This window comes from Balaenoptera ricei, chromosome 8, assembly GCF_028023285.1.
Source record: "Balaenoptera ricei isolate mBalRic1 chromosome 8, mBalRic1.hap2, whole genome shotgun sequence".
Taxonomy (NCBI): Eukaryota; Metazoa; Chordata; class Mammalia; order Artiodactyla; family Balaenopteridae; genus Balaenoptera; species Balaenoptera ricei.
The window spans coordinates 93,310,478-93,454,656 of NC_082646.1; the positions used below are offsets into that span (position 1 = coordinate 93,310,478).

Sequence of the window (144,179 nt, forward strand, 5' to 3'; positions counted from 1 at the left end):
AATCAATATGTGACTTTTTACAAGTATATTCTGTCATTATTATTAAATTGTCACAGATAATTAGTTAATATTTTTCTGAAAATACATCTTTGCTTTTTCCAATCTCTCATGCAAGAAAGAGGTGAAATAATAATTGCAGACATATAATTTTATAAAGTAATCTACAAGTAAGACTTATTTCAGCTAAAATTTTTGTAGTTATGCCTCCCCTGATAATTTCATTGTATTTTATAAATTTCAAAAATATATTTTTTCAAAAGTACCTATTTTTTTAAAAACAGTAATACCAAAATTCATACTGTATATAACTTCTAGATCTACAAAAAAATACCTACTTTAATCTCATGTACTCAGTAGTTGCAGTGTATAAAGTATTTACTCATTATACTTAGTCTTTATAGGGGCTAATATGGTAGCTTGGTTGCAAATGGACAGGTCTAGAAATAGCCAAAGCCTGGAAATAAGACAGGTTTCTGTCAAAATGGAATATCCTGAAATTGCCAGCAGGCAGAAATTGTGGTAAGTGGATAGGATACTCTCAGAGTGAAGAAGGAAGGGAATATTTTAGCAGTAGGGTATAGATAAGAGTTGAGGATGCAAAACTGACATTTTTTGATGGTGGATATCTTATAACAAAACATAGGAACTCAATGAGTGATTTATAAATTAATCAATATGCTCAGTAGAGAAAGGCTGGACCTTAGTGTAGGATGAAATTGGGTATCAAGCAAGACTCCAAGAGTAAAGGAAAATAAGATGGAAGGTAGTTTATCTGCTTTATAAATGGAATAAATTGGAGCTTAATAAGTTAGGTTGACTCTACAGCTATTATGAGGTAGAATGTGGATGTTAATCCATATCTTCTAACTAAAATCACAGGTCAAAATTGATTGTATCAGTTGTCTCTACTTAACAATAACAACAACAATAATGGTTACTGAATAAAAGCAAACTCACTATTAGACATTTCATATATTCTGTATCAAATTTGTATAATGACTCCATAAGAGATACAACATTATCCCCATTTTGAAGATAAAGAAACTGAAGATAAGAGAAGTAAATAATTAAATCTATGACCACCTGACTCCAGAGACCAAGCTCATAATCACTTATAATAAAAATCTCAGGTTAGTAAGTCTCTGGACTAGAATTTGAGTGTGGGTCTGCTATGAAAATGCAATTTGTAGTCGTGCCTTTTAATATGTGCTGCCCTTGGCTTGGGGCAGAGTTTGCTGGCTCTTTTAATAGGGTCAAAATCACCTCTTCAGTCCCTGTATTCCCTACTACATCATCGGAAGTACTCCAAGGAGCCCACCCTCCCCCACTTCCCTTGTTCTCATCAAGTGAATTTTCTTTATAACACTTTCTTTTAAATAAAACGATCTTATTTAGGTATTTACTTATACACTGTGTGTCTCTCTCAACTAAATGTAAGCTCCAAGAGAATCATATCTGTTTATTCATCATTTATATTACCAGTGACTACCAAATGACAGGCACTCAATCACACTAATATTATTGAGCAAATAAAAAGGAAATATAAAAGGTCATCAAACAAGATAATTTTTCACTCAATACTTTAGAAAAAAATTTTTAAGTGATAACATTCAATGTATGGAAGTATAGGAAAATGGGTACTCATATCTTGCTGGAAATGTAGATTGGTAAAATTATTTTTGTAAAACTAAAGTGAAAGCATAAATTAGAATTGTTTAAATATCCATATGCTTTTTTTTTTTTTTAATTTATTTTATTTATTTATTAATGGCTGTGTTGGGTCCCCGTTTCTGTGCGAGGGCTTTCTCTAGCTGTGGCAAGTGGGGGCCACTCTTCATCGCAGCGCGCGGGCCTCTCACCACCGCGGCCTCACTTGTTGCGCACCACAGGCTCCAGACGTGCAGGCTCAGTAACTGTGGCTCAGTAACTGTGGCTCACGGGCCCAGCCGCTCCGCGGCACGTGGGATCTTCCCAGACCAGGGCTCGAACCCGTGTCCCCTGCATTGGCAGGCAGACTCTCAACCACTGCATCACCAGGGAAGCCCTATCCATATGCTTTAACCCAACTTTTTTTCTAAGAATCTTCCCAGGATAATGAGATAAAAAATTATAAAAATATATAATAAATATGTATGTATTACAATAAAATTTATACTTGTGTTTTGTAGAACTTGAAATTTTAAAAGAAATGAAATGTAATAAATGACAATTGAATAGAACATAGTTAAATAAACTATATGCACAACTATGCAACCATAAAAAAAAATAGACCATCAAAAGATGCTATTCTTACTACTCCATGTTTTTATTAGCAATGTGCAGTAGAAAAAAAATAATTATAAATATTTATGAGTAAGAAGAGTAAAATACCAGAATAGATTTCAACTAATTATGAAATTCTAAGGTACTTTTTATATAACATATACTTATAGTGTTTGGAGGATGGTTGTGGGAGAAAAATGTAAAATTAATTACAAAATTTGTCTATATTTACCAACAGTATTTATATGACATAACAGTCAAAGGAAAAAGTGTGTAAGAGGAGAAATACTATTTTGACTAGGGACAGAGATATAGAATAGATTAGTCCTAACCGTATCAAAATTTGTACAACTAAACTAATTTAAAAGAGGTGATACTGACATAGGATAATAGGAAGTGAATACATATATTTGAAACAAATCACATTACATAAAATGATTTAATGTGGAATATGATAAAGACATTTCACATATGTGGGGAAGACAGCTATATAATAAATGGTTATTGCAAAAATAAAACATTATGTGATATCAAAAATCAATTCTAGATAGATTAAAGAGGGAAATAATAAAAATAAAAATCTTTGAAATATAGAAATATTTGAATAATTATGAATCTCTAGAGAAAACTGGCCCAAATGTAAAAACAATGAAGGAAATTATAAGAAAAACATTAACACTCATGTATGTCTAAAAAACAATGACCATTATTAATTAAAAAGATTAAAAAATGGAATATGAGAAATTTTACCAAAAATAAAATATATCCTAAAATAAAACAAACATATCCAATTCCCTGCTTATAAATTATCAAAGATAAAAAGTAAAAATATTTAATGTTGGTGTGATAAATCTAGCCTCATTGTGGGCAAGTAAGTTAGTATAACTACTTGGAAAAACAATTAGGCAGCACCTAGCAATGATCTGAGCTTTTAACTCCATTACATAAACACTCGTCTAATAAAATAATTTAGAACTAGAAAACAACCTTCATATCCAAGATGTGGTTTGGGAGGTAATTTATAATTAATACAAAAGGGAAACACCATAAGTATTTAACTATAGGAGAATAGTTAAGTGATGATGCAGAAGCATACTTTATCCCAACATAATTGATCCCCAAGTTATTATTTTACAGGAATAAATGTGCTTTAATATTTAAAAAAAATAAAAATAAAATAGGACAGAGTGTGACATAAAGTGTGATGAAATAAAAAACTCTATAATTGTACCAAAGTGTTCACAGTGGTTATCTATGGAATGTGAACTAAGATATATATATATATTTTTTTTCTTCTCTGTGCTTTCCATATATAATATGGGTATGACCAAATTTAATTTTTTAACCTAAAATTCTTAATATTTAGGTAACATTTCTAGCCAGCATTTATTCTTATGTTTACCCTCAAGAGCATCTTTTCATTTTGTGAGCATATTAGGTGATTTTATATTAAGGGGTCTGCCACAAACATATTATAGGGAGCTCACCAACAATATCATGATATCTAAAGGCTGGATTTTCAGTTTATGATTTTGGCACATAATTGTAGTTTATGCCATAAGGATTGGGTGCATACAATATGCTTCTCCTTCTGTTAAAATTTTTGTGTAAGTGATTATTTATCTTTTCCATTACAATCAAGGTTAAGAAACATTGGCATCCATTTCATGAATCCGTGCCAGTAGAAACTATTTCACATTTGTGTCTGACTAATGTTCTTGTCACTTAGATTTAGATAATTTTCTTAAAAAAGAAGTGAGCATTCTAGAGCCTTATTAGGAAACTACTTAATATAACACATGAATTAATACACCTAATTGTGACTGTCTTAAACAGGGCACACTTATCTTTGTTCCCTCTTTTTATTCTGATATTTTGTCTTTGTTATGTCATTTTCATTCTAGTACATTGTCACTGTAGAGAAGAAATAGAAAAGAAGCATATAGTATATCCAATGGCAATAATATGGTTATCTAATTCTATGGGTTGAAATTAACTGAATATTTGGAGTTACACCTCAGAAATACCCACCTCATCTCAAGACTTCATGGTTTCCTACAAACTAAATTATGAAAACCAAATATGGAAAAAAAGCTGTATCCCAAAGTTTAGAGTTATAGTGGGTGATGGAAAATGATATTGAAGAACCTAGAAATTAAATTTAAGTCAGTGGAAAGACTAGAAGAAATGAACAGAATATTTTTATAGAAGATATATGTAATAGCTATTTGGAAAAAGGGAGCTAGATGTTTAGATGACTGATTATCATTGAAGTAAAATATTTTTATCTAAATGTAATTAAAAGTTAGTTATTTTTGAAACTGTTTAAATATAATATCAACTCAGCTTTGGAAAATAAATGTTAAAATTATGTAAGTTATTTGTACTTTATAGTTTTAATACCCAAATGTTGAAATTTTACAAATAAAATAATAGATACAAATACTTCTAGGAATATGATGGGCTGTAAATTTCTAAGGTGACTGCTCACCTTTTCCCTACCACAAATAAAACAACTAAAATGTGCTTTAGATTGCTCACTTTTATGTCTGTAAAAATAACTTTCCAGATAAGTGGTGTCACAAGCAATAATTTCACAGACCAGAGAAGAGATATAAAATGGAATCGAATTGAAGATTTGATTAATAACAATTTGACACACAATCAAAATAGCTAGTTTCTCTTTGAGAAGAAAGGCAGTACAAAACCTTAAATATGTAGGAAAAACAATCCTCAAAGCAAACATACCCCTTCCTTATTTAGTCTGAAAAATTCATAGAACAGAGCCCATGAGAATTTATAGAGAGATTTCCAGAGGCTAAATAAAAGTTTATCAAAGACTAAGGGAAATTGGCATTAGAAGTGTCCTTCAAATAAGCTTATAGTTCTGAAACTCAATAATTTGAATTCCCTTAAGGTCAGTGAGAGATGTGAATGACAATACAGATGGTGGTATAAAAAGCAAGGCTGTTGTGCTATGTGGCTATAGTTAGATTTTAATTTAACTGGGAGATATAAAACCTAACCAAAATATATTTTACTTCATTGGAAACTTTATTGGTATTTACAATAACTATGATAAGAAAGTGAGTTTTTTTTAAAGTAATAATTCAAGATATTTAATTTCATGTTTCTTTTTTTTTTTTTTTTTTTTTTTTTTTTTTTTTTTTTTTAGCAATTAGAATTTTCCGTTTTTTTTTTTTTTTTTTTTTTTTTTTTTTAATTTTTTTATAACTACTTTATTTATTTATTTATTTATTTTTTGGCTGTGTTGGGTCTTCGGTTCGTGCGAGGGCTTTCTCCAGTTGCGGCAAGCGGGGGCCACTCTTCATCGCGGTGCGGGGACCGCTCTTCATCGCGGTGCGCGGGCCTTTCACTATCGCGGCCCCTCCCGTTGCGGGGCACAGGCTCCAGACGCGCAGGCTCAGCAGTTGTGGCTCACGGGCCCAGCTACTCCGCGGCATGTGGGATCTTCCCAGACCAGGGCTCGAACCCGTGTCCCCTGCATTAGCAGGCAGACTCTCAACCACTGCGCCACCAGGGAAGCCCTCATGTTTCTTAAGAGGACAGTTATATGTGCTTAATAAGTGAGAACAATTTTGGGCAAGCCATTTACTTCTGATTATTTACTTCTGTTTCTTAGGACTTTCTCTCTATATACTTCCCTAGGGAAGAATTGTATACTAATTCCTCCAAAAAACTAAGTTAATGAAATTCATGGTGGTATATGGTATCATATAGCAATGTTGAGAATGACTCTAGCAATATGATTTTTACTAACATGGCCAAAGGAAATGTATTATAATTCTATAATAAGCAACCTAAAGAAAACTTATGGTCATGAATTGCAGAAAATACCACGGAGAAAGGAGTTTGAAGATTGCTTAGGGAAAATCCTTCACATGAGTGCACTCAAATTTTATTTAATGGTAATTTTTTATTACAAATGAGATCATTTATTATTATGGTAATCTTTGTTGGATGGAATATTAAGATAAAATGGTTATGTCAGACAAAGAGGTAAGTTAGGACGAGAGAGTTCAAACTAACATATATATATATATATATATATATATATATATATATATATATATATATATATGGAATGGAATGTGGTAAAGCTGACTCCTGAGGCCTTAAGTCATGGAAGTAGAGTTCAACTTCAAAGAAACACATAGTGATGAAGAGCTACCAGATGACCAGCGTGATCATTCTTTATGCATTTTTATTTTTTCAAGCATACTATAGGAGGAGAGAAGATGGCGGAAGAGTAAGACGCGGAGATCACCTTCCTTCCCACAGATACAGTAGAAATACATCCACACGTGGAACTGCTCCTACAGAACACCCACTGAACGCTGGCAGAAAACGTCAGACCTCCCAAAAGGCAAGAAACTCCCCCCGTACTTGGGTAGGGCAAAAGAAAAAAGAAATAACAGAGACAAAAGAATAGGGATGGCACCTGCACCAGTGGGAGGGAGCTGTGAAGGAGGAAAGATTTCCACGCACTAGGAGCCCCTTTGCGGGCAGAGACTGCGGGTGGCAGAGGGGGGAAGCTTCGGAGCCACGGAGGAGAGCGCAGCCACAGGGGTGCGGAGGGCAAAGCGGAGAGATTCCCGCACTTCCCACACGGAGGCTCGGCGCTGACCAGCACTCACCAGCCCGAGAGGCTTGTCTGCTCCCCCGCCGGGGCGGGCGGGGCTGGGAGCGGAGGCTCGGGCTTCGGTCGGATCACAGGGAGAGGACTGGGGTTGGCGGCGTGAACACAGCCTGAAGGGGTTAGCGCACCACAGCTGGCTGGGAGGGAGACCGGGAAAAAGTCTGCAGCTGCCGAAGAGGCAAGAGACTTTTTCTTGCCTCTTTGTTTCGCGGCGCGCAAGGAGAGGGGATTCAGAGCGCCGCCTAAACGAACTCCAGAAACTGGCGCGAGCCGCGGCTATCAGCGCGGACCCCAGAGACGGGCGTGAGACGCTGGGGCTGCTGCTGCCGCCTCCAAGAAGCCTGTGTGCGAGCACAGATCACTCTCCACACCGCCCCTCCCGGGAGCCCGTGCAGCCCGCCACTGCCAGGGTCCCGTGATCCAGGGACAACATCCCCCAGGAGAACGCACTGCGCGCCTCAGGCTGCTGCAACGTCACGCCGGCCTCTGACGCCGCAGGCTCGCCCCGCCTCCTCTGTACCCCTCCCTCCCCGCGGCCTGGGTGAGCCAGAGTCCCCGAAGCAGCTGCTCCTTTAACCCCGTCCTGTCTGGGCGGGGAACAGACGCCCTCAGGCGACCTACACGCAGAGGCGGGTCCAAATCCAAAGCTGATCCCCAGGAGCTGTGCGAACAGAGAAGAGGAGGGGAAATCTGTCCCAGCAGCCTCAGAAGAAGCGGATTAAAACTCCACAAACAACTTGATGTGCCTGCATCTGTTGAATACCTGAATAGACAACGAATCATCCCAAATTCAGGAGGTGGACTTTGGGAGCAGGATATATTAATTTTTCCCCTTTTCCTTTTTTTTTTGTGAGTGTATATGTATATGCTTCTGGGGGAGATTTTGTCTGTATAGCTTTGCTTTACAATAGCTTTATTTTACTTCACTATATTATAGCTTCTTTCTTTCTTTTCTTTCTTTCTTTCTTTCTTTCCTTCCTTCCTTCCTTCCTTCCTCCTTCCTTCCTTTCTTTCTTTCTTTCTTTCTTTCTTTCTTTCTTTCTTTCTTTCTTTCTATTTTTTCTCCCTTTTACTCTGAGCCGTGTGGACGAAAGGCTCTTGGTGCTTCAGCCAGGCATCAGGGCCGTACCTCGGAGGTGGGAGAGCCAACTTCAGGACACTGATCCACAAGAGACCTCCCAGCTCCACGTAATACCAAACGGCAAAAATCTCTCAGAGATCTCCATCTCAACATCAAGACCCAGCATCACTCAATGACCAGCAAGCTACAGGGCTGAACACCCTATGCCAAACAACTAGCAAGACAGGAACACAGCCTCATCCATTAGCAGAGAGGCTGCCTAAAATCATAATAAGGCCACAGACACCCCAAAATACACCACCATACGTGGATGTGCCCACCAGAAAGACAAGATCCAGCCTCATCCACCAGAGCTCAGGCACTAGTTCCCTCCACCAGGAAGCCTACACAACCCACTGAACCAACCTTAGCCACTGGGGACAGATACCAAAAACAACGGGAACTACAAACCTGCAACCTGTGATAAGGAGACCCCAAACACAGTAAGATAAGCAAAATGAGACGACAGAAAAACACACAGCAGATGAAGGAGCAGGGTCAAAACACACTAGACTTAACAAATGAAGAGGAAATAGGTAGTCTACCTGAAAAAGAATTCAGAATAATGATAGTAAGGATGATCCAAAATCTTGGAAATAGAATAGACAAAATGCAAGAAGCATTTAACAAGGACGTAGAAGAACTAAAGAGGAATCAAGCAATGATGAAAAACACAATAAATGAAATTAAAAATACTCTAGATGGGATCAATAGCAGAATAACTGAGGCAGAAGAAAGGATAAGTGACCTGGAAGATAAAATGGTGGAAATAACTACTGCAGAGCAAGATAAAGAAAAAAGAATGAAAAGAACTGAGGACAGTCTCAGAGACCTCTGGGACAGCATTAAACGCACCAACATTCGAATTATAGGGGTCCCAGAAGAAGAAGAGAAAAAGAAAGGGACTGAGAAAATATTTGAAGAGATTATAGTTGAAAACTTCCCTAATATGGGAAAGGAAATAGTTAATCAAGTCCTGGAAGCACAGAGAGTCCCATACAGGATAAACCCAAGGAGAAACACGCCAAGACACATATTAATCAAACTGTCAAAAATTAAATATAAGGAAAACATATTAAAGGCAGCAAGGGAAAAAAAACAAATAACACACAAGGGAATCCCCATAAGGTTAACATCTGATCTTTCAGCAGAAACTCTGCAAGCCAGAAGGGAGTGGCAGGATATACTTAAAGTGATGAAGGAGAAGAACCTACAACCAAGATTACTCTACCCAGCAAGGATCTCATTCAAATGTGATGGAGAAATTAAAACCTTTACAGACAAGCAAAAGCTGAGAGAGTTCAGCACTACCAAACCAGCTTTACAACAAATGCTAAAGGAACTTCTCTAGGCAAGAAACACAAGAGAAGGAAAACACCTACAATAACAAACCCAAAACATTTAAGAAAATGGGAATAGGAACATACATATCGATAATTACCTTGAATGTAAATGGATTAAATGCTCCCACCAAAAGACACAGGCTGGCTGAATGGATACAAAAACAAGACCCATATATATGCTGTCTACAAGAGACCCACTTCAGACCTAGAAACACATACAGACTGAAAGTGAGGGGATGGAAAAAGATATTCCATGCAAATGGAAATCAAAAGAAAGCTGGAGTAGCAATTCTCATATCAGACAAAATAGACTTTAAAATAAAGACTATTACAAGAGACAAAGAAGGACACTATATAATGATCAAGGGATCGATCCAAGAGGAAGGTATAACAATTGTAAATATTTATGCACCCAACATAGGAGCACCTCAATACATAAGGCAAGTACTAACAGCCATAAAAGGGGAAATCGACAGCAACACAATCATAGTAGGGGACTTTAACACCCCACTTTCACCAATGGACAGATCATCCAAAATGAAAATAAATAAGGAAACACAAGCTTTAAATGATACATTAAACAAGATGGACTTAATTGATATTTATAGGACATTCCACCCAAAAACAACAGAATACACATTTTTCTCAAGTGCTCATGGAACATTCTCCAGGATAGATCATATCTTGGGTCACAAATCAAACCTTGGTAAATTTAAGAAAATTGAAATCGTATCAAGTATCTTTTCCGACCACAACGCTATGAGACTAGATATCAATTACAGGAAAAGATCTGTAAAAAATACAAACACATGGAGGCTACACAATACATTACTTAATAATGAAGTGATTACTGAAGAAATCAAAGGGGAAATCAAAAAATACCTAGAAATAAATGACAATGGAGATACGACGACCCAAAACCTATGGGACGCAGCAAAAGCAGTGCTAAGAGGGAAGTTTATAGCAATACAAGCCTACCTCAAGAAACAGGAAACATCTCGAATAAACAACCTAACCTTGCACCTAAAGCAATTAGAGAAAGAAGAACAAAAAAACCCCAAAGACAGCAGAAGGAAAGAAATTATAAAGATCAGGTCAGAAATAAATGAAAAAGAAATGAAGGAAACAATAGCAAAAATCAATGAAACTAAAAGCTGGTTCTTTGAGAAGATAAACAAAATTGATAAACCATTAGCCAGACTCATCAAGAGAAAAAGAGAGAAGACTCAGATCAATAGAATTAGAAATGAAAAAGGAGAAATAACCACTGACACAGCAGAAATACAAAAGATCATGAGAGATTACTACAAGCAACTCTATGCCAATAAAATGGACAACCTGGAAGAAATGGACAGATTCTTAGAAATGCACAATCTGCCGAGACTGAACCAGGAAGAAATAGAAAATATGAACAGACCAATCACAAGCACTGAAATTGAAACTGTGATTAAAAACCTTCCAACAAACAAAAGCCCAGGACCAGATGGCTTCACAGGTGAATTCTATCAAACATTTAGAGAAGAGCTAACACCTATCCTTCTCAAACTCTTCCAAAATATTGCAGAGGGAGGAACACTCCCCAAGTCATTCTACGAGGCCACCATCACCCTGATGCCAAAACCAGACAAAGATGTCACAAAGAAAGAAAACTACAGGCCAATATAACTGATGAACATAGATGCAAAAATCCTCAACAAAATACTAGCAAACAGAATCCAACAGCACATTAAAAGGATCATACACCATGATCAAGTGGGGTTTATCCCAGGAATGCAAGGATTCTTCAATATACGCAAATCAATCAATGTGATACACCATATTAACAAATTGAAGGAGAAAAACCATATGATCATCTCAATAGATGCAGAGAAAGCTTTCGACAAAATTCAACACCCATTTATGATAAAAGCCCTGCAGAAAGTAGGCATAGAGGGAACTTTCCTCAACATAATAAAGGCCATATATGACAAACCCACAGCCAACATTCTCCTCAATGGTGAAAAACTGAAACCATTTCCACTAAGATCAGGAACAAGACAAGGTTGCCCACTCTCACCACTATTATTCAACATAGTTTTGGAAGTGTTAGCCACAGCAATCAGAGAAGACAAAGAAATAAAAGGAATCCAAATCGGAAAAGAAGAAGTAAAGCTGTCACTATTTGCAGATGACATGATACTATACATAGAGAATCCTAAAGAGGCTACCAGAAAACTCCTAGAGCTAATCAATGAATTTGGTAAAGTAGCAGGATACAAAATTAATGCACAGAAATCGCTTGCATTTCTATACACTAATGACGAAAAATCTGAAAGTGAAATTAAGAAAACACTCCCGTTTACCATTGCAACAAAAAGAATAAGATATCTAGGAATAAACCTACCTAAGGAGACAAAAGACCTGTATGCAGAAAATTATAAGACACTGATGAAAGAAATTAAAGATGATACAAATAGATGGAGAGATATACCATGTTCCTGGATTGGAAGAATCAACATTGTGAAAATGACTCTACTACCCAAAGCAGTCTACAGATTCAATGCAATCCCTATCAAACTACCACTGGCATTTTTCACAGAACTAGAACAAAAAATTTCACAATTTGTATGGAAACACAAAAGACCCCGAATAGCCAAAGCAATCTTGAGAACAAAAAATGGAGCTGGGGGAATCAGGCTCCCTGACTTCAGACTATACTACAAAGCTTCAGTAAGCAAGACAGTTTGGTACTGGCACAAAAACAGAAATATTGATCAATGGAACAGGATAGAAAGCCCAGAGATAAACCCACACACATATGGTCACCTTATCTTTGATAAAGGAGGCAAGCATATACAGTGGAGAAAAGACAGCCTCTTCAATAAGTGGTGCTGGGAAAACTGGACAGGTACATGTAAAAGTATGAAATTAGAACACTCCCTGACACCATGCACAAAAATAAACTCCAAATGGATTAAAGACCTGAGTGTAAGGCCAGACACTATCAAACTCTTAGAGGAAAACATAGGCAGAACACTCTATGACATACATCACAGCAAGATTCTTTTTGACCCAGCTCCCAGAGAAATGGAAATAAGAACACAAATAAACAAATGGGACCTAATGAAACTTAAAAGCTTTTGCACAGCAAAGGAAACCATAAACAAGACCAAAAGACAACCCTTAGAATGGGAGAAAATATTTGCAAATGAAGCAACTGACAAAGGATTAATCTCCAAGATTTACAAGCAGCTCATGCAGCTCAATAACAAAAAAACGAACAACCCAATCCAAAAATGGGCAGAAGACCTAAATAGACATTTCTCCAAAGAAGATATACAGATGGCCTACAGACACATGAAAGAATGCTCAACATCATTAATCATTAGAGAAATGCAAATCAAAACTACAATGAGATATCATCTCACACCAGTCAGAATGGCCATCATCAAAAAATCTACAAACAATAAATGCTGGAGAGGATGTGGAGGAAAGGGAACACTCTTGCACTGTTGGTGGGAATGTAAATTGATACAGCCACTATGGAGAACAGTATGGAGGTTCCTTAAAAAACTACAAATAGAACTACCATACGACCCAGCAATCCCACTACTGGGCATATACCCTGAGAAAACCATAGGTCAAAAAGTGTCATGTACCACAATGTTCATTGCAGCTCTATTTACAATAGCCAGGACCTGGAAGCAACCTAAATGTCCATCGACAGATGAATGGATAAAGAAGATGTGGCACATATATACAATGGAATATTACTCAGCCATAAAAAGAAATGAAATGGAGGTATTTGTAATGAGGTGGATGGAGTTAGAGTCTGTCATACAGAGTGAAGTAAGTCAGAAAGAGAAAAACAAATACAGTATGCTAACACATATATACGGAATCTAAGGAAAAAAAAAAAAAAAAAAAAGGCCATGAAGAACCTAGTGGCAAGACGGGAATAAAGACACAGACCTACTAGAGAATGGACTTGAGGATATGGGGAGGGGGTGGGGTGAGATGTGACAGGGTAAGAGATTGTCATGGACATATATACACTACCAAATGTAAAATAGATAGCTAGTGGGAAGCAGCCGCATAGCACAGGGAGATCAGCTCGGTGCTTTGTGACCACCTAGAGGGGTGGGATGGGGAGGGTGGGAGGGAGGGAGATGCAAGAGGGAAGAGAAATGGGAACATATTGTATATGTATAACTGATTCACTTTGTTATAAAGCAGAAGCTAACACACTATTGTAAGGCAATTATACTTCAATAAAGATGTTTAAAAAAAAAAAAAAAGCATACTATAAAATTTAAGGGTTTTGAAACACACTAAGGATTAAGAAACTTTGAGACCACTACATGAAACTAGTGGTAAAGAAGTAGAACTAGAGAAATCCAGAAAATATTGTCACGAATATAGTTAAAACTAGCAAAAACAAAAACCAGAAACAAACAAACAACAATGACATTCTCCTCTCTTGAGGAATTTCACTAAATGAAAGTACAGGTTTTAAGAGTAACGATGTGTAGATGTGTGATTTGGTGACTGGTCTCAGAATGAAAATAAAAGGTCTAACATGGAGAAAAAAAAAAAAAGGTGTGCTATAGTCAAAACCATGTAAGTGGGAAGAAAGAAAGAAAGAAACCATTAAAAGCTACACATATGCACACACACACTCACACTCATAAGAACAAGAATGATAGCATCGAAGTAAGTAGAACTTGTTTCAAACCAGACCTGAATTAAATTGGCTTATATTAATTAACTTTATCAATAAGCTTTGTAGTAGAGTATCTGTTCTGAATTTCAAATATTTTCTGGAGAGCTGAGGGAGAATTGTATGCCAACTCTGCAGCATTCCATGATAAGTGTAAAATTAAATAACCTGCTGGGATTTTGATTGAGATTGCACTAAATCTATGGAACAAGTTATTTTATGAATATTGACAAACCGATACTAAAGTTTATATGGAAAGTCAAAAGACCGAGAATAGCCAACACAATACTGAAGATGAACAAAGTTGGAGTTGACACTACTGAACTTCAAGACTTACTATAAAACTACTGTAATCAAAACAATGTGGTGTAGGTGAAAGAATAGGCAGATCAATGGAACAGAATAAAGAATCCAAAAATAGACCACGATGAATATAGTCAACTGATCTTTGAAATAGAAGCACAGGCAAGACAATGGAGCTAAGCTAGTACTTTAAAAAAATGGTGCTGGAAAACTGAACGTTCCTATGCCAAAAAAAAAAAAAGAATCTACACACAGACCTTACACCTTTTAAGGAAATTAACTCATAATGGATTGGAGATCTAAATGTAAAATACAAAATTCCTAGAAAGTCACATAGGATAAAACCTAGGTGACCTTGGGTTTGGTGATGACTTTTTAGATAAAGCATCAAAGACACAATCCATGAAGAAAAAAATTGATAAGCTTAACTTCATTAAAATTTAAAACTTCTGTTCTGCAAAAGACAATGTCAAGGGAATGAGAACACAAGCCACAGAGTTGGAGAAAATATTTGCAAAAGACACATCTGATAAAGGAGTGTTAACCAAAATATGCTAACAACTCCTAAAACTCAAAAAAAAAAAAGATTTTAAAAATGAACCCAAGACCTTAAAGGATATCTCACCAAGAAGATATACAGGTGGCAAATAGGCATTTGAAAAAATGCTCCACATAATATGTCATAAGAAAAATGCAAATTAAAACAACAAAAATACCACCACACAGTTATCAGAATGGTGAAAACCTGGAACTCTGACGATACCAAATGCTGGTGAGAATGGGAGCAACACAAACACACAAAACAGAAAGAAAATAAATGAAATGAAATGAAATGAGTATAAGCCAATGGGAGGTATTAGGGACATTCACAAAAACTCACACATCACATGGATGTTTATAGCAGATTTATTCACAGCTGTCAAAACTTGGAAGCAACAAAGATGTTCTTTAGTAGGTGAATGAGTAAATAAACTGGTACATCCAGACAATGGACTTTTATTCAGCACTAAAAATAAATGAACTATCAAGACATGGAAAAGCATGAAGAAAACTTAAACGCATATTACTAAGTGAAATAATTAAATCTGAAAAGGCTACATAGTGTATGATTCCAACTATGTGACATTCTGAAAAAGGCAGAACTATGGAAACAGTAAAAATATCAGTAATTGCCAGTGGATGAGGAGTGAGAAAGATGAATAGCACAGCACAGAAGGTTTTTAGGGCAGTGAAAATACCCTGTATGATATTAAAATGATAGATACATGCCATTATACATTGTCCAAACCCATAGAGTATACAACAAGAGTGAACTGTGAAGTAAACTGTGGACTTTGTGTGTAAAAGGTGTTGGTGTAGATTCACCAATTGTAAAACAAAAATGTACCTATGATGGGAGATGTTTATAATGGGGAAGATTATGCATGTGTGTGGGGCAAGGGTATGTGGGAAATCTCTGTACCTTCCTCTTAATCTTTTTGAACTTAAAATTTCTCTAAAACAATAAAGTCTTAAAATGTTATTATTAATTGTCACTTGCCATGAATATCTCCTATTCTATAACTGGTATTTTTCTATTTCTTTATCTTGTTGAGGTCTGCCCATACTGGAGATTCAAAAACAAGAATTCTAAAACCAGGTAAAAAAAACTTTGATTAGGGGTTGAATTGTGTTTTTCCAAAACTCATTATGTTGAAGTCCTAACCCCCAGTGCCTCACAATATGTTTTTTGGAAGTAGGGTTATTGCAGGTGTATGTAGTTAACATGAAGTCATACTGGAGTAGCATGGATCCCTAATCCAACATGACAAGTGTAAAAGAGGGAAATTTGGAAACAAACTCATGCACAGGGAGAATGGTCTTTAAAGATGAAGGCAGAGATCTACAAGCCAAAGAATGACAAAAATTGACAGCAGACCACCAGAATCAGTGAGAGAGGAATGGAACAGATTTTCCCTCACAGCCCACAGAAGTAACCAACCCTGCTGATGCATTGATCTTGGGCTTCTGGCCTCCAGAACTGTGAGACAAGACATTTCTGTTATTAAATCCACCCAGTTTGTGGTATTTTGTTATGGTAGCCTCAGGAAACTAACGTACAGGCATAGCTCATTTTATTGTGCTTTGCAGATGCTGTAATTTTTACAAATTGAAGGTTTGGGGCAACCCTGAGTCAAGCAAGGCTATCGAAGTCATCTTTTCCAACAGCATTTTCTCACTTCATATGTATCGCATTTTGTAATTCTCACACTATTTCAGATTTTTTTCATTATTATTATTCTATTATGGTGATCTGTGATAGGTGATCTATGATGTTACTCTTGTAATTGGGGGCACCCCAAACCACACCCATACAAGAGGCGAACTTAATCGATAAATGTTGTGTATGTTCTGACTGCTCCACTGATCGGCTGTTCTCCCATCTCTCTCCCTCGCCTTGGACCTCTATTCCTTGAAACACAACCGTATTGAAATTAAGCCAATTAAAATCCCTCAATTACCTCTAAACATTCAGGTGAAAGGAAGAGTGCAAAGTCGTCTCTCACTTTAAATCAAAATCTAGAAATGATTAAACTTAGTAAGTTAAGTGTGTTGAAAGCTGGAATAGCTCAAAAGCTAGGTCTCTTGTGCCAAACAGTTAGCCAACTTGTGAATGCCAAGGAAAAGTTCTTGAAGGAAATTAAAAGTGCTACTCCAGTGAACAGAAAAATGATAAGAAAGCAAAACAGCCTTATTGCTGATATGGAGAAGGTTTTAGTGGATGGGAGAGAAGATCAAACCAGCCACAACATTCCCTTAAGCCAAAACCTCATCCAGAAGAAGGCCCTAACTCTCTTCAATTCTGTGAAGGGTGAGAGGTGAGGAAGCTGCAGAAGAACTTGGAAGCTAGCAGAGGTTGGTTCACAAGATTTAAGGAAAGAAGCCACTTCTATAACATAAAAGTGAGAGGTGAAGCAGCAAGTGCTGATGTAGAAGCTGCAGCAAGTTATCCAGCATATCTAGCTAAAATAATTAATGCAGGTGGCTACACTAAACAACAGACTCAATGTAGACAAATCAGCCTTATATGGGAAGAAGATGCCATCTAGGACTTTCATAGCTAGAGAGGAGAAGTCAGTGCCTGGCTTCAAAGCTTCTAAGGACAGGCTGACTCTTGTTAGGGGCTAATGTAGCTAGTTACTTCAAGTTGAAGCCAATGCTCATTTACCATTCTGGAAATTCTAGGGCACTTAAGAATGATGCTAAATCTACTCTGCCTGTGCTCTATCAATGGAACAACAAAGCCTGGATGACAGCACGTCTATTTACAACGTGGATTACTGAATATTTTAAGCCCACTGCTGAGACTTATCCTCAGAAATAAAGGTTCCTTTCAAACTATTGACAATGCACCTGGTCACCCAACAGAGAAGTAGACTGTCCTTTGACAGCCTTTATCCAGTTATCCAAATATTTTAAATGTATATATTTTTTTACTTTACAATTTCCATCTTCTCCCATTACTTCTTGAGAAACAATAATTTGAATACAGTAGCTGGAAGTGACCTTAGAAGTCATCTTGTCCAAGTCATACCTTTTCCAAATGATTAAACTGGTATGCAGAGATACTAAAAGACTTGTTTATCCTAATGAAAGCAATTTCAAATAAGGAAATAAATTAAGTATAAACACAAAAATAATAGTAGCAAAAATTTGGAAAATACCAAAAATATTCTATAACATGGAATAATAGATAACCATTTAAAGTGAATGAGTAATCAATTATGTATTTATCATTCATTTTTAATCAGTTATTTCTTATATTTATTTATTTATATTTTATATTATATCGTCAAAATTTTATTTAAAAAAGGAAGAGGAGGAGTGACCGGAGCTCACACTCATTCTGTCATGTTATGATACAACAAGGCAAGCTAGGCAGAGATCCCTCACCAGAACCCAGCTGTGCTGTCACACTGATCTCAGCCTTTAAGCCTTAAGAACTGTGAGAAAATACATTTCTGTTGTTTAAGCCACACATTCTACGGTAATTTTTTATGGCAAACTGAGAGGGAGACTTTTAAAGAACCTAGAAGTAACAGTGACTATAATAACATAGATGTAAAACTTATACACTAGTGGAAAAGGGCAGTATAAACTAATAAATAAAATGACAATGGTAGAAAACAAAATTACATCTACAATGTGTTTATAATTGTGTGCTGTATTAGTTTTGTAGACTGTTGTATCAAATTACTACAAACTGATAGCTTAAAACAACATAAATTTACATTCTTGTAGTTCTGGAGGCCAGGAGTCCAAAATTAGTTTCACTGGGTCAGAATCAAGATGTCAGCAGGGCCACACTCCCTCCAGAAGCTCTGAGGTTGCATTTGCCCCTTGCCCCTCACAGCTTCTGGTGGTCATCAGCATCCCTTGTCTTGTGGCCACATCACTCGATTCTCTGTCCCCATCATCATATCACATCAGCTCCTCCCCTGTGTGCCTACTCCCCCCCCCTTCCTCCTCATATAAGAGAGTACACACGTGATTGCATTTAAGGTCCATGTGGATAACTGAGGATCGTTTCCTCAAGATTCTTAATTTAAACAAATCTACAAATCTACAAGTTACTCTTTTTTATATTTTTCCAGGTAAGGTAACATTCACAAGTTCTAAGGATCAGGACATGGTTATATTTGGGGAGGGGAGGCTTTTTTTGTAGCCTACCACAAGTGATTTGTATGTGTGTATGTGTTTGTGTGTGTTTTAAAATACTCCTAGGAAATACTACATGTTTATATTGTTATGAATGGCTGTAGAGATTTGGGGGGATTTTTATTATTTTATTTTATTTTTATTTTATTATTTCTCTAATTTTCAAATAGCTGTCACTTTTTAAATTAAAATAATAATAAACATTTTTACTTTCAAGTGTATTCTTTACTTTCATGATCCAAGTCTACTGGCTAACAGAACTAGACATGGAATCCAGATAAAGTCATGTAATCTTTCTATTACAATGGCTTAACTCATATGAAAAAAGTTACCAATAAAATCACATAAATATATTTATTTTGGACTCTGAATATTACCTTTAAGATAGCTTAACTGATAAAAGAGTATTGAAACATTTATTCTTTTAGACTATAATGGAAAACATAAACTTCTTACTGAATCCTACATACCATTAGAAAAGAGAACTAAAAAAAAGACCAGGAAATAAGAGTAGACAAATGTAAATACTGTCATTTAAGAATAAACAGAAATTGCTGTTTTGTTTTTGTTGTTTCTTTCTTTGGTTTTAACTTTAAAATCCAAATATATAGAGAAAGTTTTATATATAAAATGTCAAATAAAAATCTTTTTACTTTTGGAACTATGTTCGCACCAGAGCTTTCTTCAATGACCTTCACCAGAAAAACACTTAAAATTGTACCTAAAACAACATGCAGGTGAAAAATATCTAATTTTATTGCTTCAGTAACTCCAAAAATGGAGAATGGAATTTCACCAAATTTTCAGTGAAAATCCTCATTTAGGAAGGAAGAGGAAAATGATGATGAATTTCAAGCCAACACATTTTGAAGGCTATAAGTGGCTGCAAATAGGATTTATCAAGAAATGTCTCCTCAGCTCCAGCAACAGAGCAATGGCATAAAGCTGTAATAAGCACAATTTATTTTTATTAAACAAAAATGGAAAAAACCTGTAAGTTATTTTGTCAATCACACCATTACTGGAGTCATCCCCAAGATATATAATCCTTTGAATATAAGTGATTTTCTCCAGTTTTAATAATATAGCTTTCACTAAGCTTTGTTAAAAACAAACCCCCCAAACTCACTTTTAATTAATAGAACCAGTGATCGTTTAACATTAACACATTTGTATAAGTAACAATTTGCCATACCTTTAATCCTTATCTGTAATGTATATGTTTTTTGTTACCTGTCTGAAATAACAGCATAGAGAATGCAAGAGGTTGGACATTGGAGCCTTACACATTATATATTGATATTTATGCGTTATTTTGTGTTTTTACCTTTATATAAGTCTCAATATTTTTTTCTTGTCTGGTATCATCATCATCATTATGATCATCACTGCTGAAGTACTTAAATTATGCTTTTTATACTTGCAAAGTACTTTAATAATTGTTTCTATTTGGTATCGAAGAACACTAACATTAACGTCCCAGGACTCTAGTTGTGTATGTCAAAGGGAAACCAGTGAAAACAGCTAGTTAATTAAATTCACGTCAAACAAACAGCAAACTTGTTTCAAGTGTCAAAGAAAAATTGCACCAGATGAAGTTAAATAGGAGAAGACTTTTTTCAAGACCATTACAATAGGCTTCAAGACTATTGCAACAGGGGCAAGAGATTGAACTCAATTCCTCTGAAACAAAATGCAGGAGGATTTTAAATGCTGGGGTGAGCTAGTGGAAAAATACTGGAGCACTTTAAAGGGAAGGCTGGTGGATGTGATGATTCAGTCTGTGTTTGCTAATTGGTGCTTGTTATGGAAATTACGTTCCTAATCTTCTACAGGAACTAGAAGACAGGGGCCCTATCTTTCTTGAGGATTATATTGCAAAGAGGGGATGGCTCCAAGTTCCTTGGGAAAGACATGCCTGGGTTGTAGAAGATTTACACCTTAAAGAGGTACAGAAAGAATTTACAATTTCAAGTTTTCTAAAGTAAATGATCTAAGGAAAGGAAGCCCAGGGCCTCTAGCCAGGAAAATACCTGTTTAAAGTTTATTCAAGCTCAGGGGCATGTTAAGGCCATCTTGGTAACAAGTAAAAATTATATTTGGTTGTTAGTAAGAATGGTCAGTCTGTCTTCCAAAAAGTATGTAGTATTTGATACTATTATGTCTATTTTATTTTGCCAAAGCAGTTTTCTGAGTGTGTATATAGATGTGTCTCTTAATTAGATTAATTAAGGTGCCCAAATCATTGTCTTAACGTGTCATGTAAAACTGAGTGTGTGCTAATAGACAAAGACAAATAACCTAAATATGTCCCAGTTCTGTCTCATTTTTATTTTTTAATTTTTTTAATTTTTATTTTTTTATTGAAGTATAGTTAATTTACAATGTTTCAGGTGTATAGCACGATTCAGTTATATATATCTATATCCCTATTTGGATCCTTTTCTATTGCAGGTTATTACAAGATATTGAATATAGTTCCCTGTGCCGAATACAGTAGGTCCTTGTTGTTTATCTATTTTTTATATAGTAGTCTGTATCTGTTAAATCCAAATTCCAAATTTATCCCTCCCCCTTCCCCTTTGTTAACCATAAGTTTGTTTTCTATGTCATGAGTCTATTTCTGTTTTGTAAATAAATTCAATTGTATCATTTTTTTAGATTCCACATCTAAAAAATGTGGAATGATATCATATGTTATTTGTCTGTTTGACTTCACTTATTATGAAGTAAATGACGTAAATGATGTAAATGTAAATGATGTCATATGATATTTGTCTGTTTGACTTCACTTATTATGATAATCTCTGGGTCCATTCATGTTGCTTCAAATGGCATTATGTCATTCATTTTTATGGCTGAGTAATATTCCATTGTATATCTATACCACATCTTCATTCATCTGTCAATGAACATTTAGGTTGTTTCCATGTCTTGGCTATTGTATACAGTGCTGCTATGAATATTGGGGTGCATGTATCTTTCTGAGTTAGACTTTTCTCCAGATATATGCCCAGGAGCGGGACTGCAGGATCATATGGTAACCTTACTTTTAGTTTTTTAAGGAACATCCATACTATTCTCCATAGTGGCTGTACCAATTTACATTCCCACAAAGAGTATAGGAGCATTCCCTTTCTCTACATCCTCTCCAGCGTTTATTATTTGTAGATTTTTTGATGATGGCCATTCTGACCTGTGTGAGGTGATACCTCATTTATTGGTTTTGATTTGCATTTCTCTAATGATTAGTGATACTGGGCATCTTTTCATGTGCCTGTTGGCCATCTGTATGTTTTTTTTGAGGAAATGTCTATTTATGTCTTCTGCCCATTTTTTGATTGGTTGGTTTGGCTTTGTTTGTTTGTTTTTTGACATTATGCTCTATGAGCTGTTTGTATATTTTGGAAATTTATCCCTTGTCAGTCGCATCATTTGCAAATATTTTCTCCCATTCCATAGGTTGTCTTTTCATTTTATTTTCCTTTGCTGTGCAAAAGCTTTTAAGTTTCATTAGGTCCCATTTGTTTTTTGGTTTTGTTTCCATTGCTCTAGGAGATCCAAGAAAAATATTGCTGCAGTTTATGTTAAAGTGTGTCCTGCCTATGTTTTAGTCTAGATTTATAGTATCCTGTCTCACGTTTAGGTCTTTAATCCATTTTGAGTTTATTTTTGTGTATGGTGTTAGAGACTGTTCTAATTTCATTCTTTTACATGTAGCTGTGCAGTTTTCCCAGCACCACTTATTGAAGAGACTATCTTTTCTCCATTGTATATTCTTGACTCCTTTGTTGTAGATTAATTGCCCATAGGTGTGTGGATTTATTTCTGGGCTTTCTGTCCTGTTCCATTGACCTATGTGTCTCTTTTTGTGTCAGCACCATATTGTTTTGGCGTCGGCACCATATTGTAGCTTTGTAGTATTGTCTGAAGTCAGGGAATCTGATTCCTCCAGTTCCATTCTTCTTTCTCAGGATTGTTTAGGCTCTTCCTCATTTTTAAAGATTGATTACAACTAATCATTCCATCTTATCAGTGTATAGGATAAGATCAAATTAAAACTTATGACGAAAATTATGGTCAAAATAACACCTTACCTTTTTAATGTGATTGTTTTCCATACAATGTGAGCTAAATCCTTATGGGATTTTTGGTTTTTTGATATTCACGTGGGAAATTACATGGCGAAAGTTTGTATAGTCAGTATCTGACAACTATGACGTAAAGATAAGACTTCCAAAATGGTATTTACCTAAGGCGTGCGTTTATTTGCAGGTGTGTGTGTATGTGTTTGTACATGTGTGTGTTTTAAATAGCAGCCACTCATTTTCACCGTTTTTGAAAAAACTTTGGGCCTTAGAGCTAGATGGACCTGGGTTTGAGTCACAACTCTGCCAACCACTAGCTATGACATAGGGGCAAATTAGCTAATCTGTCTGAGACTCATTCTCCTTATCATTAAAATGATGTTGATGATTATGGCACATTTTATTTTCTAAAGGGGGCTACAGCTGTATCTCCTCTCCTACATGCTTTTTGTGATGTAAACTTGCCACACTCCCACTGAGAAGTAGAGTCCTTTTCCACCCTCTTGAAAATGGGTAAGACTTTTTTAAAAATTTTTATTGGAGGATAGTTGATTTACCATGTTGTGTTAGTTTCTGCTGTACAGTGAAGTGAATCAGTTATACATATATCCCCTCTTTTTTAGATTCTTTTCTCATATAGGTCATTACAGAGTATTGAATAAGGTTCCCTGTGCTATATGCTAGGTCCTTATTAGTTATCTATTTTATATATAGTAATGGGTAAGACTTGTAATTGCTCCTACAAAGAGCCAACTCTGGCTGGAACCTTCAGTTAGCCTGGTAGCTTCCGCTTCTTAGCTCTTGGAATCTGGTCACTATGTAAGGAGTATGACTACTTTGGAACCATCTTGCTCTGAGAAAACAAAGCCACTTACACAGGATGAGATACTGCATGGAGAGAAAGAGTGGCCAAGGAAGATTGACATGTCAGTTGTAAGAATGAAAACAACATTCAACTAAGACCAGTTGAGCCTTCAAATGGTCTCAGCCCCGGTTGTTTTCACATTGCATTCCCATGTAAAATCCAAAGAGAGATCTATCCAGCTGAGACCAGTCAACCCACAAAAGTGTGAAAACTAATACTAAACTATTGTTTTCAGCCACCAAGTTTTGGGTAATTTGTTATGCAGCAAGAGATCATTGTAACAGTGTCTAATGGTTCATTTGTGTCTATTAAAAATAATGTATGTAAACAACTTTATATATAGGATATTATTATTGGTGCTAGGTACACTTTATAATCTCAAATGGCCATCTTTACTGACTCAAAAATAATACTAGTATTTTTTTCTCAAAGTTTTAATTTTCTTGTCATTAACTATAATTTTTCATCTTTCTCTATGACTTTTCAATATCTTACTGCAATTGATTAAAATTATTCAAAGTAAACATTTTGAAGTGTTCTAACCAGTAACAAAAATGAAGTTAAATTACATAGAACATGCATTAGTTTGCTAAGGATGCCATAAAAAAGTACATCGACTGGCTTAAACAACAGAAATTTATTTTCTCATAATTCTGGAGGCTAGAAATCAGAGAACTAGGTGTTGCAGGATTGATTTCTTCTGAGGCTTCTGCCCTTGGATTTGTAGATGGCCATCTTCTCCCTGTGTCTTGATATGGTCTTTCCTCTGTGTGTGCTTGTGCCCTAATATCTTCTGATAAGGACACCAGACATGTTAGATCAGTCATATTGAATGTGACCTCAGTTTACCTTAAATATTTCTTTAAAGGTCTTATTACAAAATAAAGTCACATGTTGAGGTGGGTGTTAGGACTTCAGTAAATGAATTTTGAGGGAACACAATTCAGCCCATAAGATAATATAATTTGAAGATGATCATTTTTACTGAATTGAAAGTAATACTATTATTTTTAAACAATTAAATACAACAATAACAGTGCAGTTAAATTAAACAGAACAAGTAAAAGTTGTTGAAACTAACTGTTGTTTGGAGTAGCTAGGAAAGACATGACAGACTTTCAATGGGGCAATCATTTATTATTGTTAGCCACTTTAGCTGGAACTGATTCTCTCTCTAAATTCTCTGCCAAGTATATATTCCCGAAATACCCCCCAAATTTCTCAACCTACATACTAATGTTGAATCGTGGTGACATTTAGCATGCATAACCCTATCTTAATAACTGTTGTAGAAGTTTTCAAATCGGCTGCAATGCTTTGTAGCTACTTTCACTAAGAAATAGAGTTTTGTTTTCCTTTTTTTCCCCTCATTCCTTATACCTGACTGGTCTGTGACTTCCTCTGAGCTTATGTGATGTCACTTCCAACACATTTTATATTTTATGTCTTGCAGCTTCTGCTCTTGATGTTCATGCTCCCGTGAGCCCACATGCCAAATAAAATAAACCTGGTATTCCCTGCTGTTTGATGTCAGAGAAACCATGTGTAGGAGAGAAAAGCTATCCCAGATGAGTGCATCCTAGACAAACGAGCCCCCATCTGACCCGGCAGCTGACCCCAGACACATGAGTGAGCCTATCTAAGAAACTAGCAGAACAACCCAGTTGAGGCCAGCCAGACTTCCTAACTACAAAATCATAACCTAAATGATGATTGTTGTTGTTAAGCCACTAAATATTGGACTAGTATGTTTTGGAACAAAAGTATATGATTAATTAAAAATTGAAAATATATTCATGAGATGTTTGACAGTTCATTTTAGTAAACATTGATCTTCTCTGAGTAGATACCGGTGATTCTAATTTTTTGGTTGAGATAACAAGGTATAGGTGGAACAGGTGAATTAAGTTTTAATTAAAGATTGGGAAAAATAACTGGACATTTAAAAGGAAACTCTTTTTGAATGACATTGAACCTTTGACAAATGCCCTTGTTTAACAAAAAAGGGAACTGTCTAAGAGTCGGGAAATCACTTGATCAAAAACTGGGATCAAAAACTTACAACCACTTCTATCCTTCAGGTCCATGCTTCTTCCACTTCAAACAATATCCTTATGTGTGTGTGTGTGTGTTTCATTTTTTTCATACTATTATGTTACTTTTTAGAAAATATTTACTATCCACCAAAACATTTTAAAATATTTTAAAGAACAATCAGTGAGCCATGTTGTATAACACAAAGTTTTTAAATAAAAACATAGTCACAACTGTATTAATCCTCCAGAACTTGACTTAAATCAAAATTAGATTAAGTAGTAAATAGTAGAGAATGTAAATGCTGTTTTAAGACCCATGACATTGTATAGCTGATTCTCTTTTTTATAAAGCAGAAACTAACACACCATTGTAAAGCAATTATACTCCAATAAAGATGTTAAAAAAAAAAAAACATGACAATGAATATCTTTAAATGTGGGTATTCTTATTCTTTTATCGGAAGCAAAAATTCTTCCATCTGGGTAAACGGCAATAATTTTTTCCAATGAATAACGTTTACTTTTCACAAGAGAGACATAAGTTGCATATTAGAGTCCAAACAAAATAAAATGAGACATTTACTATGTTTTTCCATTGTGATTTTCAAGTTAAGACATTCATTCAAATGAAAAGAAATAGGAATGGATGCAACTCAGCTGGTAGAAACATTCAATGTGATGATATCCAAACAGCTCCAGTGTTTCCTGAGGTGGAGCCAAAAACTTGTCAAATTCTCATCCCAGATTATGGGTGTCGATAAAAATACTTTTTTACTTTTATGTTTTGGTGTTTGGTGCTTATCTGTGTGTCTTTTTTTTTAACAAAATAAAAAGTCCTGTGTTCTTCAAATGACTCAACACAGTTCCTTAAGATTGTCGTTCTTTTTTGTGAGATGCTGTTTATATTTTCTCCTTTCTCTCTAAATGTCAACATTTGGCACAAGGAATATGGCAAATATTCCTGAATGCCATGGCAGAATGGAAAATTGTTCAGATGTCCTTACTATAAAGGACACTTCCTCACTACTTCACAATTTGAGTATTGTGCCAGCTTCTCTATCCCACATCAAAACGGTCACCTGTGCCGTTATTCATATTATTCAGCTCTACAGTATGTCCTCAAGCCAGATGTTTAACTGAGTTATTCTTTCCTCCAGTCAAGTGGAGTGCTGGTTGAAGGATGAAATGAAATGAAACTAAATAATAAATTAGCCAAGTTTTTATTTAAAACTTTGTTTTCTCAGTCCAGAAAAATAAATGTCATTTATATTTGTATTTGTATATGGTACATAATTACACAGGTAAAGATGAGAACGGGGAGATGGCATCTTGTATTTTCTTAAATGTTTCATTTATTTGTATCTTAAGAAGTCATTAGATGTGTCAGATAATCTTAATATCTAAAAATTATGAAAAAAATATGTAGAGGCAGCATCTCGGGGAAAAACACAAACGAGAAACACCATGTTTCAGGGGAAACATGTGGGGAATAGAAGGAGAATGTCCTCCACTTCCCTCTCGGACTAACAAATGCTGAAGAATGGTGTTGAGTACTGATGTTCATCCCTGATGAACACCTAAGGGTGAGAATCCCGTGACATGCAGCAAGTCAGAGTACAGAAGCTTCAGGTACTTGGGAAGATGCTGATGAGAATTCTAGCTACCTTCTGAATAATCTAAAGTAGAAATTAAGGAGAAAGCTCCTATAAGAAGGTTATTAGCAAGGGAAACAGAGAATGTTCTCAAGGGCATATTTTTAGGTATATAAAAATAAACGAATTCAAGAAGGCCACATGTCTCTATGAGTCTGAAATAATCAGACAGCATTACTACAGTTGACTTTCTTGAATATGTGGATGAAAAATTTTGAAGTAGTTTAATACTTTTTATGTAATAGTAGTTATCTACACACCTTTTTAACATATTCTACCTAGTCTGATTTCCCCATAATTGGGGAAATAATGGCAGGTATAATTATAGAAGACACAATTAGAGCAATAAGATTTCTTTATCAGATGGGCTGGGTCAGGACACTGGCTAGGAGTATAGGTTTGCACTCCAGATTCTGGGTTTAGGTTTGATGGAATGATTATCCAAAAGTCTCTAAAGATGGAAAGAATCAGAGGTTGAGTGAATTTGGGGAGTGGATGCATAAAGTCAGATACTAAAAACATCACTCTAGTCATCAAGCCCAAGCTGGGGAGAAGAGGCAGGTACCAAAGACAAGGTCAAACAATTGAATGACAGGGTGATACTTGAAAAGAGCATAGAGTTATGATGGAATCAAACCCAACTGTTCTAAATATGGCTACTGGATTCCAGCTCATTTCTTCCATTGCCTTATGATCTATTTAAGTGTTCAACTGAATTAAATGGAACAAGTTTTGTTATGTGTGTTGGGAGAGTGGTATTTGAAGGGGTGTGTTTATTTTTTGTTGGGAGTACTATAGTATATGCCTTGGCACTAGAGCTGTATCCTATATAGACCCACCTTAGGAGCCCTTAACAGAGACAGATGCCTGGACCCTATCTCCAGAGATTTTGATTCAGCAGACATAAATCTGCCTTTTATTTAACAAACGCTTTAAAATTCTTGGTGCCATTTTTCTATAAACTACACTGAGAAAAAATGATGTCATAGGTAAAAACATAAACTTGGGATCAGACTACCTTTGGGTTTTAACTTCACCACAATATTAAATGTGTGACTTTGGAACTTTCTAGCTGTTATTTTCATCAACTATGAAATGGATTAAATAATAACTGCTTTATAATCTTGATGATGAAGTCAGATGATATATATAAAGTATGTGACAGAAAGTATGGTCGACACTATTTTATAGATATGAACATAGTGGAACCAAACTTTTTAATAAATATAATGAGAAAAAGAGGACAAATGCAGGACGTAAATCCCCAATTGCCCTAAACTCACGTCCTGAATCTGCCTGATTCCTTCTCACTCTTCCTTCTAGGTATCAGTTATCCATCCCCCACCTGTAGTAATTCATATAAACTAGATTTTAGATCTAAAGTCTTAATTAGATTATGTTCAACATATTTGGAAACATGGAGAATTGAAAGATACAGGAAAAAAACATTTTAATTCTCATTCACATGTGTTTCTCCATTAGCAATCAGCATGATGAAGTATCTGTTAGTGATTTTATTATAAATCCCACCACCAACAGCCACCTGTTCTTCCTTCCAGTTGCAAAAACTGCTTAGTCTTGAATACAAAACAATGATAATAGGATTTGATGACTCCAAGAAAAGATTACAAATTTCCATAGAATCATAGAATAGTAGGAATACTACTTTCTAATAATACTAGGAATAATATTTAAAGTGAAAATGAAATGAAAATGGTTTTAGAATTCATAGTAGGGGGTTCGACTGACATAAATATAATTCTCCGAAAAATTAGTGTGAACAATTAAGTTCCTTTCTATGGAAATATAGAGTGAATCATTATTTTCTGCATGTATATTAGTTTGTTTCTACCCAATTGTGGAAAAATAAAAAAATAATTTCTTAAATTGACATACACTCCTATAATTTTACATTAACTGGATCAGTAACTTTGGAATCAACTTCATTAAATATTTGGTCAGTTTCATCAGAAAAGTGACATTAAAAAGAAAAAAATTTAAGAGTAATTTGAAATCCTATCTAACTGATTTTCAAAGTAAGACACAGGCCCATATACATAGGTGGATTTCAAATACCCTCCTGATAAAACACCAATTGGGTAAATAATTATATCTCTTCCATTTTTACTGGCAACTTATGCATAATTCCACTGTCATTCAGTCTTCATATTACAAAGATTTACTTACTGATGACATGTTATTAGTTGCTAAAATATAATATTCTTAAGCTGAAATAATCAGTGAAGTGCTTAGATTGTTTTATATGTTTTAAATAATATCAAGACCACTATATAACTTATGTTAACTTATAACTACTATAAGAAAAGTTTATTAAAATTATTAGGTTATTGTTATATTTATATTGCATTTTTTCATAATATACATATTAAACAATTCACATATGTTTCTCTCTAATTCATTGTTATTTCAATTATTTTTCTACTGAGACAAGGAAATAAGTGTGATAGGTATTCTGAGTTGACAAAAATTTTTTTAAGTGAGTTTACTATTTGAATTTTTCATTTTTCAATATAGTTTACAGAACTTTATTTTTTAATATAAATTGTTTATAGTACTAATAATATAATTCATTTTTATGAGAACTGACAAACTGAAATTGGGATTATCTTTTTTTTTTTTTTTAAGACCTGCCTGTACCTCTGTATGACAGTGTGAGCCTTTGGGCAAAGAGCTTTAATTTTCTGCCTTTAGGAGTGAGTTTTCTCACCTGCAACCTGAGGGGATTGAATTAAATGATCTTTGTTCACTGCAGATCTATGTTTCTCAGACACTATGGATTCACACAAAATACATCAGGTGGGAAAAAAAAATCAATCTAGCTGATTAGATAAGCCTAATGAGACACTAACCTCAGTAATGTGTTGTTTTCACAGTTACGATATTGCTGCCACAATCTGCTTCTCCCTTTTAACCAAACTGCTTGATTTCAAGTTCCTGTAAAGACAGCAATATTGTATCTGATTGCAAAAGATATCGCAAGTATAAATTCTGAAAGATGGTAACAAATACAGAGAGAAAACATGTAAGAAAGTGCAAATGAAAATATCAAACAAAAACAAGACACCAAAACTATTTATTACCAGCAATCAAATGTGACACTTTTCAATTCTTATCAAAATATTATGAACATTAGTAGACATTTTGGCAACAATTTAATGCCATGCATCTCCAACTGGGGCAACATCCCCAGAAGAAACATTGAATTACAATATGGAGTATCAGCTAGGAACATCAGATTTTCAATAATTCTGCAGTGAAATTTTGGACTTCTGTACTCCTAAAATTAAATCAGGAGTTGAAATTGGTCAAGCTTTCTTTTATTTTTTTTGAGGGGGAGGCATGGGTGGATGTCTGTATGTGCTGTGAGTGATGGCAAATGATGGTACTTTTATGACTTTGGATGACTTATTGATGGAGCTAAGGACCCATTGAGAAGATAAATGTTTCTCAACGCTTTTCAGAGGCTTATATAGCTTGTTACTTTACTAACCTGTGAATTATTAATTTTTTATTGTACAAAATCTACTGCTCCAGAGGAACCAATTTATTTTCTTGCTGAACTAACGCTTCATTGAGGTTTAACTTCCAAATATGGGACCAAGTGTAACCTAATCTCCCAACACAGTGAATCCCTTGATAAAACAAAAATAATACAAATTCTGGAAGATAATTTCTTTATTTCTTATTTTTGTAACATTCCTAATTTAACCATTTATAGTGTTATATGTTTTAAATTATAATTTCAGTTAGAAATTTTGAAAGGTGAGGGAAGGGAAAACAGAAAGATGGTAGTATAAGTTTGAAGCCAGTAAAAAATGTATACATATATATATCAGAACAACCTGAAATCATTGAGAATTTTGACAGGCATGGCAATGTCCCTGAGGCTCCACATAGTAAAGCTGACAATGAGATGGTGATATACACCAGAGGTGAATCTGTAGTAAGCCTCAGCAGATACTCCAAAAGCTTAAGATATACCTGTTTAGATTTTATATTTGAGAAGAGTCAGGTGGGTGTGAACCTTGCCAATTTTTGTGAGCTGTCCTGCAGTGACATATAAAAATTACACATACACATTTTGAATAAAAATTATTAGATCTGTTTGCAACTAAAATGAGAATTCTTGGCTAGGGACAAGGTGAAAAGATTAAAACCAACACTTTTAATTTATTTTTTAACATCTTTATTGGAGTATAATTGCTTTACAATGGTGTGTTAGTTTCTGCTTTATAACAAAGTGAATCAGCTATACATATACATATATCCCCATATCTCTTCCCTCTTCCAGTCTCCCTCCTTCCCACCCTCCTTATCCCACCCTCCCTATCCCACCCCTCTAGGTGGTCACAAATCACCAGAGCTGATCTCCCTGTGCTATGCGGCTGCTTCCCACTAGCTATCTATTTTACATTTGATCGTGTATATATGTCCATGCCACTCTCTCACTTTGTCCAAGTTTACCCTTCCCCCTCCCCGTGTCCTCAAGTCCATTCTCTAGTAGGTCTGCGTCTTTATTCCCGTCCTGCCCCTAGTGCTTTTTTTTTTTTTTTTTTTTTTGGCTGTGTTGGGTCTTCGTTTCTGTGCGAGGACTTTCTCTAGTTGCGGCAAGCGGGGGCCACTCTTCACCGCGGTGCGCTGGCCTCTCGCTATCACGGCCTCTCTTGCTGCGGAGCATAGGCTCCAGACGCGCAGGCTCGGTAGTTGTGGCTCAAGGGCCTAGTTGCTCCACGGCATGTGGGATCTTCCCAGACCAGGGCTCGAACCCGTGTCCCCTGCATTGGCAGGCAGATTCTCAACCACTGCGCCACCAGGAAAGCCCGCCTAGTGCTTTTTTAATGTCACTTTCTAAATCACCCTTAAAGAGGAAAAGTGAGTCATTGGAGAAAACTTGGTGAACCTTGCTGCTCTGTGAATATGTACAAATATGTTTTGACTCAAAATGAGGTGTATGTGGTTTTAACAGTATATAACAGTTATAAAGTATAACCAGTATACTTTAATGTGCATGAAAGTCATTTTGAACAGTTGGTACAAAGGTTGGATTTAACTTAGTTATTTTATATTTGAATGAAATAGAGACATTCATTTTTATTGGTCATGATGAAGAGATCTATGAAGATATGTTTATTTGCTAGTATATCATGATAAAATAACTGATGAAGAATTTTCCAAATAGATAAGTGAATATTTTGGTATGCACACGACATGCAAAATTAGGGAAGTAGTAGTCTGAATCAATTAAACCATACCCTTGAAGATATTTTCAGTCATTTCATTGTCCATAATTACTTTGTCTCAAAAATCTTTCTTTTTTGGGGGGACTTCCCTGGTGGTGCCGTGGTTAAGAATCTGCCTGCCAATGCAGGGGACATGGGTTTGATCCCTGGTCTGAGAAGATCCCACATGTCGTGGAGCAACTAAGCCTGTGTGCCACAACTCCTGAGTCCGCGTGCCACAACTACTGAAGCCTGAGCGCCTAGAGCCCATGCTCCTCAATAAGAGAAGTCACTGCAATGAGGAACCCGTGCAGCGCAAAGAAGAGTGGCTCTCCCCCACCCGCCACAACTAGAGAAAGCCCGTGCGCAGCAACAAAGACCCAATGCAGCCAAATTAATTAATTAATTAATTAAATTTTTAAAAAAATCTTTCTTTTTTGTTCTCTCAGTGTGCTCAATGGTGTGGACAGGACGGTAGAGTTATCAAAAAAAAAAAAAAAAGCCCAAGAGTTTGTGTTTTTTTTTTAAGCTAATTTGTAATAAAATTGAAAGCTTACTCTGTTAACCATACATACAGTGCTTTAGCTAGGGGGAGACGGTTACACTGAGTGTTTGAGATCAATGTTCAGTTGTTAATTTTCGTACGAGAAAGAAAAATGAGCATAGTATGTAAACATCTAGATTAGTTAAATAAACATATACTCACATTAATGATAAATAGTGGCTTACAGATTCACTGTAAGACATTTCCCCACAAGGCCAGATACTGTCAAGCCAAATCAACATGGCAAATCTGTTCTTTTTTGACACTTTATGGCAAATATACATTTTTGAGAGTTGAATAGAGAGCAAAATATTTTATTAAGAGCTTAATATGTGCCAGGCTCTATAACAGACAGTAGAAATAGAAAGATAAATAAGAAACAAATATTATTTAAGAAATAGGTTTCTTCTATTTAATCAGAGAAATATATTTAAATTAACATTTCTATACTAAATTAAAAATATATTTAAAATTTCAATATAGTACAAACACTATAATGATAAAAATAGTTATAAGCAGAACAGAGCTGATTGTTACAAGCTTTGTCTTCAGACATGACTGAATGAAACCTTCAAAGGAGCCGTTATAAAGAGCTGATGTTGAAGACTCTACTGAACTAGACAAGGGGGATCCAGAGGAGAACGTTTTGCGCAACTGAATCAACAAATACATGCAACAACCAGTATTTTTTAGGCAGTGAGAATTATTTTTTTTGTGGACTAATGGGCTCAGGAGTAGGAGCCACAGACTTTTGGGAATAAAGTCTGAAAAACTAGAAAGATAAACTTAGTATCTCTGATGCGTTAAGGCAGCTGAATGCTGAATATGGTGGGAAAAAACTGACTGGTTGTAAGTAAGGAATAACATAATCAGGTTTGCATTTTAGAAAGATCATTCTGCCAGCATTTAGAAGAGCATGAAGTGAGCCTGTTCCAACCACCCAGTTAAGTCCTCCTATACTCTACCTCACTTAGCCTTAGAGACTTTACAATGGGCTTATTTACACCCATCACCATGGCAGTAGGCTGCTATAACAAAATAATTAATATAGGGACTCTTTTATGTAGTTACACTTTAGTCCAATAGCTCGTGGAAAAATGTATTGGTTGACTCTTTTGCATTTTACAAGGCTCTGGTAGCCTACATAAGACATAAATCACATGACATCAGCTTGGACAGAGTTAATTATAAAAAATACTTTAAAATATGATTAAGGACAAATGCTAGGGGTTTGGTATGATTAACACAATATGTATCATAATGTAAAAAAATTGAGAAACAGAAACTTCAATTAAGTAGAGTCAGGAGACCAGAAAGTAGAGCTCTCACGCCCAGTGATGATAGCAGAGCCCAGCAGAAAGACACTTCTCCTCTTCTGGCAAGGACTCAGCCAATGAAAAGCCATAGACTCTTTGTTTACTATGGCCATCCCAACTTCCTTTTTCCCCTCTATAAATGTGTTATCCTTCCCTTGTCTAGTGGGGACTTACATTTGTCTTGCTGTGGTTACAGACCCCGAACTGCAACTCTCTGCTGATTCTGAATAAACCCATCTTTGTTGGAGAGATATCTGGCAGTCTATTTTTTTTAAGTCAACAATAGTTTTCTCTTTATTTTTCTGTTTTACAGTCTTGCATTGGGAGTTATAAGGATCAATATATTACACAACCCCGCCCTAGGCAAAGTCTCTTCCACCCCATCTGCCAACCCAAATGTTAAATTGTAGAAACAATGGCCCTCTTGGTAGCCAAACTATAGCAGTGGTTTTTCATCAAAACATGAACTATTGCTATATAATGCAGTAGACATCTGGTTTGCAGTCTGGAAAAGCAGAGCTCCAAAAAAGGAGAAGTGAGAACAAAAGAGAGAGGGAGTTGAATAAACACAATAAAAATATATTAATGTCAGCCTATCATATTTCAGTGTTTCTTTCTAAAAATAAAATCACTGGGAATCAAGTGAGTCCTCAGCCCAAGAGAGAGTTAGTTAAGGCTTCATAGAGCCATAGTCTGTACAAGCAATCCATTTTCAGGTCAGTTGAGCCCTGAACTGAGCTGTAAAGCTGTAACAAATGCTGAAATACTCTTAAATCATGGGCAGTGGTATCAGTTAGAGAGGAGAAGCTGTCCTGGCCCCAGTCTTGGTCACAGTTGCTCCCTGTCCCTCCCATTTAAAGGGACATATTCCCAGAAGATGCTGGTCTGACTCTGCTCATGAACTAAGAATTCCGGTGTAGGATGGGGGCACCAAAAGCTGATGGCTCATGTCAAAGCAGTTGTGAGCCAAAAACGATATTAAAAAATCAATCATATTACTGACTTCCAATACTTTGGAAATTACAAAATACAATGGAAAATAATCAATGAGAAGACTTGAATTGTAGTTCTGATTCTGGTCTGCTACTTTCTAAATTTATATCTCTGAGAGAGAGAGATACTTGTATAGCATTATTTTTTTTGTAGCATAAAAAAATACATCTGTAAAGCTTAATTAATGTAGTTAATTTTAGATCAAGAATTTATATATGCATGTGTATTTTAGAAGTTAAGAACATGCAAGGACATAATAATTATTATTAAATGACAGAAGTTTTGTATCTTTAATATAATGTTGAAGCTCGATTTAAAAAATTCATTAATAAATTTGCTAATTATAGTTTTTCATATTGAACAAAAGTAGCTTGCTTATATAAAATAAAGGACCCGCAAGAAAGGACAAAAGGCCTCTAAAAGACGTAACTGAAAATATCTTTCAATGCCTCACTGAACTTTGACTTTTCTTCATATTAGTTTCACAATCTATGAAATATTAGGAGCATTAATTAATTCATTTTTTTTGCTTCTTTATTCACTCAGCCATTTGCCAAATTCTTGAGTGTTCACCATGTGCTGTGACTGATACAAAACTGAATAATATTATTTCTTTGATGAAAGCCACATTGACAACTCTGACAAAAGAAAGCCGCTAGCAAAAGAATGGAGACAAAAAATATATATGTATTTTAAAATTAGGAATAAGACACAAAGAATGTAACAAACAAAGAAGTTAGTTCAAGGATGAGAAAGGTATTCACATGTCAATATATAATGAGTGTAAACTTTCATGTAAAAATGTGTTCAACTGGTTGTTAGCTTAATGTAGGTGTGTGTGTAAGGCAGGGAGTAGCATTTATTTAGAATCAACTAGGTAGCACAGATTTCATTTTTCCCAATTTACTAAGTTTCAGAGAAGTTAATAATTTGCCCAAAGTCTCAAATCTACAAAGGAGGGTCAACTAGTATGAAAAACTAACCGTTCTGATTTTGAAGCATCTGTCCTTTTGGCACTATGGCTCTTTAAAAGGAAGAGGAAAATTCTTTGATATTTGTCATTATCAGAAGAATGCACTTACATAAAATGCCTTTCCCTCTGACACTGCCGGATAAAAGAAGATAATAACAAGAGTTTTTAAAATCTCTTATGGTTTAAAAAAGGAGTGTTTGTCAATGTGAACACTTGTGCTTCTGCTACATTTATAAGTTCAGTGTAAAATGTTTCATTTAATTTCTAATTGGGCTTCTCCTCTGACCTCTGGCCTCTTCTCTTTCCCTCTCTCTCTCACCTTTTATTTTTTAAATAATTTTAGATTATGAAAACTTTGCCAAAGTAGTGAGAGTTCCTGCAAACACTTCACTCAGCTTGTCCTAAGGTTACCATCTTAAAGAACTGTAGGAAAATTATCAAAACGAGGAATGTAACGTTAGTACAATATTACTCAGTGCTAAACTACACATCTTATTCAAAATTCACTATTTTTCCCTTTCAGTTTTTGTTGTTGTTTCAGGATCCCACATTTAATTTAGTTCTATGTCTTCTTCGTCTACTTCAATCTGTGGCAGTTCTTCAGTTTTCCTTGTCTTTCGTGACCTCGATGCTTTTAAAGAGTACTGGTCAGTTATTTTGTAGAAAGTTCCTTAATTTGTGTCTTTTTGATGTTTTCTCATGATTAGACTGGCATTACACTTTTGAACAAGAATATCAAAGATATGATGTTGTGTCCTTCTCAGTACATCATATCAGATATGATATTGCTATTTATGTTGTTAAACTTGATCATTTGGTTAAGGTATCATCTTATGGTTCCTCCACTGAAAGTTTCTATTTTCCCTTTATTATTAAAAAATATCTTGCAGGAAGATATTTTGAGACCACACAAATGTCCTGTTTCTCCTCAAAATCTCAACTTCATCCCTACACATATGCACAACTTTGAACAAATTACTTAAGTTCTCTGCCTCAGTTTCCACATATTTAAACTAGAAAAAAAATTATTTCTTTTACATAGACTCTTATAAGTATTAAAACGTTCATGTAGGGCTTCCCTGGTGGCGCAGTGGTTGAGAATCTGCCTGCCAGTGCAGGGGACACGGGTTCGAGCCCTGGTCTGGGAAGATCCCACATGCCGCGAAGCAACTAGGCCCGTGAGCCACAATTACTGAGCCTGCGCGTCTGGAGCCTGTGCTCCGCAACAAGAGAGGCCGCGATAGTGAGGGGCCCGCGCACCATGATGAAGAGTGGCCCCCACTTGCCGCAACTAGAGAAAGCCGTCGCACAGAAACGAAGACCCAGCACAGCCATAAATAAATAAATAAAAATAAAATTAAAAAAAAAAAAAAGTTCATGTAAAGAGCTTAGAAAAAGTCTAGGGTACAGTAAGGATTTAATAAATGATTTTTAAAAATGTAAATGTTGAGGGATCTCTAGGAGGAAAAAGAGTTAAAAAAAAAAAGGAGTATCAAAATTCCAATAAAGGGACTAGGAATAGTAAGCAGTAGAATTCATGTCATACTTTAAAGCCTGAAAGAAATCTGAAATGGTGGAAAACAGAGACAGAAAAAGTGTTAGAAGGTAAATCTGTAGAGTTTGGAAAGATCTTGCAGCCATGCTAAGGATTTGAGCCTTTGTCCTAAGGCTGTATTGTATTCTAAACAAATATAAAAGATCCTAAGGATGGCCTTTTACCCATTTTAAAGTGGAGCAGAAACATGGTCTGATATTTAGTTCAAAAATACTCTGTCTGTGATCTGGGTAATACTTTGGAGGTGCAAGAGGAGGCTTGGCAAGACTACTTAGGAAATCAAAATATTGGAGATTGGACAGGAATGATTGCAACAGAGACAGAAACATAAAACAGAACTAATCATCTTTCTTTACATCCCTTTCTCTCTAGGCATTTTCTACTTTTCAGAAGAATACCAGCCATTTGCTTACATTGGCCAACTACGTGCTTTCCTACTATAATTCTTTCTGAATATAAAATTTGAAAAGTCAGATTTTTAAAATTTTACCTCCATAGCAACCCCATGATATAGGCACTTTTATTGTATTGATTCTACAAATAAGAAAACTGAAGTTCAAAAAGAATAAGGAACCCAATCCAGTCCAAACAAAACCAATCTAATCAATCACTAGATCTTGTTCATTCTCTATCCTAAATATTTCTTAAATAATGTTTCCTTTCCTTCTTCTCCACCACCAGTAGCTCGGCCTAGGTTTCTCCAATACATATGCCAACTTCCTTCTAACTGGTGGATTGCCTTTAGCATTGCCTTTCTCCCGTCCATTCCATATTTGCAACACAGTGATAACCGTAAACATCAAATCTGGGTATCTTCCTCCCCTGCTTAAAAACCCTTGTTGCTTTTCCATTACTCACCGGGTAAAGAGCAAACACCTTAGTACTAAAGAATTTACTCTCATTTCCTCTCTAGCCTCATCGATCAGCAGCCTCACACCCCTACTTCTACTTCTATCCTCATTCCTCCCACCTTATTACTTTTTGCAGCAACAAATTATAATAACTTGCAGTCCCTCTAACACACCTACTCTCAGCTGCTGCCATTTTTGCATGCCAGTAACCCTGTTTCTGACACTTCCTCATCCCATTTTTTTACTTGGCAAATCTTTTAGTTGACCAGGGTTTAGTGAAAATTTTTCCTCTCCTAGGAAAACTTCCATTTCTCAAAAGACTGAATTTATACCTTTTATGTATTCCTGTACACCTTATACTTACATATATTATTGCACTTAATACCATGTATTTCCTATGTATTCTAGAAATCCTCTTCTTCTTCCTTTAAATCGTAACTTCTTTGACAGCAGGGTGGTGTCTATCTTTTTTTATCATTGTATCGTTAATGTCTTGTGCAGTGTACATCCTATGATAGGTGCTTAATATACAACTATAATGTTTCAGTTCATGAATTAAGATGGCCAAATGAATAAATGAAATAACAAATATACACATGAAATGTTTGCAGTGTTTGCTTTTCAATAACAATATAAAATGGAAAAATATTAGTAAAGTTAAGAAAATTTCCAGCAATTTTGTTAGTATAATATATACATCTCTATGCATATAAATAAGTTGTAAAAACCAATTAAATACATATTTACTTGACTATCTGTAATAGGATGTACTTTTCGATTTCTTATTCTAATCTGGTTCATGGATCTCTACTTATATGTTACTTAAGCAATAGTAATGATGACCACCATTACATTATTATGCCAGTCTTCAGTATTACATAGATACCTTCAATTTTTCTTTTTTTCCTTCTAATGATTTAGAGGAAGACTTCATTTTAGCTCCAGATTCATGGCTCTCTGTTTTTATTGGATTCCCCTTTCCAGACACAAGATCTAGAGTATAATCAATCATGTTTACTGATCTTTAGCCCCAGCATTTCATAATTTGATTGCTAAAAATGCTCTTATTTTCCTGGAACAGGTAGATTTTGAATGTGTTCCTTGGCCCATCGGACATGAGCATAAAGTGCCGTGAACACGAGGGGACGTGGAGAGACAGCAGGTTTGGCATTAGACGTGGCAGCATCAGCAGTCTCAGCAAGGGTGCCAGTATTTCCAGGCACTTCCCAAGCATCATGTCATGAGTCCAACCTGTTCAGGTCTCTCCTGCCTAGAGAGGCTGGTTCTTGATTAATATCAAGTCAAGTGTTTTGTCCTTGTAAGGTTTTACTTAGTAAGCCTGAGGTTAAAGATGATTTTTCCTTTTATCTGTGAATATTTTATAGACGGAGGACCTTTTCCCCCACAGGTGAGTTCCAGTATGCTAAATCTCTTTTGATTTAACAGTTGTCTATTAAAAAGGATTAGATAAACAAGATAAACACAACGAATTATAGGTGAAGGTAAAAAAATTTCTACTCAGTGTTCATGTCTAAGAGTAAAATTGAGTTTCTCTTCTAAAGTGGGTTTTAACATGTACGTAATTTTAATCATTCACTGAAGCCACGAGAACATGTCCCAATACTGCGACTTTGATAGCAGTGATATAAACAAAACAGAGTAGCTGTTATAAGATATACATGAGCAGAAGTCTTGGAGTCAGGCTATTGGGTTTATGGCTAATGTCACCTCTGACTGTGTAACCTTAGCCAATTCACTCAGATGCTCTGAGCCTCAATTGCCTCGGCAATAATCAACTATGTTCCTGTTGCCAATAACAGACAGACACAGTTGATCTTTGATGATGGGATTTTATTGTTAGGCTCTGTGGTGAAATGACATGGTACAGGAAACTGGTAGCATTTTATAATAGCCCTGATCCTGGAGTTTAAAAACTAGAATGATGTAGTTAAGGCAAAAATAGAAAAATAATTAAGCATCATATAAGATAAAACCGTAAGTGTAGTATTTCACACTCTCCATATGAACCTGTTATTATCCTTGTCAGGATATATCATATGACTAGGTAAGTTTATTGGCATGCAATGTGAATCACACCAATTAGAAACGATTTTGAGCCAAGCCACGTCAAAGGCAACTGGATTTTATTATGATCTGTCTAACGAGGTTCACTTTAGCTCACAAACCAATTCTTGCTATAATCAATAGTGGCCAAAGTAGTAGCTTCAAGTTCACTAGATGAACATGATATATCATTATAATTTGTTCAAAAAAAAGCATTTGGGGGAAATTTCTTTAGAAGAGAAGGGAGTATGTTTTCCTTCTGATGAAAATACCAAACATACATATATGAAAATTCATATATTTACATGTATGAATTGTAAAATATTAGGTAAAATTAAGTGATTATTATATCATGATAAACAGATCTTTTAGAATTTTATGTGTTTCATAATATATTATGTATGATCAGCTGTGGTTAAAGATACATTATTTAGCTAATTAAAATATAGTTAAGTATTAATTATTAAGATCTCAATTAGAATCAGTTTTTAAGTGAAAAAGATTTTGTGGAAATCAATCATATGATGTTATATTAATTATATTATATTAATTCAGTCAATCCTCATTATTCATGGTTTCTGTATTTGCAGATTCATCCACTCTCTAAAATGTATTTGGAACTTCAAAATTAATACATGTGGTACTTTCAAGTCATTCACAAACATGAACAGAGTGAGGAAACTTTTGAGTTGCCCTGGGCGTGCATTTCCAGCTGAGGCCAAACAAGGCAACTCTGACCTCCTTTTATAGCTCTTATACTGTAAACAAGTATCTTTTTGGCAGTTTATTTATTGTCACCATTTTTTTTTGGCATTTTTGTGCATTTTCTTGGTAATTTTGTCATTTAAAGTGGCCCCAGGCTTAGTGCTGAAGTGCTGTCTAGTGTTCCTAAGTTCAAGAAGGCTGTGATATGCCTTATAGACAAAATAAGCATATTAGATAAATTTTGTTCAGGCATGAGTTATAATACACTTGGCTGCGAATCCAATGTTAATAAATCAACAGTATATATTAAATAAGCATCTTTAAATAGAAACACATATAAATATGGTTATATATTGATTGGTTGATGAAAATATTGTGACCAGCGCTTCACAGGAACCTAACCCTGTATTCCCCCTAGCATGAATGATTCAGGATTCACTATCTCAGTGTTTGCAGTAGAACATTACTACCACAAATTTTAAAAACTTGACTGTATTTATTTTTCCTGCTCTGTTTTGTGTTCCTGCATGGCATAGAATGAGAGAGGGAACAAATGTGTGATTTGTAGACGAAATTTGCCCTCATGAACTAAGACTTAGGCTTAATTTATATAACAGAAACACTCTAGCAGCAATCATAATCATGAAAGGAAACTTTGGGGAGAGACGGAGAAGAACAAGGTGGAGTGCTGAGTGGGGAGTTCATCCCCCTCCTCAGTGATTGTGTTCCAACCCAACTTCGTGTAGAACTCAATGAAAGAGCCAGTTTTAAGTAAGTATTTGCATGTCTGTCTCACCTCTTAAGAGCAGAGACCCTACCTGACTTGTAAAATCTGCATATATGCAAGGCCACACCAAGATAGAAGTGAAATCAGCCTTATGATCCAAGCCATTAGCCATAGTTCAATGACTCTTATTCTGCTTGCTACAAATCATCCCACAAGTGTGTCTGAGAACCCTGACGATGTTACACGTGAGCTCATTAACAGTGCTGGCTCACTGGCGTTGCCACAAGGCCTCACTAGTTGATTGTTCACTTGACTCTCTTTCCCCATGTATCACCCTGTCTGTTGACACTGCTCACTTTTCTCACATCACTACAGATTCTGCTGGTTACTGACGGATCTGACACCGATGCAGCTCTGTCTGGGCAGCACCAGTCCTGGGCACAGTTCACAAACCGGCCGAAAACCTCCATGACTTTCTGTATTGGATAGTGTTGCTCTGTTTTCCAGGTACGGCTTCTCCAGCCAGACACCATACCCAGAGAAGTCTTTTAGGTGCCGTGTTTGAGTGATCTTCTGTGATTTTTGAAGTACAATACACCTCTGATTTAGTTTATTCATTCCATTAAACAGGCAATATAGAATTGCTTCTTGAATCCCAGTCTTATAAAGTTCTCAGCAAAAAAAAAAAAAAAAAAAAAAAGAAGTCCTTGCTTTTATTCCTACTGCCATCTCACTAAAACTTAGCAGAAGTTTATGGGGTATTGACAGTGAAAAGGAATTGTCTAACATTATGCTCTACAGAGAATTTTTTTCTAACCTTGGATTATGACATCTGACATCCTGTTTCTGGTCCAAAATTGTATGGTCCAAAATTAATTGTGGTTAAGAGTGTAGGTTCTCAACCTTATTGACTGTATTTGGAGGCTGAATCCACAACATAATTGTTGAGTGATCTTTCACAAATTATTCAATTTCCATGGGCCTCACATTCCACATATATAAAATCAATATTACAATAGTATCACCTGCCAGTTAGTCAGTGGGATTAAATTGTCTAGCATGTGTAATCAGTAGCATTTAAATAAAACTGGCATTATTAAACATCAATGGGTTTTAGTTATCATTTTTCCTTTAAGATGTGTTCTCACCTCATACAAATTGATGTGAATTAGATTTACCCCATCAGTTTTTCAGACAAGTCCAGATATGTCTTCATAGTAAGTTTGGACACATACATTCCTGATCTTTCAGTACCCAGTAGCTAGCACATATTAAGTGGTAGCTCAGGAGATATTTGTTGAATAAATGGTAAGTACAGATAGAGGCATTGAAATGTTCAGAAAGAGAATATGCCACTAATACACAGTAGTGGTTTTAGTAGGAGAAAGACAGGAGAGCTTATCCTGCCTAGGGATAAGCAAAGTGCCTCATAACATTTCTTAAATGAAAAATATCCTACACTTACTGAGTAATTTTTCATGCCATGCACTAGCATCTATTATCCCATTTAACAGTCCTATGTTGTATGTTCTGTTCACTATTCCCATTTTGTGGATGAGGAAACTAAGGCAGAGAGGAAGTAATTTGTTCAAGATGACACAGCTAATATGGAGTAGGGTGGGGAATCACATGTTGATAATCTGAACATGAGAGCATGGTCTTTTTTTTTTAAAGGAATCTTTTTATGTTTTTATTTCTTTTATTTTTAATTGAAGTATAGTTGATTTACAATGCTGTGTTGTTACTGCTGTACAGCAAAGTGACTACATTCTAAGGGCATGGTTTTAATTACATTCTTAACAGAAGAAAAAGGTGAATGAATGAGATAAATGAATGAATGAGAGTTTAACAAGGGTTGTAGATGTTAAGACTTAAGCACTTGCGTCAACTTGTATGGATTTGAATACCAGTTACCTTATTAGTTAAATGAGTAGTTAACTCATTTTTCTGTGCCTCAGTTTCCTGACCTATCAAAAAGTGACAAACATGATATATACATAACCAGTTGTTAGCAGGATTAAATGGGAAAATAATATAAAACACTTATCCAGTGCTTGGCACATGGTAACTGCTTGATAAATAGCTACAATTATCATTGTTTTACTTGTTCTTAATTTTATTACTTATATTCTTATTTTAATATTTTATTTGCTTAAGGACAAGGTGAAACAATCAAATTGGAATTATGATACATATTTATATTAAATCTTACCTTTTCAAACTAGTTCTAAAATAGTTTGGTGGGTAAAAATGTAGGCTTCAATTCCTTGGAACGTTAACTGAAACCTTTCATTATCTAATTATTTTAGAGAAAGGGAGGTTCTATTCAGTTCTTGTGGATGCAAGTGTAATAGAAGAAATACAGACATACTGCTTGGATACAATATGCCTTTGAAAGAGCTAGAAAAAGAAATCAGTTTCTTCTGAGAAATCTTTGTGTGAGAATAATAGCAGAATCCTAAGATGTCATCTGTTATGGTCATGACTGTTCCTCCAATGGCACCTTAAGTGAAGTAACACATTTTACAAAAATTGGTTAAAAGAGAAATAATATATTTTCTTCTGGGAATTATACAGAACAAGAGAATATTTATTATCTGTTGTTAGTATTTTGATCATTTTTCTTTACAGTACAGACAGTAGCAAAGATGCCAACTTGCAACAAATAGTTGAAGATGCTTTCTGGTTTGGAGAAGTAAAGCAATTGTTCCAAGATTTTCTGAATGTGGCCTGCAAAAATCAGCACCTCTTTCATGGCAGATGGATCGTAATAATTATTCCTCAGCTACTATTTTAAAATTGTACTATAATTGATTTTTTTTCTAAATATAAGTCACATATACTTAACTAATAGACTTTTATATAAATGGATGTTCTAATTTAAATTCTAAGTCATAAATTGAGACCAATTTTTTAAATACTGCAAGTCCTTTTTAAGCCCGCAATTAAGAGTTCTCATTATACCTAATCTTCGAGATCTCTGTAATCAGTCTTTTTAAGTTTTTTTATAAATATGTTCTCTTAGTACTCTTTTCATATCATTAGTTGTCAGACGCATTCAAATATTTTATTTCTATTACTCTAAGAGCACCTCAGGGAAGGGGACCTGTCTTTTTCTTCTAAGAGCTAGTCCCTTGTTTGACACATTTGAGGTGTACAATAGCTCTTAAAATTAAATCAGTAGTGTCATTAGTTAATTTATGCCCAATGGTAAATTTATTTAAAATACTAAACATTTTTATATGACCTCATATATATATATATATGTATATAGGCAACATATTATTACTAAAAGCAGATAAGTTCTGGAAGCTTATGCCATCCTATATCTTGGTCATGGCACAGCTGGCCCTTCCTATCACTGATATGATACTTTTACTAATAACTATTACAAAGCATTTTTCAAAACATTTTTATCTCTTAAGGTATAGATAGCCTCCGTTATGAACAGGAGGCACTTCTGCATGAATCAATACATCAAGAGGCATATGCCGTTAAATTAAAGAAGTGATAAGTAATGTGAAGAAAGACCAAAGTGAAGTTAGGGAATAAAGAGTGGTAGAACTGTGGTGGGTTTTTTATTTTGCATACGGTGGTCAGGGAAGCCCTCTATGAGGAGGAGATATTTAAGGAGATCCCTTGATGAAGAGAGGGAGGGAAGGGAATCCTGTAAGGATGAAGAACATTCTGGTGTAGGAAACACAAGTGAAAGTCTTTGAGACAGGAAATAATTAGATATGTCTTAAGGAACTGCAGGAAAGTCACTGTGATCAAGGCAAAGTCAGCATAGCTGAAGCAGGAAGGACTCTAGGTTGAAAATTAAATCACATGAGGCTTTGAACCTGAGTCAGGAAGTTGGATTCTGTTCTAAGTGTGATGCAAACCATCAGAAGATTTTGAGTGGTATGAGAGTGATATGATGTTATCTACAATTTTAAAAGATGACTCTTATGGCTACATGTAGACTAGACAAGATTAAAAGTAAACAAACCACTAAGGTTGTCACTGAAGTAGATCCCAGAGATGATAGTGGCTTGGGCTTGTGAGCTAGTGGTAACAATGAAGACAAGTGGTCCAACTTAATACATCCTGAAAGTTGATTTTTCAAGACATATGAGCAGGGTTCAGGATGATAGTGAAAATAAAAAGAATCGAGGATGACTTCTAGATCTGAGCAATTAGATACATGATGAATGCCGAGATGGGGAAGCCTTGAGTTCATTAACACTGGAAAGTAGAGCTATGTATTGGATATGTTAAGCTCATTTAGTAGAAGCTTTAACAGATACTTAGCTGTAAGCTTCTTAGTTGTAAGGTTCTATAGCACATCAGGCTATAAATTTGAGAATGAACTCTGTATAACAAGACTGAATGAAATCATAAAGAAGTAAGATATAAATAGGGAAGGAAGGTGGTTGGAGAACAGAGTTGAGTCACCCCAGCATTCAAGAATAAAAAGAGAGACTCCAACAAAAAGGATGGAGAAGGAGTAGCAAGGCAAGGAGGAGAAAAACACATCAGAGAGATGCATATAATAAGCTCAGTGAAAAAGAATTCTAAGAATGCCATCAAATTTATTGAATACTACTGAGAGATACAAGAAGATAAGGACTGAGAATTGATCATTGAATGAGAAAGGGTTATTACTGATGATCTTGAAAATAGTGAGTGATGATGACAAGATTCATGGAGCAGAACCAAGTATGAGTTGATGAAATAGATACAGAAAATACTGAATATTCCATTGACAGGTTTATCACTAGGAAATATATGAGTGAAACTATATAGGGGATATGGAGTCAAGAAAGGTGTTTTGTTGTGTTTTGTTTTCTGTGATTCTGTTTTTTCTAAAATTGGGATCTGCTGGAAATTGAATTTTCTGTCATCGGCACCATGAATACAGGGCATTCTTGCTGCTATACATATGTTAGCATTCTTAGAAATAGCTCATTTTGAACTTTGCATCTACCTGGTAATTTCTCTCAATATCACATGTTCTCTAAATCCTACATATATACACTAAGAATTATATTTCCCTGCCACCTTAGGGAAGCCCTCTTTCAATATTCCAGACATTATAATCTCTCTATTAAGTGAAAACACTTTTTTCAGTAGTTTTCTTATCCTTGTTAAATATGGCATTTTATTATTATCTACTTGCTGACATGTTTACCATATCTAGACCATTAATTCTATGGGCTCCAAGGTAGATTGCCTGGGTTTAACCTCTAGTTCTGATATTATTACTTATGACAACTTTGGCAAGTGTCTTAGCTTTCTAAGCCTCAGGTTTCATATATCTACAACCATAAAAATAATAGTAAGCATATTCCAAACTTCTTTAGAGAATTCCACAAGACAGAAGCATCAGTACAATGTAAATTTCAGTAAATGCTAACTTTTATTATTGTACAGTTTTACTGTATTATATGGTTATATAACCTTAGATCCCCAGATCTCTGGATAATGCTTTTAACAGAACAAATGATAGTTAAATGAATAAATCAAATTTTCCCAAATGTTCATTTAACTCTTTTATTCAACTAATATATTTTGAGTATTTATATCTTCCATTCATTGTTGTGGACACTTGCTTATAGGTCAATAAAGAACAGAAACAGCAACAAAATGCCCCCCAAAATGGCTTTGCTGGGGTATCAGCAACTTTATACATACTAAAGACTCACTTATCTACAATTTCCAAACCGCAAATTTCAAAAAATTGAAAATTGATACAAAGTGCGATAGAACTAAAATAAGTCTGTTTGTGTAATTATTTATCCCAGAAATAAAGGGTGCTAGAGTTGTATATAATGTGCAATATTTGACTGTATTACCTTAGAAAATTTAAGAAATTCTGAATTCCAAATTATGTCTGGCCCCAAAGGTTGTAGTTAATTCAGTGTGGGCTTGTACTATCTAGCCTTCAACTGAGTCCACTTATTAGACAGTTGTTTTTCAAAAGATGGTTATTAGAATGTTCATTAAAAAATTCCCATCCTATTCAGACATATCAAAATTTTTCTGGCAAATGAGGTAACTGCCTGAGCTTTAGTTTTGACACTTTTAAATTTTAAAATTATGGTTATGGCACAAAAACATGGTATGTATTTTAGATTTCAGAAAGGATTTATAGAAAAAAGTTTTAGAACAAAATCATAAGCCAGTTTATTCTGAAATTTGTTTAGGATTATACGTGTAAAACCCAACAATATTCCTTTATGAAGCCACTTTTTAGAGAATAAATATTCACACAGAAAATAAGCATTCTGGTGGAGAGTGGAATCAAAAAGGATTCCATATGGAAAAGATTTACTGCAGAAATTTGAGAACACCCATAGTGACAATGGCTGCTATCCTAACCCAGCCACAATTGTTATTCCCATAACTCAAGATGAGAGGAAGGTCTTACTTTTCTTTACAACACTGAAAGAGAGTGTGCCACCTGTGCCTCACTGCATATCTGTAAATAACAGATTGCACCAATTATGTTAGTGTTCTGTTGCTGTGAATTAAAATAAAATGCAGCAGTGGGAAGGATTTATAGGCAAATGCCTCCTTTAGAATTCTAAATCTGATAAGAGAGAAGTATGAATTATTAAACTAAATAGAAGCTTTATAGAAAGGCTTGTAATCAAGCTTTGCTTGCACAAAACAGGAACCTGTGACTAATTTCAAATAATCTTGTTTGCCTAACAAGATGGGACATTTAAAGGTCAACTTTGTAATGAAAATCTGATTTCAAGGAAAGGAAACACTGTTACGTTACTCTTATATTTTGCTTAGAATAGACGTCATATTGCATAAAATGAAACACAGGTCACCTCTAGAAGTTAAATGCTTCTGGTGATAGTTTACAATGACTTTAAATATATGCTAGACAGTAATTGAAGAAAACCTAAAGGTTAGACCTTCACATTGTAAGTTAAGATAGCCAAAGTCAGATAAACACCAGGTTTTGTCTTTACTTTGAGCTAAAAACACAACCTTCTAACAATTGTGCTATTACCTTAGTATAATTAACCCCTCTTCAGTTTTATTCTAGGAAAAATAAATTGAGGCAGATAATTAATGATAAGGATGGAAAAGGAACTCATAATAGAGCAATCTGAGACTTTATAGCTTTGAGCACTACAGTAGGTATATTTATTAAGAGAAAATCTTTTTCCCTTTCCCACCAATGCTACTACTTAACTCTCTTCTTTATCTAAATATCTGGAACAGATGGAATGTCACAGTTTTTTGTTTGTTTGTTTGTAGTACCACATTAAAAAATAAATAAAAATCTCTTCTTTCATTTCTTTTTTTAAAAAATATTTATTTATTTATTTATTTATTTTGTTGCACTAGGTCTTAGTTGCAGCATGTGGGCTCCTTAGTTGCGGAACCTGGACTCCTTAGTTGTGGCATGCAAACTCTTAGTTGTGGCATGCATGTGGGATCTAGTTCCCTAACCAGGGATCGAACCCCGGCCCCCTGCATTGGGAGCTCAGAGTCTTAACCACTGCGCTACCAGGGAAGTCCCTCTTCTTTGATTTCTGATTTCAGAAATAAAATTCCGATTTCTGAAATCAGTAATGAAAGAGGAGATATTAAACTGATACCACAGAAATACAAAGAATCATACGAGACTACTCTGAACAACTATACACCAACAAATTTGACAACTTAGGAGAATATTGATATTTTATGAGAATGTGAGGAACACTCTATAACAAGTTAAGCATGAATTTGTCATAGGAAAGTGATTTTGTGCAAGAAGGGAAAATAAATTAAAAGGTAAAAAATACAGAAAGAAAGTATAGGAAGATGGCCAGGGAGACAAAAAATATTTAGATAAGGGAAACAATAAATTAATATAGAACTTAAAAGAGAACATACTAAAATAGAGGAGAGTAAAAAAGAAAATAGACTCCTTGTTATTTATCTGAAATACTAGAAGGTGGGCAAATAAAGATACTAAGTTCTTGAACACATTCAAAGAAAATTTTGCCTTGTTTATAAACAAACAAATAAATAAATATCCCCATTCCTATACTGCTTTTTTAAAAAATATAGTTCATCACAACCTGCCTCATACCATTCAAAATCCACAAAGTAAAATGCATTACGCTTTTAAGGTGCATCAAGCTTTAAGTTACTCAAACTAATTTCGTTCTCCGAATGTCCCTAAAATCTGGCTGTGGCTATAGAGGCAAAGTGAAGAATTTCAATGCATTAGGGCAAAGTAGATTAATTATATAGATTTATATGTACTACTTATTCTGAAACCCAAGGAAGCCTATTCTAACAAGGATGCTTTTCTCTCTTACGAAGAGGTTTAGTTCTAATGTCACATCTGAACCTAAACACCATGTATCAACAGATTATCTGGTTTTGTTTTCTTTGCATTATGTCATTAATTACAGTAGTTCCAATATTTATGTATATCACTATAGTTCTTGATTTCAGAATTTTGTAAAGTAAAAAAATGGATTTGTTGTGAATTATTGAACTCATAAATGAGACCTGCATTATTATTGATATGATAGGTTGAAAAAATTACCTTAAGATCTGGCACCACAATTAGTCTCAGAATTCTTGTTTTGAAAATTGAGCTCCTGTACTGTGAGAACCTCAAGCCCCAGGGAGAGATCACATGGAGGAGAACTAAAATGTTTTGTTCTACAGAACAGAATTCCCAGCCAACAATCCATACCCACTGCTCTCCACTTAGAGCCCAGATAGAACTGCAACCTCAGCCAACAGTGACTATACCTTCCTAAGAAACCAAGAGAAAACTGGGTAGGTGATTCTAGACAACCCAGACACTGTAGAGGATAAATAAAATATTTCTTGTTTAAAGCCATGAAGTTTTGATGTGGTCTATTCTGCAGCAATAGATAACTAAGTCATATGCATTTCAGGCAAAGTATGATGGCGTATTATTACCACATAACTCAGATTTAATGTGCAATTTCATTAAATGTTTCTTATGCAGTTAAAATAAATGTACATTCTGCAGGTGTGTGGTGTGTTCTATATATGCTACTGAAGTTAATTTAGCAAATTGGGTTGTTTAGATCTTTTTTTGTCCTTTCTAATTGTCTGCTGATTCAATCAGTTGCTGAGAGAGGTGTGCTCAAGTCCTCTATTTTGGTTATGTATTTGCTACTTCTGTTAGTAGTTGCTTTAATTATGATACTATGTTATTAATTGCAAACACATTTATTATTGTTACATTTTCCTGGTTTACTGACCCTTATACTATTTTGCAGTATTTCTCTTTATCTCTAGAAATAATTCATGCTAATGGTCTATTTTACCTGATATTTGTATGGCTCCACTAGATTTATTTTTTTTTAAGTCTTTGCATGACAAATCATGTTCTATAATTTTATTTTTAACATTCCTATTTCCATTGATATAAAATGTCTTTCTTCCACAGAGAATATGATTTTTCTTATCTGTAAATTTATAATAGAGTATTTAGTTTATTTACATTTGATGTAACTTATTTATTGATTGATAGATTTATAATTAACATCTTTTTATTTTATTTTTCCACATATTCTATGTTCTCTATTTTCTCCTTTTTTAAAATTAAAGTATCATTTTTTTCCATTTTCTCATCTGTTATGTTGTTTACTAAGAAGTACTTTACTATTTGTTTAATGGTAATCCTAGGAATGTACTACAAGCAATCTTTTTTAAAAAATTTATTTTATCGAAGTATAGTTGATTTATAATGTGTTAATTTCTACTGTATAGCAAAGTGATTCAGTTATACATATATAGATATACATTCTTTTTCTTATTCTTTTCCATTATGGTTTTTCACAGGATATTGAATATAGTTCCCTGTGCTATACAGTAGGACCTTGTTGTTTATCCATTCCATATATAATAGTGTGCATCAGTTAATCCCAAACTTCCAGTCCATCCCTCCCCCACCTCCCTTCCTCCTTGGCAACCACAAGTCTGTTCTCTACGTCTGTGGGTCTGTTTTGTTTCGTAGATAAGTTCATTTGTGTCATATTTTAGATTCCACATATAAGTGATGTCATGATATTTGTCTTTCTCTTTCTGGCTTACTTCATTTAATATGATAATCTCTAGGTCCATCCATGTTGCTGTAAATGGCATTATTTCATTCTTTTTATGGTTGAGTAATATACCATTTAATACAGAGACCACATCTTCTTTATCCATTAATCTGTCGATGGGCATTTAGGTTGCTTCCATGTCCTGGCTATTGTAAATAGTGCTGCTATGAACATTGGGGTGCATGTGTCTTTTTGAGTTATGGTTTTCTCAGGGTATATGCCCAGTAGTGGGATTACTGGGTCATATGGTAGTTCTATTTTTAGTTTTTTAAGGAACCTCCATACTGTTCTCCACAGTGGCTGTATCAATTTACATTCCCACCAACAGTGCAGGAGGATTCCCTTTTCTCCACACCCTCTCCAGCATTTGCTGTTTGTAGATTTTCTGATGATGCCCATTCTAACTGGAGTGAGGTGGTAACTCATTGTAGTTTTGATTTGCATTTCTCTAATAATTAGTGATGTTGAGCAGCTTTTCATGTGCTCTTGGCCATCTGTATATCTTCTTTGGAGAAGTGTCTATTTAGGTCTTCTGCCCATTTTTGGATTGGGTTGTTTGTTTTTTTAATATTGAGCTGCATGAGCTGCCTATATATTTTGGAGATTAATCCTTTGTCAGTTGCTTCATTTGCAAATATTTTCTCCCAATCTGAGGGTTGTCTTTTCATCTTGCTTATGGTTTCCTTTGCTGTGCAAAAGCTTTTAGGTTTCATTAGGTCCCATTTGTTTATTTTTGTTTTTATTTCCATTACTCTAGGAGGAGGGTCAAAAAAGATCTTGCTGTGATTTATGTCAACAGTGCTCTTCCTATGTTTTCCTCTAAGAGTTTTATAGTATCTGGTCTTACATTTAGGTCTTTAATCCATTTTGAGTTTATTTTTGTGTATGGTGTTAGGGAGTGTTCTAATTTCATTCTTTTACATGGAGCTGTTCAGTTTTCCCAGCACCACTTATTGAAGAGACTCTAGCTATTACATTTTTGAATATCAATTATTCCCATATTTCTCTTCTCTGCTTCTGATAATTCTTTTTAGTTACATATTTTTTACAATATCCCATGTCTCTTGCATTTTCTTTCTTCTTCTCCTTCCCCTTCTCCTCCACTCCTCCTCTTCCTTCTCCTCCTCCTCCTCCCCTTTCCTCCTCCTCCTCTTCCTCCTCCTCCTGCTTCTTCTTCTTCCTCTTCTTCTTTGTGTTTCAGTCTGGATAGTGTCATTAACCTATTCCATTCCAGCTCAACAGTCAGCTCTTCACTTTTCCAGTATGCTCCTAAACCCATCCATAATGTTTACATTTCACAGTATTCACCTATTCAGTTCTAAAATTACCATCTGATTTTTTAAATATATATTCCAGCAATCTAGCTCGATTCTCCATTGTGTTATTCATTTTTCTTGACATACTAATCACACTTAAATTAAAGTTCATATCCAAAACTTCAGTATGTGGGTCACCTCAAAACTGTTTCTATTATCAATTTTTTTTCTTAGTCCTTCCTTTTAGAATGCCTGATAATATTTCACTGTGTGTCAGGCCATTGTGTTATGAAACATGATAGAGGCTTTGGATGATGTTATCTTCCTCCAGAGAAGGAAGGAAGTCCCAATCCTGACTCAAACTTCTAGAGTAGAGGAAGACCACCTCAATCCATAAGCAACTAAGCTGACTGAAGGCTGTTTTTCATGCATTTATTGCTTGATCTATTTCAGGTGCACCCCTTTCCAACTTGCCAGGTCCTGAACTCCAACTTTATTTTTAGGAAAGCTAAATATTCAGCATTGTAAGACTGTCAAAAACTCCACTAAACATTTCAGCTATTTTCCACAAGAATCCTTAGCATCTGTCCCAGAGTATGTTACAATTTGGATAATAATGTGAGGAGAAAGCCAGTCAGTGTGTCACGTTCAACCTTCTATGCACATCTCTTCTCCCCAGGATCTTGGCTACACTGGCTTTGTCTGCTGTGGTTGCCAAGCCCAAATCTCATTTCTTTTCTCCCTGTTTCTATGAAATTGCTGAAATCTCTACAGCTTCTCTGCATCACATTTGTTGTCCTCTAGCAAGCTTTTTAGCCTCTCTCTCTGTGCCGCTTAAGGCTTGGAAAGGGCTCCACAAAGAAAAATGAGGTGGATTGTTGGGCTCACCTAAATACATTTTCCCTCTTTCAAGGGTTATTGCACTTCTTTTCTTGGATGCCTCAGGAGGCCTTGCTGTCTTCATACATACGCATGTTTCTTTTTCTTTTGTTTTGTGTTTTCCCAGTTTTTCTTACTGTACAACAAAAACATTGTCCAGATGAAAGTGATACAAATGTAGCTAAGAGAAGAAATTCTGAGAATCTCTACATTGACTTGAAGAAATTTCTCTAGATACAATTCTATGAAAAAAATAATTTAAGTACTGAAATTTCAGCATTATTGTATAAAGGAAATAAATTTCCTCTGATTTTATATCAAATGCTAACCAGTTATATAGTATCTGAAAGTGACTTAAAAATAATAGTTTCCTTTTTGTGGGGCACATTATCTGAAACTTTAATTTTTTTCTTGAATAGAGTTAAATGAGGGATTAGAATTTTCTAGAATGAGTCTAAGCGAAAAGTCAATTTTTAATTTATTAAAACTGTGTATTTGTAGAGGGATAGACTAATTGACTAATGGAACACAATGGAGTTTTTGCCTCTAACAAACTAATGCACATATAGAATGTTAATATATGGTGGAGATGGCATTAGTCACTGGCAAAATAAAGGAACGTTTAACAAATAAAGCTGGAGATAGTCCCAGAGCACTACCTAATTTATAAAATTTGGAACAAGTAAAACTAGACAAAAAACCAAAGTCACAGCAGTAAATCATTTTATGGGAGACAGTAGGATGGGACAGGAATTGTTCCAATAAACAAATATAAGTTATTTGAAATATTCTAGCTCTCGGTTTGCATGGTGGATTAAAACATTATCTTTATTTAAATGAATTAATACATGAATTTTACCAGAATGTCATGTATGTTTCAATAACAACAATGTGTTTACTAATCCACTCTGTGTAACTAAGCTTCAAGACAAAAAGTAAGAAGAATTAGATGACAGTTGTCTTCTAATACCCTAACCCAACCTCCTAACTGCAGCAGGCAGGGCTTTGGGGTTTAATTACTGCAATACTAACCATCACATAGGACATCTAGTATTTTATATCTGTTGTAAAATTGCATAAAAATGATTAAGAGTATCCCTGATTAGAAGATCTAGAATGCATTTTTCCATGACTTTCAAAAGCATATGACAACACAGCTATCTATTATTTTATTTGTAGTAAGACATGGCTTGCTGACAAGGCTGTAATTAGAGTTCTGTAGCTCTGTGTGGAATCATTGTCCACTTCCTATAGAAAAAAATTAATTTGTGTGTCAATCTTAGCAGTTTAGGAGCTGATCAGGATATCCTAGAAAATGAAAATGAGGCTGTCTCTCCTCCTTTTCCCTCATAAACAAACACTGCACAAAAGCTTTGGGGAATGGCACTAGGAGAAAGAAACTTGGATGATTATCCCATGATTTTCATAGTTAAGAATTGTCAGTTTACTATAAAACATTTACAGCTTTCCATGTGTGTACACAGACAGTTCAATATTTTTTAATTTAGAAAATGTAAAATGACCAAAACCACTATATATTTAGGATTACTTTCAAGTGAAATTCTACTTTAATACTCATGATATCAATTAGATGTATGAAGTATTAGAGCATTTATATGAGAGACATACGTTTATTGACTCTAAAAAATTCTTGATCAATATATTTATACTAAGAACCCCAAAGTATTAAATCAAAATCCCTGCCAACTTTTGTAACTAGAGTAAATGTAAGTGGTTCTGTAGCAAAATCATAAATGTCAGTGCAGAAGCACTATTTCCTCCTTATATATCAGTATTGCGTTCATGAATATTATAACAGTTTATCAACCAGTCAAAAAATGGGAGGGGAAAAAAAGTGAGTTATATAATCTATGAGCTAACAGTATATATACACACATACACATGCAATCTGTAAAAATACGTCATTTTATAAGACAAAATATAGAATTCCGTGTTACATTAGGAGAAAAAGATATTCTTATACTCAAAAGTTTTAACAACATTATCCTTTGGCTTATATAAGGAAATTTTAGGTGGAAGTTCTTAATATATTTTGGGACTTTTTTAAAATCAGATATATTGTAAAAACTGTCAAAAATGTTGGTTAGAAAATTGTTTAGGGCTAAAAAGACAAAAAAATCACTTAAGAACAATAACTGAATACATTTTCCACAAATTATTGCCAATTTTCCATTAATTCTTGGTTTAGAAACAAATAATTCTAAGTGGAATAGTGTGCTGAAATGATGAGATAATCTTTCCTTTTAAAAAAATAATAAAGGCATTTGTTTTCAGGTTTGATGCCAAAGTACTTTATTAAACTTTTTTTTTTTTTAAGAATGGCAAAAACTCTCAGATTTCTGAGGTTTTTGTTGTACTTTCTAGTGATTTTTTTTTTTTTTTTTAATTTTCTGGTCCCACTTTTTTGTTTAAAACTTGTTGGAAGTTAATGCGCTAAGATGTTATCTAGTCATCAAAATCCATGAAACTAACAATTATTTATTTATTGATCAACTATACAAATTAACCTCCCCTTTCTTGTATGCCCATTGGCTTACTTTAAATTCATTTTATCATAACTAATTATTTTAGCCTCCATCTACTTCCATGGGATTGGAGACTCCATGAATAATAGTATTTACCTTTGAGCTTTACACAAAGTAGTTGCTTATTAAACATTTCTGGGATTTGATTAATCAATAGTTTTGTTTTAATCTAGGTTGGCTAACCTAAAGAAACAGATGATATAAGCACAAGGAAACAAAGGCATTCCAAATTCCTTTGTGTGATTCCCATCTACACAGATTAACAAAATGCTTTGGAATTCTCAGAGGAAATATTTTCTTGATTTATACATTTATATACTTGGTCTTTACATGTTTTGTTATATAAGGACCTGGGTTTCTAATTACGGATTTGGTGAGAAAGCTACTGAATTATTGCAAAGTATTATTGAATTCATATGCAGAAGCTGTGGACTGAACATGATTTTACTCATATTACTATTTTAAGGATAAAATGATGAAAACATATTTATTGAGTCCTTAATATGTGATATGAATTATTACATGTTACATAATAACTCATTTAATTTATTTTAGATGAGATGACTATTTTGATTAATAAAACATAGTCTTTTAACTGTAATTTTACAGAACTTTTGGATCTTTATTTTTTCTATTGATGGATATTGAGATAATATAAAAGATATTAAATAATGTGCATAACAATAAAAAGGGATTCTCATATACAAAATATTGAAGAGTACTAAGATTTTCCAATGCTCACTATAGAATTTGAGGTAGATGTACTAATCTTTTAAAGAAATTCATTTTCTAAAACCTAAATCACTGTATTGCAGTTTTTTAGCTTCAAAATATAGCTAAGTAGATGACATAACTAAGCTAAACAATTACCAAGAAGAAAAACTCTAGTTAGTTGGCACCTCCTAGAATAGACCAGGTTGGTTTTTCTTTTGTATGATCCAATACAAGAAATTCGATCAAATATGAATGTTAAGGCAATAGTTACCCCCAAATAAGAAGCTTTGATTAAATTTACTCCTTTTGGTGTATCCTGATTTCTTAAAATAACTATGTAGCAATTAAAACATCTATCTTCCAGGGAAAAACTGCTTCAAAGATCTTTTATTTCTAGGTAGGGAGTGTATGAATCCCTAACTACAATGCGTTGCTCAGTTTTCTCCACTTACAGTACTTTCATCTTGTGAGGCGATTAATAGCCATCTTTGAGACAGTAGCTGCTTTCTATTTATCAAAGAGAAACCAGTGGCTGGCAGCTCTTCTAGAGGACTTAGGGAAGATATAACACAGTGACTTAACTGCATATTGGTAACCTGAGTGTGGAGACAAAACAAGGAACTCTAAATGCTGATGAGTCCCCAAAGACTGTGATTGTTTTCTCCTATTTCGGTTAATACACCTATCATATCTTTAATTGTATGCTGCTCATTTTAATTTCTGTGTTTACAGTCTAAAGCCGCATCAATATTACAGTTGTGCCTCACATTGCTTTCATGAGAAGCCATATCTAAGTAATCAAGAAGCTGATTTTATTGTTTCAGCAGTGTCTTTTATCTTCGCTAAATTTTTTTAAAGAAATTAATTCCTTGACCTCAAGATTATGCAATCTTAAAAATAGTGAACATCAGAGAAATAATTAGTCCATGTTCTACAACCAACTTCCTGACTGAAATTTAGCTCTAATGTTGTGCTATAATCACTTCAAAACACGTTTGTTAAAAGAAACTCAAGAGAGGTTTCTGGGAAGGCGGAGAGGTAGGAAGCACCAGGAATCTGTCTCCCCATCTAGACAAAAACTGTTCTGGCAGAATCAATCTGATATAATTATTTTGGAACTCTAGAATCTGTAGACAGCTTGCAACTTACAGTGAAAAACTTGGACAGTGAATTATGGTTAATTTTGGTCAATTTCAGCTTTTAACACAATAAGGTACCTATCCACCAGCCCCAGCCATCTGGTAAGGAGATTAGTATGAGTTCCTGGAGCACCTTGCACGTAGTGTAGGACTTGGGGTGGGTTGTCCAAATATTATGATCTGTTTTCAGATTCCTAATTGCTGCTTTTGATCACAGAGGTGTAGAAGGATAGGTAGGTAACCATTGTTTCTGCAAGCTCCTCACGCTCTGGATGAATTAACTTCCAGGGGATTTAAAGGATCAGCATCCTTTTATTTCCCCTTCATTTTTTGCTTGTTCCTCTTTTCGGAGCCAACCATTACAGACTAAGATATTCAAAAACAACTGCATATACAGGGAAAATTAGAAAGCGAATTCCTAGGGAAAGATCTAAGAAGACATTAAGTTTACACCTCAGTCTGACACTTAGCGTAGAAACAACAATCCCCCCAAAACAAAACAAAAACAAAAAACATCCCAAAACAATAAAGGTATATACATGAGCAGTTATAAGATGTAATCCCCATGGCCCATGATTACCACAAGAAAAGGGCTTTCAGAAGGAAGACTTTACATAAGGACAAAGATTTTTAAGCAGATCAATCCATATATGTATATCTATATATAGATATATCTCCCAAACAATGCTTAGACAGTTGTCAGTGCCCATTCCTTAGTGAGTGCTGAATGTGAATAATTTACACTCTTCTAGCACAACCAGGTAGGTATCGTCTTCTTTTTATCTGGAAAGAATTTGCAACACAAAGAGATCGCCAAATTTTCCCAATCAGTAGCAAGTAAGGACAGTTATAGAACACAACATTCAGGCTGTTTGGGTGTAAAATTAATGCCTACCCCCACTCTGCTTTTAAAGTAGAAATGTTGTTCCTTCAGCAGCAGAATGTACACAGTCGTCTTATTGGCAAATTAATTCTAAATTTGCCAGAAGAGATTAGAAATATAGTAGACAGGAAAGGACTGGTAAACACCTTTTATAACTCAAAGATCCAAAGAATTAACCTAGACAGAAAGGTCTGAGCAGGCTTAAAATTGCAATAGATTTCTTAAATGCAAAATCTAATAAATCAGAGAGTAGGACATAAGGGAATTTAAAAACACAAGAAGACTACTGGGGCAACTTAACACAGTTCAGGGTTCAACCATCACTTACAGGCATTGTATAAAAATGGAATATGAAGGTTAAAGCTAAGACTTCTAAAACACATACATAAGAATTCAATTCAAAAGCTATTTAGTCATGAAACTCATTCTGGATGTTAATTATGATTTGAAAGAAGATTTTAAGTTGTAAAGATTTTAAGCAGAGTTTTATATTATCCACTTGACAATACAGAATGCTATCGCCTAAAAACCAAAGAGAAAATGAAAGAGAGTAACAGAGAGAAGACTTTTCTTTACCTATCGCTCTTTAGAGTGAATGTTTTACATGTCTATAATCCTACAACCACATTAGAGTAATGCAAGACTGAAATTACATAGATAAATCTGGTCCTAAAGTAAAAGTTAGTAACATTACTGTATAAATTCTTATATATGGAGGGCTTGCATCAGAGAGTCAATAGAGCATATCCTCTATTTCATTTATACAACTCCTGGAAATATGCAAAAATACCATTCATGGGAAGGAGTATGAAATAAGTGTAGAAATTTTCATAGATTCAGATCCTATCAGTTTGATCATATATTTTTCAGGGTGAGTATTTGAAATTCAATTCTACTTGATTTATCTACTATAATAATATATTCAATATCATTTTAAATTGTGCTTGGTATTATAGAGTAGGATGTGAGCTTCCTGGTCTTGGAAGATAGCTATATTGAAAGATTTTAGCAATCATTATATGTAGTTGTTTCTATTAAATAATTTGAGTTGATTTGTGAAAAAGACTTTTAAATGAATATACCTCATATGCTATAATGAAAAAGAGAATATTGGCTGTGCTTTATGATATAAGAAATCTCTGTCCCAAACTAATTCCAGACCCTGTCTGCTACTGAGGAATTGGTTCAGAATATGCATCCACCAGCCTTGGACCCCATTGCCTCATTGATTGGGCAGTAGTACACTGAGGTGGGCATCTATTATCACTATAGGCTAAGGGGGGGGGGGTGGAAAAAATGGAGACTGACATCACTTTGCAAGTGAGACAACGTTATATTCATTTTAAAGATTAGTAAACAGAGGTCCCCAAAACTTAAGTGACATATTTGAAGTTAAACAGCTGTGAGATAATCAGTTTTAGTTTTGAAACAATATCATTTTATTTCAAATTTTATCATAGCTGTCTCTTGCCATTGTAATTATGGACATTAAAACATGAAATTTTAGCTCATTCTAGGTTTTGCTGTAAAATATTAGTGTGAGAAATGTAAATACTTTTGTAAAAATCCAATTAAAATCTCACGTATTCAAATCTCCCTATCTTCTTAAGATAAAAAACTGCTTAAATAATATACGTTTTAGGACGTTTTCTAATTTTCTTCCTGCTGTAGTCAGGGCATAATTTTTAGCATGGCATCTATTATCATAGTGTATTCTCCATTGGAATATAGTGTGTAGAGTGGTCCAAAACGTTCTTCCCAGAGTACCATATCAAGCAAATTTTTCCTAGATGAATTCTAGTTTAGAAATACTGGGGGTAATGGGTCAGTAATTCAAAAAGAAGTTTCCAAGAATATATTTTCAAAGCTCATTCTACTGAGAACAAATTTCATATGTTACTATCATGTCATGTTTGTACCTAACTGGAATTAAGAAAAATTTTCTAAGAGGAATGTGTAAGAGTTTTTTCACTTCTTTGATCTTGTATCTCTGCAGGGAATATTTTTTGTACATAGACATGAAGTCAACTGATCCCTGTTATTTGATTCACTTTGAGCCCTTCAGTCATGAGCAATGTCCACTGAACTGCAGATTCTCATCAGAGAACAAGGCCACCCGTGAAGACAGACCATGATGTCTGGCACTGTTACCCTGAGGAGCTGACCTTGACACTGGTGAGACCCAAATTAATATAAAATCCATAGCTCATCTTTCATTAAATATCATCCCTTATGTGTCACAAGTTTGTCCAGATGTTTGGAAGCTAAGTGAAATTCAAAGCAATCTCTTATCTTTAGCAAATATGAACTGACCTGTATAAAATTTAAACAAATAGAGAATCTAGGGGAAAAAAAGAGCTTAATCTAAGGTTATTTTTGTTACTTTTTTCCCTTTTTTGTACTCAACTCCTAAATAACTCCACTGTAATATTATCAATTACATAATTCATGGTACATGATTTTAACTTTCTTTGCTGTTGTAGAACAAAAACTTAAAAGTTTTTCTAAGTAGATTCCATTATACTTGAAGTGGTCTTTATTTAATAATTTTTTAAACAACGAATTCTGAGAAGAAAATACACAGCTTCTAGAAAATTGTCCTAGTTGAGTTACCCTCAAAAGTACCCTCCATTTACCTTTTAAATATGTCCTGCAGGAATTAACTCAGGACAACTTTAATTTTTCTCTTTGTGTGTGTGTGTGCGTGTTCCTTTCTGAAATCACCCTAGTCTGTCCAAGATACCATCTTAGGTACGTTATGTCATTCGATCCGTTTAAAAACATCACAATGTAGATGTGCTTTTTATTCACACTTCAGATGATGGAAATGAACCCTGAGAGGTGAGGGAACTTATTTCTTGGTCATGCATGTAGTTTATGAATGATGAGCACAGATTTAATGCCAGGCTATATTACTCCCAAGCTGCTGTTCTAAACCATCACATTCTTAGCTCTCAGAAAGTATAGTGATATCTGACTAGAGAAAAACTTCGGTAAACATATGCAGATGCTTCATTATAATGAAGTGTCTTTCAGGTATAAAGAAACTTTGAAATATGTGAGTGTTGTCTACTCCATCTAAAGCATCTCACATTAACTAAATAATCTGCCCTTTTTTAAAAAAAATAGCTTTTCCAAGTTGGTTCAAACTAATGTAAACTTTCTGGATCTGATCCACTAATGCATAATACACAATACAAGGAATGAAACTTACCCTCACTTTTCTCCAGCTGGATTTCTGGATGTGAGTTTCATCTCTTTTGACATCAAATGCTAAAACCTCTAGTAATCACAATGCAGATGTGAAACAAGACAATTTTAGCTACGGCCTCTTGCATAAAATACAGCTCGACTTATGAAAAAACGTTTGGAGGAAACATGTTGGGATGTCTGTCTATTTACATTTTAATGGGATATAGGTCCAGGGCTATATTTTCTATTATATGGAACTAGTTTCCTAGCAAAGTATTGTTAATCCTGCTGACATTTTGCCTTAGTGACTCTCGATCATTTAAATATAACATTTGAGCTTATATAATCTTAGAGCATATTTAACTTTGTTCTAAGGCTCACAAAATTAAGCCCTAGAGAATAAGTGCAACATGTAAATAAGTGTTTTACAAAATACCAAAAAGAAAGGATCAATGCCAATATAATTAAAGAAGTATTTTAAGAATTTTTATAACTATTTACAAAGCAGTTGGTAAAGAGCAGCCTGATGGCAACTAGCCATCTCTGTCTGCATCCTTGAATCTGGGGGATATTTAAAATAATGATAGCTCTAATATTTTTTAGTATGCTCTGCTCCAGTTAGGGCCTTCATTTTTTTCCAAAGTGTAAAAACCTATAAAATCCTCTTTTATAAAATCACACTTCCCTTTAATATCTAACATTATGCATTTTTAAAATAATTTAAGTAATGTGCATCTTATTTCTTCCCCAATATCATTGACACCTCACTAGGTGTTCTCTCTTCATTACTTCTTCCTCCAAGAGAAAGCCACAATCTTGAATTCGGTGCTTGTTGTTACATGAATATCTTTATAATTTTCTTATCTATATGATTTTGAATGTTTTAGTGTTATTTTAAACGGCACAGCATTTTATACATACATATATTCTTATATAGATACATAAAATTTTGTAAATTTCCCATTTTTTAAGCAATGAAATTTTAGTATTTGTCCATATTGAAGCATATAGCTTTAATTTACTTATTCTAATTGATGTATACTATATCATTACAAGAATATTCCTGATATTACTGAGCTGTTCTTTTCTTGATGAGGATTGAAATTTTTTTGGTAATGCAAATGCACATTCATATATGTGGAACTGTAGTGAGTAAATAAAGAAGTGGAATTGTTGAATTGAAGAATACATTAATATACATATTGGTTAGATATTGTTATATTTCTCTCCAACCTAGCTAGGCTAATTTACCTAGTCACAATGACTGGATGAGTTTATTTGATTTGTTCTTCATGTCCAGTGACATTTTCTAAATGTGTTGTTTGTCTTTTACTTACATGCTGTTATTCCTTTTTTATAGTACTTTTTTTTTTGTTCTTAATATTAATCTATGACTAATTATAGGTATTGCAAATATTTTTCCTAAAATTTACTTTAAGAGTAAATCATAAAGTCATGTAACATAAGAAAATTTGATTTTTCTCTTAATATTATGTGAATAGAGTCAAATCAGAAATCTTATGTTTTCTTAAAAAGCTTTTTATTCTAAAATAATTTTTAGATTTTCACAAGATTCGTAAAGATATTGCAGAGAGCTCCTATGTACCTTCACTCAGCTTTCCCCAATGTTAATATCTTAACTAACCCATATATATTTATCAAAACTAAGAAATTAATATTGACCAAATACTATTAACTAAACTATAGAGTTTGTTCAGATTTCAGTACATTTTCCACTAATTCCATTTTTCTCTGCCATGATACCATGTTGTATTAAGTCATCATGTCTTCATCTCTAATCTGTGATAGTTCTCAGTGTTTCCTTGTTTTTTGTTACCTTGACTCTTTGGAAGAGTAATAGTCAAGATTTTGTAGAATATCTCTCAATTTGGATTGGTTTGAAGTTTTCTCATGGTATATGGTTATATGGATTTTGGGAGAAGTGTCTTTATTATTGCATCGTATCAGGAGTAAATGGTATCAATATGACTTACTTAAGTTTGATCATTTTGTTAAGGTGGGATTTGCTGGGTTTTTCTAAAAAGAAACTTTTCTATCAAGTTTTCTTTAAAGTAACTATTTTTACCTTTCCTACTTTTTATACATTAGAAATTCTTATTCTTTTACACTTTTACTTTGCTTGTATTTCTTAAGAACAGTTCCCTACACTGATGTTATAAACTATTATCCTATATATTCTTGAGCAAATTTCATAGTTCTGCTTTTTACATTTTTATCTTTAAACTACCTGAAATTGATGTTAGCGACTGAAGAGATGTATAGATCCAATATGCTCTCAAAGAGATAATCAACATTCCCAGCACTAATTATTAATTTCTTCCTTCTGTTCCTTGTGATCTACAAACTATTTTACCCATATATGAAGTTTCCATGGATATGTGGGTATTTTTTTTTGCGGGGCAGGGGGGGCTTTCTGTTCTGTTCTGTTGAAATACTTTTATAGTTCTCCAGCGTTATGATAATACAATAATTAATCTGATTTTATAGTACTTTTTCTTATGTTGTGAAACAAGATTCCTCACCTTGTACTTCTTCAAAATTGCCTTGGTTATAATTAGACCTTTACCCATACAGATCAGTATTAGAAAGAGCTAGAAAATTGATTTAATTTAGAGATTAATTTGGAGAGAATAAATGCTTTTTAAAAATATATTATTGAGTTCTATCCACAAGCACAGCAAATCTCTTCCATTTACCTATATTACTTACTTAATTTCTGCTAATATTTTCATTAAAATTATGTACTTTCTACAGATACATGAATTTTTTAGATTTATTACCTTGTACTTTATAGTTTTTTGTTATTCTAAATGACATATTTTAAAATTACATTTTCCAAATATTTGCTGCTAGTGTAGAAGAATGCATTTTTAGTATTAGTATTAATTTTATATCCAGCAAATGTTAAATTATCTTATTAATTTTAATAAATTGCATATTTTCTGGAGTTTCCTACTTTGAAAGTCATCATCTATGAAAAAAAGACAACTTTCTTACTTTCTAATCTTCCTATCTTTTACTTATTTTACTTCCCCTATTGTGCTGACTAAATCTCCAAGAAATTTCTGAATAGAAGTTAAAACAGAGGGCATCTTCGACATGTTCCTGACTTTAAGTGAAAAGCTTCTTATATATAATATATCATGTAGATTTTGAAGATATCCTTTCCCAGAATAAGAGTATTCCTTTTTATTTTTAGTTTGCTATAGTATTAATTTTTTTAAAAATTTATTATAAACATATTTTGAATCTTTAATTCCTTTTCTCAATTATTTTGATGAAACAGTATAATAAATATTCTCATGTAAACACAACATAATCATGATACATTAGTTTTATAGACATTACTGCATAACATTTCTTATATTTACTTAGAATAGGTGAATATATTTATGAATAGGATTCATCTATAATTTCCCTATCTGTACTGCCAGGTATATGGGGGAGGGCTTTTTTATTTGTTTGTTTGTTTTCTAGGACTTTTTGTAGAAGTTTGAAGTTATTTTTTCTTGAATTTTTAAAAATCTTTCATGAAAATATTGACCTGGTATATTTTTCTGTATAAATTATTTTACTAATTACATTTTTTAAGTTATAAGACTATTCAGGTTTAATACTTCTTTAAATGGGATTGATAATTTTCATTTTTTCTAGAAACTTGTTTACGTTTTCTAAGTCTTTAAATGAATTGCAAATATATACATAGAATGGAGGAGAGATATCAAAGTGAATGACTGAGTTTCTCCAGAAAAAAACAAAAATGTATGATATGTATACACAAACACACACTCACAAACATACACATGAATAATGCCTCCAAAAGTTTCATCCCTGAAACCTGTGATTATGTTATCTTACATGACAGAGGGACTTTGCAGATGTGATCAAATGGATCAGAGAGTTTATTCTGAATTATCTGGGTGGGCCTAATATAATCACAACATTCAGTATTAGAGGGGCATAGAAGGAGTCAAAGTTAGAGTAGTATAAGATGTGACAGCAGAAGCAAAAGAATGAAGTGATGTGTCCACAAACCAAGTAATGCCAGAAATCTATAGCAGTTGGAAGAAGCGAGAAATAGATCATCCCCTGGAATCTCCAGAAGGAACCAGCCTGCCAACACCTTTATTTTAGCTCCATGAAGCTTATTTTGGATTTCTGACCTCCAGAGCTACAAGAAAATTAAAAAAAAAATTAAAGCCATAAAGTTGTGGCAATTGTTTACAGCAACAATAGGAAACCAATATAGATTTTGGCACTGAAAGTGGGGTCCTCATGTAACAAATACCTAAAAATTCAGTAGTAGCTTTGGGATTGGTTAGTACATAGGGCCTGGAATAACTCTGAGCATAAAAAAAAGAAAAGAAAAGAAAAGAAAAGAAAAAAGAAAAGAAAAGAAAAGAAAAGAAAAAACCTAGACTGCCTTAAATAGATTCTTATTAGAAATATAGATGCTAAAGATTGTTGGTGAGGGCTCAGAAGGAAATAATGATCATAGTAGATAAAACCCATGACTCAGATGGAACTGAGAAACACAGTAAAAAACAAACAAACAAACAAAAAACACTTACACTTTCTTAGAAAATACCCACATCTTCATAGACAGAATGTTGGTAGACATTAAAATGCTGATGGTGAGGGCTCAAAAGAAAATGAGGAACATGTTATTGGAAACTGGAGGAAAGTGGATACTGGAGGAAAGTGGATACTGGCTATAGAGTGGCAGAAATCTTAGATTGAATTGCACTTGGATATTTAGCTGAGGAGATTTTCAAACAAAGTTTTGGAGGCATTGTTTGGCTTCTTTTTGCTGCTTACAGTAAAATATAAGAGTTAAGAGATAAATGGAGGGAAAAACTATCAAACAAAAAGAACCAGACTCCATGATTTGGGGAAAATCTGTCTTTCCAGATTGCAAAAGATGCTGAAATTAAGAGATTCACTCTCTCTAAACAGAAAGCCGAGGATGTGGCTGGACAATCTTTTGCTAGTGTTTAGGAAGGATCAAAAGATCAGAATATGTATTCATATAGGGGGCTATTTGAAGAAATGAAGAGTGTGACTCAGGGCTCTCCTCCACCATCTCAGCCTAAATAAGAAATAGAGATGGACTTAGTGAATCAGTGAAACCACTTATCAGGAAAGATCAGTGGAGAGGCTTCTTGTTTAAAGGAGTAAATCCCAGTGACATGTGCAGGAAATTCACAAGGTTTGTGGGAATGTTATACCCGTAGAAATACTGCCAGATTAGATTAAGTGAAACAAAGAAAGACAGTAAAATAAAAGAAAGTTGTTGAACTTTCAAAATTCTACAGGCAGAAAATAGACTGATAAAACCACTTATCTATAAAAATGTGGTACCCTTCATGGAAAGCAATGATGACTTAGATGGCAGAGCCTCAGGTTCAGAGTGCAAGAGCCTGAGCCACAGAGAATTATTTCCATGCCTTGAAACTTAAGTTTACCCTGCCAAATTTTAAAATTGCTTGAGACTGGTAACTTCCTCTTTGAATAAGAATGCCTATAACAGTTATCTTATGCCTGCTCCACCATTTTATTTAGAAGCAGATAACTTTCTTGAGTTTCACAGACTCAAAGAGAGGAATTTTGTCCCAGAATTGATCATACACAGAACCTCACCTATACTTAATATAGGTAAGATTTTGAACTTGAATTGAAGCTGTAATGGATTGAGACTTTGGGAAATTTGGGATGAAGCAAATGCATTTTGCATGTGAGATGGACATGAATCTTTGAGACCCAGAAGGCAGAATGTGGTCAGCTAAATTATGCACACCAAGAACACCCATGTCATAATACCCTGAATCTGTTTATTGTACTTTGCATTGTGAAAGAGAGTATATAGGTACAATTAACTCAAGGATTTTGAGATGGGAAGATTATCCTGGATTACCCTGGTGGCCCCAATGTGTCAAAAGTGCTTCTTGTAAAAGAGATGCTGGAGGAATCAGAAACAGATTAGTAGGAGATAGGATAATGCACAGGAGATCAGAGTGATGCAACCATGAGCTAAGGAATGCTAACAGTACCTAGAAGTTTAAACAGGCAAAAAGCAGACCTCCCCAGTGAAACTCCTGAAGAATCCAGCCCTGCTAAAACCTTTATTTGTATTTTATCCCCATATGACTCTTTTCAGAGAATAATATAATGTTGATTTGTTTAAGTTGTTCTAAATTTGTGGTAATTTATTACAGTGGCAATAGAAAACTAATTTTCTATCTGGAAAATATCTGGATGGGCTTAATACAATCACAACATTCCTCATTAGAGGGACATATACGCACTTACACACACACACACACATACACACACACACAGATTTCCAGATATCTCTTCTGTAAGATTAAGAAAATATTATATATACTTCTCTTAAATTCAAATTTTAGGTTTTCTTTTGAAACATTGTTTTAGCAATTAGAAGACACTTGGGGGAGTAGTGAAAATAATAACATCAATATTATCAGCAATATAGTTATGTTGTTTCTACATAAAATATTTATTAAATAATACACTATTTATTGAATAGGTAAAATATTGGGTCCTTGTATTGCTTACATTCCAATGGAGAGAGATGGAAAATAATAAATAAGTAAAATGTATAATACATGAGATGATAAGTACTTTATAAAAAATAAGTTGAAAAATAACAAGACATTGCAGAGGCTGAAGGAGTTGTTTTTAACTGTATTATTAAGTAGGGTGTTCATAAAAGCTCTAAAATACTAGCCTGTTTTTCTTCTATGAAGTGGAAAGGCCTATAAGTTCATGAAAGGTATCCAGATTAATATTTACTCCTCTGAAAAGCATTTTTCCAAATGTACTGCAGAAGGCAATTTTTTCATATGTGAGAAAGGCCAAGGGTGAGGTCTGTGTAGATTGCTGGGGGAAGAGCATTTGAGTCAGAAGTAACAGCAGGTGCAAAGATCTTGAGGCAGGAATATGGCTCATATATTTGAAAAGTCACTAAAAATCCACTGTAGTTCAAAGAGAGTGAGCAAAGGAGATAGTAGCAGGAAATGACATCTGAGAATTAAGGGAAAGTGGCAGGTCTTAAAGAACTTTTAGGGGAACTGATACAGATTTTGGCTTTTCCTCTGAGTAAGATAAAAAAGTATGAGGCAATTTTGAGCAGGAGAGGGACATTATATAACTTACATGTTAAGAAAAAACTGTAGAAGAGTAAGAGAGGAGCGTGAAAACCAATGCAAAGGTCATTGTTGAATCTGTGTGAAAGACAGTGGCTTGGGCTAGGGTGATAATGGCGGAGACGGCAGCTAGCCAAACTTCATGTTCATTTTCAAGAAGATTTTTAATGAACATTGTGTGGGGTAGGAGACAAAGAGAGGAACCAAGAATACCCTCAATATCTTTGACCAGAGCCGAAGGATGGATCTGAAGTCTACTGAGCCAAGAATGATTTCTTCAAATGTAGGTTTAGGGAAAAGATCAGGATTTCAGGTTCGAACAGTTTGTGGCCTTGACATCTAAGTGAGGATATCAAACATACAATTAGAGACAAGAATTTAGCAAGGTGATCTAGGCTAGAGATTTTTTAATCTTTAAAAGAGCATTTTCTAAAGTGCATTCCATTAGCCTCTAGTTCTCTACCAGGTTAACAAGTACTAAACACACAGCTTCTGTAGTCAAAATTTCTGGGAAATGTTGAGTTCATGTAAACAAGTTTTCTTACTTCAGTACTCAGAATCACTAATGTAATAATGTAATTTTGATACTTAAAAATTAAGATATGATATTTAAAATTTTCCAAATTTGTTCTCTCTAGAATCTTTCTTTTCCAGGAAAATTTTTGGGTCTACTATTTGGAAAGGAACATTTTGTGAAAAACTATAACAACAAACCTGAGAGTATTATTCTTATTTATACAAATGAGAAAATCAAGTACTGAAGAATTTGAGTGGTTGTTCAAGGTCACATAGCCGGGTTCAAACTCTCGTCAGTCCTTTTCAGTGTTTGAACTCACGAAAAAGAAGGGATTGGCAATATAGGTGCACATGATTTCATGGGATAAGCAGAGGAAGTCAAACAAAATGCCCCAGGACCTGGCCCCAGATCCCTAGTGGAGAAAGTGGAACTACAGAGCATTAAGAGGAGCAAGCCAGAGTGTGCTGTTTGAATCTACTTAGTTCTGACTTAAAACAGTTTAACTAATAATGGCTATATAACTCAGAGTGTTGCAGAGAGCTTGAATACATTTGAACTAGTATGGAAAATTGCCTTCTAACATAGATAAACTAAAGTTACTCTGTGTATCTTTAGCCACAATAGCCCTGAGAGGTGAGTCAAAAAGATAAGTTTTATCCATTTGGATAAGGATCAGGTGGTGGCAGAATAGTGCGAAGTGATAAATACGCTTGCACAAACAGGAATGAAATAATGAGCCATTCAAAAGTAAGCTTTGAGGAAATGACTGTTCTTTTTAATAGTTTTGAAACTGTGTCTAATTATTATCCTAGAATTGAATCTCAAATATGACATGAAGTCCCATGGAGGTAAAGGGACATCAAAGTGGGCTGTAAACTGAGCCCTCTCAGTGGCTTTTACTGTTGTTAACAAACTATTGCATAGATTTTAATTTTGAATCTTGAACTGCAGGCTCTTTGCTAGTAATGTACCAAGTGAGTGATTAAGGGTTACTAACATTTCCTATTCATAAAGTTTAGCACATTATTAACATTTATTGATGGCTTTAATTCCATGTTCCACAAACAAGATTGGCTGCCATGCAACGACTGGCAAAGCGTCGAAGCTACATCTGTGTATAGACACCTGCAAACCACAGAAGTACTAGAACATTTAGTCTGCTGATAAGTTATACGAAGTGATATCCTTTAAAATTATATAACACTATGTTTATACTCCAGACTGTTCAGACTCTGCAGGATAACAAGGGTGGCTCATTCATTCTCCAGCCATTTCCTTACTAACCCTACAAATTCACCTTAGATTCTAAACAGTTCCAGGCTCTACTTCCTTTACTACAGAGACAAAGTAATTTACAAGGAATTTACTCTGAAAATATACTTATGAAATGAGCTTCTTGATCTGTGTGAGGTTATGGATAGTGACTCCTGGAGGTGAAGAGTGTTTTGATAGGCAGTCTAACATTGCAGCTAAGAGTAGATGTTTTGATGTCAGGAACACATGAGTTTAAATTCTGGCTTTATCTTTTTTATCTAAGACATCTAGGAACAATTATTTAACTTCAAATGTCAAATTTCTACTCTGTAAATGCAGATAGGAAAAATTGTCTCCTAAAGTTTTGGAGTTAAATTAAGGAAGAGAAGTCATGTAAAGCACTTAGCACATTACACAGGACTCAACTGGTAGATGTCAGCTAAAGAAGAAATCTTGTTTTGTTGTTGTAAATCTTCTTGAGATTCTTGTGCGGCTGACATTGCTGGTTCTACCTAAAGGGAATTTAAGTCACTTAAATATATTAAACTTACTGAAAATTCTATGAAAATGAGCTATTTAACATATTTTAAATCTGACTCAGATAGTTCCTGTTCTTGACCCAAAGATGACATGGCTCAGATGCTCATGGGAAAACCTGACTGATAGCCACTTGCCTCTAGTTTTTAACAAGGTCATCATCCTACAGCTCTGCTAGTAGGCTGCACAGCCTGAATGGAGGGGCCATACCTTATGGCCTCTGTGTTCATTACAAAGTCCTAAACTACCATGGTAAATTTCAATAGCACTGGTATTAAATTTTCCTTTCTGAAAGACAACTAGCAAAGAGGTAGAGAACAGGAAAGAAAATTATTTTTATAATTATGAGGAGTATAATAACATAAATGGAAGTTGATTCAGTGTGTTAAAGGATCAGAGTCAAAAGTTAATTTTAATAATGATGTATCTGCTTTTCTTAATATGACATGAAGTAATTACTATTATTTTATTTCTGCCAGTTTCAAGGGAGTGGATAACCTTGGGTTTAGATTGAAGGAACAAGTAGATAAGACCCAGCATTTGAAGGAAATAATTAGTAGGTTGTCATTGTGGTTCATTTGTTCAATTTATCTAGCTATCAGTTCAACCCCATGCTTAAGAATAAAAACAGAATGGGTCCAAACTAATGTTCTAGAAGTAGTTCAGTAGGACAGAAGGTAGCAAATCTATATGCTTAAAGTTAGAGGGAGGCAAGCATACCACAGTTAGGGAATGTTCAGAGAACAAGGTTGTTATAAGATCAGGCCAGAGTGAAGGAAGATAAAGTAGGATACGGAAGGGTGGAGTAGGATGAGTGGCCTAAGTCCAAGGCAATAGTCTAAAAAAAAAAAAAAATCTACAATAGAGTGTGCAGGGAAAATCAAGCAAGATATCATATTAAAGTTACTTTATGTAAAAGTAATATGCTATCTTTTAAACAAACCTACACTTCCAGAGTAATTTTCGTCGTAACTTCTCAAAAGAAGTCACCAAAATCTCTGGGCAGGTCCAAGTGGCTCCCTACATATCTTTAACAGAAGTTATTCCTTGGATTTTAAAGATTTCTTCAAGGAAATGGATGATTTTTATTTTAAGAAAGTATTTATTAGTACTGATGTTTGAGTTGTTTTTCCACGTGGTTGAAGGAATGTCTTTAGAGTTAAAAATTATGCACTTATTCTCATGACTGTTATTTTCAGCAGTATCATTCACATTTTATATGTATCAATTCAAAGACTGGTGCAAACATTTGCTTGTCATTATTAACAATCAGTGAGAGGGTTCTTCAAACCCCATTAAATTTTAAAAATGGAAGAGGAAAGAAGGAACTAAAGGGAAATAATTTTCTTTTGTTACACAAGTAATTTTAGGATGATAAAATATATAACAAAATACAATTATCAAAAATAAAATTGCCAGCAAGGAAAGTTTAAGCCATTTTATAATGGAGAACCACACTTATTCACTATGGTTCAAAGCCCTTCAGACTTAAAGGCAGTGTATTACTTCTCCCACTAGAATTCATGGAAACATGAAGCTCTCAGGTCTAGCTTGCTCTATTTCTTGTGACAGCCCCAACGTATAAAATTTGAGTCTCACTCAGCTAAACAGAATTTCTAAATTGATATTTTCTTATGTTTACTTATAAAGTTTCTTGGAACCACATCTTACTCTGTAGGTAGTTAGCAATGCTTTTTTGTGTTCTGAATTATCTATCAGGTCTTGTTTCAGTTTTGTCAATTCAAAAGAAAGGGAAACACATTTATTGGGCACTCTGCACTACCAAGCAATGCATTAAATGTTGTCCTGCTGATATTTGTCTCACAACAATCTTACAAGGTGAGAGTTTTGACCCTTTTAACGAGTGAGGAAACTGAGACTAGGGGAAAGTGACTTTCCCAAGGTTATTCCATGGTCTTGTTGATTCCAGAGTTCTGATACTTTTAACAATGCTGTTCACCCTCTGTATCCATGAGTTCCACATTCACGATTCAACCAACCAGGGATTCAACCAATCACAGATTGAAAATATTTGGGAAAAAAATTCCAGAAAGTTTCAACAAGCAAAATTTGAATTTGCCATGCACTGGCAAATTTACATAGCATTTGCATTGTATGTACAACTATTTTCATAGCATTTACATTATATTAGGTATTATACGTAACCTAGAGATGATTTAAAGTGTACAGGAGAGTATGCATAGGTTATGTGCAAATACTACACAATTTTATATAAGGGACTTGAGCATTTGTAGATTTTGGTATCCTCTGAGGGTCCTCGAACAAATCCCCCTCAGATACCAAAAGACAGCTATATTCCATTACTTCATAAGCAGCAGAAAATATCGTGAATTAGCACAGAGTTTTATAATTCAAGCTTCTTAGTCTTTGCTATACTGCAATTAGCCAATAAACCTTTTTATCTTGGCCTTATCACCATAAATCACATTCTATTTAATATTGGGGAAGTATTTTGCCGTGTCTATAATTTATTTTTTCAAAATATAACTCACTTCTTACTGAAATGTTATGTGTGTGTGATTTAGGTTGGGGATAATCCAGGTCAGCTAATGTGCTCTAAAAAAAACACAATACATAGGCAATCTGTTATCCATTTCTCCATTAAAATCCAATGTTTCACTAATGAGCATAATGAATGCTCAAAAATGGGTCTTTATCAGTAAAGATACTATTCTGTCATATAGTATGAGGAATGTTACGGATGGGATATCCCTGGTAAAAGTAGAGGTATTCAGGTGATGTATTTTGGATCTGCTGAAAATATTTTGGAGGCATCCCCCAGTTTTGTACTAAGCTGGTATAGGAATCCAGTGAAACCTCTAGGCTTTCTCTCATAACAAAGTTTGAACCCTAAATAGTCCTGGTGACTAGCTCAATGCCAGATGTCAACAACAAGGCATAGAACCTTGCCGTACATGTTTGTTGTATCTGCCGCAGGTAAACTTTTATGTGAGGTGGGATTTGGGTTCCTAAAAGCACAAAGTGCAGGGATCTTACCCAACATCTTGCTAATAAATATTTGTTTCATAAGCATCTGTTTAAGAGAGAAAATGTGTTCATAAGGCTTGCATTTTAGTTGGAGGTGTGGGGTTAGGGTATAGCTCAACCTCATTCTTCTCAAAGATTTTTGGTGGCTACTATTTCTCTCTCAAAAAAAGAACAAAAGAGAGGGACAAGGTCAAATTACCCTAGGACAGTTAACAACAGTTTGTGCAATGACCTATAAGATGCTTTGAATATATACAGAAGTAGAAATGGACACTAAAAATTCTTTTGGACTTAGAAAGAAATCCAAGTGCAATTTTGTTTCTAGGGTATAAAACACCAGAGTGTACTATTTAACTATCAACTTTGTATTTTCTTTTTCTTTTTTTATCCCAAACCCTTTGTTTTTAATAGCATCCTCACTGGCATAATTCCCTATTATACTTATACCTCATAGAGACATACTTATACCTCATAAAGCAATTTACTGACGAAAGGATTCCTTATCACTCCCGTGTCCTTACAGCAGAGCTGGAGTTTCCTAATTATGACAACATGGAGAGGGAAACATCTGCACTGCCACGGCTGAATGGCAGCAGCTTTCTTGGTAAGTGAAGAAAAGAGCTTTCATATACTTTCAATATCTGAGGGATTAAATGAAAGGTGGCTACGGATGTCTCCTCAAGTAGTCCTTAGGGAAGCTCAGGAGAGAGTCTGGGTGTGTGTAACAGAACAAATGGAAATTTAAGAACGGAAAGAGACATTTATTGCATTTATTGTCCAATACATTTTAATAGCAGTTTACAGCTCCTAAATTAGGTTTAATAAATGGTATTAGAAATATCAAAAATCTTTTTATTATGTATTATATCCTATAGGTTTGGTTACTGATTCACAAGGACACTACAAAATATATTAGCATTAAGTCAGACCAGTGGAACAACTCACTCAGTCTTAACTTGGCTGTGGCAATACAAGTCTCTATTGACAACATTTTTACAGCATGAGTATCTCAATTACTCCCTATATCACTTCAGAAAAATCTTAAACTCTTTAGCATGATATACATAACACTCAATGATTAGATTGGCTCTACCCTCAGTTTATTCACCACCTGCCCCAGATCTGTAAACTTTCTCCTCTTTCTAGCTGGAGCCCTAGCTCCCTAGAAACTGCTTATATTGATTTCTCCGTCATCAAGTCCGATTGCGTGGAAACCTGTGCACGGTGCCGACTGGCAAAGAGAGGCTACTGCTGACCAGCTGGTCAGATTAGATGTCTACACTATACTATGTCACTAAATGAGTAAATAAGTGAATAAGCAAATGAGCAGGTGAGTAATAATATCATCAACGTTCTCTTAAAGCTTGGCATTCACAATTGCAGAAAATACTCCAAGTCTCATGCACTATTGCTTCCCCAAAATGAAAAAATCTTCTCACACAAATCATCTCTACTTCCTTTAACAGTGATACCAAGTATTGAATTGATTATATTTTTGAAGTACTACATTAGCCTGCTTCCAGTGACTTCTAGACTTTTGCCTTGACCTTATAAGTAAAAGAGAAGAGTTTATCATTGTGACAGTGTTTGGACTATCTTTTTCAAACGTTTTGCTGTACACTGTGCTTGTTCTCACTAGAACATACACATTCCTACAAACCAAATCTACATAGCTCCAAATACAGCTCGAAGGCTTATTCTTACTTACTTGATGCTTCCTCACACCAAACTCCATTCTAATGTAAGTCTGGAAATTTCTAGGTAAAATAGTTTTATCCAGATCATTTATAAGAAATGTTAAATGAGATTGTTCATATTGCTTAATCTACAATGTTTACCTTTTTATATTTAAAGATTTTTTTTTTCTGAGCATATCATAGAGTGATGCTACAAGTAAAAAATGAGAAAACATATATAAAATGACCATGAAGAATTAAAGTATTATTCTAATGCAAAATATGATCATTACAATTATAATTATGTTTTATAATTATAATTATATAATTATAATTATATGTATAGTTATAAATATAATTACTATTTATAATTATAATCTCTAGATATTCTTTAATCCAGGTCTATGAATAGGCTAAAACTGCCCCAGTTTTTCAAAGCTCCTTATTTTTAAGACATGATGAAAGTAAGTCCATTACATTCATTGGACCTGCTTATACACATTCTTCTTGACCTTTGACGATTTATTAGACAGGTTTTCTACTAATTTCCACTCTATTCAAGCTTCCTCTCTTTATCTGTACACATGTGATCTTGGGCAGAGGTTTTCTGAGCTCTTTCACGTAAGAGTCATGATGGCTGAATGAAGTAAGGTCATAACAGGAAGAATACGGGTCAAGGACCAGAACCCCCGGATTTGGATTCTCAATTTTCCATTTTCTGTTTGTGTGCAATCACTTCACTTCTCTGAGCCTCAGTTCCCTCATCTGTAAATTGGAAATAATGATACTAAACTCATTTCTCTTCAGAATAAGAAAGATATGTAGCAAAATGTTTTGGAGTCTGTAATATATAAATATTACATGTTTTTTCTTCTCCAGTCTCAATGTAACTTTGAAAATTTGAGGATATACCACAGGCCATCTAAGTTATATGTCAGATTCATTTCATACAAAGGGAAGCAATCATTTAGTGCTTAAAATGTGCCAGACTCTGTGCTAAGAACTTTACTTGCATGATCTTATTCAAAACTCATTAAAAACCTCAAAGAAAAGTACTATGATCCCCACTTACCTTGAGGAAGCTGAGTCACAATAAGCTTAAGTAATTTGCCCAAATGTTGGAACTGTCATATTAAAATGAATTGAACCTTTTTTTATGGTTACAGGTGAAGACAGTGAATTCTTTTGGCAGGCCAGGAACAGAAGTGAATCTTTCAGAGCAACAATGACTATCTTCAAAAATTAAAAAAAATCACACATATTGGCAGTGTAGAAAGACAAAAGAGGAATGAAAATAAATTAACTGCTTTGATATAAAAGCATAAAAACAAACAAGACAACAAAAAGAGGATGCCAGTTTCTAGGATTTAATTTGCATATGCAGATGTCATCGAATCACGAATCTCAAGGTTTGCAGGTCTTTAGGTGGCTGGTTCAGTGCTACTGTTTTTAGCTCAGTCTCATCCCCTTAGAAACATTCTCTAGAAATAAACTTCTAGATCACTCATCTTCAGCTGTTCTCTTTCTCTCTGCAAAACATGATGAATGATATTCACAGTCACAGTAAACACACATGGACCTAAGTGCTGAGACAATGGAAAAAAATGCATGAGTTATGTGTTATTCTAGCCATGGTGGTTATTAAAATACTCCTCTTACTCCCAACTAAATGATAGTGATGCCATTACACAAAAAACCTGTATTTGTCCTTATTTTAAATGGAAACCCTTCCAAATTTTAATAACTCAAACTATAATACTAGCAAATTCCTCCAACACAACAGCCTGTCATGATGCTGATCTTAAAATTCTCTTCCACCCTGCAATTCTGCAACTCAAGTGACAGGTTATATAAGTTTGCTTTTGGTTCTGAGTGACATAAAACTTAACTCAAAGTAACATAAATAAAAATTGAAAATTGACTTTTTCATATAGTCAGTAAGTCCAGAGACATGGTTTCCTTCAGGTATGATTTGATCCAGAGGTGCATCATGGCATCAGGGCCCTGGCTTCTTTTGTGTGCTGGGCTTTTCTGACTTTACTCTTCCCTGTGCCCACTTCATCCTCAGATTTTCCCCTCCTCACACTATGTAGCAAAAATATTTGCACAGTTTCACATACCACATTCATTTTCATACACATTGATCAAAGACCACGCACATTCGAACCCCAAACTCCCAGAAAAGATCCTGAGACTCACACTGCTGGCATCAGTTTATGTCACAGGCAAACATGAACCAACCACTATGGCCTAGACTAGAATGCATTGATTGGCTTAGCCTTGGTCACATGGTTTATACCTGGAGGATAAAGTTGGCTTCCCAGAAACCACAAAAACCCCTTCCCCACCACACACCAAAAACATCAGAAGCTGTTGGAAAGGGGAAAAGGAAACTAATGCAGGGAATATAACCTGAAAAGTCCACTTTTAAGAATGCACTCTCTCTGAAAACAATTCTTCCCCTTTTGAATGGCCAGATAGAACATCCTTTCTTTTATTAAGCCTAATGTTTGCCCATAGAGTCTATCCATCAGTTCACGTTCTTGCCTTGCAGATCCACAGAACAGACTATCTTTGCCATATGCTTTCTAGGGCTGATATTTAGCAATAAGATATCTTAGTCTCTTAGTTATTCCTATGAATAGTAAAAGTTTAGCTTCTGATATTTTTGATGCACCTAAATAAGGGAATCTCAAGAAAATAAACAAAGGGTGTATTAATATTCAATTTTTCTGCTGATTTCCAAGGAAACCCAATGATTTATGAGGGCCTACCTCGACAGTTCATAGAAAAAAGTTATTTCTCATATAAGTATTAATCAAAATGCATTCAGTATTCTGTAGTGTATAGGATAGATTATTGATGAAGGTGACTAGCCTCTTTATTTCTGGATGGGAAAAAGTACACTTTGTTTAACTTCTTTAATGCCAGGTTAATAGAGGCACATTGGAGCAGCTAAAGTCCTTGGACCATAAACAGGATGCTTTTAGGCCCTTAGTTCTTCACAACAGGAAGTCAGAGAAAGTGTGGCCAGTTCTCTTTTTAGTTTACTGAAAGGCATTCCCACTCTGCAGGAGCTTAGGGATATAACTAGATATTTGCCTCTTCCCTGGACCCCAAAATGGCATTCCTTTTGGATAAATCTTTTAAGATTCCCTTATCTTAGTTCAACCATTCTTTTAAAAGGGTTGTGCCTTTCCCACACCAGCTCTTGTCTCATTTTTCATGGAAAGAAACTCTCTTATTTTTCTGTAGTACGAGGGGATTTTGACCTTAAAGAAGACAAGAAGCAAGCCTAAAACCTAGGAGGCTTCTTAGAGTGTTGCTATGAATTACACTGGATACTAACCATGGAAGAATATTTAGAATTTTACACTCATGTTTTTCTTCATCCCAAACCTGACAGATGAATTGATAGATGTGACACAAGCCATTTGATTTTATTTTTGTTAACAGATGGTGTGTTCCCATTAGATGCTAGTACATTTTGAATTGTGATAGGTCTACTGGAAGGGAAATTTGTGGTGCCTCAACCATGAAAATAATATTCTACATTCGTTTTGAATGAAATGCTCTTTTTTATTCCTACTGCGGGTAGAATCAGTGATCAAAATGGTCTTGCATATACACATAGACACACACACACACATACCACATACTTTCAATTAAATTACCAAATTATTGTAGGAAAGATTCACATATTTCATTATATTAGGCATGGCACTTACTGCAAACAACATTGAAAAATTAAATCACTTAACAATTTATTAGGGAAGGAAGACATATTATAAATATGAGTTCTAGGTGTTTAAACTGTCATAAATGGAAAGTGGACACCAGCTGGACAACTTAATCTTTGAAGACAGTTGGTTTAATCCAGAATATACTGATAACCACATTTTAAGTTGGCAGCTTATTGCTATTAGGTTAAAGGATGGTTATTTAAAAATTTGTTTATCTTTCATATGTCTTTTGAATTATCTATTTTAAAAGCTTAGTTTTTAAAAGAATATATAATATGATATGATAGTCTTGTCTCATTAATAATTAATAATTAACACAAATATTAAAATTTCAGATTCTTAGACATGGTCTCTATTATTTCCTCCTAACAGAGACAGTGAAATATATATAATAATAAAATTAACATGTCAGACTTCCTGACTGAAATACCATTCTTTACATTTATAAGTGTTTATATAAGACCTAAAATAAATGATTTAGACACCTTGTAACCACAAATTTGCATTTTGTCTAATAACATGGATTAAAAGGTATGTACAAGAAACCATGTCTAAACTATCATAAAACTAAAGATATTTCTTGAGGCTTTTTAGCTAACAAATATGGAAAATGACATTATTTTGTGAAATGTTATGAGTTGAATTATGTCCTCCAAAAAAATATATCAAAGTCCCAACCCCCAGTACCTCAAAAAATTATCTTATTTGGAGATAATGGGTGACTGCAGAGGTAATTAGCTAAGATGAGGTCATACTGGTAGAGGGTGGGCCCTTAATCCGATATGATGGGTGTCCTTATAAGAAGGAGATAAGAAAACACAGGGGGAGAATTGGGTGATGGAGTCAGAGATTGGAATTACACTGTTGCAAACTAAGGAAAACCAAGGATTGCCAGTAGCAACACCAAAACTAAGAGAAAGACATGGAATAGATTCTCCCCTAGAGCTTTTGAGAGACTATGGTCCTGCAAACACTTTGATTTGGACTTCTAGCCTCCAGGACTCTGAAAGAATACATTTCTGTTGTTTTAAGCTACCCAGTGTGTCATACTTTATTATGGCAACTCTAGGAAACAGGGCAGATTTTAAAGCAATATAAATGTACTGTTTCACACTTCTGGAGGCTAGCAGTTCAAAATCAAGGCTTTGTCAGGGTCATGCTTTCTCAGAAACCTCCAGGGGAGGAACGTTTCATTGCTTCTTCCAGCTTCTGGTAGCCCCCCGGTGGTCTCTTGGCTTTTGGCAACATAACTCCGATCTCTGTTTCCATCTTCACCTGGCCCTCTTCCTTCTGTATCTCTGTGTCTTCACATGGTGTTCTTCTCCCTGTGTCTCTCTTTTCTTTTCATATGAAGGCACTAGTCATGTTGGAATAGGAGCTACTCTAGTTCAGTATAACCTCATCTTAGCTTGATTACATTTGCAAATTTTCTATTTCTATATAAGGTCACATTAACAGGCACTAGGGTGGGACTTCAACACATCTTTTGATATGCTGCAATTCAGCCCATAACATTAAGCATACAAATTTAAAGTTAAAATGCAATTGCAATATGTTAGGTTCCAACTGTCCATGCATTTCTAATGTATGCTCTCCAACACCCTCTTTTAAAGGTAGCATAATCTAGAATCTAAATCATACTTCATAGACTATAAGATAAAATTGATTGCCAGTCACATGTTACTTTGTGCACCCTTTGAGAGGAGGAAAAACACTGCCAATTAAACTACTACAGACTGCTTTCTCAGCATTTAAGTTATATGCTTATTAAAGCCTTCTTTTAAACTTACTTGGGCATGGATTTTTTTCATGCGTTACTTTTGTGCATACATCAAAAGAAAAACAAAAGCACATCATTTGGTTAATGAATTCTAAAATTTCTACACTCCTAGTGTAGCTGAGCAGGACCCTATGGGACCTTCCTGGGACAGGCCTTCCCCCCATATCCTCTGCTTTAGCTTCTCTCTGAAGTAGCTAGATAACAGTATTTGATGCACATTTCCTGAGTTGTGAAATGTGAAAACCCCCCACCAAATGGATGACGTTAACAACTTGATGACCATGGGTACATAGCCACGGGCCTCCGGGAGCTGAGGACTGATAAGGACTGATAAGGTTAACCCCCGTGACTCTGCCCTGTTACTTCACCTTCAGCCAATCAGAATTGTTCATGAGCTGATCGCATACCCTGCGACCCCTCTCCCTAAACTGGCTTTTACAAATGCTTTGCCGAAACCCTTCCGGGAGCTCAGGGGGTTTTAGAGCATAAGCCACCTGTCACCTTGCGTGGAACTGAAATAAACCTTTCTCTGCTCCAAACCCGCTGTTTCGGTTTGTTTGGCCTCACTGTGCATTGGGCACATGAACTTGCACTAACACTAGAACGTTATCCTTTTGAATCAACCAACTTACAAGTCAAAGATGCTTATTTTTTTCACACAAAATCATCCTCTGTTTATCCACAACATTGGCGAGAGAACATCACTCACCTACTTCAGGAATGTTACTAAACATTCACCATGAACGCCCTTCTTCCCACAGCCATTTGATTCCTGGGAGGGGACATGACTATCTTTTAATCCAGTAACAACTATTCTTTACGTTTAATGCTAACTATTTCTGATGATCAGGAATGCATGGAAAATAATAATTATAATAGTAATTTTAAGACAATATGACATGAAAGAGACATGCTAATTTCAGAGATGTTATAGTGTGAAAAGAAAATGTTCCTAAGATATAAACAAGATTTCTGCACATCTTAATGACAGAATATTCAGAATTTTAACAAATAGTCTATGCTTTAGATAATTATCCCGCTTAGAAAGCTTTCCCAATTATTGAGCAAAATCTAACCCTGGAGCTTTAAACTGTTTCTTTCAGGTCTGCCTCTTACTATGTTACCAAAACAACTTAGTACGTCTTAATAGATCTTCTAATAGAAGTTCTGTTGAAACAGCTTAATAGATCTTCTAAAAGAAAACCCTTAATTTATTTTAAAAGATTACTCATTATCTACCTTCCTCCCCCAAGAATCTTCTCTCAGGCTAACCACATTCATTTCTTAAAAAATATTCCTCATATCAATGATTAAATAAGAACTTACTGGATGAGTCATATACGGCAGGTATCCTGTTAGACACTGGGGAAGCAAGCTTTGACACCTGTGTGTGTGGGTGTGCGTGTGTGTCTACACCCATCTAACTGCTTACAGGCACCTTTACACATTCTCAGGAGCACTGAGGTGACTGGTCATATGGATACTAGGGGTAAAGGAAGTGGAGTGTTCAGGGAGAGAAAGGGAGTGAGTTTAGAGGCCATGATGCAGGAAGGTGTTTGGTGCCCTTAGAAATCAGACAGAAGGCTTTGTGGAAGATCCTCACAAGTTTAAGATTTAATTGTAAGACTAAGATAAATGTAATTCATTGAATGCGATGCCAGCCTCTATTGACTGGCATTCAGTATGTGGCATAGCTTTAAGTCACCTGCCTGTCCTGTTTATATCCCCTGAAACATCTTCCAATATCAGTGATCTTTTAAGAACGTGACATCTGACTCTGTGTGCCGTCCTGCCAGGGCTCTTTCTGTTCAGAGCAGAGCAGTAGGTGATTTTCACTACCTTGCACTTAAAATGTTAGAACTGTGAGCTCAATCTTCTTGTATTTAATTTCTTCTGATTTGCCATCCCAGACACTTGAGATTTTTTTGGATTCCGAGTATTTTATCCTTCACAGCCCAAACAGTTATTGTCCCCCATCACCGTCCTACCACCCGCTGATGTCTTTTCATATGTTTAAATCATTGATTAAAAAAAAAGTCATATGGGACACAGTTAAGGACCAGGTCTTACAAGGTTACTAAAACATTTCCTGCGTGCTAACATTGATCAGTAATTCAATATTTTTGGGGCAAGACTGTTCAAAAAATTGCAAATTAATCAATTTACACTATAATAAAGTCATTTATCTTCATCTTTTCTTCAAAGACATCATAAGGAAAGTTTATAGAACTTATCATATTGCATAATTATATTATTTAGTTTTTGAATCGTTTTTTTCCCCTGTCCTTTCTACTAAAATGTGAATCTAAGAGAAACTTTTAAAAGTTTATGATTCTTTCTAGGGGAAAGAATGTGCTATGTTAGTGAGTATCTTCAAAAGAAATTGCCCTGAAATTGAGTTATTCAGTCTGACGGCACTAGAACTTTACTTGTTTACTTGTGACAGTCATGGAGGTATCAAGAGATGCTTCTGCAAGGACTTAATTGGAGGCTGAGATTTCTTGGTACCTTCCATAAAATGAGACCATGTTCCCAGTCATTCACCGAGCATGTCAGGGTATAGAACTCTTCAACATAGGACCACTCTATTGGGCAATCCTTGCTTGGGGACCCCCAATCATTATGTCCAAAATTTTCTCAGAGCTGTGCTACTGCCTGTGGCTCTTTTAACAACAACCTCTCTCTTTCCATCATTTATTTCACAGGTCAGGTCCACATCAAGTTCCGAAGAGAAGATTCTCTTTACCTATAATTGCCTGCTTTCCTCTTTATCATGAACAGGCATTACCTCAAAAAATTCTCTTTCACATCTAATTCTGTCCTAATGTGTGCTTCTTAGAGGATTCAGACAGATGAAAATATTTCTAAAAGACTATCAGGATTTAGTTTACAGTGCCTCCCAGATCTGCTTACTCTAATCACTGCAGGAAAAGTAAGTTTCTTCTTTATTCAATTGTCTTCTAAACGTTCACTCTCATTCTGTTCTCTTAAGGTGACTAAATAAATCACCCATATACTCCCTTTCTTGGAAATCTTTTCAGTGTGCCCTCTGGATGCCTTAAACATGATTATCCCATTCTCCTGCATCTCAACCATGCCTCATAATATTCCCATCAGCTCTTTACTTTGGCAGAAATGTGGCTGCAGCCAGGGAGCACTGCCTTCTCGACCACCTCCTCAAGTGCTATGTTATTTCTTTTACACAAACTGGTAGGATAATTATATCCCTTGTTCACCATTTATAGTTCAAAATGGTAACCTTCTACCTTCTCACAAAAAATCCTGCTTGCCTGATGTCCACAACAATCAGAGACACCAGGCTCTTCTCCTCTTCATCTATGGACTTCTTGGTCTTGCCCCTTGATTTCAACAAGTATCCCCATTCATTCAATGAAAATTTTAGTCCCCAGTTTGTCTTTCCCTACCAACTCCAGTAATTCTTCCTGGAGCCATAAGCATCGTTGTGAATGATCCGGCCAATATTCTGGTCTCATTGTACTTACTTCCCCATCATCAGTCGTCATGGACATTCCCTCTCCCCAACACATTCTCTTTCAGACACACAAAAGGTCACAGAATTTATCACCACCAAATTCTAAATAATGGCAAAATCCTAAGAGCATGCATTCTATTCTATCACCACACTTCCCTATCCTTCCTCCTTACTTACTCAAGTATTTCTGCTTAAATATTTTTGAACATATAATGACCTCCACTTTATACATGTCATGAATTTCTTACTATCAACAACCTCCTGTCTTCACTTTCCATTTTATCCAGGTTAGTCTATGAGCCATCATTTTTTTAACACCCAAATCATATAACCTATCAGACTGGATTCACATTAAAATCATAATTCCATGTGTCAGATGGACTCTAAACACAGCTTGGTAATCTTAGTATCATTTATCGTAAGAAACATCATATGTCCTTCCAGACTTCCCAAACTACTCCACTTTCAACTTCCTGTCAGTATATCTGCTGATGACAAAATTAATAATTTAAGGAAATTAAAATATATAACAGGCACACCTCTATTTTTCTGTCTCCAACTAAAAATTTAGCTGTGCATATTTTCACCTTTATCCATCATTTCATTTTCAAGGAAGATTTTTTTTCAGTAAAAGGTCAGTTGCTCAATATGTAATCTTTATCCCATTACCTCTTGCCATTTTAAGGATTTTGAATCTTAATCTATACCTTATTAATCTCACTAACCTTTTAAATTTTCTTTAATCAGTACATAGATGTATGCTAATGTCTATTATCCTAAAGAAAAACAAATGAAAAAATCTTTATTTAGTAAGTGTTGCTTCCAGTTACAATCTCATTTTTCCACTCTCAGTTTCAAAGCTTTCAAGATTTTATACATAAACTTTATCCACATTCTTATATCCTATTTACCTCTTGACAAACTACAGAATAGCTTCTGTTCCAGCCAATAAAATGAAATGGCTCTTCATTTTACTGATGACCTCTAGGATTTCAAGGTCAGATGTTAAGGCAGAAATAGTAGGTACAGAGACAAGTACAGTAGTAGATACATCTTATTCTTCTGGGTAAGTGCAGTAGAGTTCTTGATTTTCTCACCCTAATGCCATAGATGCCATATGAGTGAGATGCCAGTTGTAGAGTGTGAAGATGAGTTTGGGTATCTTCTCTGGTTAATCTCTTTAGGGCTGTTACACATCCATGCTCAATTCTGTTATCTTCCCAAAGATACTGTAAACCACATAGTATTTTTGATAAATCCCTTTGGCTCAAACAAGTTAGAAGAAATTTATTTACCTTCAATTGAGAACCCTAACTGTTAGTGTCTGTGATGCCACACTCTCTTGAATGTTTTCTTATAACTATGGACACATCTGGTCTCCTTTCAAATCTCCTTATCTTCCTCTACATTGTGAGAAGAGATGCTCAAGCCATAAAGAGATACCCTGGATGATGAGATGCTTCAAAGAGAGAGAGAAAGGCCAAAGAAGCTAAATATCCCATCACGTGATGAAGAAGTCACCTTCGACGTGGCACCTCCATCCCTAATCACTCCAGCTGACACTGCGTACATCAGAGACAAATGATCTAGATGAGTTTTTCTGAAATCCCTTACCCTCAAATTTATGAGGAAAATAAAGTGGTTGTTTTGATCTACTAAGAACTGCGGTTCTTACTTACATTGCTATAGATAACAAAATAATTAGAAAACTAGGAGTATTTCAGGGAGAGAAATTTTCATCACTTGTAGATGTTTGCTTTTTTTCCTCTATTAGCTATCTTAAAAAATACTCCAGTTGTGAATAGTTGGACTGCAGATATTTTCACTGTAAATGCTTCCATTTCTATAAAGTGGTGATTGTTTAGTTTGCTAATGCAAATTAAGCAGTTGCCTATAAAATGAAGATAAAGAGAATGACTGCTCTACAGTGTTTTATGATTTTTGGATATGGAAAAGCAAGATAATGTAATAAACAGACTCACATTGTATTTGGATGTGAATTTTAAACAAAGCTAATTTTACACAGAACAGTTGTTCCAGAAAGATTCTATTTGCAGAGTTTCTGCAGTTAGCAAGCAACTATCTCAGCTTTATCAGCTTACCCAGTGGAAATATGCAGTTACAGTCATACTTAACAAACAAATAGTATCAGTGATATGTGATGGGCTGTATTTGTCAAATAAATGCAAACCCTTTTGAATGTGAATTTTGAGCGTGGCTAAATGGGCAGTCATTATTAAGTGAGGATTGCTGAAAATCAATAATTTGAATATCTAAATGTGTATACCAATTAAAACCTTAGTGAAAACAGAGAAAGCCTTTGAACTGATATAGGACTTTTAGAAAAATTGCTTGACACAGTGTTCTTCTGTGTCCTATTTACTTGAGATAAGCCTTCGAGGAGGCAAGTTAGGAATAGAGATGGATTGCCTGGGTGCAAAGAAAATAAGAGCAACGCTAACAACTAAAATACAAGACTGCTGATATCCCAGTAAGGTTGTGTACAGCAGTGGCTTGAAAGGAAGGAGGAGAATCAGTAAGTTGGGCTTTTCTCTGAGTGTTCAGGATACTCTTCAGACTTTGTATCATCTTCTGGATGAACACTGCACAGCTAAGATGGCAGCCGTATTAGCCAAATCCATTCCTTTGGTTGGGGAAAAAAAGTTTTGCCATCATCACAGAGGTGTGAATCTGGAGAGAAAAATCTTTAACAGAATAAAGCAAAATAGTTTTAGATTTTTGATTCGCCCATGAAGAACTCTAATAAGAACACTGGTGATGCAAAACTGAGACTCTGGCATAAGTCACTTTAATACCATCCTCACTTAAATGGGGGTGGCTGTGACATTACTGAATAAATCATTTTCTGCTAAGAGCAAAACATTTCGAGTGCTATTACGGTAGGTTCAGGTACTCAGTGACAAGGAAGAGTTCAGCAAGACTATGTAAACTGTATTTATAAAATACGATTTATACACCAAGCCCAGAAAAAAATCTAAACTTCACACTTGGTAAAATACAGTTGGATTATTTTTTTCTTTACTGCAAATAGGGGAATAGCTATTCACTAGGAGGTGCCAGGTCTGCAGTTTTGAAAACTCACCAAAGGTAGGACACAGCATTTTTAATGTCAGAGGGGATTTAGTGAGAGATTTTTGATGAGAGAGGAGTCACCCTAGTCAAGGTCTCATTGTGGGAGACCGCCTTGGTAAATAGCAATCAAAAAGTACCACTTCTCAATGGACATTAGGTCACTGATGTGGCATGAATCATTCATCCAAGGTCTCTAAAGTCCCTGCTACCCTGGGGTTGCAGGACTTCATGGTGAATAGGAAATGAAATAAGGTTCCTGTCTAATTCCTCCTTTAATGCCCATAGAGCTTTCCTTGGGCAGGTTTAAGCAATATTGGCTGGGCCTTGTCAAAGCAAAACAGAAAATGCTGCTGCTTGTACAACTCTTTTCTCCATGAATAAAGAGAATTTTTCTTTTCTCTTTGTCAATTTTATGTCTTTCAAAAACACAGTAATGATGCAGAAAAAATAAAGATTTATTTCACTGGTACAGGACAGGAAAAGATAATAAAGACAACTAATAAAAAAGGGAAACAGCGGTTTTTGGATACATTTCTTCCTCTTTTTTATGAGTCTATTTTTACAACACATTCATCACTTTGTTCAAATGAATGACTTGGCCATGCTGAGTTATAACCCCTAGCTTCTCACCTTTGCCCACTAATCAGATTCAGAACTTTAATATTAGCCCTGGATTGATGCCAATATTTGGCACTTAGAAGTATTGGTCATCCTCAGATAAATGTCAATTCCATGGAATCCCCAGTGGAGTGTAGAGATCTAGGTGTGTGAAAAGCGTATGAGGTCAGCTTTGTTCACCTTTGGCCTAGAAGATACTGGGGCTCCGGGGTGGGAGAGAGGGGTGCTGTGTAGCCTCTCAGAAGACTTGTCTTTTCAACTTATCCATGACTTAATGAGCATAAGTCATGCAGCACGAGCAGTATTCCTTAAGCCCTAGCACCAATTACATCTTATAATTAATATTTATCTAGCACATTTGAGCAGTGAACACTTAACAGTTGGAGAGCAGACAGTTTGCCAAGGGAAACAGATGTTAGATTGCACAATTCATAGCAATTTGTGTATTGATTATTCCTAACATGCTAATTTCTAAGTGAATGATGTCTCTTTCATTAACACCTTCCCCATATTCCTTTTAGTTGTGTTTCACCAGGCTAGCCTCTCTTTTATATTTCAAACTTTTACATGGAATACAATAACCTTCATAAGATGACCATGTTTCTAATCTACTAAAATAAATCCAAGTTTAGATCAATGAAGCCAAAATGCTAAATCCTCCTGAATTAATGAGGGACTGTATTAGTTCTTAAATTTAAAAACCAAGCTGGGGAAGTAAGATTCTAAATTCAACTAGTGTCTCATATTCAACTAGTGTCTAAACTCAACTAGTAGCCCAGATTAAACATAAAAATGTATTTAATTGTCAAGTCATTTTGGATCTTTTGTAAAAGACATGAGGTATTGTCATGGTGATAATTATTATATTCTGTAGAACAGTGAAAACTGGGAAAATAAGAATTTTGGCTACTTTCCCAAAGTACTCCAAAACAGAATGAAAAAGCCGTAGTGGTTTCACTCCTTTAACAACTTGAGAATTTCCTTTTAAAGGATTCTCACCTTCAAAATTAGAACTAAATGCCTAATCTTTGGATACAAATAGGACTCAGCTTTATATCACAAGTCAATTCTGATGTTATACAAAGACCTAGTGGTATATAAGATAAAACAGATGATGTTGGAACTGAAGTTAATATTAGTGTGTTAATACAATACTCAGATCAAATACTAACAAGAATAGATTACATATAGATACAGATATAGATGATATAGATATAGATATAGATATTGATGTAGATATATACACAGTATCCTAGATAGCTTCTAAGGATATTGACCATAAATGAAGTAACTTCCTGGTTTTTCAAGGATATGCTGCTTGGCTAGAATTTAATGATCAGAACATCTATGGAACATTCTCCACACTAAACCCTCCCAAGGTTCCTATTGCTCTCTGGTCTACAGTTGCATCTTCTGGAAAATGACAGAAAGCAAGTAGCCTCATAGAAACAAGCAAGGCCAGATGACCCAACCTTCTCTGAAGATAAATGGTAGAGGATTCCATCATCCTCCACCCATAAGGATCTTAGGGTAGGTCTTGCCACGCATGAGTCTGACCAGCAGAAGTCCACTTTCTAGTTTGCCAATGTGAGTTGTTTTGCCTAAGGTTTACTGGAATTCCAAGTGGTGATAGACACTCTTGAAGTGAGGAGGAAGAGAAGCACAAAATTAACTCCTGGAAGAAACAATAGAATGAAGAATCAATAGGCCTTAAACAACACACGAATCAATCAGAATGAGAGAGGGCCCAAGGAAAAGTAACCTCCACACAATTTTATGCAGCGCTGGCATAAAATTATCAGGCGCTGGCATGTGGGGCTCAGAATGATTTTTTAATTTCTTAAGGATATTCAATGTAGGGAGGAACTGGAATTTGTAACTTTGTTTCTTAGGCCAGTGCTGTTCCCTGAAATTCTTATAGTCTTGGCTTTTGGGAGCTCAGTTCAAAGCTCCTTTCCCTCGCTCCTACCTGTTTATTTAGAGTTTCCTATAAATTCCTTTCTTCTTAATGCATTGCTTGGGCCTGGAGAAAAAAGAAGTTTTGAATAGCTTAAGACATCTCTTGGTGGTTCCTGGAGATAGTAGAAGAACTTTGGAGGAAGATGTCATTTTAGATCCAGAAACCTACTTTGAAGACAACCATCAGGATTGACACTGGGAATTCTCTCTGGATTGCCAGAAGGTGGCAGGGAAAGATGGTTCTCTCTCTTCCAGCAGGAGAGCCTAAAACATCCCACATTGCCTCCAGCTTTCCTTCCCCTAAACAGGAGGAACCTCATCCAAACTCAATGTCCTATTGGTTCAGCAGCCATCAAGTTATACAGAGGGCTTCTATAAGCAATCCTCTAAACTTCTAGAACCGAAGATCAGACTGCCTACTACTCAACTCAAATTGTTTCTGTGTCCCCATACCACGCAAGTCTTCTCTCAGTCATAACCCATGAAAAAGGGGGAAAAGTGGGAGGTAGAGCAGCATCCTTCCACTGAAGCCCATGCCCATGATACAGTCAAATCTTTCCAGGCCTAAGCAGGCCTTTCCATGAGTTACCAAGAGAAGAGAAAACACTATATCACATTGACTCTTCTGCCTCTGAGACCAGCCTATACCAAGTAATGTCCTGGTTTCACCCTTGAAATGATTCTGATCAGTCCAAATTCTGGGGCTGTCTGTGCATTGGTGTCTTTAATAGGGACTCATGGCAAAAAGATAAAAGGGAGCATGATACAAATGCTGCATCTCACAAAACTATTCAAAATTAGGAGGCCTATTTCACCCAAAAATTGTTCTTCTGAAATTGATCTTAAATAATTAGGTAGAGATAGATGTAAGAGAAATAGAGAGAGGTTGGCTACAATTTTCACAAAACTAGAAACTGGAAAAAGAAGATTGCCTTTGAAAATAAATTAGAAATATTCAACTTATTTAGTGCATTCATTTAGCTCCAGCCATATAACAAACATATCTGGTCACTGAAGTAGTGAAGGGCTAGATAATTATGATGATGGAACCCTATGTGGCCAATACCACTCTTACCTTAAAGAATATCTGCTATAGTAAAACATATATACATGTATGTTTACATATATACATATATATTTTATAACTATATGTATTTATAACTATATATATAGCAAGATACACATTTATATATTTACTACTAATTACTTTTAAAAATATTTAACAAAAGCATAACAACAATAGGGAGTAAATACAACAAAGTATTAACAGTGGCATCTCTGGAATTAAGTATAACTCTTAATTCTATCTGCTTGTTTAAGTTTTCCAAATTCCTGGTAATAAGCATAAATTATATGTTTCTTAAATTTATTTATTTATTTAATCTGCCTCTGTGGGTGGCTCCTCCTCTAACATTGACAGGATAGCCTAATGGCCAAGCATAGATTTTTTTTTTAACATCTTGCATCCTGGGTTCAAATCCCATTTCTGCTTAATATTAGTCTTGTGACTTTGTAAAAGTCAAACTGGCTTCTCAGTGCCTTCTTTCCTCATTTGTAAAGCAGAAAAGTAAATAAATATATAAATAAAGTGTCTATGTATTAGACGTGTAACCTTGAGAAAGTTAATTGACCATAGTTTTCTCATTTGAAAATAAGGGAAATAAAAGTATGTAGATCATAGGGTTCTCAAGAAGTTTAAATTAGTTAATATACCTAAAGTAATTCTTGCCTAGCACATAATAAACCCTCCATACATGTTACCTCTCATTTTTATTGACAAATATTGAGATATAAATTAACCTGTATTTTATGTAATATTTAGGTACAAATAAGTTCTTATCACAAAATGATATTCAAAAAGTTCAGAAACCCCAGAGAATTTTATTCTAAAATTTGGCACTGGGCTGTGTCACAGTGTGACACCAAAGGAGAGTTACTGTGATTTGTGAGTGTGCTTAATTCCATCTGTGCATGATAGTAACTAAAATAAGAGAGAAAACCTTCTTTAATCCTTATAGTGAAGGAAAACTTTTATTACAAAACTTAGTGATACATAAAAGCTGTCCATTGGCTTATGAAAACGAGTCTTGAAAATATGAATGTTTCTCACTGAATATTTCTAGAATGAATGGAAGCAAAATTTTCTTATTTGTTCTTCAGATCAATGTTGCAAGTTATTTTCAAATGAATTTAATAAGAAAGAAGACTGACACAGGAATGCATGTTTGTTTGCCCCAGGTCATATAGCAACTATGTGTCAGAGTCTGAATTTGAAACTTGGGTTCTCTGGTTCTAAACCAGAGGATTTCCATGGTTAAGATTCCACTCTTTCTCCAAACTGAAGCATATTATTTTCTTATTACATTGATTTTGGGGGCCCAGAGCCTATTTCTCCATCTGCTTGAAAGTGCTCTATGAGTTCCTTTGGGGAATTCCAGCTGTACCTCCGTGGAAAACCTAGGTGAGCCCAACATTGAAGCTTCCTGCACTGCCCTAGTGATGTTGTCAGCCTATGATCCAGAGAAACCAATCAAATCTTACCCTGAGAATTTTTATCTTAAGTAAAGTTAATATCTATGAAGAAGTATATGGACTCCAACAGTAGTAGTGGTCACTCACATGCTATAACTGTGGAGAGTGGTTGTTCCTACCTATGCACGCCTGGAAATAATTCAGGGAGAAAAGACCATTCATTCCATGCTTTATTCTAAGAGCTTTAACAGACAAGTTGGTCTGTTAAAGACCAATTGAAATGATCCAATCCATTCTTATAATTGCATATGACATGGAGAATGCTTTTTGCAAGTAGAGTTTTAGTGCTAGGGGTGGGAAGAGGGTATTCATGGATATTCCTGTAGGCTCAGAGGTTGAGTCAACGAATAGTGCCTGCACATAGCATTAAAGTCCTGATAAGGTGTGTAAAGCAGAGTCCTTTTCAACTCTCAACTATGGGGAGAATTCATTTTAAGAGTGCAGGCAGGCTCTCTGCTTGGCCAAATTTCAAATTACAGCCAAGGGGCTTAATTCAGAATGTAACACCAGTTTCTTATTCCTTTAAAATAACTTTTATGAAACTATTTACATTGTACTTGTTGTGAAAGTCTGAAATGTCAAAGGGCTTTTAAAAGAATTTCAAAAGTGTGCTTTCATCACATGGTGATAAGTGCATTTATCAGAATGTTAATGTTAAAAAATGTCTCTCAAAAATAATCAATCTTTTAAAAAAATGAGTTTAAAAAAATGGCTTTGGCATTCATTTGCCTGTCTTCATTCAAAGCATCTACTTCAATCACCTGATTTTCCTTTCTCATTGCTTCTCATCTGCTTCCCTTTCTCCATATCCCTATCTCCCTTCTTTATGTAGGATGAATATATTCTTCTCATTTCTTTTACTATTAACTGTCTTTGCTCTTCTTCTCCTCTGTGATTACCAAGCTTCACAAACAGGACTGAAATATGAGTGAAAATGACTTAATAAGGATTTTCTATTCAGAAAAATTTGCCTTCAGTGGTGTTTGATGATTTCTCCTGAGAAAAAGGCATTCAAAGTCTTACCCTAGTCGTCTCTGACCAAAACATTTCAAATTGGCCAAGCACCTTCATAAATGAGAACTAGAAACTGACAGGAACAAAAAGATTTCCTGCAGCGGTAAACACAATGATGCTTTTATATTGATAATACTCTGAGGGCAATTCCTGCATTTCTAGTGAAGGCTATTTAAAGTACAGGTTAACAATGCGAAATCTAGCCCTTTTAAGACAGCATGCATGAATAACATGTTGGTTTGCATTCATCAGTTGGTTTTTAGATTTTTCTATTTTGAAAAGCAGAAACAGTATAACTTGTGCCATTTGAAATTCCTGTGCATTATAGTAAGTTGTCTTAAAAATTGACTTGGTTGCTTCTCCAAGGGAATGAAGTTCTATTTCTTACAAGAAGTTCTAATTGATATATCAGAGGAAAAAAAATGCCCTAAAAATACTTCTCAAAACGTTTTACCCACTACTATTCTCGTGAGAAGAAAGGGAATATAGAACCCTCCTGGGATCTGGCCAGTTAGCGAGAAATTTTTTAAAATGTATCTAAAAGATTCAAGTGAATTTGCATTCTGTTCTATCCACATATAATTTTAAAATTATGTTTTAAATAATTTAGCTTAATTTTCCCTCCAATCTTTGAGAAAAAAACAATAGCTGTTCAAAAACTTATCATATTGTTTATCATTTAGTAACATGCATCCTGCTGGGCTGCCAACGCACATCCCAGTTTAAGAAACACAGGCCAAAGAAAGTATCCTTTCAAGCAACTAAACAGAAGGCCATATTGTTATTTTGGACGAGATACAGTTTATCTCCTTCATGTATTAGATTATTGCGTGTGACTTAAAAGATACTCATTTCTTCAGTTAGTCAACAATTACATATTGCATGTTTGTTATCCCATTCTGTGGATGAGGCTGGCAAACAAGACAGTTACTAAAGTTGCCCTCATGGTGTTTGTATTTTATGGAAATACTGCAGACAATTAACAATGTCGATAAATAAACAAGCCATTCAACCAATTTACCAACCAGATAGTTACAGATTGTGATAAAACTCCAGAGGAAATACATAAGATCAGATAAAATTCTGGGAAGAAGCCAATTTGGATAATATGCCTGAGAAAGCCTTTTTCTAAGACAGTGATCGTGGTACTCTCCAAAAGACAGGAAAGAGACAGCTGTGCAAACGAGTGAATACCGATTACAGTTTTTTATGGGTGAAAAAGGTGGATTTTAAGCCAGAGACACTTTTTAAGAAATGGATTATCAGGTCTCTTTTGCTTCTTGGTTTAGAGATCAGCCAGAAGCAGTTCTCAGTTATGATTGCTCTATTCCTGGTTTCTATGTGCAAAGCTCAGCTTTCTGCTAATTTCATTTCATAGATATGTCACACTTTCTGGAGGAATGCACCTTGAATGCATTTTGATAAAATCTTTAGGATAATTTATTACATTCTAGATATTAATCCCATTAGCACAGGCTTTACTGAAGGGTTCATATTTCAGAATCTTCTTATACTTGATTTTGGTACATACTGATCATTATGCATGTATTCCCAAGGAAAATACGAAAAGAAACAATGTTGTTTTACCATCCACATTGAAAGAATCCTTTCTACTCCTTTCAGCAAAAATTTAAGTGTACACACAAACACACACACACGTTCAACTACAGGAAATTTTCTTCAAATGGAATTTCACACGGAAAACAAATGCTACCAAAATGTAGTAACAGAAAAATTCTGATTGAATACATATTTGGAGGCCAGGTTGCTTCCCAAATGGGCCTTTTCCTGCCATGTTTCATGTTCCTCACCTCCTTTCTTCAGTGGCAGACCCTCAGCAAATTCACATGTACTTGTTGTAATTGTGATGACTTGTAATTGTCCACACTGGGGCTCCTGGGAGCAGGATGTAAAAATAATTTCCTAGAATGATACAAAGGTCCATAACAACTTTTCATTTCTTACCCTTATGATTTTAAAAGGAAGTGTAGGATCTATTAAATGTTACGAACTTTAACCACATTGATGTCTTGGGAATTGAGACTACATGAACACACTCTTGATTCTGCTAATACTTTTAGCAATGTATTACAGCAGGATGTTCCACAAAATTTTACCTTCTACATCTCATGTTAGAAAATTCTCTTTTCATTCTATCAAGCTCTAATTCTAGTTTTTTAAATCGTTAGCTTAGGATACCTGATAAAGTCACCTTTCCAAGAAATTAAAATATTTCTAATCATTCTCCTTTCAAGGCAGAATTTTTCCAGTCTTCAAAATCTACCATGGATATTGACCAAATATCCACAGATGAGTCTTATCATATTGTTATTAGCAATGATGTATGAAAGATACAATTTTAAACATGCTACCAAATTTACAAGTTCCTCAAGGGAAAAGCTCCTCTTGGAAATGTTTTTTTAATAGTTTTCATTCCATGAATAAATGTTTTAAAGAAGAAAAAACCCTGTCATTTGTTCCATTACTGTATCTTGTTCAAAGTAATCTTTACTAGCTGGTCTAGTTTCCCAACTCCCAAGTATACTGTTCAACTAGAGTATTATTATAGACACTCGATATTATCTAAGGCCACACACTGCTTTTTTTTTTTTTTTTTTTTTTTTGTTTGTTTGTTTTTTTATACTGCAGGTTCTTATTAGGCATCAGTTTTATACACATCAGTGTATACATGTCAATCCCAATCGCCCAATTCAGCACACCACCATCCCCACCCCACCGCAGTTTTCCCCCCTTGGTGTCCATATGTCCATTCTCTACATCTGTGTCTCAACTTCTGCCCTGCAAACTGGCTCATCTGTACCATTTTTCTAGGTTCCGCATACATGCATTAATATACGATATTTGTTTTTCTCTTTCTGACTTACTTCACTCTGTATGACAGTCTCTAGATCCATCCATGTCTCAACAAATGACTCAATTTCGTTCCTTTTTATGGCTGAGTAATATTCCATTGTATATATGTACCACATCTTCTTTATCCATTCGTCTGTTGATGGGCATTTAGGTTGCTTCCATGACCTGGCTATTGTAAATAGTGCTGCAATGAACATTCGGGTGCATGTGTCTTTTTGAATTACGGTTTTCTCTGGGTATATGCCCAGTAGTGGGATTGCTGGGTCATATGGTAATTCTATTTTTAGTTTTTTAAGGAACCTCCATATTGTTCTCCATAGTGGCTGTATCAATTTACATTCCCACCAACAGTGCAAGAGGGTTCCCTTTTCACCACACCCTCTCCAGCATTTGTTGTTTGTAGATTTTCTGATGATGCCCATTCTAACAGGAGTGAGGTGATACCTCATTGTAGTTTTGATTTGCATTTCTCTAATAATTAGTGATGTTGAGCATCTTTTCATGTGCTTCGTGGCCGTCTGTATGTCTTCTTTGGAGAAATGTCTATTTAGGTCTTCTGCCCATTTTTGGATTGGGGTGTTTGTTTCTTTCATATTGAGCTGAATGAGCTGTTTATATATTTTGGAGATTAATCCTTTGTCCGTTGATTCATTTGCAAATATTTTCTCCCATTCTGAGGGTTGTCTTTTCGTCTTGTTTATGGTTTCCTTTGCTGTGCAAAAGCTTTGAAGTTTCATTAGGTCCCACTTGTTTATTTTTGTTTTTATTTCCATTACTCTAGGAGGTGGATCAAAAAAGATCTTGCTGTGATTTATGTCAAAGAGTGTTCTTCCTATGTTTTCCTCTAAGAGTTTTATAGTGTCCACTCTTATATTTAGGTCTCTAATCCATTTTGAGTTTATTTTTGTGTATGGTGTTAGGGAGTATTCTAATTTCATTCTTTTACATGTAGCTGTCCAGTTTTCCCAGCACCACTTATTGAAGAGACTGTCTTTTCTCCATTGTATATCTTTGCCTCCTTTGTCATAGATTAGTTGACCATAGGTGCGTGGGTTTATCTCTGGGCTTTCTATCTTGTTCCATTGATCTATGTTTCTGTTTTTGTGCCAGTACCATATTGTCTTGATTACTGTAGCTTTGTAGTATAGTCTGAAGTCAGGGAGTCTGATTCCTCCAGCTCCATTTTTTTGCCTCAAGACTGCTTTGCCTATTCGGGGTCTTTTGTGTCTCCATACAAATTTTAAGATGATTTGTTCTAGCTCCGTAAAAAATGCCATTGGTAATTTGATAGGGATTGCATTGAATCTGTAGATTGCTTTGGGTAGTATACTCATTTTCACACTGTTGATTCTTCCAATCCAAGAACATGGTATATCTCTCCATCTGTTGGTATCATCTTTAATTTCTTTCATCAGTGTCTTATAGTTTTCTGCATACAGGTCTTTTGTCTCCCTAGGTAGGTTTATTCCTAGGTATTTTATTCTTTTTGTTGCAATGGTAAATGGGAGTGTTTCCATAATTTCTCTTTCAGATTTTTCATCATTAGTGTATAGGAATGCAAGAGATTTCTGTGCATTAATTTTGTATCCTGCAACTTTACCATATTCATTAATTAGCTCTAGCAGTTTTCTGGTGGCAGTTTTAGGATTCTCTATGTATAGTATCATGTCATCCGCAAACAGTGACAGTTTTACTTCTTCTTTTCCAATTTGTATTCCTTTTATTTCTTTTTCTTCTCTGATTGCCGTGGCTAGGACTTCCAAAACTATGTTGAATAATAGTGGTGAGAGTGGACATCCTTGTCTCGTTCCTGATCTTAGAGGAAATGCTTTCAGTTTTTCACCATTGAGAATGATGTTTGCTGTGGGTTTGTCATATATGGCCTTTATTATGTTGAGGTAGGTTCCCTCTATGCCCACTTTCTGGAGAGTTTTTATCAGAAATGGGTGTTGAATTTTGTCAAAAGCTTTTTCTGCATCTATTGAGATGATCCTATGGTTTTTATTCTTCAATTTGTTAATATGGTGTATCACATTGATTGATTTGCGTATATTGAAGAATCCTTGCATCCCTGGGATAAATCCCACTTGATCGTGGTGTATGATCCTTTTAATGTGTTGTTGGATTCTGTTTGCTAGTATTTTGTTGAGGATTTTTGCATCTATATTCATCAGTGATATTGGTCTGTAATTTTCTTTTTTTGTAGTGTCTTTGTCTGGTTTTGGTATCAGGGTGATGGTGGCCTCATAGAATGAGTTTGGGAGTGTTCCTTCCTCTGCAATTTTTTGGAAGAGTTTGAGAAGGATGGGTGTTAGCTCTTCTCTAAATGTTTGATAGAATTCACCTGTGAAGCCATCTGGTCCTGGACTTTTGTTTGTTGGAAGATTTTTAATCACAGTTTCAATTTCATTACTTGTGATTGGTCTGTTCATATTTTCTATTTCTTCCTGGTTCAGTCTTGGAAGGTTATACCTTTCTAAGAATTTGTCCATTTCTTCCAGGTTGTCCATTTTATTGGCATAAAGTTGCTTGTAGTAGTCTCTTAGGATGCTTTGTATTTCTGCAGTGTCTGTTGTAACTTCTCCTTTTTCATTTCTGATTTTATTGATTTGAGTCCTCTCCCTCTTTTTCTTGATGAGTCTGGCTAATGGTTTATCAATTTTGTTTATCTTCTCAAAGAACCAACTTTTAGTTTTATTGATCTTTGCTATTGTTTTCTTTGTTTCTATTTCATTTATTTCTGCTCTGATCTTTATGATTTCTTTCCTTCTGCTAACTTTGGGTTTTGTTTGTTCTTCTTTCTCTAGTTTCTTTAAGTGTAAGGTTAGATTGTTTACTTGAGCTTTTTCTTGTTTCTTTAGGTAGGCTTGTATAGCTATAAACTTCCCTCTTAGAACTGCTTTTGCTGCATCCCATAGGTTTTGGGTCGTCGTGTTTTCATTGTCATTTGTCTCTAGGTATTTTTTGATTTCCTCTTTGATTTCTTCAGTGATCTCTTGGTTATTTAGTAACGTATTGTTTAGCCTCCATGTGTTTGTCCTTTTTACGTTTTTTTCCCTGTAATTCATTTCTAATCTCATAGCGTTGTGGTCAGAAAAGATGCTTGATATGATTTCAATTTTCTTAAATTTACTGAGGCTTGATTTGTGACCCAAGATGTGATCTATCTTGGAGAATGTTCCGTGCGCACTTGAGAAGAACGTGTAATCTGCTGTTTTTGGATGGAATGTCCGATATATATCAATTAAATCTATCTGGTCTATTGTGTCATTTAAAGCTTCTGTTTCCTTATTTATTTTCATTTTGGATGATCTGTCCATTGGTGTAAGTGAGGTGTTAAAGTCCCCCACTATTATTGTGTTACTGTCGATTTCCTCTTTTATAGCTGTTAGCAGTTGCCTTATGTATTGAGGTGCTCCTATGTTGGGTGCATATATATTTATAATTGTTATATCTTCTTCTTGGATTGATCCCTGGATCATTATGTAGTGTCCTTCCTTGTCTCTTGTAACATTCTTTAATTTAAAGTCTATTTTATCTGATATGAGTATAGCTACTCCAGCTTTCTTTTGATTTCCATTTGCATGGAATATCTTTTTCCATCCCATCACTTTCAGTCTGTATGTGTCCCTAGGTCTAAAGTGGGTCTCTTGTAGACAGCATATATATGGGTCTTGTTTTTGTATCCATTCAGCCAGTCTATGTCTTTTGGTTGGGGCATTTAATCCATTCACGTTTAAGGTAATTATCGATATGTATGTTCCTATGACCATTTTCTTCATTGTTTTGGGTTTGTTTTTGTAGGTCCTTTTCTTCTCTTGTGTTTCCCACTTAGAGAAGTTCCTTTAGCATTTGTTGTAGAGCTGGTTTGGTGGTGCTGAATTCTCTTAGCTTTTGCTTGTCTGTAAAGCTTTTGATTTCTCCATCAAATCTAAATGAGATCCTTGCCGGGTAGAGTAATCTTGGTTGTAGGTTCTTCCCTTTCATCACTTTAAGTATATCATGCCACTCCCTTCTGGCTTGCAGAGTTTCTGCTGAGAAATCAGCTGTTAACCTTATGGGAGTTCCCTTGTATGTTATTTGTCGTTTTTCCCTTGCTGCTTTCAATAATTTTTCTTTGTCTTTAATTTTTGCCACTTTGATTACTATGTGTCTCGGCGTGTTTCTCCTTGGGTTTATCCTGTATGGGACTCTCTGCGCTTCCTGGACTTGGGTGGCTATTTCCTTTCCCATGTTAGGGAAGTTTTCGACTATAATCTCTTCAAATATTTTCTCTGGTCCTTTCTCTCTCTCTTCTCCTTCTGGGACGCCTATAATGCGAATGTTGTTGCGTTTAATGTTATCCCAGAGGTCTCTTAGGCTGTCTTCATTTCTTTTCATTCTTTTTTCTTTAGTCTGTTCCGCAGCAGTGAATTCCATCATTCTGTCTTCCAGGTCACTTATCCGTTCTTCTGCCTCAGTTATTCTGCTATTGATTCCTTCTAGTGTAGTTTTCATTTCAGTTATTGTATTGGTCATCTCTGTTTGTTTGTTCTTTAATTCTTCTAGGTCTTTGTTAATCATTTCTTGCATCTTCTCAATCTTTGCCTCCATTCTTATTCCAAGGTCCTGGATCATCTTCACTATCATTATTCTGAATTCTTTTTCTGGAAGGTTGCCTATCTCCACTTCATTTAGTTGTTTTTCTGGGGTTTTTTCTTGTTCCTTCATCTGGTACATAGCCCTCTGCCTTTTCATCTTCTCTATCTTTCTGTAACTGTCCACACACTGCTTTTTTATCAAGCATCTCCAGGTGCTTCTAAAGTATCCTCACACTTCAGAGAAGCTGACCTAAACTGTGTATTGGTTTATGATTATTGCAACCAATGTTACAGAGGAAAAATTATAAACATAAACTACTTTCAATAAAAGAGTTTACTCAAGTGTGGTCATGTGGCTTTCCACAGTTGGAGGGTTGGTAACCAGCTTAATTTCCACATTGGAACAGGTTTAAGGGATGTAGAAAGTAGGAATTGCCTTATCAAAATAGTGTAGTTATTCATTATACATATTAGAGGTTCCTTGATAATAACCTTATGTGCAATAAAACAATTTTTTAATTTTTTATTTAAGGCTAATCGCTGAATTTTAAGGATGAGTCCTAGTTTTCTCCCTTAACAATGTACTGTCTTTATTTTTTCAATAAAAATATATACATTTTTCTTGATGTGGCACAGGAGAACTATATAAGTTTTCCTTATAAGTAAGTGTAAAAAAATGAGTCAGAAAAAAATTTTTAAGTGAATAACTTATTTTGAAAATTCCTTTTCTTTGTCTTTGCAGGATTTTCTTTCTGATTACTCCATACAATATGCTAATTTTTGTACACACCTAATATAAGCAAGAATGCTTATAGAGCTTAGAATATTAAAATATGTTAAAATATTTTTTCTCCAAATAATTTTTGACTAAGTATTTTCAGAAAAAAATTAAAGAAAAATGTTATACAAATTTCCATTGCTAGATTGAATGGAAAGGGATGAAATAATTCAGTGGAACAGGAAAAATCTAATGCAGTTTTTATCATTACTCTCTCTTGTTGTATCATGCTTTGTCTATCTACCGATGTCTGGGGATGTCTGGGTCAAGATTTTTATTAGCAACCTAGGATTCCTGGATTAAGTAAGCCACTTGTTCAATACAACTAGAGAATCTTCAAATGTATGATAGTCTACTTCTGGGAAAAAGATCCCAGCTCAATCAGTCAATATAAGGTAATTGTCAAATTTTATAAAAACCTGATTTTAAAAAAGTCAAACAATTTACATAGTATTTGAACACCTGAGATTTTAGTAAGAAAATATTTTTTATTGAAAAGAGAAATGTGGATCAGAAGAAATAACAGAAATTATTAAACAATTTTTTTCTTAGTTTTTTTCCAAGTTTTCCTTATTTATTATTTCAGCAGCTAGAAAGAACAAGAGACCCCCATAGAGCTTAAAATTCTTCAAAAGCTTGGCCTGCATAGATTAACTAAATATTTGGGACCCACTACTGACGTAAATAGTCATTTTCAATCTTAACTTTCAGAAGCATATACCTTACTATTTCCAAGGTAATTTCAAATATGCTGGTGTATTTTAAGTAAAACAGCATCTGCTTTTTTTTATTAGTAAAGACAGAAGGAAGTTAAAAGAAAGAAGGAAAGACATAGGGAAGGAGAAAGGGAGGGAGGGCAGAGGAAAGGAAGTAATTTGGATATACTAATGAAAGCTGAGAGGCTCCAGGGAGGGGCTCTCTAGAGCTTTTGCATAAAATCTTGTGATTTATGGTAGATGTACTAGAAATAGATTCCCACCTTATCTGTTTTCCCAAGACTAGTTTTAGTTTCTCTATCAATGTGTAATTCTGGTATTGAATTTTTTTCTTTTGAAAACTTTATACCAGTTGCCCAGAAGATCATAAACCTGAATTATCTTCTAACAGATTTCCTTGGTTTATATAAAACTATTCTTGGGAAGAAGATCTGGAGTAAAGAAAATGAGAAGAAGAAAAAAAAGGCCTTTAACACAAGAAAAGATTTAAGAACTAGGCATAGAAATTACTTAAATATTCAAATTCTATGTCTTTCTACAATTTATCATGCAACCTATACAAAAATAAAGCTGAGGATATGAGTACATCCTAATACCCTAAAATTTCCTTGTGACTTTCCAAGAGGCATTATTGGAAGGAGGTGAAAGCTGACTTCATAAATGAAAAGGAATAAGAATGTAAATAAATATCCCCTTTGAATATACTATACTAAACACTAGAGCTTGAAGTATTATTAATTACCCAAGCATGTGGGAAGATTAATGGTGTAACTATTTCCCTACACTGTTATTCTAAATATTTCAGTTTGAAATTTTAGCCTTTAAGTATTTCTTGGAAAGAAAAAAGAATAATTTTGAACTGACCTATATTAGATAAACTGAGGCACATTAAACACTTTAAGAGTTTGTTTAAACAGACATCGATTCCAGTTGGGCAGCGCCAAGCTGAAAGTGGTTAGGAGTGCTCTGTGGACAGAAGCTTAGGGAAAGGCTTTTATACAGCAGACACAGAAACGAAACAAAGACATTATTTGATTGGCTATAGCTTAAGCAGTTGCCTTATTTGGGAAAGACTCGTTGGTTGTTTGTGATTGATTGTCCTTAAATTTTATTTTCTTGGATACAAGTGCATTTATAATCAACTTGGCTTAGGTTTCAAGTTTGCTAACGTAGGCTACCAAGGCATTAGAGCCACCTCAATCTAATGACATCCTTGTTCAATTACTTTAACAATTCCTCTTTTTGGTGATCCTCTCATACATGAGGGATGGACCAAAAAGTTGGCATTAGTGCCATTCTCCAGTCATCATCTGGATTAAGTTAGTCTTATCTCATTATGAAACTCATAGGTTATGATGTCAAATTCATGGAAAGACTTTTTGTTGTTGTTCATCTCGTGCATCTTGTTTCTGTTTCTTCAAGTGCAGTGAGAACATCTGATGTACTGCTCATGGCCTTGAACACATATTTAAGACACCTGAGAAAACACAGTGCACCTGGGAGACTACAGTGATGACCAGCAGGAGGACAAGATGAAGAGACTGAAGTATCCTCCTTACCCAGGGCCCCCGTTAACCAAACCAGTTGGTGTCAAAACAAAACAAAAAAAAATCAAAGGATGTACCTAAAGAGGCATCAACCTGTTTTAGCCAAGTGGCTTGTTTGTTAATTTCTTGTATTTGAGTTTCTACCATACCGGAGGTGTTGATCCCAGTGCGGCAGAAGATATTTGCTATGGCACAGATTCCTTGTTGTTAACAAGTAATCCAAAGCAATTCTATTATCTAAAAACCACCTTAGAAAGAAAGCACAGGGACTTTTGTTGTGCAGTTATGGCCTTACAGGTAGAATCAGCAATAGTTGCCAGAGTTAAGAACACGTTTCTAATCATGTTTTCACTTGCACTTACTTCAAGCCAAGGAAAGTGGTAGTCTACAGGTGATGTTCATCCAGAGGGGATTAACATCTGCTGGTAAACTTCTTTTGGATTAGTAATACCAGTTTAGAGGAATGGACCGCTGCTGGGTTTCTGAGTTGTTTTGTAGTGACAGTGGTGCTGCTACAATTCCTAATTCACATTAGCCTGCATTGGCCAACCATTGAGACAGGCTGAACCATGCATATTTATAACCGTTACCATCACAGACAAAAATCATATCCTGGCAGCAAGTACAGCAAGAATAATGATTGACTATATAGGCTCTTTTTAAGTTTGGTTTGCTGGAACTTTTCATAAGGAATCTCAGAATAGATTTTTAAAAGTCTTTTGAGGTTAAGAAGCCAGCAAAGAACTCACCATTAGACTTCACCTAAAATGCCTATAGATTTGAATGAATTGCTCACTTCCTGATGTTCCCAAAATATCCTGAGTTTTCTGTGCACACCAGGAAATAACCTTCCTTACTCATCTCTTAAGGCTGCCAGGAATCCTGTAAGCAGGGTACCAGATGGTTTTTACAGGGTCTTTTTTGGCTCCATAAATTCAACCTTAGTTCCTTATGACTGTCTAGTCATATCTGATTCTGCACACATCTCTCTCAAATATGGCATTCCAGTCAAAGCCTTGGTAATACAACCAATGTTCCCAATTGTGTCCTGTCACAGGCAAGGTGATTCTTACTGAAATTATGTGAATAACTATCTGTATGGCCATGAAAATAAAAATTCTCACTAAGAATTTTCTGAATTCTGGAGGGGTTAGGTAGGGAGAAAGAAATAAATGTTTCAATTTTGTTTACAAAGGTATAACTTACCAAATTGCTGTAAGTTATAGATAACTTTAAAAAAAATTTCCCTTAAGTCTGGAAAGCAAAACTTTAAAGAACCAGCAATATTTTTTTTTAAAAAAGGCATAAAATTATAATTATCCCCAACAGTTCATTCAGTCCCAGATAATTAATTCTTATTCTGCTTAATCTTAGGTTAGCAGTTTATGAATTCAGTTATTCCATTAGAGTTTTAGAAATTCTTATTGAGTTCAGTGGTATGATTGTAAAGTTATCAGAAACCTATATTTGTCAGAATCCTTTCCTTGAATCTCTTTGAAGACAAAGCAGTTTTGCAAAAGCATCAGAGTAAAATAACTCTGTAAATGACAAAAAAAAAAAAAAAAAGCTTAAAAATAGTCTAAGAAAACTATCCTTTTAACAGATGAAAGAACTAAATTTTAATGTGAACTTGAAAAACTTGGGGGTTACTTTTTGTATTTCTGAGAGAATCTGTAATTTATGTAAGTGTTTATTTTTCTTTAAGCCAATTAAATAGAGCTCTTTCACAAATTAATTTTGGCAATACCATCTGGAGGTAAAAAAAAAATTCAAACATCTGTAACATGTGTATATTGCCATACAGAAACATACAGACAGATACAAACAGAAATCTTATAGATTTGTTTAAAATTTTTAGCTATGAGACAGGTACCATAATATAAAACTCACTGGTTTATAAAAAGAACATTTGAACCCAAATTGTGTTTCTGGTGGTGGTAATAAAAATTAAAATTTCCCACTAACATGACTAAAGCTTTTCACTAATATTAGTGGAGAAGACTTTCAAGATGTTTTCATTTGCTTTTTTAAAGAATCGAGGCAATTTTTGATTCATTTAGTCTTAGAAGCTTCTGCATACCAATCAAAAACACATCCCATTATTTTGGGGAAGTTTGGAACCCCTATTTCTCTGTGTACCTCATAAACGGATAAGCTCATGTAGATTTAAGTTCCCCAAAATGATCACAGTAATTCAAGATTATCTTTGGTAATGTTAACCCACTTGTTCAGACAAACACACGTTCTGTACCTATGGTTTTTATCCATATATTTAGCTAGAGTCCCAGATGGAGGAGTCTCAGACTCTCTGGACTTGGAGGAATCCATTATCTTTTTCCTTTCTCTAAAACAAAATTTTACCAACCTGAGACATCATACTGGACCCAGTTCAATTTAAGTCAGATGCAGTCTAACTTCAGAATCAATTCGGAAAAAGAAATGCTCAAATAAAGATAGAGAGCTCATAACACAAAATCAGTGGAGCTCAGATCTGAGACAAACTTACCTGTAAACCTCAGGCATGGTGCAATCAGCTCCGGAGGTACCATAGAGAGGCTCCTTTTAACAACAGAATTGTTAAAAGATAAACTGAAGCACGTTAAAATTTTCAAGAGTCTATTTAAACAAGCCTGGTTTGAATTGGGCAATCCCAAATCAAAAGTGTTTAGGAGGGATCTTAATACTTACCCCCAGTGGTTTGGCAGTCCTACCCCCAAAAATGTCCATAGTCTAATCTTCAGGACCTGTGAATATGTTGCCTTCCAAGGTAGAAGAGACTCTACAGATATAATCAACGTTTAAAACCTTGACATGAAGAGATTATCCTGTATTATTCAGATGGGCTCAATTTAATTCCGTAAGTTCTTAAAAACAGAGTCCTTCTGGCTGCAAACAATCAGAAAGAAAAAGAGCCTATTTTTGAAAATGATCAAGAGCAAGTTCTTAAAGGAATAGAGTTTAATCTGTCTTTATTATTTCTTTATCTTTGGAAAAATAATTTCTAAAGAAAAAGAATAAATTAAAAAAAATAGAAACCCCAGTCAGTGGTCTTAATAATTTTTCTTTAACTCAAGTATTTTACATAGTGAAAGAACAAACATTTTGCAAAATATTCTAATTGTTTTTATAATCTTTGTATTAGAGGGAACCACAACGTGGTAAAAACATTTAAACATTATTAAAATAGTTGATTCTTTTGTAAGAGGGATAATGACCAAGTACTGACAGTTTAGCTAGTTTAGTTTGAATCAAAGATGACTTAAGTAGGGATGATTACATCTCTGAACTGAAAATTTCTGGCCTTTAGAGGAAGTAGAAGCCTTAGGAGAAACAGTGTAAATAATTGCACTTCACAAAACATGCCTAAATATCCATGCAGGCATTTACATACATCACTTGCCTGTCCCACGTATAAGTGTATTCGGTTTGCCTGCTTCCAATATTAGATAAACTTGGTTTATGTCATTGCATTATTTTCCTTCTTTCTTAACTCCTTCATCCAATGCTAAACTAATTCTTAATGGAAAGGAACATTTTATTTCTGTTTTGTTCCCCTACACAATAAACACTCGATACATCGTTGACTGACTTCTCAAGGTAACGGAAGAAGAAACCACATTTTCAGAGACAAAAATTTTTCTTGAAACCTCAAATACAATATTACTTTAGCTACACTGAATTCATTTAGTACCTTTATTCCTGGGAGATAAAGCCAACCTACATCGACTGTGAAGCATCTTCACACCTGTCTGATGTGGATGTAGAATGTTGGGCACACGATAACCATATGCTTGCCTTAATAACCCAAACAAAACATTCTTGTGCAAAATTTTAAAAAGATATTTCAAGTAGGGCTAGGCAATGGCTCTCCAACTTGAATGTGCCTAACCATCATATGAAATATATAGAATATGCAGATTCCTGGGTCTCCAGCTTCAGAATATGATGTTTCCAATACAGGTTGTCAGGGGACCACACTTTGATGCCAAAACCAAAAACAAACTAAACAAAACCAAGTGAGTAGACTCACCTGGAAAAAAAAAAAAAAAAAAAAAAAAAGCAGTTGAGTGAGGTAGATCATTTTTCTATAAGAAAAGTTTACCAGATAAATCTTACCCAAGGTAACAAGCATAATCTTAATCTCTAAGGGTTTTTTCTCCCCTACTGTGTTTAAAACACCCTAAGATGTCTTCAATTTCCTTCAAGGAAAACCATGTGTGCTTGTTGCATCGCCATGATGCCTCTCTATTATAGACTAGATTGAGCTCATCTGCGAAAAGTTTTAAACCATGAGCTGCATTGGACGGATATGAGAATATGAGAGCCATGGGGCTAAGGCACTATCCCACTGCAGACGCTGATCTGGGACGGAGAGCCATGTGCCCTAAGACAAGGATTCCATTATCTCAAGAAGGGAAGGACTGAAACCCCCGGTGTTTTTCTGTGTAGGTACAAATGTGTGTGTGGATTTCTGAAAATGGCATGGCAGATCGGAGGATGCAAGCAGAGAGGACCATATGTGACACCAAAATAAAACCAAAAATACACAAAAAACACTACCAGTTCTTCGTGAAGCATGTGTGTTTCCAGAGTGAGGATGAGTTTACAGACATCAGAGGTCATCTTATCCTGATTCCACTACTTCTCTAGCAATGAAGTATGTGGTCATTCGCAAATTGTTCTAAGCATGATTTTTCTTATTGTGAAAGTGAAGGTAATAATAAACAAGAGACAATTTATCTGGATGTCTAAACACTGGAAGCACCACCAAAATGGAATTGTCCTAAAAAGTTTTCTATAAAAATAGTCTTACGCAAAAAATCTTTAAAAGTCACAGGCTAAGTAATACTCTCTTATCCCTTTCAATATGCTTCACAAGGTTTATTAACACAAGAATAAGTTTAAATATGTGGGCATATGTATAATGCTTTAAATTAGAGCAAGTTTCTCCTTTAGCTCTGCTGATTTCATTTGAGTTTATAGTTACTGTTCATTATGAGCAGCATCTGCTTTATTGAATAAATCAATAAATCAATTAGGACCACAGAGCATGAGCTAGCAAAATAGCACAAATTCCAAAGCTTAGGGAGGTGTATGTGAATTCTTCCGGTTAATTCTAAGGAAATGTAGTAAAAAGAGCACTAAATTGGGTATCAAGAGACTTGGGTTCCTTAGATTAACACCTGTCATGGATTTCTTGGGCAAGTCATTTTCAACAGAAATATGAAAAAGCAGCTATATGCAAATAGTTTACACGGATTGTTATGGAACAGTAGTTCTCGTTTTCCAAAGGAAATCAAACTCATTTCAGCTGTAAGAGTCAGAAAATGCAGGACCATACCTTTATTTAGGCTAGGATCCAGGGAAGTGCTACCTGCTATCTCCCTTTTACTCCTCCTCCTATTCTTCCATAAAGCCTCACCACCCAATGAAAGAAACATCTGAGACAGATCAGGGGGATCCTACACATTATTTTTTGAAAACCACTGTTAATGTCTAAAACACTGTTCATATCTAATTTTGTTGGGTTTTGGAATATTTGAGCTAAAATATTTTTCTGTCTGATATTTTATCTGGATAACTTTATTTATACAGCATAGTTTGGATTCATATGTTATTACACACACACACACACACACACACACACACACACACACACACACACCCTTTCTTTCTTATTAACGGAACCCCTACATTGGGAAAGGGGAGGCATCCGGACCGTGTTCAACTCAATTCTCCATTTTCTTCCCAGCCTTTTTGATATAGCTAGCAATGAGATGGAACCAGAACTCATGATTGACCCTGAGAAAGCGCTTTAAATAGTCCTAACTCAACTCAAAGTCCTGCCCCTGCTGACATGAAGTGGAAGCGATGGCCAGAGGATTGGGGCCTTCTTGAAAACAAGGAGTGATCTTACAGATGGAAGTCATACACTAAGGAAGGGAGAGAAGATAGGAGGGGACCAGAGCCCACTGAAGGTGAAGCAGGCAAACCTCACATCAGTATCAGACTGCCTACCTCTAGACCTCTCTTACGAAAATTTATCTTGTTTAAGCCACTGATATTAAGATCCAGCCTACTTATTCCCGATACTAATGTTTTCTAGACCAAATATAGAGACGTATAGGATTGCACTGACTACTTCTACCTTTTTTTTTTTTTAATTTGAAATACTACTGCTGAAAGAGCCTCATGACTTTAAAAAAATGGCTCAGAGAAAACTGATGGGCTCACATAAGAGGACTAAAAAACCCTGGGCAAATGAGGAACAGTTTATGGACTAAATGGAATGGTGGATAGACACACTGACAAAGGAGAAAGGCAGAGACATAGGTCACAATTGGGATGTGTTTTTATTTTTCATTTTTTGAGGAAAAAATAATGACACCTAGGTTTGAAAGCTCGCTGGACCACTTAGCCATTCTCTCTCTCTTAGACATGCACATGACAGTTCTGATTCTTAGTTTTCTCACCTGTAAAGTGAAGATTATGTTATTACCTCACGGAATTGTGTGATAATTCAATGACCTAATTCTGCACAGACCATTTTAATCCACCCAGATAGTAAGTGCTCAATAAGTTGAAGCCACTTTTGTTCTCACTAACATCAGTACACTCTCTTCCATTAGTTAACTATAGTCTGTGCTTCAGGTGACTGATTCAGGTGGAATGAAAGGTGCTTCAGGTGAATGAAAGGTGGAAACAGATGACTTCTAATGCTTCCTCACAAATCAAAATTCTCTGACCCAAGGCAGATATATATGATGTATATGTTAGCAGTCTATGCTAAAGTATTTTCCCTCTGGCTGCTTGCACATTTTCTACTTGAATTTTTATAGTGCTTCAAATTCTAACAATTTGAGATTTCTTGTGCTCTTGATTAGAAATAAAGGTAATGCAGGAGTAGTCAGGGGTTGTATATTCTACAGTGTGGTGGGCATCAGATTGCTTTATTCTGATCCCTACTTGGTCTATGAGCTTTGGTGTTATGAAATAAAAAGAGGTAATCAGGAGGAGGAGTAATGAGTGAGAATGAATGGAGCTGTTTCCAAGGGAGGGGCTGGGTTGAGTAGATTTGCACTTGAATATAGCCTATTAAGTAAAAAAGAACTATAATGAAGGGTTTCGGAGAAAAATAATGTATAACCTCAAAGTGTCCTGATCTGAGTAAGGATCAGAGAGATGAAATAACTCCCTAGACAAAAATCTTCCCAAAGACTGAGATTATCTCTGTGTTGTTCATTAATATATCCCCGGCAATTAGCACAGGACATCAAAAAATAGCCGATGAATGTTCAATAAATTTCCAGTTTTCACAATACTAAGTTTAAATGCCAAAGAGAACTAAACTTTTCTGATTATAACTCTGGTGCTTTATTTTTTCCCGTCCTCCCATCCTTTAGCTCCACTGCTTAGCATACTAAATATCTGGTGAATGAATGAACAGTGAACAAATTAATGAATATCCTTCTCTGCTTTTGTGAATATGCCATGGTCCAAACCGAAGAAAGACAAGAAGATAAAAGGAAAAAGGAGAAAGCCATCTCTGTCTTTTCTCTTTCTCTGTCTCCACCCACTCCAATACCCACACATAGTTCAAGCCCAATCCAAAGAATTTCTAAATTAGAGCATGCCGTGTAGGAACAAGAATGAGGCATTTGGCCTTGGTACTTTTATTCTAATATGTGTACTTGCAAAGGACAAAAGAAAGGTCAGAAAACAAACAATGCAGAAAGCAGTTGGAGAAAAATAATAATTGTCGGGGAAAATAGGGTTCTCTCAGACAGTAGTGACTAAAGATGAACAAACGCTGAGCAGCTGTTGTCAAGGGGATTCATCTGAACCACAATTCGGAGGAGAGTTCCAAAGCTGTTTTGTGGTTTAACACATTAAATACGCACAGAAAGCGATGAGAATAAATCATGCCTCATTGCAAGAGCTGTAACATGTGCCAGCAGGTGCTGCCTGAGTCAGACATACTCCAAACACCACCTCAAAAATGCGGCAAGAAGTCAAGGAAGTTGGATGTTGCCTGTGTCTGATGGGGTGGGAACCATTCGCTAGGGGAAAAGGTTTTTTAGCTGAAACACATGTATGTGGGAGTTCGGTGCAAAATGATCTTGCACAAGAGAGAAAAAAAGAAAAGAAAAGGACAGCCTTTGGAGAGGAGGCAAACTGCTTCAGAACAAAGATAAGGCCTTTTCAAGAACTGAGCTGCTGGGAAAGTGCAGATTTTTCTCCCAGGAATAGCCCGCCTCTCTCTCTCCGTCTCCAGCAGGCACCCAGTCCACTGCAGTAGCTCACCAACTGTTTGAAGCTCTACTATAAAAGACGATATTAAAAAAAAAAAAAAAAAAAAAAGTGGAGTTGGAGGAAGTCAGGGAACTCCAAACTCACTTTCTCTTTCTAATTTTTATTAATCTCTAGGTGCCCTTCTTTTGCCATAGCTTTTATTTAAATAATATTACTTGCACTGTTATGATTACTAAAACAATGAATATTCATAAAAGGCAAAATGGTGTAGTGCCAAAATCCAGTCTGCTTAAATTACTACTTTGATTGTGATCATTAATATCTAGGTGACCTTGAGCATATCATTTAACCTCACATGGCCTCAGTTTCTTCAGCTGTAAATTAAGAATATTAATAGTACCTAACTCAGGATTACATGAGGACTAAATGAGTTAATTTATGAAAAGAATTTATAACAGAGCCCTGGAATATATTAAATGCTTTGTAAGTGGTAGTAGTTATTGCATAAAACACAAAATATGGTAATAATATTAAAACAATAATAGAGATAAGCAGAAAACAAAAATTATCCCTGGTCTCATTCCAACCAGAGACAGCCATTGTAAAATTTCAGTATGTTGCTGTACTCATATTTTGCTACCTTATATATTTTGAAAGTTCTTTTTTCTGATACTGATATTACTAATCTTATTATAATAACCATAATACAAACATCATATATATTTTTTTAACATGTTTATTGGAGTATAATTGCTTTACAATGGTGTGTTAGTTTCTGCTGTATAACAAAGTGAATCAGCTATACGTATACATATATCCCCATATCCCCTCCCTCTTGTGTCTCCCTCCCACCTTCCCTATCCCACCCCTCTAGGTGGTCGCAAACCACCGAGCTGATCTCCCTGTGCTATGTGGCTGCTTCTCACCAGCCATCCATTCTATATTTGGTAGTGTATATATGTCCATACCACTCTCTCACCTCGTCCCAGTCCACAACTCCCGTTCCCTGTGTCCTCAAGTCCATTCTCTATGTCTGCATCTTTATTCCGGTACTGGCCCTAGGTTCTTTAGAACCATTTTTTTTTTTTTTTTTTTAAGATTCCATTGTATGCATTAGCATACGGTATTTGTTTTTCTTTCTGACTTACTTCATTCTCTCTGACAGACTCTAGGTCCACTGACCTCACTAAAAATAACTCAATTTCGTTTCTTTTTATGGCTGAGTAATATTCCATTGTATATATGTGCCACATCTTCTTTATCTATTCATCTGTCGATGGACACTTAGGTTGCCTCCATTTCCTGGCTATTGTAAATAGTGCTGCAATGAACATTGTGACATATTACTCTTTTTTGAATTATGGTTTTCTCAGGGTATATGCCCAGTAGTGGGATTGCTGAGTCATATGGTAGTTCTATTTTTAGTTTTTCAAGGAACCTTCATACTGTTCTCCATAGTGGCTGTATCAATTTACATTCCCACCAACAGTACAACAGGGTTCCCTTTTCTCCACACCCTCTGTAGCATTTATTGTTTGTAGATTTTTTGATGATGGCCATTCTAACTGGTGTGAGGTGATACCTCATTGTAATTTTCATTTGCATTTCTCTAATGATTAATGATGTTGAGCATCCTTTCATGTGTTTGATGGCAATGTGTATATCTTCTTTGGACACATGTCTATTTAAGTCTTCTGTGCATTTTTGGATTGAGTTGTTTGGTTTTTTGATATTGAGCTGCATGAGCTGCTTGTATATTTTGGAGATTAATCCTTTGTCAGTTGCTTCATTTGCAAATATATTCTCCCATTCTGAGGGTGGTCTTTTCATCTTGTATATGGTTTCCTTTGCTGTGCAAAAGTTTTTAAGTTTCATTAGGTCCCATTTGTTTATTTTTATTTCCATTTCCCTAGGAGGTGGGTCAAAAAGGATCTTGCTGTGATTTATGTCATAGAGTGTTCTGCCTATGTTTTCCTCTAAGAGTTTGATAGTGTCTGGCCTTACATTTAGATCTTTAATCCGTTTGGAGTTTATTTCTGTGTATGGTGTTAGGGAGGATTCTAAATTCATTCTTTTACATGTAGCTGTCCAGTTTTCCCAGCACCACTTATTGAAGAGGCTGTCTTTTCTCCATTGTATATTCTTGCCTCCTTTATCAAAGATAAGGGGAACATATGTGCGTGGGTTTATGTCTGGGCTTTTAATCCTGTTCCATTGATTTACATTTCTGTTTTTGTGCCAGTACCGTACTGTCTTGATTACTGTAGCTTTGTAGTATAGTATGAAGTCCAGGAGCTTGATTCCTCCAGCTCCGTTTTTCTTTCTCAAGATTGCTTTGGCTATTCAGGGTCTTTTGTGTTTCCATGCAAATTGTGAAATTTTTTGTTCTAGTTCTGTGAAAAATGCCATTGGTAGTTTGATAGGGATTGCATTGAATCTGTAGATTGCTTTGGGTAGTATAGTCATTTTCACAATGTTCATTCTTCCCATCCAAGAATATGGTATAACTCTACATCTGTTTGTATCGTCTTTAATTTCTTTCATCAGTGTCTTATAGTTTTCTGCATAGAGGTCTTTTGTCTCCTTAGGTAGGTTTATTCCTAGGTATTTTCTTCTTTTTGTTGCAATGGTAAATGGGAGTGTTTCCTTAATTTCTCTTTCAGATTTTTTGTCATTAGTGTATAGGAATGCAAGAGATTTCTGTGCATTAATTTTGTATCCTGCTACTTTACCAAATTCATTGATTAACTCTAGTAGTTTTCTGGTAGCATCTTTAGGATTATCTAGGTATAGTGTCATGTCATCTGCAAACAGTGACAGTTTTACTTCTTTTCCCATTTGTGTTACTTTTATTTCTCTTTCTTCTCTGATTGCTGTGGCTAAAACTTCCAAAACTATGTTGAATGATAGTGATGAGAGTGGGCAACCTTGTCTTCTTCCTGATGTTAGTGGAAATGGTTTCAGTTTTTCACCATTGAGAACGATGTTGGCTGTGGGTTTGGCATATATAGCCTTTATAATGTTGAGGTAAATTCCCTCTATGCCTACCTTCTGGAGGGTTTCTATCATAAATGGGTATTGAATTTTGTCAAAAGCTTTTTCTGCATCTATTGAGATTATTATATGGTTTTATCCTTCAATTTGTAAATACGGTGTATCAAATTGATTGATTTTGTATATTGAAGAATCCTTGCATTCCTGGGATAAACCCCACTTGATCATGGTGCATGATCATTTTAATGTGCTGTTGGATTCTGTTTGCTAGTATTTTATTGAGGATTTTTCTATCTATGTTCATCAGTGATATTGGCCTGTAGTTTTCTTTTTTTGTGACCTCTTTGTCTGGTTTTGGTATCAGGGTGATGGTGGCCTCATAGAATGAGTTTGGGAGTGTTCCTCCCTCTGCAATGTTTTGGAAGATTTTGATAAAGTTACGTGTTAGCTCTTCTCTAAATGTTTGATAGAATTCACTTGTGAAGCCATCTGGTCCTGGGCTTTTGTTTGTTGGAAGATTTCTAATCATAGATTCAATTTCAGTGCTTGTGATTCATCTGTTTATATTTTCTATTTCTTCCTGGTTTAGTCTTGGAAGGTTTTGCTTTTCTAAGAATTTGTCCATTTCTTCCAGGTTGTCCATTTTATTGGCGTATAGTTGCTTGTAGTAATCTCTCCTGATCCTTTGTATTTCTGCAGTGTCAGTTATTACTTCTCCTTTTTTATTTCTAATTCTGTTGATTTGAGTGTTCTCCCTTTTTTTCTTGATGAGTCTGGCTAATGGCTTATCAATTTTTTAAATCTTCTCAAAGAACCAGCTTTTAGTTTTATTGATCTTTGCTATTGTGTCCTTCATTTCTTTTTCATTTATTTCTGATCTGGTTTTTATGATTCCTTTCCTTCTGCTAACCTTGGAGTTTTTTGTTTTTCTTTCTCTAATTGCTTTAGGTGTAAGGTTAGGTTGTTTATTTTAGATTTTTCTTGTTTCTTGAGGTAGGTTTGTATTGCTATAATAGCCCCTCTTAGAACTGATTTTGCTGCATCCCATAGGTCTTGGGTCATTGTGTTTTCATTGTCATGTGTCTCTGGATATTTTTTGATTTCCTCTTTGATTTCTTCAGTGATCTCCTGGTTATGTAGTAATGTATTGTTTAGCCTCCATGTGTTTGTATTTTTTCCTTTTTTTCCCTGTAATTGATATCTAGTCTCATAGTGTTGTTTTTGGAAAAGATACTTGATAGGGTTTCAATTTTCTTAAATTTACCAAGGCCTGATTTGTGACCCAAGGTATGATTTATCCTGGAGAATGTTCCATGAACACTTGAGAATAAAGTGTATTCTGTTGTTTTTGGATGGAAAGTCCTATAAATATCAATTAAGTCCATCTTGTTTAATGTATCATTTAAAGTTTGTGTTTCCTTATTTATTTTTATTTTGGATGATCTGTCCATTGGTGAAAATGGGGTGTTCAAGTCCCCTACTATGATTTTGTTACTGTCAATTTCCCCTTTTATGGCTGTTAGCATTTGCCTTATGTATGGAGGTGCTCCTATGTTGGGTGCATAAATATTTACAACTGTTATATCTTCTTCTTGGATTGATCCCTTGATCATTATGTAGTGTCCATCTTTGTCTCTTGTAATAGTCTTTATTTTAAAGTCTATTTTGTCTGATAGGTGAATTGCTACTCCAGCTTTCTTTTGATGTCCATTTTCATGGAATATCTTTTTCCATCCCCTCATTTTCAGTCTGTATGTGTCCCTAGGTCTGAAGTGGGTCTCTTGTAGACAGCGTATGTACGGGTCTTGTTTTTGTATCCATTCAGCCAGTCTATGTCTTTTGGTTGGAGAATTTAATCCATTTACATTTAAGGTAATTATCGATATGTACGTTCTTTTTACCATTTTTTAAATTGTTTTGAGTTTGTTATTGTACGTCATTTCCTTCTATGCTTCCTGCCTAGAGAAGTTCCTTTAGCCTTTGTTGTAAAACTAGTTTGGTGGTGCTGTATTCTCTTAGCTTTTGCTTGTCTGTAAATGTTTTAATTTCTCCGTCGAATCTGAATGAGATCCTTGCTGGATAGAGTAATCTTGGTTGTAGGTTTTTCCCTTTCATCTCTTTAAATATGTCCTGCCACTCCCTTCTGGCTTGCAGAGTTTCTGCTGAAAGATCAGCTGTTGACCTTATAGGGATTCTCTTGTATGTTATTTGTTGCTTTTCCCTTGTTGCTTTTAATATTTTCTCTTTGTATTTAATTTTTGATAGTTTGATTAATATGTGTCTTGGCATGTTTCTCCTTGGATTTATCCTCTATGGGACTCTCTGTGCTTCCTGGACTTGATTGACTTTTTCTTTCCCATATTAGGGAAGTTTTCAACTATAATCTCTTCAAATGTTTTCTCAGTCCCTTTCTTTTTTTCTTCTTCTTCTGGGACCCCTATAATTCGGATGTTGGTGCTTTTAATGTTGTCCCAGAAGTCTCTGAGACTGTCCTCAATTCTTTTCATTCTTTTTTCTTTATTCTGCTCTGCAGTAGTTATTTCCACTACTTTATCTTCCAGGTCACGTATCCATCCATTCTTCTGCCTCAGTTATTCTCTATTTATTCCTTCTAGAGAATTTTTAATTTCAGTTATCATGTTGTTCATCATTGTTTTTTTTTTGCTCTTTAGTTCTTCTAGGTCCTTGTTAAACGTTTCTTATATTTTGTCCATTTTGTTTCCAAGATTTTGGCTCACCTTTACTATCATTACTCTGAATTCTTTTTCGGGTATACTGCCTATTTCTTCTTCGTTTGGTGTGGATGGTTTTTACTTTGCTCCTTCATCTGCTTCATATTTCTCTGTTTTCTCATTTTGCTTAACTCACTGTGTTTGGGGTCTTCTTTGTGCAGGCTGCAAGTTTGTAGTTCCCGTTGTTTTTGTGTCTGCCCCCAGTGGGTAAGGTTGGTTCAGCGAGTTATGTAGGCTTCCTGGTGGCGGAGACTGGTGCCTGTGTTCTGGTGGATGACGCTGGCTCTTGTCTTTTTGGTGGGCAGGACTGGGTCTGGTGGTATGTTTTGGGGTGTCTGTGACCTTATTATGATTTTAAGTAGCCTCTCTTCTAATAGGTGGGGTTGTGTTCCTGTCTTGCTAGTTGTTTGTCATGGGGTGTCCAGCACTGGAGCTTTCTGGTCGTTTAGTGGAGCTGGGTCTTAGCTTTGAGACATATAACTTTGGGAGAGCTCTCGCTGATTGATATTACGTGGGGCTGGAGGTCTCTGGTGGCCCAGTGTCCTGAACTCAGCTCTCCCACCTCAGAGCCTCCGTCCTGACACCCGGCTGGAACACCAAGACCCTGTCAGCCACATGGCTGAGGGCCGCTGGGGGAGGTGGGTGGAAGGACTGAGGGGGCTGAGCAAGACCATAGCGGAAGGCGGGAGGTGGGAGATGAGAGAGCGAGTGGTTGCTGCAGACAGTCCAGGCTCTTGCTCTCTCCTTTGACTCCCCGCCAGAACCCAACCGTGCTCAAACATCATATTTTTGACACTATGTTTCAAATTCTTTATCTTATTTGTTATATAATTCTGATTAAGTTGGTAAATTATTAGCTCAGTTTTACAGATAAACACATTAAGCATTACTGTGTTTGCTAGGCAGAATTTTAAGGTGATTCCCAATAACTCACACCCTGTTTATAACCCCTTCACCTTGACAGTGGGCAAAAATATGATGCAGTTTCATGCCTGTGATTAGGCTACTTTATATGGCAAAGGTGAAGGAATTTTGCAGATATAACTAGTATTCCAAATACATTGATTTAGAGTTAATCAAAAAGTAGATTATCCTGGGTGGTCCTAATATATATAGCTAAGACACTCTCTTGATTTTTTTTTTTTTTAATTATTAGCACCTTTAATTATTATTTATTTATTTATTTGGCTGTGTTGGGTATTCGTTTCTGTGCGAGGGCTTTCTCTAGCTGTGGCAAGCGGGGGCCACTCTTCATTGCGGTGCGCGGGCCTCTCACTATCGTGGCCTCTCTTGTTGCGGAGCACAGGCTCCAGACGCGCAGGCTCAGTAGTTGTGGCTCACGGGCCTAGTTGCTCCACGGCATGTGGGATCCTCCCAGACCAGGGCTTGAACCCATGTCCCCTGCATTAGCAGGCAGATTCTCAACCACTGCGCCACCAGGGAAGCCCCACTCTCTTGATTTAAAAAAAATTTTTTTTTAATTAATTAATTTATTTTATTTATTTATTTTTGGCTGTGTTGGGTCTTCATTGTTGTGTGAGGGATTTCTCCAGTTGCAGTGAGCAGGGGCTACTCTTCATTGCAGTGCACAGTCTTCTCATTGAGGTGGCTTCTCTTGTTGCGGAGCATGGGCTTTGCACTCGCAGGCTTCAGTAGTTGTGGCACTGGGCTCAGTAGTTGTGGCTCACAGGCTCTAGAGCACAGGCTCAGTAGTTGTGGCACATGGGCTTAGTTGCTCCATGGCATGTGGGATCTTCCTGGACCAGGGCTTGAACCCATGTCCCCTGCATTGGCAGATGGATTTTTAACCACTGCGCCACCAGGGAAGCCGTCTTGTTGGTTTTAGAGAAACAAAATGCCATGTTGTAGAGAGGGTCACCTGGCAGGGAATGATGGACAGCATCTAGCTGAGGAGGGCTTCAGTCCTACAACCACAAGAAACTGAATTCTGCCAACTATCTTGAATGAGCTTGAAAGAGGACCTCAAGCCTCAGATGAGATCACAGTCTTTTGAGACACAATACAAAAGACTCAGCTAAGCTGTGCTTGAACTCCTGACCCACAGAAACTGTAAGATAAAAAATGTTTGGTGTTTTAAGCCACTAAGTTTATGAAACACAGCAAACAGTCTGTAAAACAGGAAGTCTGTGATACAGGAAGGTGAAAGTATAACTAAGTATCTCAGTATGAATAAGAAAGAGAACCATCTCTTGAATCCAGTTCTGACTAATGTCAAAGCAAGTGTGCTTCATGGTTATACTATAGGCTTTCATTTAGATCAATATAATGTATATTTCTTAAATTGCCACATAAATATTATTTGCTGAGTTTTATTCCACAGCTTAGGACTAAAACTCCTAAAAAAAGTATACTTAGAACTAAATCTTCTCTTTCATTTTCTTAGCAAATTCTGTAGAATCCATTTCTCCCAAGTAGAAAGACTAAATGAAAAAGCATGTGTATTTTAAAACCGTTTACCCTATTCCTAATATTGGTATGACTGACAACCCCACTGGGACTGAGTTCAATTACTTTCTAGAATATGCTAGGTACTAAAATGTATATTATATCAAAACTGTAATTGAAAAATCTGTATTTGTAAGAAAATAATTTTACAGAAATCAGGAAAATATAACCATAATTAACTCTGCACAAAAAAGTACTTTGAAACCTTTTTGTGACAGGTAGTGGAAAACCAAAAACCTATCCCTTAGCCTCCTAAAGGACATGTACCAATCCCAGAGTAAAGTGTGGCAGCCCATTAATGACCTTTCCTAATTGCTGGAATGTAACCACAGGCCAAAACAAAATTTGTAGACAATCTGAAAATTCTGTCAGAACAAAAATTCTAATCTCCTCTATGCCTGTAAGAAATTTGAATCACCTCTAACAGGTTTTTCTAACACCTATTTTTCCTTGGTTTTGCCTGTCTCTTACTGGTGGAATGCAACTAAGAAGAGAGAAGGTCAAGGGAGAATTGTCAGATTGAATTAAAGAAAAACATAATGAACCACCTAATTAAAACCAGATTAGCATAGCTTGCACAAAAAGTGGAATCTAATATGTCTTAGTAAGAAATGGTTTACATGAGAGAAATAGAAACTTCTAAAGTTTACTATATTAAAAAAAAAAAAGGAAGTGTGGGTCACTAAAATGATGAAGCATCTCATATCTCACAGAACCTAATATTAGGCAGGAAATATACCTAAAATTTATGAGGAATCAAAAATATTAATTACGTTCTTTATTGCAGGTCTTCAACAGTTTATTACCTCTCCTTACTGACCCTCCCTTTCTGAAGAGCCACTGTTCCTACTTTGATGTGCTATGATCATCCACCACCCAGAGCTCCATGATCACAGATTTGCTTGACATGGGTCAACTAGAGTCTCTGTGACATGATTTCAAATTCCCAAGAGTATTAAATTGATGTGATTTGAGGCAAGAACTCAACCTAAATTTTTTTTTTCTGCTTTTCCCTCCCCCACAACCAGTCTCCTCCCCAGAATGGCCCCAACCTGATTCACATGGTTCTGGACCAAGTCTCGCAAGATCATGGTCTCAACCTCGCTTCTTACAAGGCCGATCATGGGGTTGAAAGTCACATTTCTGCCTCCACTGGGCAGGAGAACAGACACTAATAAGGAGCCAAGACAGTTGCCCGGAATTCGTATTTACTCTTAGAATGTATTTCCTTTAAAAAACTTACAAACTCTTCATTTTAGGTTTTTTTCTTTTTTAAAATTTTCCCCCTGGTGAAGATGAGAGAGAAAAGAATGATTTTTTTTCCAACTTAAAAAAAAAAAATTATAGATTCATGGGAGGTTGCAAAAAAATATACAAGGAAGACTGGTGTGCCTTTCTCCCAGCCTTCCCCAATGCTAACATCTCACACCACTATAGTACAATATTAAAAACAAAAAATTGACATTGATAAGATCCAGACTTTGCTCAAGATCCATCATATTTACATGTACTCACTTGTGTTTGTTTATGTGTTTGTATAACTCTTTGAAATTTTAACATGGGAGTAGCCTTGTATAACCACCACCACAATCAAGATATTCAACGGTACTGTCATCACAGAATTCCCTCTTGTTACCCCTTCCAGTCACACTCATCCTTAGCCCCTATGCCTAATTCCTAGCAACCAATAATATCTTCTCCATCATTATAATTGTTATTTATGAGTTTTATGAAATTGGAATCATGTAGTATGTATCATTTTGAAATATGCTTTTTTATTCAGCATAATTTTCTTAGGATTGTGTAAGTTGTTATATCAATAGTTTGGTCCTAAATATAGTTGAGTAGTATTCCATGGTATAGACGTACCAAAATTTGTTTAACCATTCATCCATTGAAGTACCTCTGAGTATTTTCCAGTTTGGGGGTATTATGAATAAAGCTGCTAATACATCCATGTGTACCCGCATGAAAATAATAATCTTCATTTCTCTGGAATATGTGCCTAAAAGTGAAATTTCTGTGTCATACTGTAACATTATTTTTAGTTCTAAAACTAACTTCCAAACTATTTCCAAGTGGCTATATCATTTTACATTTTCACCAGCAATATATGAATGACACAACATTTGGTGTTATCACAATTTCTCATTTTATCCATTCTGATATGTGTATAATGATATCTAATTGTGGCTTTAATTTATATTTTCCTAATGAATAATGATGCTAAACATCTTTTCCTGTGTTTATTTTCCATCTGTCTATCCTCTTTGATGAAATGTCTATGCATGTCTTTTGCCCATATTATAATTCGATTGTTGTTCTTTTACTGGTGAGTTTTGAGAGTTCTTTATATATACTAAATACAAGACTTTTGTTGAATATTTTCTTTGCAATATATTTCTCCAAGTCTGTAGCTTGTTTTTTTATCCTTTTAACATAAGGTGATTCACAGATGAAAAATTTTTATTTTTGATGAGTTCAAATTTATCAATATTTACTTTATGGATTATGGATTATGCTTTGATGTTGAGTATAATAATTCTTTGTCTAGGCAAAGACTGGAGATTTTCTCCATATTCCTCAACCTCATAAGGAGTATCCAAGGGATACCTACTGATAACATCCTATGTAATGGTGAAAGACTAAATGTTTTCTCTCTAAGATCAGGGAAAAGAGAAGGATTCTGCTCATGCAACTCTTGTTCAATATAGTACTAGAAGTTCTAGCCACTGCAATAAGTCAAGAAAAAGAAAAAAATGAATACAATTTAGAAAGGAGAAAATAAAATTGCCTCTATTTGCAGATGACATGAGGGTCAACATATAAAAACTTAGGAACTATTATTCTAAACTTTATATGGAAAGTGAAAAGTCTAAGAATAGTCAAAAATTTTTGAAAAAGAAGAGCCAGGTGTTAAGAATCATTCTTCCCAATGTTAAGATTTACAATATAGCTGTAGTAATCAAGATGGTGGGTACTGGTGGTTGGATAGATACAGAGATTAATAGAACAGAATAGAGAACCCAGAGATAGATCCACACAAATATTCCCAATTAATTTTTGACAAAGATGCAAAGGCATTTTAATGGACAAGGGATAGGGATAGCCTTTTCAATAAATGGTGCTAGAGCAATTAGACATCCATTCACACACACACACACACACACACACACACACACACACGACCTTGACCTAAACTTCACACTTAATACAAATTTAATTCATATCATAGACGTGTAAAGTGGAAAATTATGAATCTTCTAGATGATTTTTTTAACCTATCAGAGTCTAAAATTGCTTGCATATGGATACAGTTAAGAAATAAGAATAGATTGCTTTCAATAGAGTCAGAGTATTTTAAGCTGTTCTGAACAGGTGCCTCCACATTTAAAAATTGCAAAGGATGTTAGTAAACCCCTCTTTAAAAGAGGAAACATAAAATAAGCTAATCCTTTGAAACATGAATATTCTAATCAGAGAAACATTCCTGATTGTGATTCAGTGATAATTTTCCCCTTACTCTATCTTAATTTTTCTTGGAAATATCCAGTAGGTCAGGAATAAACTAGAACCATGATATGTAAATGGTTTCCTTTGCCACAACTAATCTATGTAGAAAAATATGAAACAACAGTTGTGTCATGGTAGAAGAGCATTAGCAGATTGAACAGTAAAATTTCCCGAGATTGAAAACATATGGCTTTGAAATGTGTCTCCAAAGAACAGATAGAGCCAAGAAGGATAGGATGGTATACACTGAAGTTCTGCATAAACTCAATTTCAATAAATTTTTAGTTTTTGAAGGGCACAAAGTAAAGAGACAGGGGGACTACACTGGGAGTGAATAGTGTAAAGCCCAGCTGTGCCATGTAGGCACTCTAATCTTTGGCAAATCATTAAACGTCTTTAATTCTTAGTTTCCTTATTTAATATATAGAAATGTAGTATTTAACTAATAAACTTGTGAGGATTAGTGAGTTATGCAAAGGGCTGGCACCTGGTTGGCACTCAGTGAATAGAAGTTATAGGTATTGATAATATTGTTATTAAAATCCAAAGAAAATAATATTTTAAATCTGTTACCATAAAAAACCTATTGGGAAGCTACCATAACGGTGATTTTAATTGTCACCTTTTCTCTCTTTGCTTGCCCTCTAGCTGACTGCTAATTACCCACATGCCTATAACAAGTTTAATTTTAAAACTTAAATTTCTCTCTCTGTTGCTCAAGGTGTAAGAACTGACTAATTTCTGACCTCTCCTGGCCATGATAATTCTCTGATGCCATTTTCAGCTTTTCTTAAATTAATATTTATCAGCTTTGCAAAGCACTGGAGTATAAGCTTCCCAAAGACTTTGCTCTGATTACCACAAAATGCCAACTCCCAATAACAGCATCATATCCTCTCCTTTATGCCATTGCTATTCGCTTGCTAACAATTTTCTTTTTAAACAGTAGAATGAAATCCTGACATATCCTTTAACATATCACTTGACCCCATGAACTTGACATTTTATATTACTCATTTGGAGTAATGAATCCATCTGCTTATTCAGGCAGTTGAAAAGCATGGGGCTCTTTTAAGTATGTTTTCTTTATACAGGCATCTCTTCACGTGATTCTCAAATGTTCTTCACATAGATAGGAGGGAAGAAAGAAATTGTGTACCTGGTTCCTTCATTCATTCCATAAATATTGAGAAGCGACATTTATCCAAAATTGAACTGTACGTAAGAGATATAACAATGAGCAATACATCGAGATATCTAATCTCCTAATGTAGGTATTACTTCTCTATTATTTATGTTACATTAATTCTACAAACTTAGCTCCCTAAAATAACACAGTTTTATTATTTTAGTTGGTGTGGGTAAGGAGTCTAGACATGGCATTTCTTGGTGCTCTGCTTCAGGGTCTGATCTGAAAGCTGATGCCAAGGTATGGTGAGTCTCCCCTCAAAGCTTCAGTGGCAAAGGATCCACTTAAAAGATGACTTGTCTATTGACAAAATTCACTTCCTCACAGACTGTGGAACTGAGGGTTTCAGTTTCTTGTTGGTTGTTGACAGTGACAACACACAGTTCATTGTCACAAAGATCTCTTCATAAGGAAACTCACAATATAGCTGCTTATTTCCTCAAATCCAGTGAGAGAGATACTACTGGCAAGACAAAAGTCACAATTTTATATAGCCTAATCACGAAAGTGACACCAATCACTTTTGCCATGTTCTGTTGGGAAGAAGCGAGCCACAAGTCTTGCCCACACTCAACAGGGGAGGATTATACAAGGTGGAAATACCAGGAGATGTAAAAAGTTGTGGAGCATTTTGGAATTTGTCCACCAGAGTATAAGATCCATAGACGTTTATAAAGATAAGTGGGCTATTACAATATAGTTTCATATCCAACTTATTTAATAATCTCAATTACCCTGATATCTAGGTATTATTATCTCATTTAACAGATGAGGACACAGAGCTTCAGTGTTATATTTACTCAGTTAGCAGCCAGTAAAGTCAGTATTTGAACTTAGGTTAGGTTTATTTAGAGCTCTAGCTGTGCTCTTAAAACAATGGTAATAAAAGAGTATATTCCTAGAAATCTTATGGATGTTACAAAAATAAGAAACAATGTAAAATATTTTATGGCAATAAATTCAAGTTATTAAAAAATTGGAAAATTTCTTGAAAACAAAATTACTGAAAATTAAGCAAGAAAACATAGAAAAACTAAGTATCCCATAGTGGTTGAAGAAATTGAATGTATAATTAAAAACACTCCCATGATAAAAGTTGTAGACCTGCATGATTTAACTAGTGAATTCTATCACACATTTATGGAATAAATAATACTAGTCGCAGATAAATTTTTTCAGAAAATAGAAAGGAGGAAATATTCAAAACTTATTTTATTAAGACAGAATCTCAATATCCTTAACATTTGAAAACCAACCAATGCAATTCACCACACTAACAGAATAAAAGAAAATATCCACATGATCACGTCAATAGGTTAAAAAAAAAGCATTTGACAAAATTCAACATTAATGATAAAAAGTCAACAAACTAAAAATAAAAGGAAATATCCTCTTTTTGACAAAGGGCATCTACAGAAAAATCTACAGTTAACATCATACTTAATGGTGAAATATTAAAAAATTTCCTATTAAGATTTGGAGCAAAGTAAGCATGTCAGCTCTGAACACTTCCAGTTAACACTATATAGTATGTCTTATCCAGTTCAATAAAGCAGGAAATAAATATACTAGTTGGAAAAGAAGAAACAAAATTGTTTTATTTTCAGTTGGTATAATTGTGGAGATTAAAAAAATAACCTATCCAAGAATTATTAGAACTAATAAAAAATTCAGCAAAATATCAGTCAATTTACAGTCAGAATACAGTCAATATACAAAGATCTATTGTGTATTTATATGCTATCAATTAGAAAATAATATTTCTAAAAGTGACATGTAAAATATCATCAAAAATCATAAAATCTTAGGAATAATTTTAACAAAAAAATTGTGTAAGACCTGCACACTAGAAACTACAAAATATTGTTGATAAGAATTAAAGAACATCTAAGTAAATGGAGAGATATAGAATGTTTATTGATTGGAAAATTCAATATTTTCCAGATATTAATCATTACCGAATTGATGAGTGGAATCTATGCAATACTAATCAATAGCTCAACTTGTTTTTGGTAGAAATTGTAAAGCTGATTCTAAATTGGTATTGCAAAATCAAAGGGCCTAAAATACTCAATGCAATTTTTAAAGAGCAGAGCAAAGTTGAGGATTTACACTTCCTGATATCGTTTCACTAATTAAGACCATGTGGTATTGTCATTAAATATAGATATATAGGTCAATGGAACAGAATAGAAACTCCAGAAATAAAATCACACTTACAAAGACAAATGATTTTTGATGAAGTTACAAAGGGAAAAAGAAAGGGTTTTCGACAAATGCTGCGGAATCAATTGGATAAATTTATTCATAAAATAAATTTGGATCCACTATTCATATCATATATAGAAATTTGTTTGAAGCAGATGAGATGTACACATAAAAGCTAAAACTGCAAAGTTTCTAGAATAAAATAAAGGGGACCTTGCAAACTTGGGTGAGGCAAATAATTCCTATGATGCAAAAATCACTAAACTAGTAATAAAAGAGAAAAATATTTTAAAATACATTTCATTAAAATAAAACATTTATTCCTTCTAGGAAACCACTAAGAATATGAAAAAGGCAGAGCCTGAGAGAAGCGAATCAATCATGATATATATTTCTGACAAAAGACTTGTGTCCAGAATATATAAATACTCTAATACTTTTAGAAATCAATGTAAAAAATGAATAACATTGCTTTTAAAGGGGCAAATTAAATTAAAAAAAACTTTCCAAAACAAGAGATATAAATTGCCATTAAGCACCAAAAAAAAAAAAAAAAAAAAAAAAGTCCTCAAGATCATTAGCAAAATGAAAAGGAAAACCATAATAAGATGACATTTCACAATTACTGGAATGACTAACATTAAAAAAAAATTGTTACCGAATATTAGCAAAGACCTGTATTGACAAATATGCAGAGCAACTAGAACCCTCATACGCTGTTGGTTAGAGTGTAAAATAATTCAGATGTTTTTGAAAGCTGTTGTGCAGTGCCCTATCATGGTTGGCAGCCTCTAAGATAATTCCCCGTGATCTCCATCACCTTGAGTTTCATGCCCTTGTGTAATCCCTCACCTTCAGTGTAGACTGGACTTGGTGTCTTGCTTCCAAAGAATAGAATACAGCAAAAAGGATGAGATGTCATTTCCAAGATATGGCAGCTGCAACAAAGTTCTGGAACCTATGAGCTTGAAGTTTAAATTCACATTTCTCCTCTGCTTTGTGTCACCTCAAATTTCCCTTCAACTAAGATGTGTTCTATGTGATATCCACCATAGCAGTAGTTGGAGAATTAAACAGATGGCAGATTTCTTTACCTTGGTCCATGCTCCCACACTCTCTTTCAGGGTGCCCCTTTGAAAAGTACTTAACTTTTTCTGACATCAGTTGGAACACCTAGGAACTGTTAGATTAATATATCAATCTAATAGGATGTTTATAAACAAATTAAAGATTGTATGGCCAAGAATTTTTACTATTATTCCAATTTCTGCTGGTACTTGGAGTCAGAAAATGAGAAATACTTTACTCTCTGGCTTTGTACTAAATTTATTATAATATAAAATTCTCCCCTAATAATAAACCTACATCTGGCCATTTTTGCAGCTTGATTCACACAGGAACCCAATATGATCACATCAAAATATAAATAAATAAATAAAAGGAAAAAGAGGGAAATCTAGCAATTCTATACTTTTATTTTCTTCCTGTCCTCATTCTGATCTATATCTATATTCAATTCTAGACTAATTGACCTTCAACTTTGACTTTGAACCTGTTCCTTTTGAACATGGTGTTTTGGAAACTGATCTACTTGGTATGTGAATTTCCCCTTTATCTTTGGACTGTGACTTATGTCCCCAAGTTCTCAGCAACCCCTGTTGCCAATCCTAGAAAGGATTCTTAAGTTAGATATAAATGTATTCCAAATACTGTATGACACGTTACCTATACTAAAAAAATAAAAAATTAATGTTTTATCATTTATCAAGAAATTCAAATTTAGCAGGATACCCTCTTTGTTAGCTAAATCTGACAACTCTACCTATATGGAACTTGGTGTTATGGGAGATTCAACACTAACAAATATGAATATCAACTTAGATTTGATCCCAAGAAACTTAGCTCTCCTTCTGTGCCCCCATAATTACACCTAAGTGGACCAAAGGATGAATAGAATGAGTCAGTCCAAATTTCACAGATTTTTTGTACCTTAAGCAAATAAAAGTCTTTAGAAACTCAGCATAGCATAGAGCATATAGATCTCTAATCCAGGAAGAAAACAAAAACAAAAACCCAGGGAAATATATCCATTAGAGGGCACTGACCTCATCTTAGCTATGCCCCATTATCAAATGGCCCAGAGCAGTGGTTCCTAAACAGTGGAAATAAGAGTGGCAGAATTGGTTTGAGAATATTGTGAATTCCTGTGGGCACTAGTCTACAAATAGGGTAGAGATTATGTGTTACACACATGTTTTAATTTGTGTATAAATGCTGTAATACATGCAATATGAAATCATGAAGACATACTGGATTTATTAGAGAATTTTCTTGTTCTTTGAGCTTTGTTCAGAAATTATGTCATGCATCTACTCAATTTGGTTTTCTCAAAAGCTTCTGATAATCGAACAGGTTAAGTACCATTTGCCTAAAGTTATTCAAAGAGGTAAATATACATGTTCAACTATGTAAATATCACTTTTTAGGGTTTAGGTTCAACCAAGACATTGACTGTCCAGGGAAATGAGAGAAGGATTCATCTGCACTACTAAGAAATAATGCATAAAGTGAAATTTGTTTTCAAAGGAATATAAAACAGCCATTTAAACATGGGAGGCACAGGATGGCATTGCATCTGCTTCCCATTGCTCTTTCCTTTTATAAGAAACTCCACTGCAGCAAACACAGAATGGGGACATCAGAGGAAGAAATGAGAGGGCGTTTGGCTCTAAAGCTTTGGCCAGCTACACTCTTACTTTAAAAAAAGGAACTGGGGCAGACAGCAATCATAATAAAGAGAGAGAAAAATATAAAGCAAGCTTCTTTTAAAAAAAAGAGCTGCACTACACTGGAAAGATACAGATGAAATCAATTTTGAGCAGCAGCTGAATTCACTTTGCACAAAATCCTATTCAAAGCCAGGTTTGCCAATCATACTAGATAACTGAAAAAGAGACATGATTGTTTCACAAAAAACTGCCTCTCCCCACCCCAATTTCATCAAGACCATCTACATTTATAAGGTGGGGTAGGGGAGACTTCTGGTTGTTTATGTCATGGTGATAATTCTACATGTGTCTACAGTGTCTCTTTGTGTGTCCAAATTTTCTCTTCTAAGGACACCAGGCAGTCAGATTGGGTTAGGGCCCATCCTAAAGGCCTCATGTTTACTTAACCACTCTTTAAAAGCCCTATATCCAAATATAGTCATATTCTTTCCAATCTGGATTCCTTTTATTTCTTTTTCTTGTCTCATTGCCCTACATGAAGGCTCCAGTATAATGAGGAATAGAATTGGTGAGATTCTATTCTTTTGTGTTTCTTTTGATCTTTCCAGTCTTTCACCATTGTGTGTGATGTTAGTTGTGCGTTTTTCATAGATGTCCCTTATCAAATTGAAGTTCCTTTGTATACATATTTTTTGAGTTCTAATCAAGAGATGGTACTGATTTTTTATGTTTTTTTCTTCTGCATTTATAGAGATGATTATGTGGTGTGTTTGTGTGTATTTTCTGTTGATAAAGTATATTACACTAATTGATTTTCTGATATTACACAAACCTTGCACTCCTGGGATAGGCCACTTGGTCATGGTGTATAATATTTTTAATACATTGCTGGATTCAGTTAGCTAGTATTTTGTTTAGGATTTGGTGTCCATATTAATAATAATTATTAGTTTGTAGGGCTTTTTTAAAATATTTTTTTAAAGTCTTTGTTGAATTTGTTATAATATTGCTTTTTGTTTTATGTTTCTGGCTTTTTTTTGGCTGTGAGGTATGTGGGATCCTAGTTCCCCACCAGGGATCGAACCCATACTCCTTGCACTGGAAGGCGAAGTCTTAAGCACTGGACCACCAGGGAAGTCCCTGTAGTTTTCTTTTCTTGTGATGTTTTTATTCAAATTTTTATCAGGGTAATACTGACCTCATAAGACGATATGGGCAGTGTTCCCTCTTATTCCATTTGAGAAGAAATGACATTAACCATTTTTGAAACTGATGAAATTCAACTGTGAAACAATCTGGGCCTGGACTTTACTTTTTGGATAGCTTTTGGTTCGTAATTCAGTCCCTTAACTTGTTATAGGTGTATTCAGGTTGTTTATTTCTTATTGTATTAGTTTTGATAATTTGTGCTTTCCAGGAACTCTTGTCATCTAGGTTGTCTAATATCTTGATATACAATCTTTCATAATATTCTTTTAATCCTTTGTATTTCTGTAATGTTGATAGTAAGTCTCCTCTTTCATTTCTGGTTCCAGTAGTTTGAGTTGTCTTTCTTTTTTCGTGGACACTCTAGTTAAAGTTTTTTCAGTTGTATTGAACTTACAAAGAACAAGCTTTTAGTTTTATTGATTTTCTTTATTGTTTTTATAATATCTATTCCATCAATTTCTGCTCTAATCTTTATTATTTCCTCCTTTCAGGTTCTTTAATTTTAGTTTTCTCTCCTTTTTCCTAAGGTGGAAGGTTAGATTGAGATATTTCTTCTTTATTAACAGAGACATTGAGGAACCAAGATGGTGGAGTAAAAGGACGTGCTCTCATTCCCTCTTGCGAGAACACCAGAATCACAACTAGCTGCTGGACAATCATCAACAGGAAGACACTGGGACACACCAAAAATGATACCCCACATCCAAAGACAAAGGAGAAGCCACAATGAGACGGTAGGAGGGGCGCAATCACAGTAAAATCAAATCCCATAACTGCTGGGTGGGTGACTCACAGACTGGAGAACACTTATACCACAGAAGTCAACCCACTGGAGTGAAGGTTATGAGCCCCAAGTCAGGGTCCCAACCTGCGGGTCTGGCAACGGGGGAGGAAATCCTAGAGAATCAGACTTTGAAGGCAAGTGGGATTTGATTTCAGGACTTCTACAGGACTAGGGGAAACAGAGACTCCACTCTTGGAGGGCACACACAAAGTAGTGTGTGCATCGGGACCCAGGGGAAGGAGCAGTGACCCCAGGGGAGACTGAACCAGACCTACCTGTTAGTGTTGGAGGGTCTTCTGCAGAGGGGCGTGGTGGCTGTGGCTCACCTTGGGGACAAGGACACTGGCAGCAGAAGTTCTGGGAAGTATTCCTTGGCATGAGCCATCCCAGAGTCCGCCATTAGACCCACCAAAGAGCCCGGGGAGCCTCCAGTGTTGGGTGGCTTCAGGCCAAACAACCAACAGGGAGGGAACCCAGCCCCACCCATCAGCAGTCAAGCAGATTAAAGTTTTACTGAGCTCTGCCCACCAGAGCAACAATCAGCTCTACCCACCACCAGTCCCTCCCATCAGGAAACTTGCACAAGCCTCTTAGATAGCCTCATCCACCAGAGGGCAGAGAGCAGAAGCAAGAAGAACTAAAATCCTGCAGCCTGTGGAACGAAAACCACATTCACAGAAAAATTGAAAATATGAAAAGGCAGGGGACTATGTACCAGAAAAAGGAACAAGATCAAACCCCAGAAAACCAACTAAATGAAGTGGAGATAGACAACCTTCCAAAAAAGACTTCAGAATAATGATAGTGAAGATGATCCAGGACCTAAGAAAAAGAATGAAGGCAAAGATCAAGAAGATGCAAGAAATGTTTAACAAAGACCTACAAGAATTAAAGAACAAACAAAGAGAGGTGAACAATACACTAACTGAAATGAAAACTACACTAGAAGGAATCAATAGCAGCATAACTGAGGCAGAAGAACGGATAAGTGAACTGGAAGACAGAATGGTGGCATTCACTGCTGTGGAACAGAAAAGAAAAAAAAATGAAAAGAAATGAAGACAGCCTAAGACACCTCTGGGACAACATTAAACGCAACAACATTCACATTATAGGGGTCCCAGAAGGAGAAGAGAGAGAGAAACGACCTGAGAAAATATTTGAAGAGACTAGAGTCGAAAACTTCCCTAACATGGGAAAGGAAATAGCCCCCCAAGTCCAGGAAGCGCAGAGAGTGCCATACAGGATAAAACCAAGGAGAAACACGCCAAGACACACAGTAATCAAACTGGCAAAAATTAAAGACAAAGAAAAATTATTGAAAGCAGCAAGGGAAAAATGACAAATAACATACAAGGGAACTCCATAAGGTTAACAGCTGATTTCTCAGCAGAAACTCTACAAGCCAGAAGGGAGAGGCATGATATACTTAAAGTGATGAAAGGGAAGACCCTACAACCAAGATTACTCTACCAGGCAAGGATCTCATTCAGATTCGATGGAGAAATCAAAAGCTTTACAGACAAGCAAAAGCTAAGAGAATTCAGCACCACCAAACCAGTTCTAAAACAAATGCTAAAGGAACTTCTCTAAGTGGGAAACACAAGAGAAGAAAAGGACCTACAAAACAATTAAGAAAATGGTCATAGGAACATATATATCGATAACTACATTAAACGTGAATTGATTAAATGCTCCAACCAAAATACACAGGCTTGCTGAAAGTATAAAAAAACAAGACCCATCTATATGCTATCTACAAGAGACCCACTTAGACCTAGGAACACATACAGACTGAAAGTGAGGGGATGGAAAAAGATATTCCATGCAAATGGAAATCAAAAGAAAGCTGGAGTAGCAATACTCATATCAGATAAAATAGACTTTAAAATAAAGAATGTTACAAGAAACAAGGAAGAACATTACATAATGATCAAGGGATCAATCCAAGAAGAAGATATAACAATTATAAATATATATGTACCCAACATAGGAGCACCTCAATACATAAGGCAACGGCTAACAGCTATAAAAGAGGAAATCGACAGTAACACAATAGTGGAGGACTTTAAAACCTCACTTACACCAATGGACAGATCATCCAAAATGAAAATAAATAAGGAAACAGAAGCTTTAAATGACACAAGAGACCAGACAGATTTAATTGATATTAATAGGACAATCCATCCAAAAACAGCAATTACACTTTCTTCTCAACTGCGCATGGAACATTCTACAGGATAGATCACATCTTGGGTCACAAATCAAGCCACAGTAAATTTAAGAAAATTGAAATCATATCATGCGTCTTTTCTGACCACAACGCTATGAGATTAGAAATGAATTACAAAGAAAAAAATGTAAAAAACTCAAACACATGGAAGCTAAACAATACGTTACTAAATAACCAAGAGATCACTGAAGAAATCAAAGAGGAAATCAAAAAATACCTAGAGACAAATGACAAAGAAAACACGATGATCCAAAACCCATGGGATGCAGCAAAAGCAGTTCTAAGAGGGAAGTTTATAGCTATACAAACCTACCTCAAGAAACAAGAAAAATCTCAAATAAAAAATCTAACCTTACACCTAAAGTAACTAGAGAAAAAAGAACAAACAAAACTCAAAGTTAGCAGAAGGAATGAAAACATAAAGATCAGAGCAGAAATAAATGGAATAGAAACAAAGAAAACAATAGCAAAGATCAATAAAACTAAAAGCTGGTTCTTTGAGAAGATAAACAAAATTGACAAACCATTAGCCAGACTCATCAAGAAAAGGAAGGAGAGGACTCAAATCAATAAAATTAGAAATGAAGAAGGAGACGTTACAACAGACACCACAGAAATACAAAGCATCCTAAGAGACTACTACAAGCAACTCTATGACAATAAAATGGACAACCTGGAAGAAATGGACAAATTCTTAGAAAGGTATAACCTTCCAAGACTGAACCAGGAAGAAACAGAAAATATGAACAGACCAATCACAAGTAATGAAATTGAAACTGTGATTAAAAATCTTCCAACAAACAAAAGTCCAGGACCAGATGGCTTCACAGGTGTATTCTATCAAACATTTAGAGAAGAGCTAACACCCATCCTTCTCAAACTCTTCCAAAAAATATTGGAGGAAGGAACACTCCCAAACTCATTCTATGAGGCAACCGTTAGTTGCTCTGATACCAAAAGTAGACAAAGATACTACGAAAAAAGAAAATTACAGACCAATATCACTGATGAATATAGATAGAAAAACCTTCAACACAGTACTAGCAAACAGAATCCCACAACACATTTAAAGGATCATACACCACGATCAAGTGGGATTTATCCCAGGGATGCAAGGATTCTTCAATATACATAAATCAATCAATGTGATAAACCATATTAACAAACTGAAGGTAAAAACTGTATGATCATCTCAGTAGATGCAGAAAAAGCTTTTGATAAAATTCAACACCCATTTATGATAAAAACTCTCCAGAAAGTGAGCATAGCGGGAACCTACCTCAACATAATAAAGGCCATATATGACAAACCCACAGCAAACATCATTTTCAATGGTGAAAAACTGAAAGCATTTCCTCTAAGATCAGGAACAAGACAAGGATGCCCAGTCTTGCCACTATTATTCAATATAGTTTTGGAAGTCCTAGCCACGGCAATCGGAGAAGAAAAAGAAATAAAAGGAATACAAATGGGAAAAGAAGTAAAACTGTCACTGTTGGCAGATGACATGATAGTATACATAGAGAATCCTAAAGATGCCACCAGAAAACTACTAGAGCTAATGAATGAATTTGGTAAAGTTGCAGGATACAAAACTAATGCACAGAAATCTCTTGCATTCCTATACACTAATGATGAAAAATCTGAAATGGAAATTAAAGAAACACTCCCATTTACCATTGTAATAAAAAGAATAAAGTACCTAGGAATAAACCTACCTAGGGAGACAAAAGACCTGTATGCAGAAAACTATAAGACACTGATGAAAGAAATTAAAGATGATACCGACAGATGGAGAGATATACCATATTCTTGGATTGGAAGAATCAATATTGTGAAAATGAGTATACTACCCAAAGCAATCTACAGATTCAATGCAATCCCTATCAATTTACCAATGGCATTTTTTACAGAACTAGAACAAAAAATCTTAAAATATTTATGGAGACACAAAAGACCCAAATAGCCAAAGCAGTCTTGAGGGAAAAAAATGGAGCTGGAGGAATCAGACTCCCTGACTTCATACTATACTACAAAGCTACAGTAATCAAGACAATATGGTACTGGCACAAAAACAGAAACATAGATCAATGGAACAGGATAGAAAGCCCAGAGATAAACCCACGCACCTATGGTCAAGTAATCTATGACAAAGGAGGCAAGGATGTACAATGGAGAAAAGACAGTCCCTTCAATAAGTGGTGCTGGGAAAATTGGACAGCTACATACAAAAGAATGAAATTAGAACACTCCCTAACACCATATACAAACATAAACTCAAAATGGATTAGAGACCTAAATTAAGACCGGGCACTATAAAACTCTTAGAGGAAAATATGGGAAGAACACTCTTTGGCATAAATCACAGGAAGATTTTTTTGATCCACCTCCTAGAGTAATGGAAATAAAAACAAAAATAAACAGATGGGACCTAATGAAACTTAAAAGCCTTTGCACAGCAAGGGAAACCATAAACAAGACAAAAAGACAACCCTCAGAATGGGAGAAAATATTTGCCAAGGAATCATCAGACAAAGGATTAATCTCCAAAATATATAAATGGCACATGCTGCTCAATATCAAAAAAACAAACAACCCAATCCAAAAATGGGCAGAAGACCTAAATAGACATTTCTCCAAAGAAGACATACAGATGGCCAAGAAGTACATGAAAAGCTGCTCAACATCACTAATTATTAGATAAATGCAAATCAAAACTACAATGAAGGATCACCTCACACCAGTTAGATGGGCATCACCAGAAAATGTACAAACAACTAATGCTGGAGAGGGTGTGGAGAAAAGGGAAACTTTTGCACTGTTGGTGGAAATATAAATTGATACAGCCACTCTGGAGAACAGTATGGAGGTTCCTTAAAAAACTAAAAATAGAATTTCCATATGATCCAGCAATCCCACTACTGGGCATGTACCCAAAGGAAACCATAATTCAAAAAGACACATGCACCCCAATGTTCATTGCAGCACTATTTACAATAGCCAGGTCATGGAGGCAACCTAAATGTCCATCTACAGACAAATAGATAAAGAAGATGTGGTACATATACACAATGGAATATTACTCAGCCATAAAAAGGAAGGAAATTGGGTTATTTTTAGAGATGTGGATGCATCTAGAGACTATCATACAGAGTGAAGTAAGTCAGAAAGAGAAAAACAAATATTGTATATTAACGCATATATGTGGAACCTAGAAAATGGTACAGATGAACCAGTTTGCAGAGCAGAAACTGAGACACAGAAGTAGAGAAAAAATGTATGGACAGTAAGGGGGGAAAGTGGTGGGGGTGGTGGTGGTGGTGGGATGAATTGGGAGATTGGGATTGACATGTATACACTGATGTGTATAAAATGGATGTCTAATAAGAATCTTCTGTATAAACAAATAAAATTAAATTAAAAAATAAATAAGTAAAATAAATAAATTTTTTAAAAAATTTCAAAAAAAAAAAAAAAGCTGAGTACTTTCTTTGGCTGGAGGCAGGAGATGTGACAGAGATTCCAAGGGTGAGAAGGACTTGATGCACTGCAGTTGGCTCTGATGGAGGCTCCCTGCGTAAGGACGGGGAGCCCTCAGGTTGCTCAGGGCAGCCCCAGCTGACAGCCAGCAAGAAAGCAGAGATTCAGTCCATAACTGCAAGGAAGCCAATTCCACCAACAACCTGAATGAACCTGGAATCAGATTCACCCCCAGATCCTGCAGAGAGGAACGCAGCCCTGTTCAGCAGGCATTAGGCCATCTCCAACTTCCCTCTGACTTATATATGGGACCAAACTATGCCACTTTGGCATAAGGAAGATTTTGAGCTGGAAGCAGATGAGAATCAACAAATGCAAAAGCATGCCTTCCTGGAACCTCCCTCACCTGACTTAAAGCAGAAACGTCTGAAAAATGGGTACTGCCGTGTATCCCCTCTCCCGGGAGAGATTTACGGCCACAAAGAAGATGGAAGCTCTGGGCCGAGGTGAACCTGCACAAACCAACATTACTCCATTAGTTTCCGTGTATATTTACCTTCCCACAGTTTGCTACTCTTGAAAGCTTAAATCCCTTTTCCTTTGTCTTCTCACTTCTCCAAGGATTTATTATTCTTTTCTTAAGATGCTGGGGGCTTCCCTGGTGGCACAGTGGTTAAGAATCTGCCTGCCAATGTAGGGGACATGGGTTCGAGCCATGGTCCGGGAAGATCCCACATGCCGTGGAGCAACTAATCTTGTGCGCTACAACTACTGAGCCTGCACTCTAGAGCCCACAAGCCACGATTACTGAAGCCCGCGTGCCTAGAGCCCATGCTCCACAACAAGAGAAGCCACTGCAATGAGAAGCCCACGCACCGCAACAAAGAGTAGCCCCCGCTCGCCATAACCAGAGAAAGCCCGCATGCAGCAACGAAGACCCAACGCAGCCAAAAATAAATAAATAAAATAAAATTATTTTAAAAACCCCAAAAAACATAGACATTTAGCTATAAATTTCTCTCTAAGCCCTGCCTTAGCTGTGTCCCATAAGTTTGGTATGTCATGATTTTACTTTCATTTATTTCAAACTATTTTATAATTTTTCTTTTTATTTCTTCTTTGATCCATTTGATTATTGGAAACTGGACATTTTAGAACATATATTTTAGCAACTCTGATTCTCCTCCCACCTTCAAGTGCTTATTAATAGTATTTGCTTGTTAAATGTTTAGTGACTGGATGGACTATTTTGGTGCAATCTGCCGTCCACTTATCTCCACAGACATGCTGTGAAGCATCCTTGTTGGTTGCATTTACCTGGAGCTTAGCCTCAGAAACAGGTAGTTAGAGGCAGGGTAAGAAAGGTTGATATCCTGCCCCTCCATGTAGGACAGTCCTCCCCCTGAAAGAGGGAATTCTTTGTTCATGGTTATACCAGTCTGGATTGGAGACTTTACCTCATTGAACTGGGAGGGAGGAGTGAGGGTTTGGGTGTTTGTTCAAACACCACATATTCTCACAGTCCTTATGAAGATTTAGCAGATTTTCTTGAGCAAATGCTTATTCATTTCCTGTATGCCCTTGGGACCATTTATAGACAGTGAGATAAATATGTATATTCATGTTTTACCAGTTCTGCTGGACAGAGGGTCCAAGGATCTCCTTACGCTCTCATGTTTGAAATCAACCCTCCTGTATTTTGTTTTTTTAAATTTAGATATTTCAATGTGAATTCATATTTATTGTTATGACGACAGGGAAGAATAAGAGTATTAATAATAATAAGAGCACTTATTCTTAAACACTGTGTATGTGGAAACGTTATTCATATACTATGCATACTTACCAACACTATTAGGTAAGTATTGCTATTTCTATTTTACAGATAAAGAAATCAAAGATGAGAAAATATTTTAACCAAAGTCATTTAAGAGTCCATGGAAGAATCACGTAATCTACTCAAGTCTCTCACTTTAATGCCATTGCATGTAATTAATTATCTGACTTGTAGACAGTGTAGGGGAGCAAAATTTTCCATCCCAAAATGTGTCTCTTTGAAATGAGTATTAATTTAGTTTGATTATCTTTGAAGAACTAGAAGACCAAGGGAATTTTTTTTTTTTAACTTCTCCATTGGCTACCTAAATAAGAAGGCCTATTTCCATAATGGAGCTATCAACAGAGATATCTGAAAAGAATATGAATTAAGTGTGGTGAGGGAAACTCAGCAGGGCCTACAGGTCAGAGTCTACTCTGTGTTCCATTGTCTCTGCATGGCCCAGCAAACACTTGTATACCCAGCATTCGCTTTTCTATCTCCATGTGAATTACCTTCCCCCCCTTTAAAGTCCCACACCACTACCCCCGACATCTTTTTTTGTCTTTAACTGAAGATGGTATTTAAGGTGAGGGCTTTGGCCATTTTGGTGAGTTACTTAGTTTTCCTGAGTCTCTCCCATATATATATATATATATATATATATATATATATATATATATATATATATATGCTATTAAATTTTTGTTTGATTTTTCTCCTGTTAATCTATCTCATGTCAATTTAATTCTTAGGTCAACCAGAAGAACTTAAGAGGGTAGAGGAAAATGTCTTCCTCCCTGACAGTTGGTGTAGGTGACAGGATTCAACTTTACTGGCTGGATACTATTCACCCCAAGGCTGCTGCAGCTTAAGTGATCCTGGGACAACTGACAAAAGCAGGCAGAAGGTAAGAATTTGTACCATGTTAGTCAGTCTCTTCGATTTCTGCCTGCAGGGTCTGTTGGAAACAACAGTCCTTTTTCTCTTTTTAAAAATTCAAGTAGCAAGAAATATTTGTAAAGCTGATGCAGAAAACTTGGCCTCTGTTCACCAGTGCTGAATCGAATCTCGAGACAGAGTTTTGGGTGAAGTGGAAAAGAATAGCTTTATTGCTTTGCCAGGCAAAGGGGACACAGTGGGCTTGTGCCCTCAAAAACATTGTGTCCCAACCCGGGGGCATTTGGTGAGGAGTTTTATAGCAATGGTTCAAGGGTGAGGTTGCTGATAAGGATCAGCGTGTGTGCAGGGCCTGCACTCCTCTAATCTGGCCTCAGGTGATCTCCTGATGAGCTTTTGTGGTTCCTGAGGTTATCAAACTGTGACCTTCTCTCTGGAATGAAGAATGCCTCATCAAGTAGTTAACATCTTCCATTTGTTGGGGGTTTTAGTTCTGCAGAAGAGCTCAAAGATAATGTTTTGTGTATCCCTTGAGGTGGAACCAGGACCCTGTCCCAAGGCTGCACTATTGTTTCTTGACTGCTCCTCCCTCATCTCCACAACCCCTCCCTTTCCTGATTAGCAATTGTTTGAACCTGCCCTTTGGAATTCAAGGAAGGTCATGCAGGCTGAAGCCTATTTCCTACAAACAGGAACCAGGAGACACAGAAAGGCTTCCATGCCCTGGAGCCCCACAGGGTCTTGCTCAGCTTCAGAGCTAGTTCCTTGGACTTAGCCACTCTTGGGAAATTTGCTAGTGTCCTCTTGGCAATTGATCCATTTCTTCCCAGGGAAGGTTGCTGTTTTTCTTTGTCTCTATTTATTGTATTTTTTGTCACAAGAAGGAAATTTCATTGGGTCAGACACAGGCATGGGTCCTATATTCCTATTGTCTGGGCCAGCTCTGCGGACTGGTGAGTTTGCAGGTCTCATCACATTGACATCTGTTTAGACCAACTTTTCTGTGGATTAATACCCACAAGTAAAACTATTGTTACGAGATGTCTTGGAAGCCAAAGCCGCAAAATTGGTGGGCACCTCTCAAGCATTTAAGACATTAGGGTGATTGCCACCTCAAGGCGGCACCCATGAAAGGATAAGTTAGTCACGGAATGGGTTAGATTGACACTAGGTCACCCACCAACCTCAAGAAAATTTTCATGCAGTGAGGTACTCTGTAAAACATCATACAGTCTCCAGCCCTGCAGCACATCCCTCTTAGGAATTAATTTGGCTGCAAGAAAATTTACTTTGGTTAAATCTGTTAAAGTGCATATGTATGGTCAGGCCACTCAAGATGGTTGTTCTCTTGCTCTCTGTACGTCCCCTGCCTGATTCA

At 35.4% G+C, this 144,179-nt stretch overlaps 3 long non-coding RNA genes across 7 annotated transcripts; all 3 read left to right on the forward strand.

Moving 5' to 3' along the window:
- Positions 1-20,931: 20,931 nt before the first annotated feature.
- On the forward strand, positions 20,932-106,609 carry LOC132369939 (uncharacterized). 4 transcript variants are annotated; one of them, XR_009504494.1, is made up of 4 exons: positions 20,932-21,034; positions 62,193-62,371; positions 76,416-76,496; positions 106,171-106,609. It is a non-coding gene; the product is annotated as an uncharacterized LOC132369939 (long non-coding RNA). The 4 variants fall into 4 exon arrangements; XR_009504497.1 differs by lacking the exon at positions 106,171-106,609 and adding an exon at positions 88,003-88,157; XR_009504495.1 differs by lacking the exon at positions 106,171-106,609 and adding an exon at positions 85,797-85,874.
- On the forward strand, positions 21,542-25,831 carry LOC132369941 (uncharacterized). Its single transcript, XR_009504500.1, has 3 exons — positions 21,542-21,581; positions 23,587-23,686; positions 25,492-25,831. It is a non-coding gene; the product is annotated as an uncharacterized LOC132369941 (long non-coding RNA).
- Positions 40,286-61,431, forward strand: LOC132369940 (uncharacterized). 2 transcript variants are annotated; one of them, XR_009504499.1, is made up of 4 exons: positions 40,286-40,606; positions 42,585-42,738; positions 43,070-43,201; positions 61,356-61,431. It is a non-coding gene; the product is annotated as an uncharacterized LOC132369940 (long non-coding RNA). The 2 variants fall into 2 exon arrangements; XR_009504498.1 differs by lacking the exon at positions 61,356-61,431 and adding an exon at positions 45,326-45,358.
- Positions 106,610-144,179: the final 37,570 nt, after the last annotated feature.